This window comes from Plecotus auritus (assembly GCF_963455305.1).
Source record: "Plecotus auritus genome assembly, chromosome: 1".
Classification (NCBI taxonomy): Eukaryota; Metazoa; Chordata; class Mammalia; order Chiroptera; family Vespertilionidae; genus Plecotus; species Plecotus auritus.
Window position 1 is genome coordinate 212796331 of NC_137770.1, and position 125815 is coordinate 212922145.

The following is a 125815-nucleotide window of genomic DNA, read 5'->3' on the forward strand; positions in this document are numbered from 1 at the left end:
AGGCCTCTATTCCGTCCTTTCCTAGTACTATAACCTCTCCTTTATAGCACTTGCCACTGTAGCAATTTCACATTTATTTGTTATTGATTGAATTACATACATCACTCCCAATTGTCTAAATAGTCCATGAGAGCTGAGCCCATGTTTGTTTGGCTTACTGTGGTATCTTCAGTGCCTAGCACAGTACCTGGCAAAGCAAAGATACTCAACAAGCATTTATTTAATGTCTGAATCAAGCCATAAAGAGATTTGTTTTCCCAGTGAAATGAATTATGCCATTCCCTCCTTAGAAGGCAAATGCAGCTAAATTTTTAACTATTTTTTTCTAATCATAGTTTAGTAGATAATGTTCTTAAATTTAACTTAATCTACACAACAATGTATAGATTAAATCTTATTTAATCTATAATAATGCAGTAGGAACCCACTTTATACGTAAAGAAAGTGAGGCACAAGGAGTTAGGGAATTTGTTCAAAATCACATCTCTGGTAAATGATCCACGGGGAATACAAACCCAAGTCTGTCTGATTCCAAAAGTCAATTTCGAAACTATATAGTATTGTCTCTCCATAGCACTAGTAATCTCCTTAACACGAAAGCCTTAGAGACAGAGCTCATTCATCTGCAAAATTCATTTTCAAATAAGTTCATTTTCATGTAAATCCAGATACCAGTATGTCATAATAGTTAGTTTAATTTGTAAAATACTGATCCATGGAGAGAATAAAATAAACTAAATAAAAAACTCTGGGCAGATGCAATTTGACAGAGAATTATAACAATTTTCCTGTGATTTATGATAAAGCATGAGCAAAGGAATGGAAATTGGTGGAGGTGTGATCATTTAGCAGGGGAGGGGGAAGGACCAGCCCTCAGGCCAGGAAAGGCCGAGAAATCATTTGGTCTGGCCCCGCCAAAGCATTAGGGGTGCGTTAATGAAATGCTTGAATATAGCAGGCTAATTTTTAAGTTGATAAGGTTGTATGACCCACAAATGATGTTATAAATATCCAAATGGCCTTTAGCAGAAAAAAAAGTTACCTTCCCATCCCTGATTTAAGGTAACCTGTTCCCTAAATTTCATCTACAGATTATACAAAGCATTGAGACATCTTCAAAAAAGGTTCCACTATTTCAGTGTTATTTCTCAGAAATGAGGGGAGGTTGGACAAGTAACACAGACTGTTTTCAATTCTTAGGACTCATGAGAGAAGGGACCCGGTGAGATCCGCTACTGGGGAATGTGGATCTCCCTGGGACGAGGAGCGCAAAACCGGCCAATGGCAGGCAGAGTGTTTCTTCAGGTCAGCGACCACAGCGAGACAGCCAGGACGCTGTGAGAAGGTAGTAAGGATAAGGCGGGCTATCTCTTCTATTGCTGGAGTCCCCAAACCTGCGTGACATGGGGTTCCAGGCCCCGGCAGCAATTGCTCCTTGATGGTCCGCGTGATGTTCCCTGGAGGTCTCGTATGTTTTTGAGGTTGTGGGGTGAATACAGACAGTACCAGAGTAGGGAACTAAGTCATCTAATGTCTTCTAGATACATAGCTAGAGAGTAGGAGATGTAGGTGTCCATATTTAACGTGTAAGAGGTTCTGCCAACTCCTGGACCCTCGGAGAACATTGTGCTTTCAGAGCAGCTGGCTTGACTTTGAAGACCTCTGGATCGTAGTACACAATGTGCATAGGAGTCCTGGAATGGGGAAAAAAGAACCCAACCTGAGGCAACAGAAAGTGAAGCTAACATTTCTCAAGCATCCCCTCTGGGATACAATCCCGTTTTGATTTTTATAAGCCTCCCATAAAACAGGCATCATGACCTCCACTACACAGATAAGGAAATGAAGGCTTGGGGAAGTTGTGAGAATGATCTGTGGTCAAATCCAGAAGAGTGTAACGGTCAGATTCCAACGCCTTTGCTCTTTCCACAAAAAGTAAATTCTGGAAATTTCTTAATAATTTGGCAATGTTAAAACAAGCCAGACAGTCCTCTGATGGGCTTAAATCAAAATTTTGAAGTTTCCACCCTTTGCACCTTCCCACCGAGTAATAACTTTAGAGAAGGGACCTAGAGCACTTGGTCTAACTCCTCCCTTCTCTTTGTCAAGGAGCAGGGAATAAGCTTCATTTCATTTGGTGTTGAACTTTATTTTTTAAGGCAAAACACCTTATAAAAATGTTAAAATATTATGTTATACTAGAGGCCCAGTGCACAAAATTCATGCATTGGCGGGGTGGCGGGGGGGGGTCCCTCAGCCCAGCCTGCACCCTCCTGCAATCCGGGACCCCTCTGGAGATGTCCAACTGCCGGTTCAGGCCTGATCCCGCAGGAATCCTGCAGGGATTGGGCCTAAACTGACAGTCAGACATCCCTCTCACAATCCAGGACTGCTGGCTCCTAACCGCTTGCCTGTCTGCCTTCCTGATTGCCCCTAATTACTCACCTGCCTGCCTGATGCCCCTAACCACTCGCCTGCCTGCCTGATCGCCCCAACCACTCTGCCTGCCTGCTTGATCATCCCTAACTGTTCACCTGCCTGCCTGATCACCCCTAACTGCTTGCCTGCCTGCCTGATAGCTCCTAACCGCCTCTGCCTGCCGGCCTGATCACCCCTAACCAATCGCCTGCCTGCCTGATTGCCCCTAACTACTCACCTGCCTGCCTGATTGCCCCTAACTGCCTCTGCCTTCCTGCCTGATCGTTCCTAACCACCTCTGCCTGCCGGCCTGATCGCCCCTAACCACCTCTGCCTCGGTCCCCACCATGTGGCTTTGTCCAGAAGGATGTCCGGTCTATCCGGTCTAATTAGCATATTACCCTTTTATTAGTATAGATAAAAACTAACATATTTCCTGTTCCCTGGGCTCAGGAGTTCTACAACTTTCTTCAGTGCCTCCTGATTTTCCTGACAATGCTTAAAAAGGAGATCCAGTATTATCACTTGAATGCAACAAAGTGAATTCAGGTTCAGGCAAGTTAGAGGTCTTCTAAAAAATAAACAGAGCTCAACCAACATGGCTCAGTGGTTGAGTGTGACCTATGAACCAGGAGGTCATGGTTCGATACCCAGTCAGAGCACATGCCCAGGTTGGGGTCTTGATCCCCAATGTGGGACGTGCAGGAGGCAGCTGATCAATGATGCTCTTTCATCATTGATGTTTCTATCTCTCTCTCTCTCTCCCTTCCACTCTGAAATCAATAAAAATATATTAAAAAATAAAAATAAATAAACTGGAATTAGAGACAATTTCTTCTTTGTTGAAGTATTTTCTCATTTATTTGAAACTGGTAGCCCTGCACACAAATCTGTGTGCCAGTAGTTCACCAGTAGCTCTCTGCCCCACCCTCCTGTGCTTCCCCTGTCCCCTCCCCACCGCCCCCCCATCATAGCTTGCTGCCCTGCCCCTCCTGTAGCTCTCTGCCGCCCGCTTGTAGCTCACTGCCCCACCCTCCTGCTGATCTGTGATCCGGTCGTTACGTGGTTGGTCATTACGGCATAACGACCATTTGCATATTACATCTTTATTATATAGGATAGGTCATATACGTACATGGTACAAAAGCATTGAAAAATACAAAATTTATTTAAAGAAAAATAATTCTTCCTCCCATCCCAGATCCCCAGATCCCCAGATCCCCCAAATAACCATTGTTACTACCTCCTTATCTACCCTTCTGAGATATTGTAGGTATATGCAAGCAAAAATATGGCACACATGTATATTTCCTTGCACAAAACTGTAATATATTATGTACTCTGTTTTTGTAATTTGTTTCACTTTGACAACATGTGTTAGATAAACAACCCCATATCCATAGTTACAGAGTTGTCTCTTAGATCTATGTTGCAATACTAGCCCACTAACCTTTTTATTATAGCCTTATATTTATGGTAAGAAGACCATAGGTTTGCCACAATAAATGTAACAAATAAGTGAGATGTTTTTAAAATTTTCTCAGCCCAGCTGGGGTGGTTCAGTGGTTGAGCATCAACCTATGAACCAGGAGGTCACAGTTTGATTCCCAGTCAGGGCACATGTCTGGGTTGCGGGCTCAATCCTCAGTGTGGGGTGTGCAAGAGGCAGCCGATCAATGATTCTCTCTCATCATTGATGTTTCTATCTCTCTCCCACTCCCTTCCTCTCTGAAATAAAAAAATATATATATTCTCACATTTCTACATTTCTCTTCCTTTTCTGTCCCATCTTAGCCTTAAGTTGACATACCTTGCACTTGGATTAGCTAGTTCTTCAATTCTGGGAGATATTTTGGAATGTGCAGCAGCATAAGAGACTGGCCAGTAGGGATCACGATCAGGTAAATAATCTTGATGAAGAGTTTTGGCCTTAGCTAGAGATACTGTTCGAGGGCTAGGTATGGTTAGCAAGGCAGCTTGGGTTATCTACAGTGGAAACAAAAAGACACAAAAATATATTCCCAAATTTACCACATATCCCCCTCTTTACAACTATATCCCTGATGCAGTCACCACCATTTCTTTCCTGGATTCCTACAATAGACTCCTCACTGGTTTCCCTGCTTTCATTCTTACTCCTGGACAATCCAGCATTCACATAGCAGTTACTGAGGAGAGAATGAACGTTTTAATGAGTGCATTCCAGGAGCCAGACAGTGTTCTAAGTCATTGACCTATGTCATTGCTACTTAATCATCATAACAACTCCATGAGGTAAGTACTTTCTGAAGCTCAAGTCAGATCATGCCACTCCCGGGGTTAAAAACCTCTAGTCAGTGGTCGGCAAACTCATTAGTCAACAAAGCCAAATATCAACAGTACAACGACTGAAATTTCTTTTGAGAGCCAAGTTTTTTAAACTTAAACTTCTTCTAACACCACTTCAAAATAGACTCTCCCAGGCCGTGGTATTTTGTGGAAGAGCCACATTCAAGGGGCCAAAGAGCCGCATGTGGCTCGTGAGCCGCAGTTTGCCGACCACTGACTGCTATAGTGGATCCCCATTTTGCTAAAAATAGTATTTGGGCTCCTTCTTGTGGCCTAGAAGGCCCTAGCAGATGGGCTGCGACCCCACTCCCTACCTTGATTATTATGAGGCCCCTCCCATGATCACACAAGGCCCCTCCGGCCCAGCCCTTTCCACCTCAGGGCCTTTGCACTTGATAGTTCTGCTTGAATTCCTCTTTCCTCAATCTTGTCATGGCTGCCTCTTCATCACTCAAGTCTCTGACTCAAACATGTATGGTTAGGACTTCTTCCCTAGCCGTACAAATAAATCAGTCTTACTAATTACCCTCTTCCACAGTACTAGTTTTCCTCATAGCACCTACCAACACCTGACTTAGTTCACTTATCTCGTTGACATGTTTATTGTGTGCTGCATCCCCTTAGAATATAAGCTGCTCCAGAGAAGTACAACAGGTCCTCAAATAACGTTTCATTGCAGCATTGATGACCTGCCTAGGAAGTTAACTCTTGTTTATGCCAATTAGCCTATGGTAAAATTGGTTTGGTTACATGTCATTTTGCTTAAGGTCACTGCAACTGTCAAAATGGTAAGTGAGAACTTACTATACTTGTTTGTCGAAAGCTGGAATAGGCTTTGGTGCCTAATTGGTGCTGAACCAATTCCCTCTGGTCTTACTTTGAAAGTCCCATTTGCCAGGTTGCCTTTTTATTACGTTGCTTTATTGGTAAAAGAGGAAGAATGTTATATAATCTCTTTCTTAAGTGCTCATTGAAAAGACCTGGGATGGGCAACAAACACCGCTCAGTACCCCTGAAAGTGTTCTATGTTGCAGTGGGACGGATTTGTTTTGGGTTCTATGTGATTGTCTGCAGTAGTATCACTTGTTAAAAAGATTTTTTTAACACTCCTTCAAACAGTTCTAGCAATTAAAGAAAGATGCCTATAAGTCTCATTTTACATCCCCCAAAACTGAGCATAAAGTGATTTGCCTGAGGGTCAGAAGGTCACTTTAGCAAACTTAAGACATTCTCCCAAGGGTTTTTAATTCCCAGATTTGTTTTTTTCCCAAATAGAATTCCATATCAAATCCTCAGATTCTGAGAAAGAAGGTGAAATTTAGCCCCACATCCTTGGATAGCATAATCATTAGATATTTATTGAAAACTCGGCTGGGATTAGGCACCAAGTTGCCACTGCAATGAATGGAGAAGGGTGTCCAGGAGGAAGAGCAAGGGAAGCTCCTGGACGTGCCAGGCTCGATGCTGAGCGCGGGCCTTCTCTGTGTGCAGGTCTTTAGCAGTTGTCCAAATGGGAACTGTTATCTTTACAGTCCCCTGGATCCCCTTGCTGCACCCAACTTCAAGGTCATCCCAGCTTTGGGACCCAGCTTTAGCACTCTTCCCTTTACTAAAATGTTCTCTTTTCGGATCTTCACTTAGCTAACGCCATCTCATCATTCAGGTTTCAGCTCAAATATACCTTCCTCGGAGAGGCTCTTTCCCTGACTACCATCTGCAAAGTAGCTTGTCCCCATAATCACTCATTTCCTACTCTATTTTTTTCATTGCACTTTTCACTATCCAACCTTATCTTATTTGTTTACCTATTTTTTGTTTGTTTGTTTGTTTCTCTCCATCTTGTTCACTGGGACCAGTGTCTGGCACACAGTAGGCATTCAAATACTTGAATAGAGCTAGAGTGGCAAGGCTGTAATTTGAACCCAGCTCTTACTGGCTCCAAAGTTCATGCTCACCACCCTTTACCTCCCAGGCCCTCTCCATATCTGGCAGGTCGGTCTTCCTGCCACAGACTTCTCTTTCAAGGTTCCCTTAGCAATGACTTTGGCCAATGCCCTACAGGCGGAAACAGCACCATAGGAACAACCAGAAAGTGAGCTGAAGGATGCCAAGGCAGTGATGGCTTACGGGACGGATGGGCATATCGGTTCTTTCTCTTGGATAGCACAGACCCTCTATCTTGATCTTTGGACAGGCAAGGTCTACAATTCTTGGAGTTGCGACAGCATGCAGGGCAGAAGCTACAATCTTGGTTTCAACCTAGAGGAGAAAAATAAAACAGTGCCTGTAAGCATAAAGTAATAAACACCATCTCGATCAAGATTACAGAGTAGGTCTGACCTCTGGACCAGACTTCTCGGCAAATTCAGCAGAAAGAATAACCACAATCATAGCTGAAGGATCAATGCGCAACTTTCTCAAACTAGTTGTATGGATTCCAACTCAAATTTTCAGGAACTTAAAGATGTGGAGGAAATGGCCGTGTTGCATACTGTCTAAGAAATAAATGGTAATGCTGATGAATGGCATGGTAAACTCAGCCAAGAAGGAAGGCCCAGTCCCACCACACACATGAGAACACTGTAAGGGGCACGGTAAGCTTGTTCTTAGCTACTTTTGCCCTTTGGGAATTGGGACTCACACTATCATAGATCCCCATGTTTCAAGTACACATTAGTGGCTCTCTTCTAAGTCAAACAGATGTGAAAGAGAAAGCAAAGCCAGGAGGAAGGAGGCAGAACTGCATTATTTCCATAGAGAATGTTGTTCTGGTCTTAATTGTGGAAATATGGTTTTCTATTTAAATTACTTGTATTCAAACTCAAAATTTACCACAAGACTTTGAGGTGGAATATAATTATTAACTGGAAATAAAATATAGTTTTATCTTTTCACTGTGGGTGGAAAAATAATACAGAGGTATCCCTTCTTGTGTCGTTTAAAATGAGGACACTAACACTGACAGTACTCTACACGTATTAATTAATTTTTTCTTCACCTGGGGTATCATTTTTATTTCATTTCACTGAAATAGTTAGAGAAACCAAGGTACTTTGGAGTTCAGCAGTTTATTTAAGTTTATATAGTTAGTAAGTGGCAGAGCTGGGATTCAAACTGAAGATCCTATCTGTCATTACAACACCATGAAATACTAATTAAGCATTGTAAATATTTCCTATGAATTAATCTTTGTCTCCTATCAGGCTCTAGGAAAATCAGAGAAATATATGATAACCACTGCTTTCAGTTAAGGCCTACGGTTGAAAAAAAATAAAACAATTATTTATTAATTTAATTCATTAGACAAATATCTCTTAATCAATTATATTATGTAAGGTACAACAAGGAAGAATAAAACAATCCCTTTCTCTTTTTTCTTATCTTTATTGTTGAAAGTATTACATAGGTTCTCCTTTTTCCCCCATTAGAAACAATCCCTTTCTTAAAGTAATTTTCTATTGATTTTTTTTTTTTCAGAGAGAGTGGAAGGGAGAGGGAGAGACAGAGAGAAACATCGATGTGAGAGAGACACATCGATCGGTTGCCTCCTGCACACCCTCGACCAGAGCAGGGAGCCTGCAACCGAAATATGTGCCCTTGACCCGAATCAAACCCAGGACCCTTCAGTCTGCAGGCCGATGCTCTATCCATTGAGCCAAACTGGCTAGGGCATCTTAAAGTAATTTTCAACTTAGAAGAAACCATGTCCTACAGGCAAATCATTTAATAACAGTAAAAGAAAATAAATAAAACTTTGAGAGATATCAGAGAAAGAGTGGGAAAAGCCAAGGAGGATTCCCTTGTTAGGGATAAAGAAACATTAGATTGGACCTTGAAGGAAGTAGAGAGAAGAGGAAAGATAGGGAAGTAAAGAAAAGATAATGGGAAGGAAAACCTGAGCATAGAGGCAAGGAAGCACGGAGCAGATGGTCTCTGGTTATGCAGGGAGACCAGGCTTGTGAATGAATTTGTAACAGATTAGATGTGGGGGAGGGAGCATTCTTCATAGCCAGAAGAGAACCATCAAGTCTATTATTATTATTATTATTATTATTATTATTATTATTATTTTATTACTGATTTTAGAGAGGAGGGAAGGGAGAGAGAAATCTCAATTTGCTGAAACCGGTTTGGCTCAGTGGATAGAGCGTCGGCCTGCGGACTCAAGGGTCCCGGGTTCGATTCCGGTCAAGGGCATGTACCTTGGTTGCTGGCACATCCCCAGTGGGGGGTGTGCAGGAGGCAGCTGATTGATGTTTCTCTCTCATCGATGTTTCTAGCTCTCTATCCCTCTCCCTTCCTCTCTGTAAAAAATCAATAAAATATACTTAAAAAAAAAAAAAAAGAGAGAAATCTCAATTTGTTGTTCCACTTATTTATGCATTCATTGGTTGATTCTTACGTGTGCCCTGACCGTGTATCGAACCCACAACTTTGGCATATTGAAACAACGCTCTAATCAACTAAGCTATTTGGCCAGGGCCATTAAATATTTATATTAGAAAGTAAGCATGATCAGAGCTGGAAATTAATCATTAGCCACGTGTGAGATGGTAACTGCTAAATACAAAAATAAGAGTTTTAAAAGTCAAAATCTATCAAAAGTCAACGATTTTAAAAATTCAAACAAGTTGATTAGTCTGAGTAGGAGCTTCTGACATCTGTAAACAGAGAATAAGTGAGGATTCGAACCAAGATGGCAGCATAGGTAAACACCTAAACTGCTGCCTCGCACAACAATTTCAAAACTACAACTAAAAGACAAAACATCTATCACCCAGAACAATGGGAAAGCTGGCTGAGTGGAAGTTCTACAACTAGAAGGAAAGAGAAAAGAGCATTGAGACATGCACAAGCGCTGAAAAGCTGAGGTACGGAGGCACGCAAATCGGGCTGGTGGCGGGCCACTGGGTGCACTGCTTTTTTCAACCCGAAGGGAGACAAGCTCCCGATTACTCTGAACTCCAGTTTCTGGGGAGACACTGGGAACCCAACGGGGAGAAGTTGGACTGTCTGCCATCGGGTCGGAAAGTGAGGGTGGCTTTCCTGCAGAGGTGCACACAGCAATCATTGATTAGGGGCGCGGGAAGCAGGGTCTTGGAAACGCGGAGACGCCGAGACGGCTGACTGGCAGCCATCGCTGTTTGCCATGCCCTAGCCTAGTGACTCCCTGAGACCCCGCCCCGCACAATCTACAAACCCACCCAAGCTCCATGCAGCGGCTTTTGCATATAAATGGTCTGCCCTATCGCAGCTTAACCTAACAAACTGCAGCTCTGGTCAGACTGCTTCAAAACCTCCAAACCCCAAGCAAAGAGGAGAAAACTGTAGTTCTCGCTGTAGCTCCTGCTGGGTGGCCTCAGACAGTAGCTGACCTGCACCCCATTGGAGATCCAGAAGCTAGTGTATCTAGTGGTCAGTGTGAGATGACACCAGATTTCAACTACTCACATCCATAAGTGACACATTCAAGAGGCAGACACAGTGAGCACCAAAGCCCCACTGAAGCAAGTCCTGCCCCATAAGGGTGTCTCCAGCACAGCAGTTCTTCCATTATAGACACAGCGGGTCCTCACAGCCAATTGGCCTGGAGGTCAATTCCTCCCAGTGTACCAACAGCAATCAAGGCTTAACTACACCAAGACTTTGCACTCAGCCCACAAAGGGGTGCACCAGGAATGTCCACCTCAGGTGATAGGCTGAACCACTGGTCACCTACCACAGAAAACCACTCCATCAACACAGGGAAGCAACAAAATGCGGAGACAAAGAAACATGTCACGAATGAAAGAAATGGAGGAAAGCAAACTACTGGACATAGAGTTCAAAACCACATTTATAAGGTTACTCAAGAATCTTCTAAAAACCTCCGAGAAACTTGATGAGACCTCCAAGGAGCTTAGTGAGACCTTCAAGGACCTTAATGAGAATGCCAAAAAAATGGAAAAGGACCTGTCAGAAATTAAGCATACACTGTCTAAAATAAAGAATATACAGAAATTCAACTGTAGAACAAAAGACCCCAAGAATCAAACCAAAGATCTGAAATATGAGGAAACAAAAAACACCCAACCAGAAAAACAAAAAGAAAAAAGAATACAAAAATATGAAGATAGTGTAAGGACCCTCTGGGACAACTTTAAGCATACCAACATCCGAATTATTGGGGTGCCAGACGAAGAGAGAGAGCAAAATATTGAAAACCTATTAGAAGAAATAATGACAGAAAACTTTCCCTACCTGGTGAAAGAAATAGACTTACAAGTCCAGAAAGTGCACAGAACCCCAAACAAGAGGAATCCAAAGAGGACCACACCAAGATACATCATAATTAAATTGCCAAGGGCAAAAGACAAAGAGAGAATCTTGAAAGCAGCAAGAGAAAAACAGCTAGTCACCTACAAGGGAGTACCCATACAACTGTCAGCTGATTTCTCAACAGAAACTATGCAGGCCAGGTGGGAATGGCAAGAAATATTCAAAGTGATGAATAGCAAGAACCTACAACTAAGATTACTCTACCCAGCAAAGCTATCATTCAGAATTGAAGGTCAGATAAAGAGCTTCACAGATAAGAAAAAGCTAAAGGAGTTCATCACCACCAAACCAGTATCATATGAAATGCTGAAAGGTATTCTTTAAGAAGAGGAAGAAGAAAAGGTAAAGATAAAAATTATGAACAACAAATACATATCTATCAACAAGTGAATCTAAAAACCAAGTGAATAAAAAATCTGATGAACAGAATAAACTGGTGAATATAATAGAATCAGGGGCATAGAAAAGGAGTGGACTGACAATTCTCAGGAGAAAGGGAATGTTGGGGGTGCGGGAAGAGATTGGACAAAAAGTTTACACCTATGGATGAAGACAGTGGCGGGGGGTAAGGGCATGGGGTGGGGTGGGGAATCAGGTGGAGGGGAGCTATGTGGGTGGGGAAAATAAAGAGGAACACCTGTAATAATCTGAACAATAAAGATTTATTTTTTAAAAAAAGAGAGAATAAATGAGCTGTGAAATCAACCCCTTTTCTAAGCTGTGTGGTCCTGACAAAGTTACTATAGAGAGAGATTTGGGGTGATATTCATAGAGGTGACAGGACTTCCCACAGTGCATCCATCCAAAGTCTGGTGGCAAGGAACCTCAGGTGCCTGTGATAGTAACTTGGCTTCCTTTGTGGGCATGTATTATTTTTATTTATTTTTTATATTATTTTTGTTGATTTCAGAGAGAGATAGAAACATCAATGATGAGAGAGAATCATTGATTGGCTGCCTTTTGCATGCCCCCTACTGGGGATTAAACCCACAATCCGGGCATGTGCCCTTGACCAGAATAGAACTTGGGACTCTTCAGTCCGCAGGCTAACTCTCTATCCACTGAGCCAAACTGGCTAGGGCAGGCATGTACTATTTTTAAACTCTGGGAAGATTTAGAATTAACTGTAAAAATCCTAAGAGAATCAAAATGATGAAATTAATACTTGTGTTAAGAATAAGTATGTATAAGAATTGATGAAATTTGAACATGGACCATGAAATAAGTATAGTATTACATCAATGTTAAATTTCCTGATCTTGATATTAGCATTATAGTTATACTAGGAGCACAGTGCATGAATTTGTGCACCTTGAAAGGAACTGTGGGCCGCGAGGCTGTGGTGGGCACAGGGGCAGGTCTCGGCCCATTAAATATGCCTTCGCCTGGCCCCATCCTGCCGTGGCCCCAGTCCCCTGTCTGCCAGCAGCCCCACTCCAGCTGCCACCACTCCCACGTGCTGACGGCACCGCTTGCACCCGCTGATGGCACAGAGCGATTGGGGACGGCGCCAGCAGCGGATGTGAGTGGGGCCAGCACTGTTAGCAGGTGTGAGTGGTGACTGCTGCCCTGATCATTCCTCAGGAGCAGGGGGAGGTGGAGAAGCCCTCAGGGGTGACTGGGGCCAGCAGCTGCCGCTTGCCCTCATGGACAGCACCAAGTGATCTGGACTGACGCCAGGCGCCAGCAGCAGGTGCGAGTGGCGGCTCTGGTGCCGGCAACAGGTGCGAGCAGGGCTGTCGCCGGCAGCAGTGCAAGAGGCGGCTGCCAGCTCCAATCGCCCCTCAGGAGCAGAGGGAGGTGGATAAGCCACCTGTTTACGGCGCCAAGTGATCAGGGCCAGCGCCAGGCATTGGCAGCCAGTGCGAGCAGCAGCTTCAGTGCTAGCAATGGGTGTGAGTGCCTGGCGGGACCGCAGCACGCAGGAGCAAAGAATTTTCAGTAACCACCCGATGACAGCAACTAGCGGCCCCCCCCCCCCCCCACTGCTTGGTCTGGCACCCCCGCTCACCTGCTCCAACATCCCGCCATAGCTGACACCTGCCATGTTCCATGCACACCCCTGGTGGTCAGCGCACATCATAGCAACCGGTTGTTCGGTTATTCCACCTTTCGGTCTATTTGCATATTAGCCTTTTATTATATAGGATAAGATAATGTCCTTGCTCTTAGGAAATATACAGAAGTCTTACGGAAGTATTTAGGGAAGAGGGTATATAATGTCTGTAACTCACTCTTAAAAAAACGATTCCCATAAACACACACACACACACACACACACAAAAAAAAAACACCATGAAGGAGAGAAAATGATAAAGCCAATGGAGATAATTGTGAGTTTTTCCAGCTTTTCAGTAACATTGAAATTATTATTAAAACAAAAGTATGTGTATACTATTAAAGTAAAAATGTTTAAGAGAAATTGGCCTGTGAGAGTGATAACCTTACAATTGCAATTTGAAATGTATAATTGAGTAACTGTTCTAAAATTATAACATTAAGTTGAAATCTTAAATCTATGTCATTCTTACAACATTAAAAACTTCAGGCTCTGGCCGGTGTCTTTCAGTGGTTAGACTGTCAGCCCACACATTGGAGGGTGAAGGGTTTGATTACCCGTCAAGGGCAGGTACCTGGGTTTCAGGTTCTATCTCTGGCCCCATTCGGGGTGCATTGGGGAGGCAACCAATGTGTCTTTCTCACATCAATGTTTCTCTCTCTCTCCCCCCGCCCTCCCTCCTCCCTTCCACTGTCTTTAAAAATCAGTGGGGAAAAATCCTCGGGTGAGGATTAACAAAACAAAACAACAAAAAAACTTCAGGTTCACCAAAATTTTAAGTTTAATGTGTTAGATTTTTAAATAATCATTTGATTCTTGAGAAGGTTTTGTTTGCTAATGCAGATGATTGAAATAAAATATTTTTAAAAGAAATCAAATTTAATGCACTTATAAGTATAAAGTATTTGACGGTATTTAATTCAGTTTGAAATCAAATAAATACTCAGGACTCTTAAAGTAATTGTTAAAAAATGCTAGGATTATAAACAGAATAATAAAACTTCCAAGCTAAACTTAAATGTATAGCCTAAGAAAGAAATAGATTTTTTTTAAATATGGAATTTTAAAAATTAACTATTAATTATTTAAGTCAAGAGCACACCTCTGAAGAGTCTTTTCTGCATACACAAACCATGCTCGAGGATACCGGAAGACTCACATCATTGGGTGTGGCAGGGTTTTTCCTACAAACCTATACATTCCTTGCCACCTCTCTCATGGAAAGGTGGGGTTTCTCTTCCCTGCCCCCTTGAATCTGGCCAGACTTGTAACTGCATCAATCAACAGAGTATGACTGCAGTGACATCATCTGACTTGCAAGGCCAAATCATAAAAAAAAACATGCAGCTTCCACCTGGTTCTTTTGGAATGCTCACCCTTGGGAATTCCAAGTTAGGCTATTCCTTCTCAGAAGATAGCTGCTATGCTGAGAGATCTGAGCCACATGGAGAGACCATATGAAGGTGCTTCTGTATATACTAGAGGCCAGTGCACAAAATTCATGCACAGTGAGGGGGAGGGTGTCCCTCAGCCCAGCCTGCACCCTCTCCAATCTGGGACCTCTTGCCCGTTTACGGGCAGTCGGACATCCCTCTCACAATCCAGGACTGCTGGCTCCCAACTGCTCGCCTGCCTGCCTTCCTGATTGCCCCTAACTGCTTCTGCCTGCCAGCCTGATCACCCCCTAACCACTTCCCTGCCAGCCTGATTGATGTCTAACTGTTCCCCTGCCAGCCTGTTTACCCCCAACTTCCCTCCTCTGCCAGCCTGGTCACCCTTAACTGCCCTCCCCTGCTGATCGCCCACAACTGCCCTCCCTTGCAGGCCTGGTCCCTCCCAACTGCCCTCCCCTGCTGGCCATCTTGTGGTGGCCATCTTGTGTCCACATGGGGGCAGGATCTTTGACCACATGGGGGCAACCATCTTGTGTGTTGGAGTGATGGTCAATCTGCATATTATTCTTTTATTAGATAGAATAGAGGACTGATGCAGGGGTGGGGGCCAGCTGGTTTGCCCTGAAGGGTGTCCCAGATCAGGGTGAGGGTTCCCTTGGGGAGTGGGGCGGCCTAGGTGAGGGGCCTGTGGTGGTTTGCAGGTGACCCAAGTGGAAGCCCTGGTATCTGGGATTTATTTATCTTCTACAATTGAAACTTTGTAGCCTGGAGTGAAGCCAAGCCTTCTGCTCCCTCCCTGGTGGCAGCCATTTCTGTTGGGATTTATTTATCTTTTATAATTGAAACTTTTTAGCCTTAAGCGGAGGCCTGGGCCTGCCAGGGTGTGCGGAAAGCTTGGCTTCCTCCATCGCTGGGGAAACCCAAGCCTCCCTCCTGCTCTCTCTGTGGCTGCAGCCATCTTGGTTGGGGTTAATTTGCATGCTCGCTCCCGATTGGCTAGTGGGCGTGGCTAGTGGGTGTAGCAGAGTGATGGTTAATTTGCATATTACTCTTTCATTAGATAGGAGGATTCCCAACTGAGTCTAGCCTTCAAGTCATCCCAGCCTAGGGACCACAAATAGGTTTGTTTGTTTGTTTTATTTTTTAAATTGAGTTCAAAGAGAAAGGGAGAGGGAGAGAGAGAAACATCAGTGAGAGAGAATCAATGATCAGCTGCCTCCTGAATGCCCCCTATAGGGGATCAAGCCTGCATCCTGGGCATGTTCCCTGACTGGGAATTGAACTGTGACCTCCTGGTTCATGGGATGATGCTCAACCAACTGAGCCACACAGGCTGGGCCAAATATGTATTTTTATGGACTAAATGTTTATGTCCTCCCCCCTACCCTGAATTCAATTGAAACCTTACCCTCAAATGTAATGTTACTAGGAGTGGGGTCTTAAGAAGATAATTAGGTTTAGATAAGGTCTTGAAGGTGGAACCCTCATAATGGGTTTAGGGTCCTTCTAAGAGGAAGAAGAGAGATCAGAACTCTGTGTGCACACAAGGTGGTTGCTACACCTGGGGGAGGGCCCTCGTCAAGAAGAGAATCCACTGGCACCTTGATCTTGGACTTCTCAGCCTCCATAACTGTTGTTTAAGCCACCCAGTCTCGGGTATTTTGTCATAGCAGCTTGAGATGACTAAGACAGGTGTGAAGGAGCCTTCAGATGATTCCAGCCCTACCATTTCAGGCACTTGAGCCATTAGAAATATCCCAGCTGAGACCCCAGACATCACGGAGCAGAGACGAGCCTGCTTGCCCTGTCAGAACTTCTGACCCATCAAATTCTTGAGCGCAATGAAATGGTGGTGGTCTTATGTCACGAAGTTTTTGGGGTGGTTTGTTAGAAGCAACAGGTAACCAGATCAGAACTTTAAAGATGGATTCTCTACATCGGTTTTAGTTAATCTGTCATTTGTTTTCTGAGCTGATTAGATTAAAAGGTATTAAAACCTCTTGCCAGTGATTTAAAAAAAAAAGACATGATAGTCCATGGTATATGGTGGCAAAACAAAGAACAAGTGTGAATATTTCTCTCTTTTCCACGTCCAGCGAGGCGAGAGAGCAGTCTGGTTCCTGAGTAGGGGTGTCTGGGGATTGAGAAAATGAAAGAAAGAGACAGACACAGAGATAGAAGGAAAAAGCTGGGGCCAGGTAGGACCACTGTCCTCTGACATGGACAGGAACAGGAACAGTGACCCTGAGCCAATCCAGCGTATTTATTTTATACTGCAAAAAAACAGGAAGTTTTACTAAAAGTCAAGACAAAGAGATTATGTGCATTCTTGGGTGGGCCTGAGTCGCATTCATTCCTGGTGCTTGACTGGATTTAAATAACAAAACCCACCCCCTGGCACCTAGGCTGAAGGTCAAGCTGACAACACTTTTGCCTTTTGGCAAAGCGTGTTTCCAGGGCGTGGCTTTGCCAACCTCCAGGATTCAGCTGACAATAATTAAAGAAATGCCCATGTGCCTTCCCAGGCGCTCTCTACAAACAAGACTTTGAGTGACCACGTAGCAGAGACCATTTTAGTAAAATAAAAAAGTATAGTGGGGTTAGTTGGTTGCTTCTAAGTGCACTTGAGGAAAGAGATGATCAGCTGAAGCCTTTCCATTCCCACCTGAGGGTGTGGGTAAGTAACCAGAAAGTTTCTGTGGCTTACTTAATAAAAACCCTATCTTCTCTGGTTACATGGCTGAAAATCAAACTCAAAGTCGAATTCTACACGTGGGTGAATTACAGTGCAAATTGAATTCTCAAACTTGTATGGTCTCCTATATTAAAGTTAGGGTAATGATCAGGAAGAAATGGAACCTTAAAAATTGGAATAGGGACATATGTGCAGAGTCCAATAGGGCTGGGGGTTTTAAACCCTAAATGCCGCTGAGCCTTCCTCACCAATAGAATCAGCCCTTCCTCCCCTGCCTGGGAAGGTTAGACTCCCCTTGCTGGTAGGACCTGTAATGGCGTCCCCTGAAGTAAAAGCCTTTCAGGGAACTGCTGGCCTACCTCTGTCTCTCACTGCTTCTAGATCTATAACCAGACCCAAGTTCCAGGTGCCATTAACAGCCTTTCATAGATTTCTCTATCCTCTCCCACGTAGCTTAAGGTCAAATTCTGTATTACTCATGGTGGTTCTGCTTCTCTGATCAAACCCAACTGATACATAAGGCACAGGGAGGCAGTCAGAAAAGTTCATTTGATGAGAGAAGAATATGAAAACACACACCTAGAAATAAAAGGGGAGCATGTTACAGTTACCAACATATTTCATGTTACTAAGTCAGTCAGGAAATGGTTCTTTCTCATGGACCCACTTACATCTTTTGGAGGAACATAGTCTGGACTTAGGCCTTTGGCTATTGAGAGTCGTAATATCCGGGGAGAAGGAGCACAGAATGGAAGAGAATCTCTTGGTAAGTAATCACTGAGGGACCTGTATGCAAATGGAATGTAAAATATTATCATTAGAGAAACAATAACTGCATTTTTCATTGCTATAATCAACCTCCACACAATTATATATATTGTTTCTACCTTTGGAGCATCTTTTCCCATAATCGTTAGTGCTCTTTCTAGCAGACTGGTGTTTCTAGAAATTTTTTACTTTAATCTACAGTAAGAAGTACATTTTATATTGTGATACAGTATATGTAAATCTCTATATCTGAAACAAAATTATCATGAAACAATGCTTGTCTTAGGCAATGTATTATAATTTTTTTAATTTAATTTTTAAAAAAAAGCTGGGATTAATTTCATGATCCACTGGTTGCTTGAGACTTGCAGCTTTAACATTATTACTCGTTGTACTAGTATTACGTGGATTCCTTAAGATTTCCTCTGTTTTCACTAAGCATTTGCTTTCCTTCCCTCACACAATTCTGAGAAGCTTGCTTATCTGTTTGCAGGATCTCAGAAAAGAGCCTGGTTAAAAACTCTTCCCCTAGTAAACAGAGAAATGACAGGAAAACTCTGAGAGGCAAATATCTCCTAAACTAAAAGCACAGAGGTCAGACTACTTCACTTAAAGCAAAACTGTGCTTCATACTCAGACAGTTCCTAAGAGGTTTTCTGTATTAAAGTATTATTTCCTAGTTGATGTTCATAATAAAGATCTCAAGCCAGTGAACAATGCTTGCATATTGTTCAGTAGCAGAAGGATCTGCTTAGGAGAGTGGGGAGACATAAACTTTTTTTAATCTGTTTTTTTATTGGTTTCAGAGAGGAAGGGAGAGGGAGAGAGAGGTAGAAACATCAATGATGAGAGAGAGATTGTCATTGATCGGCTGCCTCCTGCACGTCCCCTCCTGGGGATTGAGCCAGCAACCCTGGCATGGGCCCTTGACTGGAATCGAACCTGGAACCCTTCAGTCTGCAGGCCAACGCTCTATCCACTGAGCCAAACCAGCTAGGGCCATAATTTTTTTTAAATACAGGAAGTTTTAACACTCAAGAAGGTTTTACTTATATGAAACATCAAACTCAGGGGTCTCGGAGGAGAAACCAAGATGGCGACATAGGTAAACACCTAAACTGCTGCCTCGCACAACAATTTCAAAACTACAACTAAAAGACAGAACGGACACTATCCAGAACCACAGGAAAGCTGGCTGAGTGAAAATTCTACAACTAGAAGGAAAGAGGAAAGCTCACAGAGAATTGGAGGTACGGCAAAGGGGCTTTGTGCGCGCAGAGAGGAAGGGCGGCTGAGAGCCTGGCTGACTTTCTCTGGCGGAAGGGGGAAGGAAGCTTCCGACCGCACTGAACCCCAGTTCTGACAGCACTGAACCCCAGTTCCGGGCAAACCCCTGGGGACCCACGCTCTTACGGGGGGAGTCTGGACTCTCGGGCGGAGACTCGGGAGCCGGGGAAGGCGGAGGACTGAAAGTGCCCGCGCGCGTGCACGCGCCAGTGCGCACAAAGGCTGCGGAAGTTGCCACAGGCTTTCCCTAGTGGAAGGGAGTCAGAGGATTCTGACTGCACTGAGCCCCAGTTCTGACTGCAGTGAACCCCAGTTCCAGGCGAGCCCCTGGGGACCCACGCTCTTGTGGGGGGAGTCTGGACTCTCAGGCGGAGACTCGAGCTGGGGAAGGCGGAGGACTGAAAGCGCACATGCGTGCAAGGGCAAGGCTGACAGGAAGCCAAAACTGAGACTCCACCCCATCCAAGCTGAGCACAGAGGCTATTGCAATTTGGCAAGTCTAATCCTATAAGGCTGTCTCCAGCACCGAACTTCTCCCAGCATAGACACAGCTGATCCTTACAGCCAACTGGCCCGGAGGTGAATTCTTCCCAGTGATACCAACAACAATAAAGACTTAATTACAACAAGGCTGTACACACAGTCCACAAAGGGGTGCACCAAGAGTGTCAACCTCAGGTTAACTGGGGAAGCAGACCTACTGGGCCATATTGGAAACCTAGCACAAATATCTACCTTACCAACTCAGGGAATCAGTGAAAATGCGGGGTCAAAGAATCAGATCACAAAAGAAAGAAATGGAGGAAAACAAACGACTGGATATAGAATTCAAAACCACGGTTATAAGACTTTTTAAGAATATCCTAGAAAAGGCCGATAAATATAACGAGACCCTCGAAGATATGAAAAAGGACCAACTAGAAATTAAACATACACTGACTGAAATAAAAAATATTATACAGAGACCCAGAAACAGAATAGAGGAACCCAAGAATCAAGTCAAAGAATTGAAATACAAAGAAGCAAAAAACACTCAACCGAAAAAGCAAAAAGCAAAAAAAAAAAAATCCAAAAAGTTGAAGATAATGTAAGAAGACTCTGGGACAACTTCAAGCGTACCAACATCAGAATTATGGGGGTGCCAGAAGAAGAGAGAGAGCAAGATACTGAAAACCTATTTGAAGAAATAATGACCGAAAACTTCCCCCACCTGGTGAAAGAAATAGACTTACAAGTCCAGGAAGCCCACAGAACCCCAAACAAAAGGAATCCAAAGAGGACCACACCAAGACACATCATAATTAAAATGCCAAGAGCAAAAGACAAAGAGAGAATATTAAAAGCAGCAAGAGAAAAACAGTTAATTACCTACAAGGGAGCACCCATACGACTGTCAGCTGACTTCTCAACAGAAACTATGCAGGCCAGACGGGAGTGGCAAGAAATTTTCAATGTGATGAATAGCAAGAACCTACAACCAAGATTACTCTACCCAGCAAAGCTATCATTCAGAATTGAAGGGCAGATAAAGAGCTTCACAGATAAGAAAAAGCTGAAGGAGTTCATCACCACCAAACCAGTATTATATGAAATGCTGAAAGGTATTCTTAAAGAAGAGGAAGAAGAAAAAAGTAAAGAAAATTATGAACAACAAATACATATCTATCAACAAGCGAACCTAAAAATCAAGTGAATTAAAAACCTGAGGAACAGAATAATCTGGTGAATATAATAGAATCAGGGGCATAGAAAGGGAGTGGACTGATAATTCTCAGGGGGAAAGGGGTATGGGGGGGTTCATGAAGAGAATGGACAAAAATCATACACCTATGGATGAGGACAGTGGGGGGGAGGAAAGGGCAGAAGGTGGGGTGGGAAATGGGTGGAGGGGAGCTATGGGGGGAAAAAGGAGAAATAATTGTAATAATCTGAATAAAGATTTATTAAAAAAAAAAAAAAATTCAGGGGTCTCAAAAAGCAGTGACAGCCCAGCCAGTGTGGTTCAGTGGTTGAGCATTGACCTATGAACCAGGAGGTACTGGCTCAATTCCCTTCCTTCCTGAAATCAATATATATATATATATATATATATATATATATATATATTGATTCAGGAAGGAAGGGAATTTATATATAAATATATATATATATTTAAGGGAATATATATATAAATATATATATATATATGTGTATATATATATATATATATATATATATATATATATACATATATATATATATTTATATAGATATATTTTTTTTAAGTGGCAGCCCTAGCTGGTTTGGCTCAGTGGATAGAGCATTGGCCTGTGGACTGGAGGGTCTCAGGTTTGATTTCAGTCAAGGGCATATGCCTAGGTTGCCAGCTTGATCCCCAGCAGGGGACATGCAGGAGGCAGCTGATCAATGATTCTCTCTCACTGTTGATGTTTCTATCTTTCTCTCCCTCTCCCTTCCTCTCTGAAATCAATAAATATATATATATATTTTTTTTTTTTTTTAAAAAAAGTGGTGACAGACAAAGGAAGTATTCCTCTGGTTTATAAATGTAGATATATAACTACAAATTCACATATATATTTTAACTAAATTAGCAGATTTTGTCAAATGCACTGATAAATAAGCAAATAAAGAAATTTTGTGGGAGGACTTGAGCCTGTTTTTCTGGATTCTATGATGGAAAAAGATTTAAGTTGTCCATTTCAACCTCTCTGACTGCAGGACTCTTAACTAAAACCGACATAGAGTGATCATTCTAGCTTATGCTTGAACACGTTCAGAATTGGGAATGGAGATGACAGTTGAGTTTTCCAGATAAAACTGTCCACTACTGGATCGCTAGTCAGGAAGAGTTTCCTACACTTAGCTGACGTCGGCTACTCTGTAAACACCTTGTTCAATATCTAGTTCTAGGATCAGCAGAAAGTAATGTTACTTCCACCTCCTCTGCCTCCTTCAGTGCTGACCTTTCACACGGAACTTTCACTGCGTCCTTGCTCTCTTCTCTAAGCTAAACATGCCATTTCTCTGAACTATTTTTCCTATAACATAGTTTTCAGAAGCTCAACATCTCATTTATCTCCTTCTGAACAGACTCAAATGTATTATGTTTCTTTTTTATTTTTCAATTACAGTTTACATTCAATATTATTATTAGTTTCGGGTGTACAGCATAGTGGTTAGACAACCATATACTTTGCAAGGTGGTCCCTCTGATATTTCAAGTACCCACCTGGCAGCATACACAGTTATTGCAATGTTATTGATTATACTCCCTAGGCTGTATTTTACATCCGCAGGACGATTTTGTGACTGCCAATTAGTACTTGTTAATCCCTTCACCTTTTTCACCCAGCCCCCCACCCTAAGGCATAGCATCCATAATTGGACACATATACCTAATGTGTTCTGACACAGTAGTGCACATTAGTTCTATCACCTTCCTGTAATTATGCACTGTACATATTGCACTAATGTAACCTAGAATTTTCCCAACAACCACGTCACAATCTTAGCTCCCTTGTGGAAGATATCACTAAGCTGTCTTTTAAAGGCAGGAGAAAGTCAGCATTCAAAGCAAACGGGGGATCATGTGCCAAATCCCAGAGGCATAAGAGAATACCAAGTTTTAAAAACCTATAACGTTTCATTTGCATATTTCCTTTTAATTGGCAGACAGTGATTACGTTTAGTGTGAATTTTAGCTTCACCATATTTGAGTCGAATGTAATTACTGATGGAGATCTTCTGATCACCTACAGTTGCTGAAAATATTTGATTTTTGTACCCTGGTCCTTTGAAACACAAGGGACCTGCACACACTAAAAGAAGAACAACATTTAACCAAATTAGATTAGAATACACAGAGGGTCTCAGGTACTCTACCTATTCATTATCTGTATTCTCCTGAATCTGTTAGGCTGTGACAGCCTCTGGATCCTTCTGGAAGGTTTTCTTATCAGTACGAGAGACGGGATATCCCAGATTGCAGACCCTCTACCGCAGTTGTAGTAATATTGAGGCCTGCACATTGTGGAGAGAAAAGGAGTGAGTGAAGTAAGCATAAATTCAAATGACCACTTGAATTCAAACATTGGTACCCCCAGGTCTAGGGGAGTGGGTATGACAGTTTACCCCTTTACTGCTGAGCTATTATCTACATGGGAAGAAATTAGAAATGGTTACAGCCATCGAGTTTTCAGCTGCCTTCTAATACCCTATTCCTAGCAGACAATTCCTAGCAGACAGTAAATAAATTGCATCTTTAAAATAGACCCAAATATAAACTAATTAAGAGAGAAAATGTGCTGCTTTAAAACAAAACAATTTAATTAACATCTATATAGATCATTTAAATATTTTTACTATATTGTTAGTTAGTAGAATGAATTGCATTGATGTTTTTCTTTGTGAAAAAAGAACTCTGAGTTTAGGAATAAATTCTACTTGATCGTGGTATGTAGATTATTTCAACAGTATTGGGTTTTGTAAACTAAGATTGTATTTGGGATAAATAATATTATTGTTCTTCATCCGTGGAAAAGGAAGTGATATTGGCTACTTTGGACCTGTTGTTAACTCAGATTGCAGTCCCACTTCTGCTTCTGTTATTTTCCAAAAGGCCTCTGCTTCTTTAACATCTTCATGGATGTGGACCTGCCCCATCTGCCCAGGCTGCCTGCCGGTTGCTAATGTAGGCCTGGGTATGTGTGTAAGCCTGTATCTCCCTCCTTTGCTTGTGACCACCCAGCCTTGAGGCCTGTCCATACACCTCACTTCTGCTTTCAGAGGGCTTGAGACTGCCCTGCCCACGCTCCACTGCCTGGCTGCACTGACTCAGCCACCCTCACCACATGCATGCCCAGCCAAACTCACACAGGAGGGAACCTCCTGCACTTACCTGGGACTAGCCTTTTGCAGGAAATGGCAGTTCTGTTTAGGAATTGGAGCTAGAGAAGGAAGGGGTGGTTTTGAACAATGGGGCACTTCAGAGAGATCAGAGTCAGAAAAAGAGTGGAAGGAAGGAGTTATTAGGTAGCCAATGAGCAGCACAAAAGCAAGGTGTTTTGCAGAGGAGGGCAAAGGGCAGAGGCCCAAGTGGCGGATGAGAGATACAAAAAGGAAGATGAGAGGACACCAGAGACATAACTCAATTATTCAACATTCTGGTATATCAAAGCATTATAAGATATAATACACGTCTGAATAGCTAACTATTAGATCCTGCTCTGAAAAAGTTGTACTGTAGCATCAGATTGGAAACATATAAAATCCCTAATCCTCAATAAATTTTGACTACAAGACTATTTATGGCTTTAGATAAAAGCGCTGGGTTCAGTGTTCATTTTCCTAGAGACTCCTGATAAAATAAACCACCATCATGCAATACTAACCTGTTAGGTACGTATCTGTGGGAGACCTCCTTGGGCTGGGCAAGGCTCTCAAGTCTTTTGGTCAGCTGACTCTTCAAAGCACTACGGCAAATAGGGCGAATAGGATCTTGATTTCCCCAAGACAGCTTTCTGTTAAAAAGCAGAAAAATAAAATGGAAAGAAATTCACTGCTAATGACATCTTAGGTTGCCTCTCTCTTGATGTTACTTCAGTTTAAGAACTATCCCAGGCATCAGAAGTAGATAAACTACTCATGTCAGTTGAAATAAAAATAAAATCAGACTGTTTTATCTGCTGTCTTAAAATGGAGTGACCAAAAATGAACCTGTTAGAGGTAGACAGTTCTGTTTCTGCCATAATGTAATTAACACTGCTGCCATTTATCGTCAAGTCGACATAAAATGGTCATGCCACTTCTCTACGTTGTGCTCTCACTTTGGGTGATGAACTGTACCAGGCAGAAAAAAAAATAAGAGTAATGCCCGGCCGGCATGGCTCAGTGATTGAACATCATCGACCTATGAACCAGGAGGTCACGGTTCAATTCCTGATCAGGGCACATGCTCAGGTTGCCTGCACTATCCCTAGTGTGGGGCGTGCAAGAGGCACCATTGCCAGAGTGATCTTCCTCAACTCCCATCTGACCAAGTCATCCTCTTGTTTGAGATACCTCAAAGGTTTCCATTTGCTTTAGAATCAAGTCCCAACTCCTTACAGTGGCTTACATGGCCCTCCACAATTTTGACAAGGAGCCCCTTCGTCTCCATATCTCTATATCTTTTTCCAGCAGAGAGATTGTGTCTTAATCTTTTGGAGATTTCCCCTTGCATAGTTTAGTGCTGAACACAGTAGATGCTGAATCCTGGTTTGATGAACGAACAAACGGTGAAAACTGGAAATTCACCTGATGGTGATGTGAAACAGATTAGAGAGGAGAGAAACATTGGGGAGATAAGAGGCTGAAGCAGAAGCTTGTGTTCTCACTTGATGGAAGTGGTGAGGGACCTCTCTAGAACCTCTTTTATAAGGGCACTAACGCCATTCATGAGGACTCCACCCTCATGATTTAATCACTTCTTCAAGACCCTCACCTTCAAATACTATCACATTGGGGATTAGATTTCAAAATATGAATTTTGAGAGGACATAAACATTCAGTCAATAGCATCTGATAAAAGAACTTGTATTCAAGAAATACAAAAGAACTCTCAAAATTCAGCAATAGAAAACAAACATCCCAATTAAAAAGTGGGCAAGCCCTGGCCCATGTGGCTCAGTTGGTTGAGCATCATCCAATGCACCCAGAAGGTGCTGCTTTGATTCCCAGCCAGGGCACGTGCCCAGGTTGCAGGATCCCCACTAGGAGGTGTGTATTGTGCATGAGGCAGCCAGTAGATATTTCTCTCTCACATCAATGCTTCTCTTTCCCTCTCCCTTACTCTCTCTATAAAAGAAGAATCAATAAAAACATATTTTTAAAAAGTGGGCAAAAGATATGAACAGACACTTTACCAAAGAAGATATAAAGATGGCGAATAAACATAAAGTATGCTAACTTCTCATTATGAATTGCAAATAAAACAATGAGATGTTATTACCCACCTATTAGAAGTGCTAAAATACAAGAGACTAACAACACCAAATACTGGTGAAGATATGGAGGGACAGGAACTCTCACTAATAGCTGGAGGACATGGCACAGACATATAGGAAGAAAGTTTGGCAGTTTCTTACGAAGCTGAACATATTCTTACCATATGATCCAGCACTTGCACTCTTAAGCATTTAGCTAAATGAGTTGAAAACTTATATATACACAAAAACCTGCACACAAATGTTTAAAGCAGCTTTATTCATAATTGCCAAAAATTGGAAGCAACCAATATGTCCTTCAATACATGAATGGATATGTTTTGGTACATCAAAACAATGAAATATTAGCACTAAAAATAAATATTAAGGCATAAAAAGACATGGAGGGCCCTAACCGGTTTGGCTCAGTGGATAGAGCGTCGGCCTGTGGACTGGAAGGTCCCAGGTTCGATTCCAGTCAAGGGCATGTACCTTGGTTGCGGGTACATCCCCAGTAGGAGGTGTGCAGGAGGCAGCTGATCGATGTTTCTCTCTCATCGATGTTTCTAACTCTCTATCCCTCTCCCTTCCTCTCTGTAAACAAATCAATAAAATATATCTTAAAAAAAAAAAAAAAAGACATGGAGGAACTTTAAATGCCTATTGCTAAGTGAGTGAAAGAAGCCAGTCAGAAAAGGTTACACACTGTTTGATTATAACTATAACATTCTGGAAAAGGCAAAACTATACATACAGGAAACAAGATCAGTGTTTGCCAGGGGTTTGGAGAGGGGAGAGAGAATGAAAGAAATGAACAGGTGGAGCACAGGTAATTCTTAGGGCAGTGAAACTATCTATACTAATAAAAGGTTAATATGCAAATTGGTCAGGACGCCCTCACAGTAACGACCAAACAGCAGGCTGCATGGGGCGACAAGGCTGGCAGGGGGGTTGGTGAAGGACAAACAAACGACTGAACAGCAGGCTGCGTAGGGTGACCAGGCCAGCAGGGGGCTAGTGAGGGATGACCAAACGACTGAACAGCAGGTTGCTGGGGTGACCAGACTGGCAAGGGGGGCAGTTGGGGGTGACCAGGCCAGCGGGGGGGCGGGGGGGAGCAGTTTTTAGGCCCAATTCCCGGGATCAGGCCTAAACCAGCAGTCGGACATCCCTCAAGGGGTTCCAGATTGAAGAGGGTGCAGGCTGGGCTGAGGGACCGCCCGCCCCCCCGCACGAATTTTGTGCACCGGGCCTCTAGTTCTGTATAATACTGTAATGGTGGGTACATGACAATATGCACTTGTCAAAACCCATAGAACTATACAACTTAAAAGTGAACCCTAACATTATTAGTTAATAATAATATCAACATTTGTTTATCAGTTGTAACAAATGTACCACACTAACACAAGATGTTAATAATAATGGAAACTAGACGAGTGGGTGGTAATATAAAAACTCTCTCTGTACTTTTACTCAATTTTTCTGTATGCCTAAAACTAATTTTAAAATAAAGTCTATTAATTTTTTCAAAAGCAATAGGAGATCAGAAAAAAACAGAGGGGGTGGAATTCAGGCTTTCTTCAGAGTCAACGAAGAAAAGGGGGAATCATATGGCCAAGGATGGAAAGACAGTGGGTTCAGCCTGTTGGGGATCCAGAGAACAGGTGTGCTCTGGACAAAGGCGTAGAGACAGCAGGACCAGATGTTAGAGCAGCAACCTGGAGGATGGGCACAAGAGTTTCAAAGGCGTGTGCAGTAGCACCCAGGGATGGTGGTTCTGAAGCCTGTTTGCCCATGAGAATTATCTGGGAGATCTTGACAGTTCTGACACCTATGGTGCACCCCAGTCCAAGCAAGTCTGGGACCCAAACATCAATTCACTTTATTTTTTTTTTTAAGTTTTATTTTGCTTTATTTCTCTAGGAAATAGCAAAAATAACAATAATGAAACCAGCTCAAGACATTGAAATATCATTCTTTGGTCATTTGAAAAGTATCATTTCACTGAGTTATGCAGATCTTCCAAATATTTATACATTTCATTATACAATATCAAACAATCACATTGGTTAATATCATCTCCATCCACAATGTTGTATGTGTTGTAAGGTTATTTTTATCATTGCTTTTCTATTGTAAGAATATGTCACAAGTTCTTTGTCTTTTCCCTTATTGAAGGACATTTGAGTTGTTTTAAGATTGATGCTATTATGAAGTGGCTGTGACCATTCACGTAGAAGTCTTTGTGCAGATATATATATATATATATATATATATATATATATATATATATATATATATACTTTTGTCCCTCTAGTAATCACATCTCTCCAAAACTTTTTATTTTCAGTCTTTTTTATTTTATCCATTGCAGTTCATGTGAAATGTTATGATTGTGGTGATTTGCATTTCCTGGGTAACTAATAATATTGACCATCTTTTCATGTGCTTGTTGGCTATTAGCCTATCTTCTTTTGTCTAAGTCTTTTGTCTACAGGTGATTCTAATGTGCAGACAAGTCTGAAAACCACTGATTTAGGGGTTTGCCTTCCACATGTTGACTCAATTGAGATGATAGAATTGGTTCAATGGATCCAATTGAGAAGAGAGGTGGATACACCTAGGATGCAGGGTTATTGGGCAGGGAAGAATACTTACTCTTTAATGTAAGGAATACATCATCACAAACAAAACTATATAATATTTCCTTACCTATCTGGACTTCCCCACTGTTTTTTAGGCTTAGAAAGTTCTTGAATTCTCTTCCTAGAAAAAGAACTAACAAATACCAGCTGATTAATTGAAAGAGAATACTTAATAAATATGGTTATATTAGATGACTTCTACTCAAACAAATCCCATCTGAGGAGGGAGAGAACAAAACAATATCCTATTTGATGTAATTTTTTAAAATATTTTTTTATTGATCTTAGAGAGAGGAAGGGAGAGGGATAGATAGAAAGACTGATGAGAGAAAAACATCAACAATGATCAGCTGCCTCCTGCATGCCCCCTTCTGGGGATTGAATCCCAAACCCAGGCATGTGCTCCGACCGGGAATCAAACCATAACCTGGTTCATGGGTTGATGCTCAACCATTGAGCCACACTGGCCAGGCCTATTTAATGTAACTTGAAGAATGCTAAAGAGCTCAAAGTATTTAAAAATATTGTGGGCCCAAAATTCTCACTTATAGAATTATTAATAATATAGAGTACATAATGAGACAAAGACAATAAATATGTAATAAAACCAAGAGCATAATGTCTCCAAAAGACCCCAGGTAAAATAATTGCACACTTGTTAATGGGAAAAAGCCTCAATTCACATATTAAAGTAATTTGTAAATGGCTTTATGGCATTGGATTCTGAAGAGATTGTGCAGATAAATTTCAAATGGATTGTCTGACTTTGGGAAAACTATGAAATAGGCAAAATATACTTTTGGTACCACTTCTTCCCCCGCGCCCCCCACTTTCTTCCCTATGCAGCTGCCTTGGACCTTCCTGATTGTTCTGAATCCACTTATAGAAGAGATAGTTTATGTTCCCCAAACACCCATGTGTTCCTGTACATTTCCCAGCCTCCCTTGCAGCTTAGAGCCATGTGCCTAGTTATGTCTTACTTCAGCACAAGTGTTCAGTATCACTTCCAGAGCAATGTACTTAAGAAGTAGTATGCCTCCTCCATTTCTCTCTTTCCCTGTTGCAATGACCCTGGAAGCCACATATTCTAGATGGCATATCTACAAGACAGAGGAGAGCCAGCCAGCTCACAGTGGACTGTGACCTGAGGGAGAAATAAACTCTTACTCCATTGTCATTGAGAGTTTTGTGGCTTGTTACTGCAGCATTGCCTATACTATGCAGACTAATACAACACCTATGTTACTGTAGTTCATATTATAATTATTTATGTACTTGCTTGTAGTTTAAAGGGCCCAATATATAGCAACCCTTTATTGCTTTGCACAATTAGGAACTAACTAAAAAGCAGGCCCACTTTTTTATTTTTATTTTTTAAATATGTTTTTGTTTGACTTTAGAGAGAGAAGAAGGGAAAGGGGAAGAGAGAAACATCAATCAACTGCCTCCTGCACACACCCTACTGGAGATCAAGCCTGCAACCAGGGCATGTGCCCTGATCAGGAATTGAACTGGGTGCATGGAACGACACTCAACCAACTGAACCACACTGGGAAGGCACGATATGGCCTTCTTAATTAAATGGTTATTGATGCATCATTAAGTTCCTTTCAGAAAGTGGGAAGAGGCAAAGAGGGATTAATAGGAATCCTCATGATTGCACATTCACAAAACTGGGCCATCCACCCTGAAGATCAAGCTAAAATTCCTCAATCAAATTACCTATTTCCATGTTTCTCCCTGTTTATTTCACTTGCATCGTCCCTCCGCCTTTATTAGTGACTTATTTGCCCCTTAACACCTTGCCTTAACTGTACCAGGAGCATACTGCAAGTAAGGATTCCATGCACACAGCCAGGTCACAGTATTAACAGAGGAACATTTCCCCTTAAGGGCAGTGTGGTGACAGCAACAATCAATCTTGGGGACAAGGAAAACTTAGTCCAACAATTATTTTCATCTAAGAGGTTATTATTCCAGTACTAACACTGGGATTCTAGGTTTTATTATCTTAAAGTGCCATTTTCTTATCCCTGAGAAAGTTATTAAATCCTCTGAGCTTTAGTTCATTCATTCAATAAACTAGAGGCCCAGTGCACGGATTCGTGCACCAGTGGGGTCCCTCAGCCTGGCCTGCGGGGATCAGGCCGAAACTGGCTCTCCAACATCCCCTGAGTGGTTTCAGATTGCAAGAGGGCGGTTCTCGAGTGACGCACCCTGGAATTGGGCTCCCTCTCTCTGGGTTCCGGGTGCGTCACCTGAGAACCTCAGCTGCCAAGTCACCGCAGCTCAGCAGCCTCTGTGTTGAGTGTCTGCCCCCTGGTGGTCAGTGTACATCATAGCTATCGATCGGACGGTTGGACGGTTGGATGGTCACTCAGGCTTTTATATATGTAGATATATAGATATTTATTGAGTACTTACTATGTACAAAGTAGGGTTCTAGGGCTAAGAGTACCTTGGGGAATAAAACAGACAAAAATCTTTGCTCTCATGTCAGGACAGAAAGACAACAAATGAAATAAAGTAGATACAAAGTGTCCTTAATTTTAAAAAATTAACCAATGTAGTTTTGTAAACAACAATAAAATCTTTCCAACCCCATGACTCTGGTAGTAGATAGAGATAACTAAAAAATTATTTGGTGGTGAAACATTTGGAGATCTGCTATCCCCAATCCATACTTGTTAATATCTAGAGAAAATTAAGCGGGGGGGGGGGGGGGGGAGGGGGGAATCTACATCCTCATTCAATAGAAGAATGGCTTCACTATTCAGGTACCGCATGAGTCTGTGAAATAGCCTGAGCTAACTTTCCAAGGAGGTGGCTCAATACAGGGGGGAAAAGAGTTGCAGACAAAATATTTTATCATATATCAACTAGTGGCCCGGTGCATGAAATTAGTGCACGGGGGGGGGTTGTCCCTCAGCACAGCCTGCACCCTCTCCAATCTAGGACCCCACAAGGATCAGGCCTAAACTGGCAGTCAGACATCCCTCTCGCAATCCGGGACCACTGGCTCCTAACCACTCACCTGCCTGCCTGCCTGATAGCCCCTAACCACTCTGCCTGCCAGCCTTCTCGCCCCTAAGTGCCCCCCCTTGCCAACCTGATCATCCCCAACTGCCCCCACCCGCTGGCCTGCTCGCCCCCAACTGCCCCCCTGCCGGCCTGCTCGCACCCAACTGCCCACCCCTGCCGTCCTGCTTGCCCCTAACCGCCTCTGCTTCGGCCCTGCCACCATGGCTTTGTCCGAAAGGTCTCCCGATGTTATTAGCATATTATCCTTTTATTAGTATAGATCTTTTCAAGCAAGTTAGACTCTGGCTTCCATCATCACTTCCAAGCCAAGATTTCCCTTGAGACCTTTTCTTCACCCGCTAAAAATGTTTTTTAATGTATCATTTTATACAAGAGCATTAAAAGTTTTCTAATTTATTCCTATAAATACTTAAATGGGATTCTTATTTCAATTGGAAACAATCTCATTAACATTCGCCAATTCTGTTGAAGATCTAACACCTCTCCTTTCCATTCACTTATTGTGCATTATGTCACCATAGCTACATCTCCGGCCTACATCGCCTCGTCTTAACACAGGCTTCCCTTGTGTAGGGAGTATTGCATAACCTCACAATGTTTAGTCATGATCTTTCACAGAAACAAAAGAATGTGGTTGAAGAATTTTAACTATCAAAGGCAGATTTTTTTTTAAATGAGGACTACATTGCTGTCCCATGTTTTCATTGATAGTCTCCTATGGTTTCCCAATAGCTAAAAATGTTTTTGAAATCTTCACATTGGGTGCAAAATAATAAATATATGTTTATATAGCAACAGTTATGGAAAAGATTTCAGGTCTGAATTGATGGGGTAATTCAGAAAATTTTTTCTTTCATTAAAAATACTCTTTAACACTCAACTATTTTGCTTTATAGTCAGAAAATATTTTCTTTCATTACAATCAAGCACAGCACACTTCCCTAAGAAAAATCTTTTAGAGCATGGGGACAGGAATAGATAAATGGAGATAGCATGATTTCCTCATCAAATCAAACCAAATTAACCCAAAACAAAAGCAAGAAGCAGTATAATAATCATAATCAAAATAATAACAAAAACATTAAAAAACACTCTCTACACAGTCTTTTTTTAAAGTATAAACACTGAGTAGGTAAACTATTTCACTGTCCATGTAGCAGCCACAGGCGTTTGCTCACCCGCATACATTATTTGAGCAATGTGCTATTTTGAGTGCACACTCAGTCACACTCAGTAAATGTTCGTTGCACCAGCTCTTCTACTTAGCCACCATACAAACTTGGGAAAGTGACATAATTTCTCTCAATGTAATCTAGCTGATTATATTGACACTATCAACTTCTCAGGATTCTTGTGGGGGAAAAAAATTTTTTTAACTGCAAAGTGTTACAAAAGAATAAAGTAGCAGTGTTTACTGCCTAGAAGAGGCGAGAAAAACAATAACTAGAATGCATAATACATAGAAAATACAAAATAAGTCTAACAAATAAGAACAAATATGAACTCGCTTATTAAAAGAGTGGATAGAAATAAAATCTGGTGTTATTTATTTCTTATCTATATGAACCATTGATATGAACCCTTGCTTTTTCTCTCTCTTTTTTTTTTACTTTATGATTTTTTTTTAATCTTTATTGTTCAGATTATTATAGTTGTTCCTCTTTTTTTCCCCACATAGCTCCCCTCCACCCAGTTCCCACCCCAACCCACCCCATGCCCTTACCACCCCCCACTGTCCTCATCCATAGGTGTACGATTTTTGTACAGTCTCTTCCCGCACCTCCCACACGCCTTTCCCCACCGAGAATTGTCAGTCCACTCCCTTTCTATGCCCCTGATCCTATTATATTCACCAGTTTATTCTGTTCATCAGATTTTTTATTCACTTGGTTTTTAGATTCACTTGTTAATAGATATATATTTGTTGTTCATAATTTTTATCTTTACCTTTTTCTTCTTCTTCCTCTTCTTAAAGAATACCTTTCAGCATTTCATATAATACTGGTTTGGTGGTTTAGCTTTTTCTTATCTGTGAAGCTCTTTATCTGCCCTTCAATTCTGAATGATAGCTTTGCTGGGTAGAGTAATCTTGGTTGTAGGTTCTTGCTATTCATCACTTTGAATATTTCTTGCCACTCCCATCTGGCCTGCATAGTTTCTGTTGAGAAATCAGCTGACAGTCGTATGGGTGCTCCCTTGTAGGTAACTAACTGTTTTTCTCTTGCTGCTTTTAATATTCTCTTTTTGTCTTTTGCTCTTGGCATCTTAATTATGATGTGTCTTGGTGTGGTCCTCTTTGGATTCCTTTTGTTTGGAGTTCTGTGCACTTCCTGGACTTGTAAGTCTATTTCTTTCACCAGGTGGGGGAAGTTTTCTGTCAGTATTTCCTCAAATAGGTTTTCAGTATCTTGCTCTCTCTCTTCTTCTGGCACCCCCATAATTCTGATGTTGGTACGCTTGAAGTTGTCCCAAAGGCTCCTTACAGTATCTTCATATTTTTGGATTCTTTTTTCTTTTTGCTTTTCCAGTTGAGTGTTTTTTGCTTCTTTGTATTTCAAATCTTTGACTTGATTCTTACAATCCTCTAGTCTACTGTTGGATCTCTGTATATTATTTTTTATTTCAGTCAGTGTACGCTTAATTTCTAGTTGGTCTTTTTTCATATCCTCGAGGATCTCGCTAAATTTATCGGCCTTTTCTAGAAAATTCTTGAAAAACCTTATAACTGTGGTTTTGAACTCTATATCCAGTAGTTTGCTTTCCTCCATTTGTTTCATTTGTGACCTGTTTCTTTGTCTCCGCATTTTGGCTGCTTCCCTGAGTTGATAGAGTGGCTTTGTGTGCTAGGTGTCCTATAGGGCCCAGTGGCTCAACCTCCCCAATTACTTGAGGTGGACACTCTTGGTGCACCCCTTTGTGGGCTGTGTGCTCAGCCTTGTTGTAGTTAAGCCTTGATTGTTGTTGGTATCACTAGGAGGAATTGACCTCCAGGCAGTTGGCTGTGAGGATCAGCTGTGTCTACGCTGGGAGAACTTCTGTGCTGGAGACACCCTTATGAGGCAAGACTTGCTTCAATGGGGCTTTGGTGCTCACTGAGTCTGCCCCCTGAGTGTGTCCCTTATGGATCTGAGGAGTTGTAATATGGATGGTCCCACTCCGACCCCTGGGTACACTGGCTCTTGGATCTCCAAGGAGGTGCTAATTTAGCCTCTGCCTGAGGCCACCCAGCAGGAGCTATGGAGAGATCTGCAGATTCCTCTTCTTTGTTTGGGTTTTGGAGGTGCCCAGATGAGGCCCAGCTGTGAAGCAATGCAAGCTGATGCGGGGCCTTGGGCCTTCTTTTGGATATTCTGGGTCTCACTGACTCAGCTACAGTTTGCTAGGTAAGTTTAGAATTCAAAGGACCAGGCCATTCATATGCAAAAGCCTCTGTGATCAGCTTGGATGGGGCAGAGTCTCAGGGCAGAGCAAACAGCAATGGCTTCCTGTCAGCCCTGCCCTAAGAGGCCCCTGGGTTTCAGTGTCCTGCGGTAATCGCTGCAAGCGCCTCTCAGAGAAAGCCGCCCTCGAGTTCCGCCCACTTCCAGACAGTCCAGTTTCTCCCCGTACGGGTCTGGGTCCCCAGAGTCTCGCCCAGAACTGGAGTTCAGAGCAGTCGGGAGCTTGTGTCTCCCTCCGGATTGAAAAAGACAGCCACGTACTCAGTTGCCAGCTCTCTCCACGCGCGCACCTCCGTACCTCTGCCTTCCGCACCTCCTCTGAGCCTCAGTGTGCTTTTCTCTTTCCTTCTAGTTGTAGAATTTCCACTCAGCCAGTCTTCCTGTGGTTTTGGATGATGTCCGTTTTGTCTTTTAGTTGTGGTTTTGAAGTTGTTGTGTGAGGTGGCAAGTTCAGGTGTTTACCTATGCCGCCATCTTGGTTTCTCCTCCTTGTTTTTTCTCTTTAATGATTCTATTCTGGTATCTTTTCTAACTATATCCTAGCCAAACCAAGAGTAAACATCTATTTTCAAGAGGCATCTATTTTATATGTTGTATATATATATTCACACACATACTTTAAAAAAAAATAGAGGACATTTTCTTGAAATTTCACTAGTTATTCACTAGTGCTTGAATTAGGGGTTAGGAGAGTGGAATACATTGACCTGGAACTTCACAAAATCTATGATATGAAATTGTCAATGCAGAATCCCAAGTCCCTCAAAGGTTTAGACCTGGTATGTAACACCTAGTATTTAGCAAACAAGCAAAACACTGATTAGAAGGAGAGTTCTCCTGCATCTCAATATTCTTCCCCATTCTTACTTCTTAATCAGTTTCTTCCTCTGCTTTCTGTTTCCCACAGGAATTGTCATTAGAAAGGGGCTTTATGCCCTGACTAGTTTGGCTCAGTGGATAGAGCGTTGGGCCATGGACTGAAGGGTCCCAGGTTCGATTCCAGTCAAGGGCATGTACCATGGTTGCAGGCTCGATCCCCAGTAGGGGGCGTGCAGGAGGCAGCTGATTGATGTTTCTCTCTCATCTATGTTTCTAACTCTCTATCCCTCTCCCTTCCTCTCTGTAAAAAATCAATTAAAATATATTTTAAAAAGAAAAAAAAAAGGGGCTTTATGACAAAGGGAAAACACAGGAATCCTCTCAAAAACTCCAAGCTAGCTTTTCACTTCAGATGCCCCTGAATAAGTTTGCCCCATCCAGCTAGGCTGCTGGCCCACTAGTTCGAGTCTAAAAAAATTGTATTGTAACTGTAGTCTTACCTTTTCCTTGAAAACTCATAGGAACTATGATCTGCAAAAAAGAAAGGTAAAAGCAAAAATTAGATTCAATAAGAATCAAAGATATAAAGATACCATCACAAATCAATAGAAGAAGGAGGTAGGAAAATATAACTATTTAGGGAAGTAGTCAAATTAAATAAGACACAGTATGTACCAAAATAAACCACATCAGCTAATAAATCACCATCAACAAGTTAAATATATTTTTAATTGAATTAGAGCAAGAATAAGAGACTATCTACTTAATCCCTGGATTTTGATCTGAGTTAAAGGTGACATAAGACACAGAGGAAACTATAAATAAATTAAAATATTTTAAACTCCTGTATGTCAAAAATTAAAACTTGAAGAGGAAATAAAAATTTGGAAAAATATTTGGCAACAAATATGATAAAGGCTTAACAATTTTAATATATGAGGAGTATAAAAGTATAGATGAATAAGAAAAACACTAAGGTAGATGTTAAAAGTTAAATGGACAAAGGATAAAATTGAATTCACATATGAATTCATATATAAAGGGCTAATAAACATAAGAAAGTTCAAACTTGTAATCAAAAGAGTGCAAATGAAAAATGAGGTATTTTTTTAAACTATCTAAATTAGCAAAATTTTTTGCAAAGGATAACAATGCTGGAAGGATGAGATGAGGTGAGCACTCTTGTGAACTGAAGATGGAAATTTAAATTAGTACACTTCAGAGCAGGTAGTGGAGAAACCAAGATGCCAGCATAGGTAAACACCTAAACTGCTGCCTCACGCAACAATTTCAAAACTACAACTAAAAGACAAAACGAACATCATCCAGAACCACAGGAAGGCTGGCTGAGTAGAAATTCTACAACTAGAAGGAAAGAGAAAAGCACACTGAGACTCAGAGGAGCTGAGGAGGCAGAGGTACTGAGATGTGCGCGCACGGAGAGGGCTGGCAACTGAGTGCGTGGCTGGCTTTCTCAAGAGGGAGGGAGACAAAAGCTCCCGACTGCGCTTAACTCCAGTTCCGGGCAAGACACTGGGGACCCAGACTCATTCGGGGAGAAACTGGACTGTCTGGCAGCAGGTGGAACTCGAGGGTGGCTTTCTATCAGAGGTGCTTGCAGCGATTACCACAGGACACTGAGACACAGGGGCCTATTAAGGCAGGGCTGACGGGAAACCAATGCTGTCTGCTCCGCCCTGAGACTCCGCCCCATCCACGCTGAGCACAGAGGCTTTTGCAAGTCTTGCCTCATAAGGGTGTCTCCAGCACAGAAGTTCTCCCAGCGTAGACACAGCTGATCCTCACAGCCAATTGGCCTGGAAGTCTATTCCTCCCAGTGATACCAACAACAATCAAGGCTTAACTACAACAAGACTGTGCACACAGCCCACAAAGGGGTACACCAAGAGTGTCCACCTCAAGTAATTGGGGAGGCTGAGCCACTGGGCCCTATAGGACACCTAGCACACAAAGCCACTCTATCAACTCAGGGAATCAACCAAAATGCGGAGACAAAGAAACAGATCACAAATGAAAGAAATGGAGGAAAGTAAATGACTGGATATAGAGTTCAAAACCACGGTTATAAGGGTTTTCAAGAATTTTCTAGAAAAGGCTGATAAATTTAGCAAGACCCTCAAGGATATGAAAAAGGACCAACTAGAAACTAAGCATACACTGACTAAAATAAAAAATATTATACAGAGATCTAACGGCAGACTAGAGGATCGCAAGAATCAAGTCAAAGATATTAAATACAAAGAAGCAAAAAACACTCAACTGGAAAAGCAAAAAGAATCCAAAAATATGAAGATAGTGTAAGGAGCCTCTGGGACAACTTCAAGCATACCAATATCAGAATTATGGGGGTGCCAGAAGAAGAGAGAGAGCAAGATACTGAAAACCTATTTCAAGAAATAATGACAGAAAACTTCCCCCACCTGGTGAAAGAAATAGACTTACAAGTCCAGGAAGCGCACAGAACCCCAAACGAAAGGAATCCAAAGAGGACCACACCAAGACACATCATAATTAAGATGCCAAGAGCAAAAGGCAAAGAGAGAATATTAAAAGCAGCAAGAGAAAAACAGTTAATTACCTACAAGGGAGCACCCATACGACTGTCAGCTGATTTCTCAACAGAAACTATGCAGGCCAGAAGGAAGTGGCAAGAAAATTTCAAAGTGATGAATAGCAAGAACCTACAACCAAGATTACTCTACCCAGCAAAGCTATCATTCAGAATTGAAGGGCAGATAAAAAGCTTCACAGATAAGAAAAAGCTAAAGGAGTTCATCACCGCCAAACCAATATTATATGAAATGCTGAAAGGTATTCTTTAAGAAGAGGAAGAAGAAGAAAAAGGTAAAGATAAAAATTATGAACAACAAATATATATCTATTAACAAGTGAATCTAAAAACCAAGTGAATAAAAAATCTGATGAACAGAATAAACTGGTGAATATAATAGAATCAGGGGCATAGAAAGGGAGTGGACTGACAATTCTCGGGGGGAAAGGGGCGTGGGGGGTGCGGGAAGAGACTTGACAAAAATCGTACACCTATGGATGAGGACAGTGGCGGGGGTGGGGGGTAAGGGCAGAGGGTGGGGTGGGAACCAGGTGGAGGGTAGCTATGGAGGAAAAAAGAGGAACAATTGCAATAATCTGAACAATAAAGATTTATTAAATTAAAAAAATAAAAATGAAATAAAATAAATTAGTACACTTCATAGAAAATAACTTGGCATGCCCTAACTAGTTTGGCTCAGTGGGTAGAGCATTGGCCTGCGAACTGAAGGGTCCCGGGTTTGATTCCAGTCAATGGCACATCCCCTGATTGTGGGCAGGATCCCCAGTACGGGATGTGCAGGAGGCAGCCAATCAATGGTTCTCTCTCATCATTGATGTTTCTGTCTCTCTCTCCCTCTTCCTTCCTCTCTGAAATCAATAAAAATACATTTTTTTAAAATAAATAACTTTGCAAAAGGAGTGGGTGATGCTTATATTCCTTAATCCAATTCTACTTCTAGAAATGTACCCTAAAGAAATAATTCCCAGTGTGAACAAAGATTTATGTACAAAAATGCTCATTGAGGTATCTTAAGCAACAGCAAATTGGATACACCTGTAATGTCCCAAACAGAATATATGTTTACACAAATTAAAAATTATGGTTAGAAGGAGGGTTTTTTTTAATGTCGGAAAATGTATTAAATCATACAGGCCACGTTATATAAATGCTTATTCTAACAGGCCTCATGATGACAGATTGTTCCAGATGGTTTCCACTTGGGAGCTTTTAATTGCACCTGAGAGCTCTGAAATAGCACTTTCTACCTTCTGGAGTGCTCCGGGTAAAGGAACGTGGGTGCCCTCTGGCCTCAAACAGACCTAGCTCCAACTCCAGTTTTGTTAGTTACTCAGCTGGCGGTACCATCGTGGACAAATTACTTAACTTCTCTGGGACTCGGCTTCCTTGTTGCAGGTAGGAGGCCCAGAGGCAGGCCTGTGTAAAGCTCAGTGGTGCATGCGTAAAGCACCTCGCATAGAGCAGATCCAGAGAGTACAGGAACGGTAGTGAAAAATGTTAGTTACAACTTCAGCGTATAGATGGCTTCACTAGAGCATGTAGGATACACAGCAAGTACTGATTGGGCTTCTAGTGTGTGCAACATGGTGTCAAGTGCTGAGAGAATAAAAATGTGGCCCTAGCCGGGTTGGCTCAGTGGAGTCCCAGTTTTGATTCCGGTCAAGGGCACATGCCTGGGTTCGATGGGGGGGGAGGGAGTGGGGGGGACTTGTAATCTGATAGATAGCACCTGAATTAATCTGAAAAGTGATTATATTATTTTAAATCTTAGAACACATATACTTATGTGAATACAGAGTTAAGTTTGTTATATATGAATAGGGGGGTACGTTTTTTTAAGTTTCCTTTTCAAGGCCTTTGCGAAGTGACTAAGGAGGTGACTCAGCTGTGAACCCAGCAAGCAGAACGGATAAGCATGGTCAGACCGACCCTCCAGGAGTCAAACCATCATCTTATCAACATCATCTCATCGCCTGATGGCAAGGACCATAACTGACGTCTACAGACCTCCAGGACTACACGTAGCTGCACTCCATTTCCCAGCCCACTCCCCTTGATAATCCTGTCCCCTGCACTTGATGGGAGACAGGATTTGAATGCTTATAAGTGCCCTGTCTTCTTGGTTGGCTAGCCTTCTCAATAAAGGCCTAATATGATTCAACCCTGCCTTCATTATAGGACAGAGCAGACAGGCAACCGGAACCCAACCAGGGGTTTCCAGGTAACAGGTTGAGGGCTCCATCCCCAGTAGGGGGCGTGCAGGAGGCAGCCAATCAATGGTTCTCTCTCATCATTGATGTTTCTGTCTCTCTCCCTCTCCCTTTCTCTCTAAAATCAATAAAAATATACATTTTAAAAATGAGTTAGATGTGGTCTCTCCTCTCAAGGAGTTTACAGCCTAGTAGGAGATAGGCTATGGACTTTTAAAAGAACTGGAATTTTTGAATTCGATATTTTCCATTACTCTATTTTTAAAGGCTAAACTTACTCAGACCTAAGGAAAAGGGGAGAGTAGTCTACGAACATGCCCCTGGTGCCCAGTCTTGCTATCATCCATGAAAGACACACACTTGTTTTGTGGATTTTTCATGTATCATTACCACACGTGCCTTCCAGCTTTATACATACAGGTCAGAGAGTCAGTATAACACTGAATCAATCCTTAGAAAACCTCTCCAAATACTGATGATATGAATGAACAACGCTCTTTCCTACTGCCCTTTCATGCTGTCATTTCTCCCACAGGTAGAGCTTTCGTTATTCATCTTAGAAACACACTTGTTACATTCTCTCCAACTAGTAGGATGGAGTAGCTCTCACGGGGCAATTGTTAGCTATGTTCCAAGAAAAGCTGTGTCACAATGATTTCCAGACTTGTCTGCACATCAGAATCACCTGGGGCTCTTTTTAAAACTGCAGATCTCACCCTCGCTGATTTGGCTCAGTGTTTCAAGGGGAACATATTTGCCTGAAACAATTTCAATAAATGTGAGAATGGAAAAATGACAGAGCTCTCCCTACAAAAAATTAGTACTTAAAAAGAGGGAACAGCCCTAGCCGGTTTGGCTCAGTGGATAGAGCGTCGGCCTAGGGCAGCCGTGGGCAAACTATGGCCTGCGGGCCGAATCCGGCCCGTTCGGCTGTTCTATCCGGCCTGTGGAGCCGAAAGAGCGGAGGGTTCTCTTGCTCTTCCCTCCGCTCCTTTACTTTGAATTTATATTAGTTCACACAAACACTCCATCCATGCTTTTGTTCCGGCCCTCCGGTCCAGTTTAAGAACCCACTGTGGCCCTCGAGTCAAAAAGTTTGCCCACCCCTGGCCTAGGGACTGAAGGTCCCGGGTTCAGTTCTGGTCAAGGGCATGTACCTTGGTTGCAGGCACATCCCCCGTAGGGGGTGTGCAGGAGGCAGCTGATCAATGCTTCTCTCTCATCGATGTTTCTCTCTATCCCTCTCCCTTCCTTTCTGTAAAAAAATCAATAAAATATTTTTTTTAAATAAATAAAAAGAGGGAACAGGTGAAGAAATTTATAACAGATTAAGTAATTGTTCTTAGGGATATCTATATATATAAAAGGCTAATATGCTCAGTGTCCCACCATCCAGCCGGTCGCTATGATGCGCACTGACCACCAGGGGGCAGATGCTCAATGCAGGAGCTGCCGTGACGTGCACAGAGAAATGGCACCACGGACCGGGCCCAGTGCCCACAAAGCAACACTCAGCTTCCCCCAAGTGGGACACAGGCCCCACCACCACCCCAGAGAGACAGCCCACCAAATCATAGCTGACGCTGCCAGGACCCCATGTTGCAAAATACAGCCCACAGCCCAGCCCAGCCTGGAAACAGTTGCTGTGGGCGCCAGTTAATGACGTCACATAGCAACGCCCGGCTTCCTCTCCCTAGGGATGACTAGCCTCCTTGCAGTTTCTTCAGCCCAGGAACACGACTTGCTTTATAGCCAGGTGGCAAACATTTCACACTTGAACCAAATGCCTGTGAAGCATTGTCCTATGCCTCATTTCATTTGATCCCCACAGAAGTCCTGGAGTAGGTAGATAGGAGACTCAATAGAATCCTATTTTCTATTCATTAGCTGGAAAATGAAGATTTAGAAAGTTTAGAAACTTGACCTGACTGAAAAGAAGCAAGAAATGGTAGACCTTGAAAATGACTTCAAGTTTTCTCACTGCGCAGAATATAGTCAAACACTGCTGCAGTTAAATATTTCACCCTTTGTTCTCCCTGCGTGATGTACAATAATAATCTGTGTTGTGTTGATATTTACTGCTGTGTTGCTGACAATTACCTGAAAGAGAAATTGGGGTGCCTCACTGGGCTGGAAAAAGTTTAGCTACATCAGAAAGCAGGTCTAATTAAGCAAGTTTATTCTATATATATAAAAGGCTAAGTTGACTTGGGCATGCATGAAACATATAAATCTCTCACTGGCACCAATCACATGCATATGTTTTGATCTGTCATTGTCAATTGTGAATTTGGTTGACACTTCTATTATAGAGAAAGGGTGAATAGCGATATTAAAATATTTCTTCTAATTAATTTCCCTTTCAATGTGCACGAATTTGTGTATCGGGCTACTGGTTGGTTATCTTATAATCCTAAGTACTGGATGTGGCTCTAAACAAGTTTTGATCTTTTTTTTTTTTTTTTTTTTTTTTTGGTTAATCCTCACTTTAGAATATTTTTCCATTGATTTTGGAGTGGGAGAGAGGGAGAGAGAGAGAAACAATGATGTGAGACCAGGAACGAACCTGCAACCTAGGTACATGCCCTTGACTGGGAATCAAACTCGTGACCCTTGGGCTAATGCTCTAAGCACTGAGAACACTGCCCAGGGCTGAACATCATTTTAAAAAGCAAAATAGAAACAAAAAGTATAGTGATTGTATTGTGACGATAAAAGTACACTTATAGCATGAATTTTTTAAGTACTTATTATTACATGAATGAGTCCTGATGACTTGTAACGTAAGTGACAGCATCAAACTTAGGTTCTAACAGGGCCTTATCTTACCCCCAATAGTGGAATTTAGGTAATGAATGAGACTGGTTGCTAAAACCATTCAATGAAAGGTGAATGAGGAACTTTATAGTAGAGGGATCACGTCAACCTCACTTGAACCTACTCATCAATCTTAGAACCACCACAAATGGGAGACATCATGTGCCTCAACTGGTGAGGCAAGAGGCACAGCACCACCTCTGAAAAATTCTTACTCAAAACAATGCACTCTGAATCTAAGCAAGCCTCTTAATCTATATAGTCTGCAAAGGACGGTGGGCGAGGGCAATGGGGAAAAAAGAAGGACATATGTAATACTTTCAACAATAAAGATTTATTCAAAAAAAGAAAATAGATACTGCTTAAATATATAGAAAGATCTTACAAATCAACAAGAGAATGATGGATACTTTCAATAAAAAATGATCAAAAATCACTAACAGGTAATTAATGAAAAAATAAAACTGGCCAATAAACATTCAACCTTACTTCTAAATAAATATGGACATGAAATGGAAAAAAATATATAGGAGCTAGAAGAACAAGTTAAAGCATCACAAAAAAAACAAATCAAATTCAGAATATGGGATATTTTACACAATTTTTCTAACAAATGAATGGCCTTTTAAAAAGGAAGAGAAGATAAGGGTTAGTGATAAAGAATAACAGAGAAGGGACATAACTCAGAAACGCAATGTATGGCTCTTGTTTGAGGCCTAATTCAAATGATCCAACTGTAAAAAAAATATATTTTTGAGATAATTAGGGAAGCTTAAATATTTAGTCAGTCAACAAGAAGAAGCCACCCTAAAACTTTTTGAACACAGTGGTTGATAGCATCTCCCTCTAAGAGATAGTCAGAACATTATGGCTGTATGATGACCTCTTTTTCTTTTTAAAGTTTTTTAAACTAAATGTATTGGGTTGACATCAGTTAATAAGATTGTATAGGTTTCAAGTGTACATTTCTATGACACATGATCTGTATGCTGCATTGTGTGCCCACCACCCAAAGTCAAGTCATTTTCCATCACCATGTATTTGGCCCCCTTTACCTTTCACTTACCCCTTCTGGTAACCACCGTACTATTGTCTGTGCCTTTGAGTTTCAGTTTCATATGGTTCTTAGCTTTGCCTGGCTGACATATTTCACTCAGCATAATATTCTTAAGGTCTATCCATGGCAGTGTTTCACCTTTTCTTATACCTGAGTAGTCTTCCATTGTATATATGTACCACATCTTCTTTATCCAATCATCTATCAAAGGACACTTCGGTTGTTTGGGCCATGTTTTGAATAATGCTGCAATGAACATAGGGGTGCATATATCTTTGGGAGTAAATTTTTCAGGTAGATACCCAGAAGAGGGGGTTCTGATCATATGGTAACTCTAGTCTTAATTTTTTGAGGAACCTCCATACTGTTTTCCGTAGCAGCTATACCAGTTTACATTCCCACAAGCAGTGAATGAGAGCTGCTTTTCTCCACAACCTCTCCAACCCTTGTTATTACCTGTCTTGTTGATAATGGCCATTCTAACAGGTGTGAGGTGGTATCTTACTCCAGTTTTGATTTGCATTTCCCTAATAGCTAGTGAAGTTGAGCATCTTTTTATATATCTGTTGGCCATTTGTATGTCCTCTGTCAATTTTTTAATTGGATTGCTTGTTTGGTGTTAAGTTGTATGTGTTCTTTATATATTTTGGATATTAACCCCTGATAGAGCTATTGTTTGCAAATATCTTCTCCCATTTGGTTTGTTGCCCTTTTGGTTTGTTGGCAGTTTCTTTTGCTGTGCAGAAGCTTTTTAGTTTGATATAGTACCATTTATTTATTTTTCCCTTTATTTACCTTACCTTTGGGGTCAAATTCATAAAATCTTTAAGATCCTGTGCCCCTGGAATGAACTCCACTCGGTAGTGATATATTATTTTTTTTAATGTACGGTTGTATTTGATTTGCTAGGATTCTGTTTAGGATTTTTGCATCTGTATTCATCAGAGATGTTGGCCTGTGCTTTTCTTTTGTGTGTGTTCTATTATGCTCTTTGAGTGTTTGTATTTTATTCTATGCTGGTTTTAGGTGTGCTATTGAAGATTGGTCTTAAAGCAGTGCAGTTCTATATTTGGTATGGCTATGTAGGCAAACCTACATAAACCGCAATGCTCATCATGCTGCCTTCTCTAGCTAGCCAATGGGACCATCAGGGCTGTGCTCCAAGCCATCAGCTGGAGAAGGCTGCCATCTGCTGGGAGAAAGCAGATTCCAAAGCTGTTGGTTCTGAGGCACTCCTACCCTGGAGGGCCCACTGCATGTAGAAGGAAAGCATTTTGTAACATCATAGGAATGACTTTCAAAGTTTATTCTCCACCTTGCCCTCTACCCTGCCTCCTAAGGAACCCACATTTAGCTGCTCAGCCTCTAGACCTCGGTTGTACCGAATGGGGTACCAGTGATCTACAAGGAAAAGGCAGGGAGCACCTCTCAGTACAGATCTGAAGGGGACAGGAGGAGCAGAGAAGAGAGAGGCAAGCTGGAGCTTGAGAGAAACAAAAAGGAATGTTTGGGGTATTGCTGTCATGGTGACAGGGACTTAAGAAGAAAGATGCCTCGAGAGCATCATAGCAGGTTTTGCTCTGTTAGATGATATTTCCTTGAAGATATTTCAGTAAGACCTATATTACTTTTCAAAGCTTTTTGATGTGGAATTCATGCTGGTTTTAGGTGTGCTATTGAAGATTGGTCTTAAAGCAGTCCAGTTCTATATTTGGTATGGCTATGTAGGCAAACCTTGAGATGTTCTTTGATATGATATATTCACCTCTATGATCTGATATTACTATTCATTCTTCCTCACTCCTCCCCTAGCTATGCACAGCTCCCTAGCACTGAGCTCCGCAGTGCTGTAGCTCAGGGTCATGTGGGCAAGAGATGGGAGAATGTAGGAAACGGTGAGAAGGCAGAGACAGGGAGAGGGCAAGCCCTTCCATCTGATGAAACAACAGCAAAAAAAAAAACTTGTATTTCTATGCAAACTAAAGCTCAAAAATATCACACCCCCAAGTCTGCACTTTTGTGACTTTTTTTTTTTCTAATTTCAAATCTTTTTTTCATGTTCATTCTCACCTGATTTCACCTGTGTGAAGATGGCACTGGCAACTGGGTAGCCACTTAGAATTGGATTTATAACTCACACCATGCCCAAATGGAGCAAAGATTTAAATGTTTTTTAAAAAGTTATAAAAGAAAACACCTGGGTGAATTCCCTTTTAACCTAGGAGTAGAAAAAGGCTTTTCCAATGATGATTCAATACAAAAGCCGTGAAAGAGATGATTGATAAGTTTTACTATGAAATGTTTTTATGGCAAAACAAAAAATAAATAAGTGAAGACAAAGAGACTGCCAACAAAGTGAAGAAAATATGTCCTACATAACCCAGACAAAGGGCCAATCTTTCTGTGTACAAGAGAAAAACCTAGGAAAAGGAAAATAGGCAAAAGGCATGGAAAAAGATATATACCAAAAAAGATGCTCAATATCACCCATATAATAAGATAAATACAAATTAAAACTTAACTGACATACTACTAGTTTTTTGTCTCTTAGATTTTCAAAAAACCAAAAGTTTGAACACACACTGCAATGGTAAGGCTACGAAGAAATAGAAACTTCCATTGCTAGTGGGTGGACAAAGTGAATCAACTCCCATGTAGGCCAATTTTGCTAAATCGAAGTTGCACGTATATTTACCCTCCAGTGATCCCACTTCCAGAAATTTACTCTACAGTGATACCAGCATATGTACGAAATGACATGATGTATGGGTTTATCTGCTACATCAACTATCTATTGCTTGTAACAGAAACACCCTGGAAAGAACCAAGAGGTGTTAAATTAGTGGTGGCACAACTATGTAATGGAGCATGAGGCAGCTGCTGTCTTTAAAATGAGGAAACAACATGTTTTTATAAGGAAAGATACACTGTCAGGTGAAAAGAACAGTACAGTATATGCTAACTTTTGAGTAAGAAAGGGGGAACTCACAGACAACCTTGTACAGTATTTTCTTGTATTTACATAAAGATATATAGAAACGAATACACATGGTTACCTATAAAAGACAAGAGAGGGGACAGGGTGGGAAGAGAGACATTTCCTTGTGGTCGTTTAATTTTGTTTTGTCTTTTTAATCATGTAAATGGCTTACAAATTTCAAAAAGTTTTTAAATTAAATTTTTTTTTCACTCAATATAATTTCCTTCCATTCTACCACACTTGCCTGAGATTCTGTTTCTTTTAAATCAGAATCTTAATCCCTTGTGAATCCAGATCAAACACTCTGGGTTCTGTATACTTGAGATTACATATGTAGGCTCTATTAAATATTTAGGCCTATCTACATATATAAAAGCCTAAGTAACCATTAGGACCAGTCTTTATGATGTGCACTGACCATCAGGGGGCAGTTGCTCAATGCAGGAGCTGCCCCCAATGGTCAGTGCAATCCCACAGCCAACCTCCCACAGCTGGCCAACCTCTCGCGGTCCCTCCATCCAACCAGCAGGCTCCAATCGGCCCCAATTGGCCCCAATCGCCTGCCAGGCTGAGGGACCCTACCTGTGCACGAATTCATCCACCAGGCCTCTAGTCTATATATATAAAAGCCTAAGCGACTGTTATGACTGGTCGACCAAACAACTGGTCAACAGGTCGCTATGATGCGCACTGACCACCAGGGGGAAGACGCTCAATGCAGGAGCTGCCCCCTGGTGATCAGTGCACTCCCACAGCCAACCTCCCGTTGCTGGCCAACCTCCTGTGGTCCCTCCCAACAGCCGGCCGGCCCCGATCGACACCAATCGGCCCTGATCAGGACTGGGCAAGATGGCCCTGATTGGCCCCGATCCCGGGCCAGGCAGAGGGACCCCACCCATGCACCAGGCCTCTAGTTTTAGATAAGTAGCTTTAATGAGCACTTTGGGTCTTTTTTTTTCTTAGCTTTTCTTCTCTTTAAAAAAAAAAGAAGTTAGTACTGCCATTTAACTCAGAAAAGGGAAGTGAATGTCATATAGGATAGTCAGTCAACTTGTCTTTGTATGCTATGGATGTGTTATTGCTATGAAAGTGTTCAGCCTCCCCAACCACACTGACAGTCCTTCAAAGATGGGATCCATGCCTTACTCATCTACAGCTCTGGGCCTACAACCTGAACATAGGAAGCGCTCAATAAAGTTTAACAGCGACAGTGATTAGGTGATGATACACTACTAAAGTGATAGAATGGTGGCACCTAGTCTACAATATAAATTTCAAAACGTTGCATGCAATCAAACTGCCATGTCTCAGGCATCTTTCCACCCCACAGAACACAGAAGCGTGCCGTTTTTAGTAGATGCTCAGGAAACTTTCGCTGGGGAAGAAATGTTTCTTGAGTGAGCAGGGGCATGGTGACATGTTGACTAAATATTTCTTAATGTTCACACTATTTTATGTAAATGTTATATAAATGTGCCTGATGCTTATTTGAGCTTATTATTAAGGGAATTAACATAAAGACTTATTGGAATTTTTAACAAGGAAAATCTGGAAGACAAGTTGAGAGGATAGAAAACTTTTAAGTGGTGTTTTCTAAAGCAGATCTGAAAACTTCTCATTTAAAAAATATATATTTTTATTGATTTCAGAGAGGAGAGGGAGAGAGAGAGACAGAAACATCAATGATGAGAGAATCATTGAGCTGCCTCTTGCACGTCCCCTGCTGGGGATGGAGCCCATAACCCAGGTATGTGCCCTGACTGGGAATTGAACTGTGACCTACTGGTTCATAAATCAATGCTCAACCACTGAGCCACGCCAGCCAAGCTGAAAAATTTTTAGAGTGAGTCTCATCAAGCTACTTTGGGGGGGGGGCACTTTAGGCAGCATGACCCTGAAGGCCCGTTACATGGTAGGCTCGCCCACCTTTTAAAAATATGGGCTGAGGAAGTAACCATGAGATGGTCCTGGGAAAGCAATACGCATCTAGGGAGAGAAACCACACGTGCTGATTGTGAAGCAGGGGCAAAAATCAGATTGGACTTTCAGAGGAACAGAAAAGAAGTCAGTTATGATTGGGGCAGAGTGAGCAGAACTATGCCTCTTAGGATAAACCAAACTTTTTGCAGAGGAATGGGAAACCAAAGGAAGGGCTATATAGTGAGTGAAAGGTGTGATCTGATTCAGTTTTTAAAATGCCCACTCTGGCTGCAATAGCAGAGAGATTGCATATGGCAAGAGTAGAAGCAGGGAGACTGCTCAGGAAGCTAATATAGAAATCCAGGAGAGAAATGACCGTAATCGGGAGGCAAGAATTAGCAGTGGAAATGAATGAATTTGGGAGATATTCTAGAGAGGAAATGAACAGAACTTGCATTGGATACACTGGATTTGAGGGTGAAGAAAGAGAAATTGGGGAGAAATAGTAGATTTTTTTTCTTTTTGGCTTAAGCAACTGGATGCCATTTTCTGCAAGCACCTAGCTAGAAGACTAAGCAGGAAACAAGGAGGAAAATCAAGACCTCTGTCTCAAAACACATTACATTTGAGATGTCTATGATATATCCAAATGGAGATGTCCAATAGGCAGTTGAATATATAAGTGTAGGACTCAGAAGCGAGAGTACAGCAAGAACATATATTTAAGAGGCAGCAGCATAACCATGCTATTTAAAGCCATAATTATAGATATGACCACCTAAGGGGGGAAAGTGAAAATACAAAGGAAAAGGGTCAAGATCCAGCCCTTTAGACTTCAGGAAAACAGGGAGGGCTCAGTCAATGAGAGAAGCAGCAACCAGTCAGGTCAGTGATAAACTGGGAGATTGTGATGTCATAGAGGCCAAGAGAAAGAGGTAGATGGTCAATTGTATTAAATGCTGCCAAGAGGTCAAATAAGATAATAATAACACTGCGAATAATAATGGCTAACATCTGCTGAGCACTTACCATGTACCACAGTCTGTTCTAAATGCTTTACAGGTATTAATGCATTTAATCTTAACAACCCTAATGATAGAGAAGGAACCACTGGATTTGGTAACCCAGAAGTGGAATGAAGAGAACTTTCATTCAACAATAATTGCTAAGTCCTTACTTGTTCCAGGCACAGTAGGAAAAATAAAAGTCCTGCCCTCTGAGAGCTTAATGTAGGCAGTAAACAAATACATTTGTAAGTGGAAACAAATAGATAAGTGCTTTAAAGAAAATGAACAGAGCGGGCTGGCGTGGCTCAGTGATTGAGTGTCAACCTATGAACCAGGAGGTCACGGTTTGATTCCTGGTCAGGGCAGATGCCCGGGATGTGGGCTTGATCCCCAGTAGGGAGCATACAGGAGGCAGCCAATCGATGATTCTCATTGATGTTTCTATCTCTCCCTCTCCCTTCCTCTCTCTGAAATCAATAAAAATATATTTTTTAAGTCACACGCATAAAAAGAAAGAAAATGAACAGAGTGATCTGATACAGCTTTATAAGGAGGTGACAAATATTTGAGGAAAGTGTGTCCTGGCAGAGGGAAAAGCAGATGAAATGATTGTGAGGTGGAAGCAAAGAGGCCTACGTGGCTGAAAGAGCAGTGATGGTGGGGAGAATGATGGCATATGAGGTTGGGGAGGCAGGCAGAGGCCAGATCATGAGGGGCCTTGTAGGCCTGCTAAGAATTTTAGATAACAAGCTATGTGAGATGAGAAACCCCTCTGGAGAGTATAAAGCAGGAAAGTTGCATATAATTTATGATCTAAGGGATCCCTGTGACCACTATACAAGCAATAAACTGGGATGGGAAGGTGAAGGGAGAATAGGGCAAGAGTAGAAGCTATTGCAGGGGACCAAGCAAAAGACAGTGGCTTACAAAGATGATAAAGATTTGCCCTGGTTGGTGTGGCTCAGTTGGTTGGAGCGTCGTCCCATATACCAAAAGGCATATACCCAGATTGAGGGTATCGGATGTTTTTCTCTCCCCCGCTTCCTCTCTCTGAAATCAATAAAAAGAAATTGTTTTAAAATGACATTGGTTTAAAATGTTAAGACATGGCCATAGTCATGATATATTTCAAAATTGGGGTTTGCTAATGATTTGGAGGCAGGCTGTAAGAGTTAAACAGGTGTCAAGAATGACTTCAAGGCTTTCAACCTGAACACCTGGATGGATGAATGAGGGTGACATTTGCTAAAATGGGGAACAATGGGGGAAGAGCAAATTTGGGTGCAAAAGTAGGAGTTTCAGATATGGACACATTAAATTTTACATGTCTACTAGGTATGTTAAACAATTGGTTATAAAACTCTGGAGTTTAAGGAAGAATTGAGGCTAGAGATAATTTGGGAACTTACCAGCATATAATTAAAGAAATGAAACTGATGACATAACTCAGGGAACAAGGAAAGTTCTAAAGACTCTGAAAAAAACTGATCCCTCACTCACTTTGGCCTAAAGCAGTGGTTCTCAACCTTTCTAATGCCGCGACCCTTTAATACAGTTCCTCATGTTGTGGTGACCCTCAACCATAAAATTATTTTCATTGCTACTTCATAACTTGTAATTTTGCTACTGTTAATGAATCATAATGTAAATATCTGTGGGTCGCGACCCACAGGTTGAGAACCGCTGCTGTAGAGCCTAAGACCATCGGAAAACATAGATATTTACATTACGATTCATAACAGTAGCAAAATTAGTTATGAAGTAGCAACGAAAATAATTTTATGGTTGGGGGTCACCACAACATGAGGAACTGCATTAAAGGGTCACAGCATTAGAAAGGTTGAGAACCACTGGAAAGGCTGGGAAAAGAAGCAAAGGAAATTGCGTCAGGAACAATCAATGAGGTCTGAGGACAATGAAAGCAGTGGTTAACCCCAAAGTCAACTAAAGAAAGACTGCCAAGAAAGAGGTAATGTGTGTCAAATGAGTAAGATGAGGGTGAAGGATGAACCATTGAATTTGACAAAGCAGAAGTCATTGTGACTTCAACAAGAGCAACTTCCGCTAAATAGAGGAAATGAAAGCTTCAGGCTGTTCTCAAGAGAATGGGAAGAGAGGATATGGAAATAATGACTTATAGACAACTATTTTGAGAAATTTTTCTCTAAAGAAGTGGTACCTGGAGGGGAACATGGGGTTAAGGGAGTTTTTTGTTTTGTTTTGTTTTGTTTTCTTGCTTAAGATAGCAGTTATTACTGCATGTACATGTGCTGATAGCAATGATCCAGTAGAGAGAGGGATAAAATGATGCAGGAGAGAGAGGGCTCATTTTAGGAGAAAAGCAGCTTAAAGTTGGATGGGATGGGATCCAACATATAGGTTGGGAGATTGGCCTTTAATAGGAACAAAGACAGTTCATCCATTATTAACAGGAGAAAAGATAGAGTACATAGACAGGTGCTGGTAGTTTGATAGCTTCTGTGTTGGAAAGTGAGCTGGCTAGGGACATGCAGTATGATTGCCAAGAAGCACTGAGAGCCTACCTCTAAGTTCGAGATCGTGAATTTAAAGAACAGAATAGTTGTTTGTTTTTTTTGTTGTCATCATCTGTTTTTACAAGTGCAGACAAGAATTGGCAAGGGAGTTAGGGATATTTGCAAAAGAATACGTAATTCCATTGGTGACCATGGACTATAAAATGATACATGTCTCTCCTTCAAGATCTTCAGCTGTTTGGGAGTCAAAGGTATGAAGGATGGAGGAGTGAGAAGTAACTAGGTGAATAAAGTGGGTTTGCTAGGTAGTGCCAAGTGACCCCTTGAGATTAGTGGTCATGAAACGGAAATAGAAGCACGCAATATGATTATGGGATTTTGTACAGCAGTAGTCACCTGCTCAGGTGTAGGCAGAAGGTGGGTGGTTGGGGTTAACCAGGGTTGGGGTTTTGCCAGAAGTATGGTGGTTTGCCAAAGAGCCAATGGGGTGGTAGATTATGTGAGCAACTGGAACAATAGACCATAAACTCCAGGCTGACAAAGAGGAGTCAAGGAGAATAATTGCTTTGGGTGGGGTCATCACTGAGCGGTCAGAAGTGAGCTGGTGTGGTCAGAGCAAAGGATGTTCACACCCAAGTCCCATCAGCCCTGCTACCCCGTGAACCTGGTGAGGACTGAGCATATAGTAAGCACTTCGTAAATGTACTCTTTGACTACTTGCTCCGCGAGTATTTTGTTACTACAACTTTCACAATATCATAGCTAGCATTTCTTGATTGTCACCATGTGCCAAACACTGACAAAAATATCCTCTCTTTAACGATCCCTCTAGCTGGGGAGAAACATAATGGATGAAATACAAATTCTCAAGTGCTATAACAGAGGTAATGTTCAAAGCGGCAACCCAGAGGAATGCAGTAGCTAACTGTAGAGAAGAATTACGAAGGGCTTCAAAAAGAAGTGACAAGGGATAATCAAGACAGCTAGGAGGCTGCCCTAACCGGTTTGGCTCAGTGGATAGAGCGCCGGCCTGCAGACTGAAGGGTCCCAGGTTCGATTCCGGTCAAGGGCACGTACCTTGGTTGCGGGCACATCCCCAGTAGGAGGTGTGCAGGAGGCAGCTGATTGATGTTTCTTTCTCATCGATGTTTCTAACTCTCTATCCCTCTCCCTTCCTCTCTGTAAAAAAAATCAATAAATATATATTTTTTTTAAAAAAAAGACAGCTAGGAGGTCATCAGGTGGAGGGAGGAGAGACTGAAGAGATTCCCCGTCTCTCACTACTAGTCTCAATTCCCCCCCAAGCAGGTGAATGGCACAAAAGTCATCTTCCTTTAAAACAAAAGGAGCATTCAAACTTTCACATTAGGACCCCCAGTTTTAGGTGGGGCCGTGTTGGAGGGGCCCCAACACCTACCGCTCGGGGAAGACAGGGAAGTCCGTGGCAGGTTTCTGGTCACCGGAGACGGAGCGATGGTCATGGCGGCGCTGTGAGGCAGCTCAGCTTTGTGGACCTCGTGGGAAGCTTGGGACCCCTGGGACTTACGGGGCACACGGAGCTTTTGGGGCTCATAGAGTGCATGGTGCTCCTGGGACTTGCGAGGCCTCTGGGGCTTACGATGCTTGCGGTGCCTGTGGGGCTCCTGGGGCACATGGGGCTCCTGGGGCTCGTAGGGCTCATAGTGGTAAGGCTCGTAGTTTTCGTAGGGTCCGTAGGGTTCGTAGGGCTCATAGGGAGCATGGGGAACGTGGGGCTCCAAGGGTTTAGAGGGCTCACAGTGTTTGCGGGGTTCACAGAGTATGTATGGCTCATAGTACCCGGAGGGGTCGGAGATCTCCTCTAGCCGGCCTTGCTCATAGGCTGCCTTCGATTCCTTGGGCTCCGGCTCCTGTTCGTCAAGCACGTTCAGGATGCCTTGTGCTAAGGGTGCCCGGGGAGCTTTCGAGCTAGCGGATATTTCTGTCGTATCATGCCCATCGGATAGCTCTGATGAACCCAGAAACTCTTGGTTCGTCATGGGGGCCCAGGAAGCTCCGGTTGCGCGGGGCGCCGACCCTAGCTGGGTCGCTGTTGGCCTTGGCGCGATGGCAGAAGGATGAGTTACCGCCCGCGCCCTGCCCCAGCCCACCCGCACCCGGCACCGGACGCAGAGATGGGCGAGGAGCCCTGTCCTGGCCTCCTCCCTGCAGGTTCTCTGGTTGCCAAGGCGACGTGACGCACTCCAGGGGCCCACAAGCACGCTCCACCTAGAGAAAGAAGCCAGAGATCCTTGTGCGCCCAGACTCGGCGCGCTCCTGACTAGCAGTTCTGTGTGTCAAGAGCGAGTACTTTCGTTTGCTCTCGGTTGCGGAGACCCTGCTGCAGAACATACCAGCTTCCCGACTACTTACAGCGCCCCTCAGACAGCCGAGCCAAGTCTGTTAGGTTCCCTGGCACATAGGCACGGAGCGGATGCTGAGATTGACAGTCCAGGCCACCACTCTCTCTATGGATTCTGCAATGCCTTCCAGACTGGTGTTCTGAGTTGGCCAACCTCCCACCACGACACTCCAAACCGTTTAGAATAAATTCCAAGCTTTGCACCATAAGGGGCCCCGTGGGTGATCTAGTCCTTGCCCCTCTCTCTCACCAGTCTACTGTGGGCTGCTCTGCCCTTACTGGCTACATTCCAGCCTCCCTGTTCCACTCTAACATGTCAAGCAATTTCCCATTTCAGCTTCTTCCTACACCTGGACCTTCACATTTGCCCAGTGCTGGTCCTGGCAAAATGACCACAGGGATTGGTTCGGGGATGAATATTTGACCCTGGCAGAGCCAATCAGTGCCCCTCCCTGAGATCTGCTGGATGGCTGCTTTAGGAGAGGGTCTATCATATTCCAGGATCATGAGCTATACTAGTATACGGATGTTGTAGGCGAATGTTCCTCGCCCAGGGAATCTGGAGAATGAAGCCAAGTAGAGGTTTCAGGGCCAAGTGATGGAGAGAATTTTGTTAACTTTGAATCTCTGAATCCACCCAGGGCCAAGTTTCCCGGTGTGATGAGACTCCCAGATCCCCTTTTCTTGACATACAAAAACCTAACTTGAATTTCCATCATTTTTAACTGAAAGAGTTCTGACACATTTTCTAGTACATAGTTGGTGCTCAATAAATGTTGATTAAATGAATGAATGAAAAGACAGATCAGCTCTTAGCATGGGCACCAAACCTTTGGCTTCTGAGCCTGGAAGGCTGGCAACAGACACCAGATTGTGGAAAGTTCTCCAAAGTAATAAATGCCACCCCCCAGGAGGTCTATTGGGCAGATCACCAGCCAGACAGCTTCTTTAACAACACTCCCACCTGTCTGGGCCATTTCCATTAGAAACCCCTGAGACATGTACCTCCCATGACAGTCTGAGAGTATCTCAAGTCTTTGCTTTAATCATCCCCAGCACCAAGCAGTGACCACCATATTGGCATTCAATAGCTATTCCCTGAAGGAAAAACGCTAGCCACAACATTTATTGCTAAAATGCAGAATCTAAAATAAAATTAAAAAAAAAAGGTAAGGTGGAGAGGATCCAAGATGGCGGCATAGGTAAACACCTAAACTGCTGCCTCGCACAACAATTTCAAAACTACAACTAAAAGACTAAACGTCTATCACCCAGAACCACGGGAAAGCTGGCTGAGTGGAAGTTCTACAACTAGAAGGAAAGAGAAAAGAGCATTGAGACTAGCACAAGCGCTGAAAAGCTGAAGTACAGAGGCACGCATATCAGGCTGGCGGTGGGCGACTGGGAGCGCTGCTTTTTTCAACCCGAAGAGAGATAAGCTCCCAATTACGCTGAACTACAGTTTCTGGGGAGATGTGGGGGACCCAAACTCCTACGGAGAGAAGCTGGACTGTCTGCCATTGGGTCGGAAAGCAAGAGTGGCTTGCTTGCAGGGCTGCGCGCAGGAATAATTGTTTACTGCGCTGGGGCGCAAGATGCGGGGACGCAGTCGGAGACACAGAGCAGGCTAACTGGCAGCCATCGCTGTTTGCCACGCCCTAGCCTAGTGACGCCCTGAGACCCCACCCTGCACAATCTACAAACCCACCCAAGCTCCAAGCAGTGGCTTTAGCATATGAATGGCCTGCCCTATCGCAGCTTAACCTAGCAAACTTGCAGACAGCTCCAAAACCTCCAAACCCCAAGCAAAGAGGAGAAAACTGTAGTTCTCGCTGTAGCTCCTGCTGGGTGGCCTCAGACAGTAGCTGACCTGCACCCCATTGGAGATCCAGAAGCCAGTGTACCTAGTGGTCAGTGTGAGACACCAGATTTCAACTCCTCACATCCATAAGTGACACATTCAAGAGGCAGACTCAGTGAGCACCAAAGCCCCACTGAAACAAGTCCTGCACCATAAGTGTCTCCAGCGCAGCAGTTCTTCCATTATAGACACAGCGGGTCCTCACAGCCAATTGGCCTGGAGGTCAATTCCTCCCAGTGTACCAACAGCAATCAAGGCTTAACTACACCAAGACTTTGCACTCAGCCCACAAAGGGATGTACCAAGAGCGTCCTCCTCAGGTGATTGGGGAGGCTGAGCTACTGGCCCCTATAGGTCACCTACCACACAAAGCCACTCCATCAACACAGGAAAGCAACCAAAATGCGAAGACAAAGAAACATGTCACAAATGAAAGAAATGGAGGAAAGCAAACTACTGGATAACATAGAGTTCAGAACCACATTTATAAGGTTACTCAAGAATCTTCTAAAAACCGCTAAGGAAATTAGTGAGACCTTTAAGGATCTTAATGAGAATGCCAAAAAAATGGAAAAGAACCAGTCAGAAATTAAGCATACACTGTCTAAAATAAAGAATATACAGAAATTCAACTGTAGATCAAAGGACCCCAAGAATCAAACCAAAGATCTGAAATATGAGGAAACAAAAAACACCCAACCAGAAAAACAAAAAGAAAAAAGAATCCAAAAATATGAAGATAGTGTAAGGAGCCTGTAGGACAACTTCAAGCATACCAACATCCAAATTATGGGGGTGCCAGAAGAAGAGAGAGAACAAAATATTGAAAATGCATTTGAAGAAATAGTGACAGAAAACTTCCCCCACCTGGTGAAAGAAATAGACTTACAAGTCCAGGAAGTGCAGAGAACCCCGAACAAAAGGAATCCAAAGAGGACCACACCAAGACACATCATAATTAAAATGCCAAGAGCAAAAGACAAAGAGAGAATATTAAAAGCAGCAAGAGAAAAACAGTTAGTTACCTACAAGGGAGCACCCATACAACTGTCAGCTGATTTCTAAACAGAAACTATGCAGGCCAGAAGGGAGTGGCAAGGAATATTCAAAGTGATGAATAGCAAGAACCTACAACCAAGGTTACTCTATTCAGCAAAGCTATCATTCAGAATTGAAGGTCAGATAAAGAGCTTCACAGATAAGAAAAAGCTAAAGGAGTTCATCACCGCCAAATCAGTATTATATGAAACTAGAAGCCCAATGCACGAAGATTCATGCAAGAATGGGCCTTCCTTCCCCTGGCTGCCAGCACCACCTTTGCTCCAGCCGGAGCCGCCTTTCTGCCTTCCCATGCGGAATGCCCCTGGCCGCTTGGTGCCTGCGTAGGCAAATTAACCTGCCATCTTTGTTGAGCTAATTTGCATACTCGCTCCTGATTGGCTGGTGAGCGTAGTGAAGGTACAGTCAATTTGCATCTTACTCTTTTATTAGTGTAGATGCTGAAAGGTATTCTTTAAGAAGAGGAAGAAGAAAAAGGTAAAGATAAAAATTATGAAAAATACATATCTATCAACAGTGAATTTAAAAATCAAGTGAATAAAAAATCTGATGAACAGAATAAACTGGTGAGTATAATAGAATCAGGGGCATAGAAAGGGAGTGGACTGACAGTTCTCAAGGAGAAAAGGGTGTGGGTGGTGCGGGAAGAGACTGGACAAAAATTGTACACCTATGGATGAGGACAGTGCGCGGGGAGTGGTGTAAGGTCAGAGGGTGGGGTGGGAATTAGGTGGAGGGGAGCTATGGGGGAAAAGAGAGGAACAACTGTAATAATCCAAACTAAAGCTTTATTTTAAAAAATAAAAATAAAAAATAAAATGTTAATATAAATCTCATGGCATTGAAAAACTACAAATAGGATATATATTTGCTAATGTTCATTTTAATTTTGTTGCTTAAAACTCCAAATTCCTCCAAATACATTGTGCTACTAATACTTTTAAAATTCAAAATCGAAATAAAGAGATGCTTTTAATCAATTAACATTATCTTTGTATATATGCCATGCATTGAGAAAATAGGAAATGGCTTATTTTTTATTTAAAAGTGGAAACCTTTGGCTTCAAGCCTGCCATGCAACCCTCCCTGGTGACTTGTAGGTCGTGAGCCACTGTGGGCTTCGCCTAGTCACTGCATATGTGCAGCCAGGTGTGCAATCAGGTCTTTGGCATCTTGCATGGTGGACGGTATCTCTGAGCCATTCTCAGTCACTTGAGTCCCAAACAAGAACATTGTCCTGTCATTTCCCACGTCAGATAATGCCAAAGCTTCATGGATGTCTGTAATGTGATAGGCTGTTTTAAGATCCTTTAAGAATGAAAGAAAGAAATGGAAAAATTTTGGTTATTTTGCATTTATTGCTCTCAATCACCCCACATTCATTTTAATATGGAGGATATTGTGACCCCATTATTATGACCCTATTGGTTGTTGAATATAAATATTTTCATCAGAATTAAACCCATATTTATGAATTATCATCAAAAATATATTTTTAGAATAAAGTTAAACCAATATAACACCTTAATCAATTTTCTAAACAGTACAGGCAATCTGCTTCTAACTTTTTCTATTTTCCCAGAATTATATCTAATAGGATCAATTATTTTAAATTTAAAGAGATATTTCATTCATTAACTATTTTTTGTCCATATCACGTTTTATTAATTATAGCATTTGCCATTGTGAGTTTTCTTTTGTGACCATTATTTCTATTCAACCAAAAAAATTGGATCAAATTTTGCAGGGTGAAGGGAGACAGAGAGAGGAGCAGGGAGGGAATGAATTTAGAAAATGAAGTGATAGTTTAGATTTTAGGTGACATAGAAATTTGTTAAGTATGTAGTTATTACTTTATATAACTTTGTTTTCCTTTTAATTTTTACCCTCCCCCCATGTCATATAATGTCTTTTTATTTTTCAATTAGATTGCATTCAATACTATTTTGTATTAGTTTCAGGTATACTGAAAAGTAACGTGTCCCCTCAGTGTTTCTGGTGCCCACCAGGCCCATGTATACGGATCACAGCACGAAAGACTGTACTTCCTACGCTATCATCTACTAGTAGAGTTAGTGCGCACCCTCGGGGTGGTGCTCAGACATTGTAGGCAAGTAGTGCTTTAGGCGCTTACACTGACCATGCATTTTCTCTGCATTAAACACGCTTTTATATCATTCCTTTTGAGTTTATTCAACTAACTTGTTGAAAAAATTCCAATGAATTGGAATTGCTCTGGCTAAAAATACTCAATTTATATATAGACTCAAGTTAGCTTTCCCCTCATTCTAGGTCCTTCTCATTAATCTGCCTCCCGCTGTTTGAGAGTTCAAACTGCACAACACTGTTCAAAGCTGTGGACTATTAGGTGTCAGTGTCTTTATTCTGCTCACTGACACTGCAGAGACGCTCATCCCTGCTCAGCAAAATCACATGCTCACTGCTTCATCATCACTTGTACCTTTTCATTTTATTTTTCCAGTTTCCTTGCATTATTATATTGTCACTGGTTTTTAAGAGCTTGTTTATGACTAAAGATGTTAACCATTTCTCATGCATTGCAAATGAAACACCATGTTTTTGTTACTATTTTACTCTGGTGTTTTACTTTTTGGTTGTATCAAACGTGTGTATTAAATATAACCATATGCAAAAAAGAAAGAAAGAAAGAAAGAAAGAAAGAAAGAAAGAAAGAAAGAAAGAAAGAAAGAAAGAAAGAAAGAAAGAAAGAAAGAAAGAAAGAAATTGAAGTGATAGGAGAAGGAGGCCAAAAGAAGAGGACAGGTAGAAAGAGGATAAGTTGGAAAGATGGGGAAGGCTTAAAGGAGGGAAACCCACAGGGAGAGGCATAAAGAGAAGAGATTAAAACGAGACAGAAAGCCAATACTTCTGCTGCATGGCATGGTCAAACCTTCTTTAAAATCAAGACAAGACACTAGGTTAAAAGCTGCACTTTTAACTGGCTTTTGTTGTTTCATAATGTTCTCCCTAAGGTTTAGGGGATCATTTAAAAATGTCTGGGAATGATTCAAAAGTGTGTTTTGTTTTTTTTTCTTGTACCAATATGAACCTATCAGATTCCATCACTGGGAATCCATGAGGCTTCCTGATGTTCTGTACTTGGTATCTGGCTGGAGTTGATTACCTCTCTGGATGTCGGTTGTCCCAACAGACTGCCTGTCTGACTCCTGAATTCATTTAGTCTTAGGGTTTGCAGTGACTTTTATAACAGTGTTAATGGATCCAGTGACATGTGAATGATGTCTCAATTTAAGAAATTCACTGGTGGAATTGGAGAGGAAATAAATAGGAGAAGGATGGTGTTGTATGGAAAGAGGGATTCCTTGTAATGGTAAAAGCCCATCAGGGATAATTCTGATATGAACATGGGTGTGCAAAGATCTGTTTGAGTCCCTGCTTTCAATTTTTTTCATTTGCTGGATCATATGGGAATTATACATTTAATTTTTTCAGGAACCTGCCATACTATTTTCCACCAACAATACACAACATTCCATTTCTCCATGGATGCTTAATAATTTTAATGTATGTGTATGAAATAAATTCAGATCTAATTGACCTAAATTTCTTTTTACATGGTAGACACAAATATTTTGTTGAAATCAACAATCAGCAAATGTTTATTGAATTAAATTTAACACATATTTGTTAGATTCCTACTATGCCAAGGCAGTATACAAAGTATTATAAGGGACACAAAGATGAATACTAGTCTCTACATTCAAGGTGTTTATAATCCAGTAGACCTAATAAGTATAAATTGAGCTGACTGTACAGCATATTGTTCAATATTTACTTGTTAAAAGTAGAATTTCTATTTCTTGTGTTAATGATAAAGCTATTGAGTACAAATTATATGTGCACAGATTTTTACCTGTTTGTTTGCAAACACAACCAAAGGGATGATAGGGTTTATTTTAATTAGCCGATGAAGGTATTTCTTGGCTTCAGGTAACCTGTTGTGATCTGCTGAGTCCACCACAAAGATCAGCAGCATTCCCCTGGACACGTACATTTCCCAATAGGAACGGAAAGGTTCACTACCACCAACTACAAAGAAGAGTAGGGAAAGAAGACACACACAAAAAGTCACAGCCACGTTCGCCGAGGGGGGTAGGAAAGGCATGGTCACATAACTTCTGAACACTGTGCAGGGTCCTAATGCCACTGGGTTAGAGTGTGCCACCTGAGAACCACCAGAGAGACATCACTGGGGAAGGAGTGGGTGGAGATATTTACCTCCACAAGTGATTTAGTCATTCTGGAACATGAAGGTTCAGCAAGAAATACTAAATACTACAGTGGATGCCTCCTGCTGCTACACATAGCAGCCACGGCAGTCCCTGCATGTCCATCAGTTATAGCTAAAAAAAAATGGGAATAGCTACTGAAATAATTCAGGATGGTGGATTAAAACACATTTCTCTAAAATAATTTTTAGATGGACTGAATGCATTGGGTAGCCTCACCTGCACAATGTTTTCCTTTGTCAAAATCCCAGAACTAATTTCTCTTCTTAATTTTGCACTGAGAGTTAATATAATCCTGTGGGCATTCACTAATACTTGCCTCAGAGAAAAAAAGGGCCTTTGGATTATTTCATTCTACTGATGCTTCTCAGAAGGAATTTTTTGGTTAATGACAGTGTTATATACACAATGAATTTAGTTTTTATTTTTCTCCTAGGACAGGGGTTGGCAAACTATGGCCCACAGTCTAAATCTGGCCCACTGTCTATTTTTGTACAGCCCACAGAGAAAGAATGGATTTTATAGTTTTATTTTTAAAATTTTTAAATATATTTTTATTAATTTCAGAGAGGAAGGGAGAGGGAGAGAGAGATAGAAACATCAATGATGAGAGAGAATCATTGATCGGCTGCCTTTGGCACACCCCACACTGGGGATCAAGCCTGTAATCCAGGCATGTACCCTGACGGGGAATCGAACTGTCACTTCCTGGTTCATAGGTTGACGCTCAACCACTGAGCCATGCCAGCTAGGCAATTTTACAGTTTTAAACATTTGAAAGAAAAAGGAAGAGTACTATTTCATGACATGTGGACATTATACCACATTTACATTTCAGTGTCTACAAATACAGCTTTTTTAGAACAGACATGTGGATTTGATTCCATATTGTCTGTGGCTGCTTTCCCACTAGAACCTCAGAGTTGAGTAGTGGCAGCAGAGACCAGGTGGCCCACAAGGCCTAAACTATTCACTATTCGGCCTTTTATAGAAAAAGTTTGCAGACCGCTGTTTTAGGAATCAATAAAAACATTTACCATACTAATGGGAAAGGGTCTTTACATTCCATTATTTTCCTTTGTATTGAGTATTTTGTGGGTTTAATTTTTAAAGGATGTTGTATAATTTTCTAAGTTGTTCATATGATTTAAATATATTAGTTTAAATAAGAATGAACATTTGTGTTCATTTTTTCCCCCGATACCTGATATTTTACCTATGTAGGGATTTTTATTTCAGTTATTAACTTCTAACTTAACTGCAACGCAGTCAGAGAACATGCTTGTATGATGCCTGTTCCTTGGAAATGTGTTAAGCCTTGCTGTACAGCCCAGCCCAGTGAGTGGTCAATTTGATAAAAGTTCCATGAGCATTTGAGAATGTGTATTTTAGCCTTTGTGTGTAAGTAAAATAGACTAATTAGACAATTTTATATTGTCCAATAGATCGAACTTGTTAAGTTCAAAGTTTGTGCATCTTTGCAGATTTTTCTCTCCTTAATCCTATGAAAAATTGACAGACAAATATGTTGAAATCCCTCACTCCAATTATAGACCTGTCCATTTCTCCCCCTAGTTGGGTTCTTCCTTCCCTTCCTTTATTCCTTCCTTCCTTCCTCCTTCCTTTTCATTTTTTATATTTTGAAACTATTTTTTTAGCTACTTATTTGGTCAAAATAATTATTTCTCCTATAGCTTTGGGCAAGTTGAAACCTCTATTCCGAATACCATGTTTTTTTTCTTAAAGATTTGCTTACAGGTTTATCAATTTCTCTGCTCATTTTTTCTTTGTGTCGGGACGATAGCAAAATTAAAAAGGTAACTGCAGTAATCTAAGTAGGAGATAATAGAGGTTCCAACTCAAATAAGGGTAGTAGGAAAGGCTGTAACTGATGAATTTGAGATTTATTGTAAAGGTAGAAAAATTCACAGTGTTTTACTGGAGGTGGGGTACAGAAGGAGCAAACAAGGGTGACTCCGGGTTTTCTGTCTTGAGCAACTTGATGGGTCCTGACCAGTGGCTTATAAGGAAAGGAACAGATATTGAGATAACTCAAGCATTTTGTTTTGATGTTAGGTTTGAGAGGGCAATGAGACAGCCAGGTGAAATGTCAGGTGACATTTGAATACGTTTGGGGTGGATAGATAAATGTGGGAGTCATCAGCATAAAGATGGTACTTCATGCCAAGAGGATGAATGAAATCAACCAAGGAAAGCATGTAAAGAGAAGAGCACCTGATGAAACTTTGGGGAACAGCAATATTTAGAGCAGTGGGGACTCCAGAATTACTATAGAGTAGGGGCTTCTGGACTGCCATCTGTATACAAGAAGAGGTTTGGGGTTTGTCTGTAGTTGGAGTTGTAGAGAAGGAAGCACACTATATTTACTTAGATTGCATGTTTACTTGGGGTAGTAAGGGAGGAGGGAGGCTGCTATTGAAGGGGTATAAAGCCTTCCTCTCAACTGCCCTTTATCACCACCACTGTAAAAAGGAGATAAAAGAGCAGAAAGTGATTTCCCTCATAGTTCACTCTAGTATTAAACTACAAATGCTTTCTAAATCTCTAGGAAAATCTGACCCAGTATTACTTTTCTCAAGGACCCAATGTTGATAATATTATATCCTGATTAAGATATAACAAAGGAGCCCTTACCGGTTTGGCTCAGTGGATAGAGCATCAGCCTGCAGACTCAAAGGTCACAGGTTCGATTCCGGTCAAGGGCATGTACCTTGGTTGCGGGCACATCCCCAGTAGGAGGTGTGCAGGAGGCAGCTGATTGATGTTTCTCTCTCATCAATGTTTCTAACTTTCTCTCCCTATCCCTTCCTCTCTGTAAAAAAATCAGTAAAATATATTTAAAAAAAAAAAAAGATATAACAAAGGAGCTATCCTGTAACTAATGAGAAAGAGGGCTTACTTTCCAGGAACTCCATCTGGCTGTGTTCAGTGCTGATGCACACTTCATTGAAACCTTGGGTGGGTGCCTCGCTGTGCTGGACTCTATTTAAAGCTAGAGAGTAGAGAACACTGGTTTTTCCTGCTCCATCGAGGCCCAACACTAGGATATGATTATTTTTCTCCTGTGAAACAAAGGATAAATCAATAAACCTCTGCTATCAGGGCCTTATTTTCCTGGTCCCTGGCAGTGTGCCTGCCTGTGGTAGGACCCAGTAATACTTGTGGGATTGTAAACCAGAATGAAACTTCACAAAATATTTAATAACTGTACCAGTTTATATTTTATAATTAACCATTAGTTATGTGGTGTTAATTGCACATTCCATTTCCATTCTCCAACTCCTGGTCAATCTATCAAATAAATACTATATACACTGAGTGGCCAGATTATTATGACCACCCCATCAGTACTTCGTTGGGCCACCTATTGCCTCAATACTGCGGCTATTCTTCTTGGCATTGACTCCATGAGATGTTGAAAGGTGATGCGAGGAATCTGACACCATGCCTGATGAATAGCACTGTCCAGTTCTGTGAGATTTGATGGTTGTGGAACCAGCTGCCTGATGGCTCTTTTAACTTTGTCCCACAAATGCTCAATGGGATTGAGATCTGGTGATTGTGGGGGCCACCTAAGCAAGGTAAAGTCTCCCTCATGTTCTTGAAACCACTCCTGCACAATACGAGCACCGTGGCATGGCACATTGTCTTGTTGGAAGAAGCCATCTCCTTTGGGATACGCCAGCAACATGATAGGATGAACTTGATCAGCAATGATACTTAGGTATGTTGTGCTATTCAGACGTTGTTCCACACGAATTAAAGGGCTCAAATCATGCCAGGAAAACATGCCCCAAACCATAACACTGCCCCCACCAGCTTGAAGGGTTGTACTCATGTATGTGGGGTGCATGCTTTCATGCTGTTTCCGCGAAATTCTCACTCTGCCATCTGCATGATGTAACTGGAAACGTGATTCATCAGACCACATGACCTTTTTCCAATGCTCGACTGTCCAATCCTTGTGTGCGAATTGGAGACGTTTTATCTTGGTAACTGCAGACAGCAAAGGTGTTCGAACAGGCTTTCGGCTTCCATATCCCATACGATGCAGTGTACGGCTAATTTGCCTACTAACATCAGGTGGTCATAATAATCTGGCCACTCAGTGTATATATAGTATTGCTGTTTGGGATCTTGGTACCTCCATGGTGCCTCCAGTATTGACTGTGCCACCCAGCATATAAGCATCTAAGGTCTCATTGATCTGTCTTGTCCTTATAATTGGATCATTAGATTAAAAGCTCTTAAGGCAAGGTTCCCCTCTAATACTTTTAAATATAAGCATCATGATTAAATGAAAAGGCTAGGATTATAGAAGTTGCTAAATCAGTTCCATTGACAAATGAGCATATATTTCAGAGCCTGATGTTAAAACCTCTTGAAATAGATGTAAACTTTAGAAACATTCCATCAACATACCAGCCTTAGAAATTTTTATGACAAATGATTGAGGGACAACAAGGGCAAGCTGGTATGAAGAAAGAAATAGAAAGGTCAGAGTGCTCAGAAAGGTGACTTTTAGGGTACACATTTCAATGTAAATAGTAATAAATGAGCAACAATTCAGCCAGACTGCTCACAAAAAATTAATTCTATTTCCCAAACAGCCTACTAAAGAAGTTTCTCATGCACAAAAAATAAACAAAAACCCCACCAGTAAATGTCTTCAATGCCACTGTTTTAAAAATAACAATAATCTTAAATGTTGACATTAGATTTAGACTAGATTTCAGGTTAAAAAAAAAAAAAAAAGATCCCAACAGCACTAGAATGTCTATCCCACCTCTTTTATTTTATTTTTAAATAAGATTCATGTGCAAGTAAGATGTTTTAAGGTCTGGTCTAATACAGACTTGTGTAGAAAGCATGCTTTGTGAAGACTATCTACCGAATAACAGAATTTGAAAAGGTGCATGTTTGTTTTTAGAGTAAATTCTTGATGGTTTTAAAGCAAATGGTATTTCCATAGATGTTTCCTCTCTCCATCCCGATCTCATTCCCCATTCCCACCCACCTACATCTATTTTTTTAAATATATTTCTTTATTAATTTCTGAGAGGAAGGGAGAGAAAGAGAGATATATAAACATCAATGATAAGACAAAATCATTGATTGGCTGCCTCCCACATGCCCCCCCCACCCCCCAGGGATGGAGCCCACAACCCAGGCATGTGCCCTTGGCCTGAATCAAACCTGGGACCCTTCAGTCCAAAGGCCAACACTCTATCCACTGAGCCAAACCGGCTAGGGCTACATCTATTTTATTTTATTTTATTTTATTGATTTCAGAGAAGGAGAGGGAGAGATAGAAACATCAATGATGAAAATCATTGATTGGCTGTTTCCTGCCCACCCCCTACTGGGGATCCAGTCCAATGGTGACTTTCTGGTTCATAGGTCCATGCTCAACCACTGAACCACACTGGCTGGGCTGCATCTAAAAGTTATGTCATTCTGGGAGTGACTGGTAAGGAAAAGTGACTTGATGTACAAAGGAGACTTGATTGGATGGTTTAAAACTGCATCATTTAAAGCAATGGTGGCACCAAGACATGGCTACAGGGTGTGGCTTGTGTCCCCCTCATTATCTCCGCAATGGCCCTCTCAGAATACCTCAATATTTAATCAAACGTAAGATAAAATTTTTTCACATTTTAATATCTTTAAATGAGGATTTTATAATCCATGGTATGTCTTACTTTGGTTGGAAACCTTTTTTTTTCTTTCTTTCTTAGTGGTACCTAAAATAATGGCCTCTTAGAGCCTGTGAAATATCGTGAGAAAAAAAGTTCCCTACTCCCTTCCCAACCACATCGCTGGCCCTAAGTTCATCCACCCTATCTAGAAATTCAGCAGGCACTTATGCTTTACATTTTGCTTACTTTTTAGTCTAAACGACACGCTTCATTATGTTTATAATATAAGGAAATCTGGGATTACTGTAGAGCAACAGTTCAGACACAAAAATGTGATTCCGAACACCACTGTTTGTCAGAAGTTATTCCTTTAATTACAGGTGGATCTACGCAGTCTGTGTTTTACCAAAGATCAAATCTATATGAATAATTACATTGTTTAGAACTGGAAGCAGCTGTGAGCCCAGGAGCTCATGCGCACAGAGCTCACTAAGCTGACCCAAATGATGCCTGGCTTTTCTTTCCTCTCCCCACCCCACCCCCAATCTTAAAATGTGATAAAATACACATAACAAAATGTATCATCTTACCAGTTCTAAGCGTAGTTGAGTGGTATGAAACACAGTCATTCATAATGTTGTGCAACCATCACCACCATCCATCTCCAGAACTCTTTTCATTTCGTAAAACAAACTCTGTTCTCATTAAATACTAACTCCCCGTTCTCCCTCCCCCAGGAGCCGGCAGCCACCATTCTATTGTCTCTATGGTTTTGACTACTCTAGGTACCTCATATAAGTGAAATCATAGGTATTTATCTTTTAGCTTCTGAGACCTCTGTTAAACCTTTGTGACCATCCCTTCTGGATGTCCGAAAACAATGGAAGCAGTAACCACAACGCCCACAGAAAATGTCCAAACAATTCAAAAACCCAGCCGGCACAAATTCGGAAGCCCGCACCTTCCGCCAAAGAACTTCCTCAACGGAGAGGACTTGGAGAGAGCGAGCTCGCGTGCAGGGAGCGTTCAGGGCGGGGTTTCTGTGTTGGGGGTTTCTGTGTTGGGGGCGGTCTGTGACCTGGTTCTGAGCAGTGGAAGAGGGGGGGCCGCAAAAGAACCTTCCCCTGCGTCTCTTCTTCAACACTGGATTGTGTTAAGACGCAGGTCAGGGTTAGGGTGAGGATGGGCAGGGGAAGGGGCAGTAGAAGCCTGACACAGGTACCAAGACCCCGAAGCAGACCCCATTCCCTCCCGCCTGGGTAGGGGCCTGGGACGTAACAGAGCTGGCGCTCCGGCCTGAACAACGGCCCCCAAGGCCGAGGCATCAGTCTCTTACCGGCGGCTCCAGCAGGGGCTTTCCTAAGACTCTGTTGTCGTCCTCTTTTCCCTTAAATTGTTCCTTCTCTTTCTCTTTCTCCCACTCTTTTTTCTTTTCCTCCTCTTTACTTCTACTTTTCTCCTCCTTCCCTTTTCCCTTCTCCTTTTCTTTATCCTTAGTTTTCTCCTTCTCCGCCTCCTTCCTTTTCTCTTTTTCCTCCTTTCCTTTTTCCGGCTCCTTTCCCTTCTCTTTCTTCTTGACCTTCCCCCTCTCCATCTTCACAGTCCCCGTTTCCTTCCCTCCTGCGCGCCCGCACGCCGGAGCAGCGGTCCTGAGTCTCAGCAGGTGTGGCCCTTGTGGGGGCGGGGAGGGGGGGCGCAAGCAGTCGTAGACCCACGTAGATCCACGTGGCGTAGACCACACCCGCACTCACTGCGGCGTGCAGGCTGCCACCCACCCGGCATCTGGTACACGCTCTCATCTCCCGGGGCTGCGTGCTGCATATTCGCCAAACCTGAGGGCAGAAGGCGGCGAAGGAGCTAGAGGGTCAGGTCCAGACAAAGGGATCCTGAAAGCCCTGCGTGGCAGGTTGGCAACGCAGGAAAAAGCGTCTCCAGGTGACACTCCTTCGGGAGGGGCACTATGGCGCGATTCCCTTGAGCTAGGCAGGGTATCTCAAAAAGGCCTTTTCCACGCGGCCCAGATTTAAGCGTCTCACCTCTCCCGAGTCATCCCCACGCCCACCCAGCTCAAGGGTCTCCCATCAGAAGAACCCCCAGGGGTCAGAGTGCTGAGCCCCCAGAGGATTCCCCGCCGATCCCATTAGTAATCGCAAGCCTGGAAAGTGAAGTCCGGTATCTCCTCGCCCTCCAGCCTGTGCCAACTTAACTAGTAGTATCGAAATTGTCCAGGATGTTCAGGGAAAAACAGGAACGTGAATGGTCCCGATATCAAATTCTCGTATTTCGCTTTTTAAAATTCTTGATCAAATTAAGTCTGCCAGGATCATAGCTACTAGGAATGCAGGGTATTAAAAAAAACAACTAGCCCTAGCCGGTTTTGCTCAGTGGAGAGTGTTGGCCTGTTGATTAAAGAGTCCCAGGTTCCATTCTGGCCAAGGGCACATGCCCGGGTTTTGGGTCCAATTCCACCTCCCCTGCCACCCCCTGTCCCCCGCCCAGGGGGCATAAAGGAGGCAGCTAATCAATGATTCTCATTATTGATGTTTCTCTCTCTCTCCCTTCCTCTCTGAAAAAAAAAATCATTTTTTTGCTCCAAATGATCTAATATGCAACAAATTAGGAAATCCACAGGGCTTTTCAAAGGTTGTGTAATGTTTCTTAACTGAGTATATGGATGTTCTTTTATTTTGTTGAATTGGACCCCAGTATATTTCACAAACTAACAAAATTATCTTACACAATAAACTGACTTTTCTTCATCAGCTCTATGTTTCAATTAGGCTTGTAAGGAACAATGAATGAATGGCAGTATCCAGAAGGCTTTAGTGATGCAACTGTGTTTAAGGTTAGCAGTGTCCAAGTAGTCTTGAAAATGCTGTGCTTAATAACTTAATGTTTGCTCCTCAATTTATTTATATACACTTACCAACATGATGGATTTTCAGTGAAGTTAAAACTGGGGTCTCTCAACCCCATTAGATTAGTTTTGTGGCTTTGCAGGAAAGGTCGGAGAGAATTTTATTTTATTTTATTTTATATTTTTACTATAGGCCCGATACACGAAATTTGTGCAAGGACCTTGGCCCTGGCCCCCCACACGCTGCAGCTTTATCTAGAAGGAAGGACATCCAATCTAATTAGCATATTACGCTTTTATTATTATAGACTGATTTCAGAGAGAAAGGGAGAGGGAGAGAGAGATTGAAGCATCAATGATGAGAATCACTGATCACCCACAACCCGGGCGTGTGCCCTTGACCAGAATTGAACCCAGGACCCTTCAGTCCATAGGCCAATGCTCTGAGATTTTTAGATACTCAGTTTAAAAAATTCTCAGATGTACCAACCAGGAAGTCCTCCATAAAATACCAACACCCAAAACATCTTAATCCATACTCACTGCTAGAATATTTTATTTTAAAATGTGCCACAGTGAATGATGTATCCATATTGGTTTTTATAAATGTAGACATACACATATATACAAAGTGTATATGTCACTGGTGAAAAACCTGTCCAAAAGATAAATAATTACCAGAAAGTTAATGTAGATGTTTACACTTAATTTGACAATAACTTCTTTGAACTGAGGTTTCAGTTGCTTAGTAATGACTGGTAATAGCAATGACTGGCTACAGAACCCGTAAGTTTCACTTTGTGTCTTGTGTCAAAATTTTCAATGATAGATAATTTTCACCAAAATTTGGTAGCTTAGTTAAACCAAAAAAGTGATTATCTTTCACCACAAAAATTCAATGGAATCCTAAAAAACAAATTTACTAACAATTATTCTTGTAATGGGGCATATATTTAGAAGGAATGAATATCTGTCACTCTTACCAAAAGACTCTTCTCTGAGAGCTCAAAAAGTATTATGCCATAATAAATCATTCATATATAAGCTGGTCTCTTGTTTAGATGCCACTGCAAATTCTGATTATGTTAAACAGAAAGGCAGCACCAAATTTCTTACTCTTGTAAAGGAGGAAAGCCTTTTAAAAAACTCTTTGAATATGTTTCAGTATGTTCAGAGTCAAACACAGCAGCACTTTATTGACAAGGATGGAGTAATACGATCACAAGGAAATAAGTCTTAAATCTAAATTCAATGCTATCTGGGGTAGCATAAAATGAATACTAGACAGAGTGGACATCTGTCTCACAGCTGTTCAATGGGAAAGTGGCTTATAAGCAAGGGAAGACCAGAGCAACACCAACACCGCATACCTGACTGTATAATACTCCATCACTTTGGGAAGGGTAATGTATAGTCACACCCCTAACTAGAAAAAGGAGCCATCTGAGTATTTATTAATTGCGCCACACAGTTCTGTTAAGTTTTAATACTGTCTGCTACTGAACTCTGGTATTGATTTCTTCTCTACACAGGAAGTCAATGTTCTTGCTCTTGATAGGGGACATTAAATCTGACTGAGACCATCCAAACCCATTTGACCTAAGAACACTGGGTCTAAGGGTCAGTTTCTTACAACATTGATGTTTTCTTTGAGTTCTTTATAGTGCTAAGTAAGCAAAATGTTATCATAATCTGAAAATGATATGGGGGCACAAAGGAGTCCTAATTTATATACATGTGTATATATGCATATACACATACATACTTTCTATTACTATATATATGTATGTATGTATATACATATATATATACATATATATATAATATCTTATATTCCAGTATCACATAACAGAGAATTTATGGTAAAAATTAATCAAGACATTTGGTTTTCTTATGGCCACTCATGTAACAAAGTGAAGAACACCAGTGTATTAATAAGGTCCCTTTTTATCACATGATATTTCTAGTGGATAATTGGAATGCTCAGAAGATTCCACTTTCAGTCTCCCAAGACCTTCTAAGACATAATTTAAAGTGGGACTAGATAAGAACAAGTGTCTTTAAACTCTAGTTAAAACAGCAGAAGTAACTTCTGTTTATAACCTAGGACCGTGGTCGGCAAACTGCGGCTCGCGAGCCACATGCGGCTCTTTGGCCCCTTGAGTGTGGCTCTTCCACAAAATACCACGGCCTGGATGAGTCTATTTTGAAGAAGTGGCATTGGAAGAAGTTTAAGATTAAAAAATTTGGCTCTCAAAAGAAATCGTTGTACTGTTGATATTTGGCTCTGTTGACTAATGAGTTTGCCGACCACTGACTAGGAAACCTTAGATAACATGCCTTGTTTGTGAAACTGAAAAAACACCATCAAATCAGCACACAAAGAAACAGATATCAAGGTAGGTAAATCCCAATTATTTTGAGTCCTCATCATCTGTGCAAAGCTAGGTGGTACAAGTAGGCTAAGTCTGACTAGGCAGAGTTTGAGGAAGATGTTTTCCTTTTTGATGCACAAAAAAATAATCTGATGAAAATGTGGGGATGGGAGAGGGAGCAGCTCTGTGCTTCTTGCTGTGTTACCTTTATTATGTTCCTAGTGTCACTAAGACTAGCTGAAAAATAGTCTGCAACAAGAATGTTCTAATCACCAGCCACCTTTTCCACCTTTCTTCTTTTTCTGTTGCTGTTTCTTTTTTGTTGCTGGAGCCCCTGCAGGTTTCTGGTGTCTTGGGGGTATGATATTACTTGTAGATGCAGATGCTGTTGCTGCACTGCCAGGTCTTGGGGAGGTGGGTGGGCTGCTCACAGTTTTACTGGCATCCCTGCAATCATCAGATCAGGAAAGTGTTGGTCATTCATACATTCAATAAAGAAAACGGCTATAAAAACATACACACGTGAATTTCACTTTCCACCCCTAACAATCTCCCACACATTCTATTTTAAAGTGGGTTCCCCAACTCTTTATCCATTTCCCTTTTGAATAAAATGTTTACTGCTTTATAATCAAAGGATAAGTACTACATGCCAATTCTTAGAAGGCTTAGAAAATAAAGAAAAAATTTTAAATGACATATAATCCTACCATGTACAAATGAGTTATTTAGTAAAAATTTTTTTAAACCCTCACCCAAGGATATGTTTTTACTGATTTTACAGAGAGAGGAAAGGAGAGGGGGAAGGAGAAACATTGATTGGTTGCCTTCCATACATGCCCCAACTGGGGATCGAACCACTACCTAAGTATGTGCCCTGACTAGGAATCAAACCCACAATCTTTTGGTGTACTGGACGACGCTCCAACAAACTGAGCCAGGGCAGTAACTTTTTTTTTAAAGAGAGAGTAGAAGAGAGGAATAGAGGAGGAGAAAGAGAGAAAGAGGAGAGAGAAACATCGACTGACTGGTTGCCTCATGCATACTCCCGATCAGGCCGGGGTTCAAGCCTGCAACCCAGGTACATGCTCTTGACTGGGAATCAAACCCTCAGCGATGTGGGCTGATATATAACCACTGAGCCACACCAGCCAGGGCTGTAATTTTTTTAATACTTCTTTTTAGTCACATTATTTATATCTTTGTTCTAGATATTTAGTTTGTTGAATGACTCAGTGTATGTAGCTTACTTCTGAAGTTACTGGAATCCTATTATTTATGATACAATCTTACAATCCAAGTATTTAGAATACAATCCAACCAGAAATACCACATTTTCTTTCCTTTACAATAGCGTATTGCAAAACATCAAAAATACCTAACTGTACTTCTCATACTTAAAATACCATTTAAAATTCACACTAATGACCCTGAGTCAATCTCAGAAAGATCAACCTATGCTCTGAGTGACCTCAATCGTGAAGCAATGACTTACAGTTCAGATGAAGCTCCTGCAGTTGCTCCCTGGGTCCCCTTTCCAATCTGATCCTTCTTCTTACCCTTCTTTCTTCCCCGGTAGTAAGACCGCTCACGCATTGGTAGCCATCTTTCTGGATCTGGAGTCACTTTTGGATCATAATTCTTGGGCAGTTTTCCTGTGTAACAATTAATTGATAAAGAAATGAGGAATCTGTCCATAATGTTTTCAAGGTAGTCATTTAAATATTATGTCCAAGACTTGGGATAAATAACATTAAAACTAAAATAAGTTTATTTGAGAAAGTTTTATTAATATGATCAGGGAAAAAGGCACTATTCCTAAGCATGACACAATATTCAGAAGATATAAAGGAAAAGATTTCACAGATGTATTTATATAAAAAAATTAAATTTTCATTTGGTAAAAGATATATTGTAAGAGAAATAATTTAAAAATATATATTAAATAACAGAGCAGTTAACATTCTTAATATAGAATAAGTTCTTGATAATCAAGAGGTAAATCTTATGAAGAAAAATGGGCATAATTGTAATTAGAGTAAGCCAGGAGAACTAAGTCATTAATCATGTGAAAAGATACTCAACCTCACTAAAAGAAAAATCTACCAAACTAACAAATATTAAAAGCAGTAATAATATCCAGTGTTGATGAGATAATGGGAAACACTCAAAAACCACTACAGAAGTGTTTACTGGTACAGCCTTTGTCAAGAGTAATTTATTGGCAGTACCAGTCAAAATTTATACTTCTAGAAATTTATTCTGTAGAAATCCATAAGAATATTCTCTGACAGTCTTTAAAATAGCAAACTAACTTAAATGTCCATCAGTAAAAGAATGATGAAATAAACTACAGTATACCCCTACTATAGCAAGCTATACAATGGGTTAAAAAGTGAAGTACATCCAGATTTAATAACTTGGAAAAAGTCTACACAATACAGTCTAAAACAGAAGATTAAAAGAAACTATCCTGATATGTTCATATCACCTTTGTAAAAAAATCTTTTATTGACTGACCATGTAAATGTATATGTATATTCTATATAAAAAAAAAGTTAATTACTTCTTGGAGCATGAATTTGGAGTTGGGAGTTTTTACTCTTTATGCAATTCTATTACTTTTGTTTATTTTTATTTTACTTTGTTTTTAGAATAAGCATATATCAATTGTAAGTTTTAAAATATGCCTATCTGGAAACCACAAAATATAGAAAAAAGTCAAATTGCAGGTTATTGTTATCTGTAGTTAGAACTTGTTCCCTTAAAGTATTACTAATACATAAAACACAAAACAATTTCTAAGAACTGTAAAGAACTAGTAAGACTTCTAATTAAAGATAGTGGCTTGAATGCAATCAGCTTCTGCACTGTACCAAAACTCCACTAAAATGACAATAAACACATTAAAAAGAACACTAGGAGAAAACATATTATCAATTCAATTTTGGAAGCCAGAGAATAGATGGAGGAGTAGTAATAATCTTAGCAGATTTGGGAAAGCTGAATTCTTAGATGGCAGTGGGCAAAATTAAGAAGCAACCTGATTTAGACCACAGATTTCCCAAAGATAACCTCAGGAACAGATAACCTCGGATTAGGTGAAGCCAAGTATTGTAATTCCACCCACTCCTGCCATAGATTAAGCTGAAGCCAATCAATGGATGGCATTCCCCTGGATAGTTCAGGGCTGGACACTGGCCAATGGTATCCCAATCAGATTAATGGGATAGATTTATCAAATGCAAAGGGACCCTCTTTGTTCTGACGGATATAAATGACAAGTATGTGGCCCTATTTCCAACAAACATCACAAGACTCTAATGGGATTCAGTTTTATGCAAGGCAGAACAAAGAGATACAACTACTGGATCAACCAACTTTGATTTTGATGCTAACATCAATGACAGTTTCATAAACAACAAATTTTCTTAGACCAGTTTGATGGACTTCTATGATACTTACAGCCAAAAGCACCCTAATGTATCAGGGTTTACTATGAGCCAGACAGTGTTCTAAGAGCTTTACATGCAGTATCTTATTTAATTCTATGAGATATATACCACCAAATTCCATTTTACAGATAAAAAAACTCAAGCAGGAATGTTAAGTAATCTGTTCACAGTCATAGTGAAAGAGCAATGTTACTCAAGCAATAATCTGAATTTAGGAAATCAAACTCCAGAGTTGTACTCTTTAATGTAATAAAATTAAATATTAGCTATAGTTAAGACAAAACTCAAGTGTTCAAAGATAAGAAGAGAGGACAATATATTTGAAGGTTTTTATATAGGGCTAAACTCAAGCTTTTATCTTGTAGAAAGAAATCTAAAGACTTTTTAAAAAGCCTTACCCTTCTTTTTTTTCTTCTTCTTTTTCAAATCTCCCTGTCTACAAAGAGAACAAAAATCATTACCATCAACATGATAAAATACAGAGCATTACACATGTGCAAAAGAATAATCTGAGCCAAAACCGGTTTGGCTCAGTGGATGGAGCGTCAGCCTGCGGACTCAAGGGTCCCAGGTTCGATTCCGGTCAAGGGCATGTACCTTGGTTGCGGGCACATCCCCAGTAGGGGGCGTGCAGGAGGCAGCTGATCGATGTTTCTCTCTCATCGATGTTTCTAACTCTCTATCCCTCTTCCTTCCTCTCTGTAAAAAATCAATAAAATATATATATATAAAAAAAGAATAATCTGAGTACTTTATCATAAAGGTGTTCAAGATTTGCTAAGTGAGGGCTCACCAAAGTTAATAAATAGACTAGTTGGGATGTTTATTTAGGTTAAATTAAATCAAGCTTCATACATTGTAATTTATAGGAGAGGGTTTAGAAAAGAGAGGTGACAATTGTTTTCAGAAAACAGATACCATTTACATTGGCACATGCATATTAAACTTTATGTAAAAAGATAAGAAACTTGCACAAGCATCAAAATCTACAATAAGTTACCTCATGTTTGGCAAAATTCAAGAACAGATCATTAAACTCTTTGTTAGAAGGAAATGTACAGGTATAATACATGCAAAGAATATCTTTGGTACGTTATGTAAGATAAGTAACATTGGTTTTGAACTTTGGAGGGAGAAGGGCAGAGAGTGATGGAAGGCATTTTATTCTGCAATTTTTTATTTTACAGTTTATATAGGGCTAAATTTGTGAGTTTATTGAATTTTTGTTGTTGTTGATCCTCACCTGAGGGTATTTTTTTCATTGATTTTTAGAGAAAGTAGAAAGGAGGGAGGGAGGGGAGAAAGGGGTGAGGGGGAAAGAGAAGAAGGGAGAGAGAGGGGGAGAGAGAGAGAGAGAGAGAGAGAAACATCGATGTGAGAGAGACACATTGATTGTGTGTGCCTCCGTATGCACCCCGACCAGGGCTAGGGATCAAACCTGAAATCCAGGTACATTGCTTGAACAGGAATGAAACCCACAATCCTTCAGTGCTCGGGTCGATGCTCTAACAATTTAGCCACACCAGCCAGGGCTACTGAATGTTTTAGGTAATAAAATCTTTATTTAAAGTACACTGGCCCCCCTTCCCAACTAAAGGGCACTAAAAAGAGCATAAGAAGTCAAGAAAACACTCAAAATAATTGCTAAGTCCTCTGACAGTGATAGTAAAAAAAAAAAAACAAAAACACAAAATAACCCCACAGTTGAGCCAGTGTGGCTCAGTGGTTGAGGGTCAACCTATGAACCAAGAGGTCATGGTTTGATTCCAGGTCAGGGCACATGTCTGGGTTGTGGGCTCAATCCCCAGTAGGAGGCGTGCAGGAGAGAGCTAATCAATGATTCTCTCTCATCATTAATGTTTTCTCTCCCTCCCTCTTCCTTCCTCTGAAATCAATAAAAATATATCCTATATAATAAAAGGCTAATACGCAAATTGACCAAACAGCGGAAGGACCAGTTGCTATGATGCGCACTGACCACCAGGGGGCAGACACTCAACACAGGAGCTGTCCCCTGGTGGTCAGTGCACTCCCACAGGGGAAGCACCACTTAGCCAGAAGCCAGGTTCACAGCTGGCAAACACAATGGCGGTGGCAGAGCCTCTCCCGCCTCCAAGGCAGCACTAAGGATGTCCGACTGATGGCTTCGGCCCGCTCCCTGTGGCGAGTGGGCCTAAGCCGTCAGTCAGACATCCCCCAACGGCTCCTGGACTGTGAGAGGGCACAGGCCGAGCTGAGGGACACCCCCCTCCCGAGTGCATGAATTTCATGCACCGGGCCTCTAGTACTTTAATAAAAGGAACATATACAAAATATCTCTGGCCCTGACCGGGTGGCTCAGATGGCTGAAGCATCATCCTGTACACAAAAATTGTGCAGGTGCAATTACCTGTCAGGACACACCTAGGTAATGGGTTCGATCTCCAATCAGGGCACCTACGGGAGGTAACCAATCAATGTTTCACTCTCACATCAATGTTTCTCCCTCTCCCCCTTCCTCTCTTTCTAAAATCAATAAATATCTCAAGTGGGCAATTTTTAAAAAGTCATTTTATCAAGTTATTCATTGTGAGTTCTTTCAGGGTACCCTATAGCAGTAGTCGGCAAACTCATTAGTCAACAGAGCGGCAAACCGCAGCTCGCAAGCAGCATGTGGCTTGCAATCCGCAGTTTGAGCTTCATCTCTCCCTTAGACTATACATTGTCTTCCTACAAATCATACCTCCAATTTCCTAGAGGTTCTCTACCATTTCCTACTTCTTTGCTTTTGCTCACACTGCCTAACTCTTCTGTTTCATTTTCTTCAAGTCAACCCAATTACCTCCTCCATGAAGTGCTTTCTAACCTCCCAGTGTCCCCAGGAAGATCCATCCCCTCTAGTGTACTCCCAAATGCCCTGTACAATCGTAGCACATGCAATCTTTATTACAATTACTGCTTACATATACTTCCCTCTGCTATACTTAAGTTCTTATGAGGGCAAGGACCATGATTTATATCTTGTCAACAACATAGTGTATCTTGAAAAGTAACTAAATGGTTGTATCCAAAAGTTAACATAAAATAAAAGACATTAATAATGTTTAATGAAAATACTGTGCAGAAATTTAAAAGCTTAAAAGCCCAGCCGGTGTGGCTCACTGGTTTGAGTGTCAACCTATGAACCAGGAGGTCATGGTTCAATTCCCCGTCAGGGCACATGCCCAGGTTGTGGGCTCAATCCCCAGTAGGGGGTGTGCAAGAGGCAGATGATCAATGATTATCATCATCTCTCCCTCTCCCTTACTCTCTGAAATCAATAAAAATATATATTTTTTAAAAACCTCAATGTACATCTTAGTAATTGTACAGGATTAGAAATGAACTGTATGTTCTTACTAATTACCCAGCCCTGTTTTGAAAGAGAGGAAAAAATACTGAAAATATTTAAATAGGCATTATTTAAAAATTCCCTTAAGATCTGGCTTAGATTTATTTCATCCTGGAGTTCTTCATAAGGCTTGAAATCAGAATCATATGATAAAACGGAACAATGTCATATCTCTGAGACAATTCCCTACTTAATTTTTTAAATTCTATTACGATGATAATATTTTTTTATATCAAACACAGAGTTCATAATGAAGTCAATCATATAAAGTTGGTACTGATATTGTTTCAAAGTTACAAAAAAAATTAGATTTTGAAAGGTTTTCAAAAAAGGAGAAAATAGTGAAAAAGTAAGAAAGCCCCAAAACTGAGGAAATGTTTTATCTCTTCCATTCTCTATTCATCCTGAGTCAAAAATAAAATCTTAAACATTTACCATAGGTCTCTGCTTTTCTTGAGATGGCAATGTAGAATAAGGAAAAAATTGAAATTTGACTTTATATAAGTTAATGAAGTTGGCTAACCTTTCCTCCAAATCAGCAAAATAAAAATCAGAACTGTGGTTTAGAATTACTAAATGATATACTAAATGTATATTAATAACTTAATAGGTTAATAAAGTAGGGCCCATCCAGCCAATGCATAAATAGCATATGTCTGCAAGACTTAGTAAATGAAAGAAAGCAAGTTCGAAAACACTAAGCACAATGGAACCCCACTTCTGTAAAAAACAAAAATAATCCAATCTAAGAAAAATATTTCTAATTCACCTCTGTGTGTAAATACAAAGAAAAAGATATGAAAGGATACACACTAAGTTAATACCAGAAATTAATTCTGGACCAGAGAGGAGGGAGGAAACGAGGACTAATCGAGTTGGGCACAGAAAAAAGAAGGGAAAAGAAACAAAGGGGATTTAAACCTTACTGACATGTAACTTTTGTAAGGGTATTTTTACTCCTTATATCACTTAAAATCAGCATTAGTGCATGTTAGAATGAAAAACATTACCCTTGATCCTTTGGTTGACTATCTCCAGCAACTTTTCCGCCCTTCTTCCGAACGTACGTAGCACCTGGAGAATTTTCAAGAGCCTCAACATCTACTTTCAGAGACATACTATCTGACGAGGGCAAGTGTTTACTAAGACTGGGAGAGAACAGGAGTTCAGGAACACGATATAAATACATATATATGCCTAACAATATATCTATGCCTATAGAGAAACACACTGTCTTTATTTGATGCCCTTTGTCAAAAGCAAAAAACATCCTTAAATCTTTTATAAAACAACAAACCGGCAAGTCATAAAGTCAATTATCCTATCTAATAAAGAAGGAATATGCTAATTGACCATCATGCCCTCAGAAAGATGGCAGCGCCCACAGCCAATAAGGAGGGAATATGCTAATTGACTGCCACACCCTCAAAGATGGTGGCACCCACAGCCACAAGATGGCGGCGCCTAGTCCCCTCAGCCCTGCTAGGACAGCAGGCACAGGGCATGGCCAGGCCCACACCCAGGTGGGCCTGGCCGCTCCACGTGCCTGCTTCCAGAGTCTCCCAGTCCCCTCAGCTCCCCAGACGCCCCGGGCCGGCCCGAGGCGCAGGCAAGACTTGGATGTTGGCTGCCCAGCCGCCTAGGGCTGGCCCGAGGCACAGGCAAGCCTTGGATGTTGGCTGCCCAGCCGCCCAGGGCCACCCCAGGCTCAGGTAACCAGAGCCAGCTGAGGCTTGTTCTGAGGGCAGTGGCAGCAGCAGAGGTGTGATGAGGGTGTTGCCTTCCCCTGATCACCGGGTCGCCTCCCGCCCCTGAGGGCTCCCGGACTGTGAGAGGGGGCAGGCCGGGCTGAGGGACCCCCGCTCCAGTGCATGAATTTTCATGCACCGGGCCTCTAGTATATTATATATTGTGAAAGGAAAACTCAAAAAATGACTTATCTTCTAATCATCTATTCCTTAACTCAGTGACATACTTCTAGGTCATGGCCTAATAAAAACTCCATTCCCCAAAACAGCTATCAAGAGCATAAAACACAGACTTGCTCAATGCAAAGGTTTTGACTTACGGCTTCTTAACATTCACCACCCCACCCACCTCAGTTTTGGGAACACACCCATATTGGAGTAGCACACATGATCCAAACTCAGCCAATCAGGGCACCATTCTCTCATCGTTTGAGATGGGCATGTGACACAAAATAGTTCAATCAAAGTGACACTTCAGAATCATGTACTAGTATAAAAAAAAATACATTTTTTGTGGTTTTGTTTGCTTTTTGTTTATTGTTTTGTTTTTTGCTGTTGAACTTAAACATGGAGATCTAAGCTATATGTTAAGAACTTCATTTTTGGTTGTGGATCAAGCTGTACCCCAAGTTGGATCTACCACTGTATTTTTCAGTCATACTGATCACTAAATTCTCATTTTTGTTTTTACTAGTTAGAAGGGGGTTTTGGCCCTAGCCAGTTTGACTCGGTGGATAGAGCATCAGCCTGTGGACTGAAAGGTCCTGCATTCAATCCCAGTCAAGGGCACATGCTCAGGTTGTGGGCTCAATCCCTAGTGGGGGGCGTGCAGGAGGCAGCCGATCAATAATTCTCTCATCATTGATGTTTCTATCTCTCTCTCCCTCTCTGATTAAAAAAATAATAAAATAAAATAAATAAAATAAAATAAAATAAAATAAAAAGAAGGGGGTTTTGTTTGTTGAAATTTACAACAGAAAAAGTCCTAGTCAAACAGGTACTGGAAGAGATCTACTATGCAACTTGAGGGCTGCTTGGAACAATCAAAAGGATACGCTTTTGCTTTCTCAGGATCTACTAGTGAGTAAGCAGAAATAAGCTGCGCCAGGGTATGAATATCTTTTGGATTTTGTCTAAAAGAAGAAATAAAAAAGTTATTCAACAATTTATAAAACTGAAGAAAACATAAACAAGCAAAATAATTCACTCATATCAAATAACAGCAATAAAATCTGGATTTCTACATCTCCACCTTTCAGAGCTTACTTCCATAGCTGTTCTAGGTCACTAATTGCTTCCTTCTTCCGCCCATATTTGAGTTTGAAATTTGCAGCTTCTCTTATCAAGGACAAATGAGCAGGAGATTTAGGCTACAGTTTGAATAAAAAGAGAAAGAAAAGTTTTAAGCTAAATATTTAGCAAGTTAATGAAGTTATATTCATTAGACCTTTAAAATGGGCCTAGCCATTAAATTCCTCATCTCAAGTTTTACAGAATGCATGAAAAATCATAAATTTTCACACACAAACAGGGAAAGGAGAAGACAAATTCGTACAGTGATGACTAATGAATTTGGAACACAACTCATCTCGATTTAGATCGTCCACAACTAGAAATAACCCCATAATCAAATATATGTCACCATAATTCTCAAACATTATCTTAATAGTTCCCAGAACACTGCAGCCTGCGGACTGAAGGGTCCCGGGTTCGATTCCAGTCAGGGGCATGTACCTTGGTTGTGGGCACATCCCCAGTAGGAGGTGTGCAGGAGGCAGCTGATAGATGTTTCTCTCTCATCGATGTTTCTATAACTCTCTATCCCTCTCCCTTCCTCTCTGTAAAATAATCAATAAAATATATTTTAAAAAGAAACAGAACAAAAAAACAAACTAAACTGGTGTTCCGTGTGAGACGTAGAGCTGAAAGACTGAGGCCGTGAGCGAGATGCCGGTGGCCGTGGGTCCCTATGGACAGTCCCAGCCAAGCTGCTTCGACCGTGTGAAGATGGGCTTTGTGATGGGTTGCGCCGTGGACATGGCGGCCAGGGCGCTCTCTGGCACGTTTTCCTGTCTCAGGATTGGAATGCGGGGTCGGGAGCTGATGGGCGGCATCGGGAAAACCATGATGCAGAGTGGCGGCACCTTTGGCATATTCATGGCTATCGGGATGGGCATCCGATGCTAATCAGGGCAATGGCTGCCCACATCTACCCTATCCCATCAGTACCAGCCCATGTACTATAATAAAAACACTTTGAGTAGTCTGTGTTGGAGGTATTGTTTTTTTCTTCTCACTCCAGACTACTATACAGCTTGCTTAGAGATTTTGAGGTGGGCTGAGGTTTGTCTTTTTCACTAGACCTGTACGTTAACTACAAGCTAGAAAATTTTTCCATGGCTGGAACCTTTCATAGATTCTAGTAAACCCTTATTACTCAACCCTTTGTTGATTTATCACCGTTTTAATTTTTTATATAAATCTTTATTGTTGAAAGCATTGTATATGTCCCCTATCATTAGTGTTTTAAAGGTGAAAAACAAGCTACAGGTAGATTTCATTTCCTCAAGGTCACAATGCAAAAGGGTGGGTTTTTTTGTGTATGTTTAGCAACACCAGCCAGGCAAGGGTGTTTTATTTTCAATACTTTGTTTATTCAAAAGTTGTCCAGATATACCTGCTGGCTTGATGAGAAAAAGAACCAGTTATCCATGGTGACACAAAAACTATCAGGCACTTTTGTAGCTTTTCAACTAAATCAATCCCAGATGATTATCTTACCAGTCATCAATGAGGATGTAAATTGTATAGACTGATCCTCATCCCCCCACAAAATTATATTGGTCAAACCTCAGTTCTCAAACATCTCCCATCTCACTTGAATAATTTGCTTCTCAATCCAACAACCATTTCATACTGATACCTGTCTGTATGATTCAGTTATGTATCTGAGGTGAAAAAGGAGAAAATACAGGAGTATGAGTCTGTTTACTACTGTTAACATCTCAGGGAATTGTGCTGTGAATATTTTCCTTTTGTTGCTGCTTATTAAATTTTCATTATTTTTTTTTTACTGTACATTTCCTTTTTGTAAACTTAAATTTTGTCTTTGTTTTTAAAGTGTCTAAACAGTACATTATAGATGTACTGTATATAAGAAAAGTTATGCCCTGGCCGGTGTAGCTCAGATGATTGGAGTATGCAGGTTCTATTTGTCAGGGCATATACCCAGGTTGTGTTTGATCACACCAGTCCAATGGAAGGCAGTGAATTGATGTTTCGCTTCTCTCACATGGATGTCTCTCTCTCCCACCCCCCTCTAAAAATCAATAAAATTTTTTTTAAAGTTAAAAAAAACAAAAAACTAAACTGACTTGAAGCCTTACCAATAACAGTCTATTAATACATATTTTGTATGTTATATGTATTACATACTGTATTCTTTCAATAAAGCTAGAGAAAAGAAAATGTTAAGAGAACCATAAGGAAGAGAATACATTTATAGTACTTATTGAAAAGAAGTTCGTATATAAATGGACATGTGCAGTTCAAACCCATGTTGTTCAAGGGTCAACTATATCACTGTTCTACCAATTACTACCATCCATGGGCTCTCTAGCCACTAAATATGAGTTCTCTTATATACAATCATGTACTATTATTCTTATTTCTTGAGGTTACATAAACATACACACACACACACACACACACACAGCAAAGAGGTTCAGAAAACATAACTGAACCATTTTTTCCCCATTTTGCACCCATTTCTTACTTCTACTAACTTTATTTGGATCTGGTATACTTAAAAAATAGGTTATAATAGTAATAGCATTCCATCCTTTAAATAGTGACTTGTAATGTTTCAATTCTCCTAACTTTTTAGTTCAGTAGTGCAGCTTTTTATTTTTCTGTAAAAACAAACCCTTATAACATTTTACTTCATTTACTTACCTGATGGTTTTGATACCACTGGATAGCTTGTGTGAAGACCTCAATGGCGCTATCAATATCTTCTTCATGGCTGTACATAGTCACTAATGCAGATACCTACCCAGCCAAAGATATAAATTAGTGAGTAAAATTTCCCCTTCTCTCCCAAAATAAGCTTTTTCAAAATGAAAAACATTGAAGAAACAGCAGATAAAGGCTGCTAGGCTCTCTCCACCAGTATCTAATTCATCATAAAAATTACTATATTATGGGGTATAACTAGAAATACCATGAACAGCAGTGCTTTCCAAATACAAAGTTATCTATAAAATATACCTTTCCTCTAAAGCAGTGCCAGTTCACAAAGTTACTAGTCTGCAAGGTAAGTACAGAAGTGGAGAATAAGCACTTAGAAAATTAGTTCATATAATAAGACACTGCTGGGACATCCAAGTACATGATCAGTAAGGTACACACACACAAGTGGCTAAACTCCATGATGAGTCACATGTGGCCTGAGCTACATAAAGCCAGTGAAAAGCTTGCCTATTGTGTTTGAGGGAAAGCAAGAAGGCCCATGCAGCTAGAGTGGAGTGCAAGGGGAAGAGCAATAGGAGTTGAGGACAGAAAGGACAAACAAAAAGCTGAATTTTGAGAAAAATCAATAAAACAGATAAACCTCTGGTGATATTGATCAGAAAAAAAAGAAAAAAAAAAAGAGAAGATATGAATAACCAATTATCATAAACAAAAGGTTTCACAGATACTAACAGGGTAAACTGGGACAGTTTGAACAACCTTTATGCCAATAAAGCCAATAACCTAAATAAAATGAATAAATTTCTTGAAAGATATCAGAAAGTCAGGTTTTAAATATTAGAAACATTTTATTTTCAACTATCCTATCTAATAAAAGAGTAATATGCAAATTAACCATCACTCGCTACACCCCCCCCAACAGCCATGCCCACCAGCCAATCAGGAGAGAGTATGCAAATTAACCCAACCAAGATGGCTGCAGCCACGGAAAGAGCAGGAGTGAGGCTTGGGTTTCCCCGGCGATGGAGGAAGCCGGATTTCCGCCTGCCCTTGCCGGCCCAGGCCTCCACTCAATGCTACAAAGTTTCAATTATAGAAGATAAATAAAGCCCAACAGAAATGGTGGCAGCCATGGAGCTGGAGAGAGCAGGAGGCTAGGGTTGCCCCCAGCGATGAAGGAAGCCAAGTTTCCGCAGCCTTGGCCTGCTTTGGCCTCTGCTTAAGGCTATAAAGTTTCAATTATAGAAGATAAATAAATCCCAACAAAAATGGCTGCTGCCATGGAGCGAGCAGAAGGCTTGGCTCCACTCCAAGCTACAAAGTTTCAATTGTAGAAGATAAACCCCAGATACCAGGGCCTCCACTTGGGTCGCCAGGGGGCGTGGCCAGCCTGCAAACCACCACAGGCCCCTTGCCCAGGCCGCCCCACACCCCAAGGGAACCCTCACCCAGATTCGGGACACCCTTCAGGGCAAACCAGCTGGCCCCCAACTGTGCACCAGGCCTCTATCTTATCTAATGAAAGAGTAATATGCAGATTGACCATCACTCCAACACACATGATGGCTGGCCCCATGTGGTCAAAGATCCTGCCCCCATGTGGACACAAGATGGCCACCACAAGATGGCCAGCAGGGAAGGGCAATTGGAAGGGACCAGACCTGCAAGGGAGGGCAGTTGTGGGTGATCAGGCCAGCAGGGGAGGGCAGTTGGGAGGGACCAGGCCTACAAGGGAGGGTAGTTGGGGGCAATCAAGCCTGCTAGGGAGGGCAGTTAGGGGTGACCAGGCCGGCAGAGGAGGGAAGTTGGGGGCAAATAGGCTGGCAGGGGAGCAGTTAGACATCAATCAGGCTGTCAGGGAAGTGGTTAGGGGCTGATCAGGCTGGCAGGCAGAAGCGGTTAGGGGCAATAAGGCAGGCAGGCAGACGAGCAGTTGGGAGCCAGCAGTCCTGGATTGTGAGAGGGATGTCCAACTGCCCATTTAGCAGTCGGACATTCCTCGAGGGGTCCCAGATTGGAGAGGGTGCAGGCTGGGCTGAGGGACACCCCCCTGCCCCATGCACGAATTTCATGCACCTGGCCTCTAGTATATCATATTTGATTTTAACATAAAATAACTGTAGCCAAGGCTTTAAAATATGAACCTGCAAATACTCTTACACATTTTCTGAGTCCCAATTGTAAAAGCTGTGTGAAAGAATACAGGCATGAATAAAACAGTCCTAGTTTAATAAATGCACAGACCACTACTATAGAATTAGTCTTTACTTCAAAACAGATGCTTTCACAGCTATATTAGTGATCTAAATCTGTGATGCTGGGATAATCAGAGAACTAAAAACTAAATTTATTGGCCACTATTCCTAAATTATTTTACCTCAAAGAAATCATACTGAGGACAAAATAATTTAGGCTAAGTAATTCCCTATATGGATCTTAGGTTATTTAAGGTTGGCTCTCAGTGGTAAGGTAAGGCCTAAATAGTACCTGGCATATCTGACTAAATAACAGACCAGGGCAAAGCAAAGCACAAAATGAAATGAAATTTATACCAGAAAATTACTGTTACTATTTTTTAAAACATATTTTTATTGATTTTGGAGAGGAAGGGAGAGGGAGAGAGAGATAAAAACATCAATGATGAGAGAGAATCATTGATCAGCTGCCTCCTGCACGCCCCACCCTGGGATCAAGCTCACAACCCAGACATGTGCTCTGACCAGGAATCAAACCCTGACCTCCCGGTTGATGAGTAGACGCTCAACCACTGAGCCACGCCAGCCAGGCTACCATTATTATTTTAACTACTAGAGGCCCAGAGCACAAAAATGCGTGCACTCGGGGGGGCGGGGGGTCCCTCACCTGGCCTGTGCCCTCTTGTAGTCCGGGACCCTTCAGGAGATGTCCACCAGCTGGCTTAGGCCCACTCCCGGGGGGATCAGGCCTGAGCTGGTACTCAGACATCCCTCTGGCAGCCAAGGAGCCCTCGGGGGATGTCCAAGTAATGGCTTAGGCCTGCTGGGAGTGGGGCCTAAGCCATTAGTCAAACATCCTTAGGGCTGCCGCGGAGGTGGGAGAGGCTCCGGCCACCACCGCTGCGCTGGCCGGCCGTGAGCTGGCTTCTGGCTGAGCAGCGCTCCCCCTGTGGAAGTGCACTGACCACCAGGGGGAGCTCCTGCATTGATCATCTGCCCCCTGGTGGTCAGTGTGTCATAGCAACCAGTCATTTCTGGTCTTTCCTCCATTAGGGTCAATTTGCATATTACCCTTTTATTATATAGGATTATGTATATAGAAAGAAATAGGCAGAAATTAATTGAATACAAAAAACATCAAACATACCAATGGACTACTAATTCCATTACTTTTTCAGTTGTATGAGATTTTAGTTATAAACTCACCATGCCTGGTTTATGCTTTAATTCCTCTATGCTTCTCAAGATTAGACATGCTTTGGAAATATTACCTTAAGAAATTAAAGACAAGATCAGCCATCACAATCAAGAAAGCATATTATGAAAAAAAAAAAAAGACAAGAAATTTAAGAGTCATGTTTTATAACATTTCTAAATACTCAAGCTTTGGAATCTTGAGAAGAATGTACTCTATTCATTTTACAAATAAAAAAATTGAGTCTTAGGCCTTGAAATATGTTACTATAGATATGAGTGCAATGGAAACTTTCCTAAGGTGTTAAAATTCTGACTTTCTACTCACTGCAAACCTAAATAATTAATGTCTTTAAAAACAAAAACTACTGACAGGTACTCTCTCTCAGTAATTTTAGTATGATAAATAATCTTTGCAGCCCTAACTGGTTTGGCTCAGTGGACAGAGCATTGGACTACAGACTGGAAGTCCCGGGTTCGATTCTGGTCAGGGGCGCATGCTTGGGTTGCAGGCTTGATCCTCAGTAGGGGGCGTGCAGGAGGCAGCCGATCGATGATACTCTCTCATCATTGATGTTTCTATCGCTCTCTCCCTCTCCCTTGCTCTCTGAAACAATACAAAAATAAACTCATACTTAGGTCTACAAAAAAACATGCCTAAGAGTTTAAAAAAATAATAATAATAATCTTTGCAAAAATAAAACCACCCTGGGGGAGAGATCAACCAAAGGACTTGTATGCATGCATATAAGCATAACCAATGGACACAGACACCAGGGGGGTGAGGGCATGAGCGGGGGCGTTGAGGGGCAAAGGGAGGATAAAGACATATATGTAATACCTTAATCAATAAAGAAAATTTAAAAAAATAAAACCACCCTGAAAACTGAATGTGGAAAGAAGATAAAGAAGAGAGCAAGAAAAAGAAAGAGAGGTGGGAAAAGGGAAAAGAAACAAAAAGGTAAGCAAATCTGAGAATAAGGTAACAGGGAGACCAGCAGTGTTTCTCAACCTTGTTTTCATTAGTACCCCACTAAGGAGTCTTTTTACACATTTCCACCCCCCCCAATTGCCAACTAACTCCCTCACCCTCTACCCATAACATTTTCACTTTAGCCATCATAAAATCCAATATCCAAACCAATTATCATCCCCACTGAGAATGCATACTGTACACTAGAGCTGTCTGATAAAATTTTCTATGATGATGGAAACATCCTCTATATTATTCTGTCCAACTAGCCACATGTGGCTACAAAACTTCTGAAATGTGGCTAGCACAACTGAGAAACTGAATTTTTAATTTCATTTAATTTTAACATAAAAGAGCTACATGTATATAGGGGCAACCAAATATGGTCAATACAGCTCTAGATAATCACTCAAGGTTGGTTCAAAATTATGGACAAAAACACTAACAGTTTTCTGTAAGAATCAAAAATATGTTTTCATTAAATTTACTTGCTTCTCTCCCCTAAAGATATGAGTTGTAAAGCATAAATAAAGGATAAAGGCCTAAGCTAAAAAATTCTGAGAACTAGGATGGCAAAGTAACCCTTATTTCATGCAAATACTACCAAGTGACAGATATAAGCATTTCTACACACCACATACCCAAGAAATTTGAGTCAGGTATGGTCTTCTGGAACAGAGAAATCCTTTGCTTCTACAGACTTTCAAGGCATAGACTGAGAATCATCCTGACAATTTAGTAATAACCCAAGAAAAGGCCAATTAACTCACTAAGTCTGTTGGAGCTCATACCATCTAGCTTCATATTTGAAACAACAATAATTATGCTTCTCCATTATGCATAAATTTTAAATTCACAGTCAACTACTTCAGAATCATTCCAAACATATATTTCCATTAAAACTATATTTTAGTCATCATGAAATCATCATTAATACCTTGAGAAATTTTCAGTTGTGCCATGGTCAGCTTAATTTCAGCGGCATTTTCTGGATGCTGATCTGAAAATTCCTAAACATTTTTTAATTGGGGGGGAAAAATCACATTTTATTTATACTATTCATTCCAATTACTTATCTTAGCTACATAAAAATTTAAATCTAGTTTTAAAATATTAAACTTCTGGTTTAAAGTCCAAGTTTTATTTTGGAAAAATTTTACCCGACACCCACTGTGCTTTAAAATTATGCTCTGAAAATAAGAGCAATAATGTCAAGTTTCCAGAGTGTCACTAAAATAAATAATTAAGACTACTACATAATATTTTTAAGATACTCAAATAAATGATACCTCCTTACTGGGTCTCTGGCTAGACAACCCTGCCCCTCAGGATGGTACTAATTTCACCCTGTCCAACTTTCCAATGTATTCTACTACCCTCAGGAAATTAAAAAATAATCTAACAGCTGACTTAGGCTGATTAAAACTAAGTATCTCTGTAATTATTTGAGGTTAGGTTGGAACTTACTGGAGAATACATTATTGAAAAAGAGTTTAAGTATGTTCTGGTATTATAAGCCTAAAACAAACCCTTAACTAGTTAAACAGATCTAAAAATAAAAACATTCGTTAGGGTTTATGACAAACATATACTAATGCAAATTTATATAAAGCAAAGCCGTAGACCAAGAATTAACTAAAATGTCTAGAAGTATATTACCTGTTAGTTTACCCATATTTACAAGCTTTTATACATAATGAAAATGAAACAAGGCTGCAACTATCGGATACCTCATTAAAAATTCAAGTATTTCCTTTACCTGAAGCAGCTCTATAGCTTTTATGTGCTGCTTTTCACGACAGAACTGTGCAGCTTGGATTAACACAGGCAGGAGACGCTCAGGACTTTGGGACTGTAAACTGGAAGATATTTTTCGGCATTGTTCTGCCTAAAAAACAATATTTGCCCCCGCCCCCCAAATAAACTGGTTAATGAAATTAAACAAGTGATAGACCAAAAAGAAAAAAAGGATGTAGGAAGGGGAAAGGAAATCAGCTGAAATAAAACAGTAAGTAAAAAAAATGCCTAGGGTGAGAAAAGTGGTTTATAGTATCTATTCTCAATTTTTTCCTATAAGGAAAAGATTTCCACTGACTGAATTTAAACTATGAGTTTTAAAAGTAATTGAAAAGGAAGAGTTATTAAACATTTATTTGGATGCTTAAATTCCAGAATTTTGTTTAAAAAAATACATCAAGTATAAGCCTTTGTTTCAAAACAACAAAATACGTATTTCTTGCTAAAGTATTTTAGAATAATTTAACTCAGTTCTAAATAATAAAAATGTTACTGCTTCTCACTCTCCCACTGAAAACTTCTGCTCTAGAAAAGTATAAAATCATAACTGAATTAGAATTAATGCATGTTAGGGTTAGAACTGATATCCTTAACATTTATAACTTGATGTATTTTGCCTAATTATTTTACTTTAATTCAGAGAGATTAGAAATAGGTATTGACAAAATTATCTCATTTACAGGAGTAAACATTATTTTCTTCCTCTTAAAAGCCACCAACAGCACACTTTTACAAAGAATTGGGCAAATTACTTGTTTAACCAATAAAATCTATTATATATGACATTCTGAAGAACACATGGGTTTAAGACAACATATAAATAGACTGCACTGATACATATGCATAATGCCTAGTTACCATACTCTAAAAGGGTTAGCCAGGGGAACCAGAAATCTGTTACCTACCTGATTTGTGTACATAGCAAGTAAAGCTTTGTTAAATTCTATAGCTTGCAGCTGTTTCTTGGAAAGCTTAAACTCTACTCCTTCTGCATTGGTTAATTTCACCTTCTTCTTGGAGTCAAAGACATTTTGGTCCTGACAAAGAAAAGTTCATCCATCATTAATAGCAATCTCAGACTTCAACTCTTTTAAGGCTCCAAGGCCTTATTCCACTTTCATTTAGTTATTTTACACTAGAGGCCCAGTGCACAAAATTCGTGAACGGGTAGGATCCCTAGGCCTGGCCGGCGATCAGGGCTGATTGGGCCTTCTGGCTGCCAGCCAGGGCCTTTCTTCATTCCATGCCTCCCCCTGGTGGTCAGTGCACATCATAGCAAGCAATCAAACTCCCGGTCTCCCAGTAGAACTCCAAGGGGACACTTTGCATATCAGGCTTTTATATATATAGATTAAAAACAAGAGAGCTTGGAAGATAATACATCTGCCTGGTTGGGGTGCCTATGCTCCTAAGATACATTTAAATTTATTTTGGGTTCCTGGTTTTCTTTTGTTTTATATTTCCACTATTACATGCTTGCTTTGAGCTTTTTTAATTTTATTTTTTAATGTTTTTATTGATTTTGAGAGAAGGGAAAGGGAGAGATAGAAACATCAGTGAGAGAGAAACATCAATCACCTGCCTCCTGCATGCCCCCTACTGGGGATGGAGCCTGAAACCTGGGCATGTGCCCTGAGTGGAATCGAATCTTGGTACATGGGCTAACGCTCAACCAGAGCCACACTGGCCGGGATGTTTTGAGCTTTTTGAAGAAAAGTACACAGGGGTAGCACAAATCTTGCAGTGGAAATTAGGACTACAATGTTATCTAAATTTGCAAGTTCTACAAATTATGCCCTTTAGAATTTAGATGACAAATTATAAAAGTAATTCATTCCTCTCTGAAATACTGTCATTGTGTAAGCAAATCATTAAAATTCAGAAATATATTCACACCTCTCTTGAATCCATTTTAACAAAAAATACTAATGTAACATAGTTACTGTTTTTTCTTAAAGTCCTCTCACCTGGGCAGAGGTACAAAGAAGCTGAATTTCTGTGTGGAGCACAGAAAGTCACATACTTTGCAAGGAAAGACAATAATTAAGACACACTCCATCCTAAGAAGGACAAGCAGAGCATCAGAGTGTCTACTACATGCACAGTATTCTAGTTTTGCTAAATGATATAGTTATTTGCAAATAACTGATACTGTGCTCTTTAAGCTAGGTCTTCTAGCAGTTTAAAGACTAAAAGGAGGCAAAGAAGAAATCTAAAATAAATTCTATTTTTTCTGAATGTGAAGCTCCAAACCAATGAAATTTTTTTAATGTACAGCAAGAAAATGGCTTTCAGATAAATCAATCCTCAAAAACCATATTTCTAGTTGGTTTTCCTTATATCACTATTTTACTACTTCATTATGCATACCACTGCCAGATTTCTCTTAACTTTGCTATCATGGCACTTATTAATCAAAATTTTAATTTTCAAGGCCTCCCACCTTGATACCATTCACTCTAACCTATTCTTTTTTACAAACTAGCCATTATATATACATGTATGTATATAAGTATGTACACACATACATATATTCTCTTCTTCTGTTTTCTCATCCCCCCCATAGACCATAAATATTTCTTCATAATTCATGTTTATGCTGTTGCTTAACCTTTAAACTGTATCCCTCTTTCAAGGGTAAGCTCAAATATGCCAACCCAGAGATACTTCTTTCACCAAATACTGTAGTTATGAAGTATAAAGCAAGAAATTTAAACATGCACATTTTTTCAATGCCAAAATGAAATTTTAAAACTGTAATGATTAAGACCATGTTTCATTATTACCTACTGCATCCAGCACTATTTTGAGTAAAAAGAAATAAATACCTTTAACTTAAGTTCAATATATAAGTAATAAGATTGAGATATTTAGTATTTCGCACACTCTCCTCCTCACAATTATAAAGCACATAAGAAGAATTTATCCTTCAAATTATTCATAAACATAAGTAGGTACATACTGCTGCTATATTCAAAAACCAGCGTCAATTTTTGGAAACCTAGACTATGCCAATGGCCTGCAACACCCTGTAACTACTACCCCCTCCCTTAATGCCATTATCATACTTCTGGGGATGCAGTGAATTTCTGCTATACAGGAAGAGAGAGGTACCATGAAGGGCTAACAGGGGTCCTCAAACTTTTTAAACAGGGGGCCAGTTCACTGTCCTTCAAACCGTTGGAGGGCCGGACTATAGTTTAAAAAAAAAACTATGAACCAATTCCTATGCGCACTGCGGGCCCGGGACGAGTCGGCTGCTAAGCAGGACAGGCAGCGGCACCTGGCGGGCCGGATATATGTCCTCAGCAGGCCGCATGTGGCCCGCGGGCTGTAGTTTGAGGACGCCTGGCTAGAAAGAGCAAGCATTGAAATCAGAGACTAGAATCTGAATCCAAGTTCAACCTCTTACTAGCTGTGATCTTATATAAATCATTTAACTCCTTTCAGCCTCAGATTATACTCCTATAGACCGGAAATATTTATTGCCACATAAAACAATAATTGTGAGGATGAAGTAAGATGGCACTTGGGGAAAAAAAATCACACAGCATATCAAAACCCCCACAAATGTTACTGTTATTTTCTATTAACCTGAATTTCAAATCTGAACATGAGAAAGAGAACCTGCCCACATCTCCCCTCCCCCAAAATAAAAGCCACTGGAAAGAAAAATATTCTCTACAGAAAACTTTGAGACTCACTAGATGAAAATATCATATAAAACATGCACACACACAGTGCAAAAGTCCAAACATTTAGTTTTCTAACAAACAGATATTCTCCATATTATTATAAACTAAGAAAATAGTAAGATTTTAGCCCTGACCGGTTTGGATCAGTGGGTAGAGTGTCAGCCTGCGGACTGAAAGGACCCCAGGTTCGATTCCGGTCAAGGGCATGTACCTGGGTTGCGGGCACATCCCCAGTAGGAGGCATGCAGGAGGCAGCTGATCGATGTTTCTCTCTCATCGATGTTTCTAACTCTCTATTCCTCTCCCTTCCTCTCTGTAAAAAATCAATAAAATATATTTAAAAAAAAGAAAATAAGTTAAGATTTTAAAGTCCAGGATCTGTAACTACAAAAAAGTTTTATTACTTGCATAATCATCATCATTATGAGTTAAGTAACTCACTATTGTGATTTGCTGTAATTTTGGACCCTGTCATAGAAAAAAAAAACAACCTACTACAGTGGTCGGCAAACTGCGGCTCGCAAACTGCGGTTTGCCACTCTGTTGACTAATGAGTTTGCCGACCACTGGGATAGGGGCTTAATCACAAGGAACAACAACAGCCTGTAATTATTGGAATCGAGAGTCTAGGTCAGTGGTCAGCAAACTCATTACAGAGCGGCAAACCGCGGCTCACGAGCCGCAGTTTGCCGACCACTGTCCTAGAACAAAGCCAGGTAATACGCTTTCAGTGTAAAATATAAGTGGAGGAATAGGCATGCATATTTCCTACCTTGTTAATGGTAATGATGTTATTTGCAATCACAGCTAGCAATCCCACATCTGTTGGCCTGTGAACAATAAGCAGGTCAAAAAGGAACAAACCTTTAAAAAGAAACCTCCTCCCCTATAAAAGACACTTCATTTTAATAACTCACTTTAGTTTTATTATCTGATTGTAAAGTTGCAGAGCCTCCTCTGTACGACCCTGAAGCTGCAGAATATAGGCCATCTGCCCGTGAATGATGGCCAGTTCTGCCTGTGGGTCTTCCTCAGTCCCATCCTAAGCAGAAGAAGAAACGTTTTCCCCCTGTAAATTCTCCAAATTGCTCCACATATTTACCAAGTGACCCAAACATTCAAAAGGTACAAAATCCTAAGTAAGACATAGGAATTTTCCCTTGGATTCAGTTTGTTAAAATTTAGGAATTGCCACCAAGAGGAAAGTTTACAAAATCCTAACTAATTATCACCATACAAAGAACTCAAAAGCAGAAACTAATTCTGTATTTAAAGCTGCAGCTCTCTTTACTGACACTCCAGATCAATCCATATTCTCCATTCCTCTGGAAAGGGTGACTGATAATGCCTACATAAAATGAATGCTCAAGGGTAGGGGGCTGTTCTCTTTTACCACACCCAGCACTCCTGCTCTCACCTGGAATGCATGCTGACTAGTGGTCAGATGTGTTTGCTTCTAATCCCATTATGCCAGTTATGTTTGATAAGCAAGTAAAACTTAATTATCTTAAGAGGAGAACTATGTGTGTGAAGAGACTTGTTTCAATAAAAACTATGTTAAATGCTCAGAAGTATTTGATAAAGGTGGGTTCCTAAAGAAAATTATTGTCTAATTAGACATGAGCCAGAAAATGGTAAGATAGGTGAAAAAGGTAATATTTAAAAGAACTGTAATGAAACTACTTCACATTTGTCTTTAAGTTAGTATTGCACTTAAAAAACAAAACTGGAAGTGGAATCATGAATGCTGGATTATGTAAGATATATGCACAAAATTCCTATGAATATACCCAGACTCAAAGACTTGAGCCCTATATCTAAAATAGCAGAATTATTTTATATTTATGTGAATTTAAAATAAAAAACTTTTATATTGTCATTTCTCACCCTAAGAGGCCTTCAAATAACTGATCAAGAGGTTTTCAACTGTAATTCCTAGTCAATGAATCACCATCTATTCAAAAAAGTCAATAAATACTATAATAAAGCCCCCTACAAATTTATATTAGTCAGAAGTGTAAAATTTTGGGTTTAACAACAGTGGAATACTTACAGAATCTTCTGATAATGAACGGCGGCAAAGATCTACAGGAAAAAATGGTTTTAAAATTAACAGTGCTGGGTAACTCCTGTTCCTTTCACCATTCCAAAGAGCAAGAAGATAACAATATAATTTTAATAACAAGTTAATCTGAAATTTATCATTAGCATCAACTATAACAGATATTAGTCCCTTATTATTCTAGCTCTTTGATACTTTTCATTCATTTGTAATCTCTATGTTTAAAAAAATCATTTAAAGGGTATTTAAAATATTAATATTGATTACAAAAAAATCAATTTCAGAAAAGTATAAAAATAAAGACAATAGCCCTGACCGGTTTGGCTCAGTGGATAGAGCGTCAACCTGCAGACTGAAGGTCCCAGGTTCGATTCTGGTCAAGGGCATGTACCTTGGTTGCGGGCACATCCCCAGTAGGGGGTGTGCAGGAGGCAGCTGATCGATGTTTCTCTCTCATCGATGTTTCTAACTCCCTATCCCTCTCCATTCCTCTCTGTAAAAAATCAATAAAATATATTAAAAATAAATAAATAAAGACAATAATCCCACCACCCGAAGGTAACAACTATTAGCATTTCAGTTACTGGATTTTTTTAATGTAAACGTACAGCTGCGTTTTAAAATGAAAGTGGGATAGTCTACACAATATTTTGAAATCTTCCCCCATTTAATATACTATGGACATCTTTATGTTATAATAAATATAGGTTCACATTTTTATTATTTTTAATATTATAATTTTTAATGACTGCATGGTGATCTCTTTGGGAGTTATAGTAAGACCTAGCCAATCCTCTAATGGAACAGAAACTCAAGATGACTCTAAATTTTTTTTCTTAGAATATCCCTTCAAATAACATTCATACAGATACATATATGAACTATCTATTTCCTTAAGATAAATTTCTAGAAATAAACTTCTTAGATCAAAGGATATACAAATTTTAAAATTAACTGCCCATTGCAAAGTTTGTACTACTTTTACATTCAAATCTGCAATGTATGAAAAGATCAAGAAAATATATTTCTCAAACATATTTTTCTTCTTATATTGCTCTAATCTTTGCTCTTATTTTAACTTTCAACATTTAAGAGTAAAACAAATCCTTTTTCACCTTTTTCCCCCTGTTCACCGTAGTCTCTACATCACTTTTATAGCTTCTGGGAAAAATGGATGCAGAAGAAAAGTCGAAATGTTTCAGGAGTTAAGACCAAACGTAAGTTTTCTAATAAATTATTTTCTTTTTCTAATTAAAAGCTTCAATGAAACTAAACCAGCTTCTTACACCATATACAAGAATAAACTCAAAATAGATTAAAGACTTAAAATGTTAAACCTGAAACTATAAAAATCCTAGAAAAAAACATAGGCAGTAAAATCTCGAACATTTTCATAGCAATATTTTTCCTGGTATATCACCTTAGACAAGGGAAACAAAAGAAAAAATAAACAAATGGGATTACATCAAACTAAAGTTTTTGCACAGCAAAAGAATCCATCAACAAAATAAAAAGACAACCCAATGAATGGGAGAACATATTCACCAATGGTACATCGGATAATGGGTTAAAATCCAAAATTTATAATGCACTTACAAAACTCAATGCCAAAAACCCCGAACAATCCAATTAAAAAATGGGCAAAGGGAGAAACCAAGATGGCGGCATAGGTAAACACCTAAACTGCTGCCTCGCACAACAATTTCAAAACTACAACTAAAAGACAAAACGGACATCATCCAGAACCACAGGAAGGCTGGCTGAGTGGAAATTCTACAACTAGAAGGAAAGAGAAAAGCACACTGAGACTCAGAGGAACTGCGGAAGGCAGAGGTACCGAGGCGCACCCACGGATAGGGCTGGCAACTGAGTCCGCAGCTGGCTTTCTCAAGCAGGAGGGAGACAAAAGCTCCCAACTGCACTGAACTCCAGTTCCGGGCAAGACTCTGGAGACCCAGACTCATTCGGGGAGAAACTGGACTGTCTGGCAGCGGGCGGAACTCAAGGGCGGATTTCTCTCAGAGGTGCTTGGAGCGATTACTACGGGACACTGAGACACAGGGGCCTATTAGAACAGGGCTGACAGGAAACCAATGCTGTCTGCTCCGCCCTGAGACTCCGCCCCATCCAAGCTGAGCACAGAGGCTTTTGCAAGTCTTGTCTCATAAGGGTGTCTCCAGCACAGATGTTCTGCCAGCGTAGACACAGCTGATCCTCACAGCCAATTGGCCTGGAGGTCAATTCCTCCCAGTGATACCAACAACAATCAAGGCTTAACTACAACAAGACTGTGCACACAGCCCACAAAGGGGTGCACCAAGAATGTCCACCTCAGGTAACTGGCGAGGCTGAGCTACTGGACCCTATAGGACACCTAGCACACAAAGCCACTCTATCAACTCAGGGAATCAACCAAAATGCAGAGACAAAGAAACAGGTCACAAATGAAAGAAATGGAGGAAAGCAAACGACTGGATATAGAGTTCAAAACCACAGTTATAAGGTTTTTCAAGAATTATCTAGAAAAGGCCGATAAATTTAGCGATACCCTCGAGGATATGAAAAAGGACCAACTAGAAATTAAGCATACACTGACTGAAATAAAAAATATTATACAGCCCTAACAGGTTTGGCTCAATGGATAGAGCGTCAGCCTGCAGACTCAAGGGTCCCAGGTTCGATTCCGGTCAAGGGCATGTACCTTGGTTGCGGGCACATACCCGGTGGGGAGTGTGCAGGAGGCAGCTGATTGATGTCTCTATCTCATCGATGTTTCTAACTCTCTATCCCTCTCCCTTCGTCTCTGTAAAAATTCAATAAAATATATTTTAAAAAAATATATTATACAGAGATCTAACAGCAGACTAGAGGATCACAAGAATCAAGTCAAAGATCTGAAATACAAAGAAGTAAAAAAACATTCAACCGGAAAAGAAAAAAGAATCCAAAAATATGAAGATAGCGTAAGGAGCCTCTGGGACAACTTCAAGCGTACCAATATCCGAATTATGGGGGTGCCAGAAGAAGAGAGAGAGCAAGATACTGAAAACCTATTTGAAGAAATAATGACAGAAAACTTCCCCTACCTGGTGAAAGAAATAGACTTACAAGTCCAGGAAGCACAGAGAACCCCAAACAAAAGGAATCCAAAGAGGACCACACCAAGACACATCATAATTAAAATGCCAAGAGCACCATAACTGGTTTGGCTCAGTGGATAGAGCATCGGCCTGCAGACTGAAAGGTCCCAGGTTCAATTCCGGTCAAGGGCATGTACCTTGGTTGTGGGCACATCCCCAGTAGGGGGTGTGCAGGATGCACCTGATCGATGTTTCTAATCTCTATCCCTCTCCCTTCCTCTCTGTAAAAAATCAATAAAATATATTTTTTTTAAAAATGCCAAGAGCAAAAGACAAAGAGAGAATATTAAAAGCAGCAAGAGAAAAACAGTTAACTACAAGGGAGCACCCATACAACTGTCAGCTGATTTCTCAACAGAAACTATGCAGGCCAGACGGGAGTGGCAAGAAATATTCAAATTGATGAATAGCAAGAACCTACAACCAAGATTACTCTACCCAGCAAAGCTATCATTCAGAATTGAAGGTGAGATAAAGAGCTTCACAGATAAGAAAAAGCTAAAGGAGTTCATCACCGCCAAACCAGTATTATATGAAATGCTGAAAGGTATTCTTTAAGAAGAGGAAGAAAAAAGAAAAAGGGAAAGATAAAAATTATGAACAACAAATACGTATCTATCAACAAGTGAACCTAAAAATCAAGTGAATAAAAAATCTGATGAACAGAATAAACTGGTGAATATAACAGAATCAGGGGCATAGAAAGGGAGTGGACTGACAATTCTCGGGGGGCGGGGGGGGGAAGGGGTGTGGGGAGTGTGGGAAGAGACTGGACAAAAATCGTACACCTATGGATGAGGACAGTGGGGGGGGGCGGTAAGGGCAGAGGGTGGGGTGGGAACCCAGGTGGAAGGGAGCTATGGGGGAAAAAAGAGGAACAATTGTAATAATCTGAACAATAAAGATTTATTAGCCCTAACCGGTTTGGCTCAGTGGATAGAGCGTCGGCCTGCGGACTGAAGGGTCCCAGGTTCGATTCTGGTCAAGGGCATGTACCTTGGTTGCGGGCACATCCCCAGTAGGGGGTGTGCAGGAGGCAGCTGATTGATGTCTCTCTCTCATCGATGTTTCTAATTCTCTATCCCTCTCCTTTCCTCTCTGTAAAAAAATCAATAAAATATATTTTAAAAGAAAAAAGATTTATTAAATTAAAAAAAATAAATAAGTAAAAAGCAAAGGATATGAAAAAATAAAAAATGGGCAAAGGATCTGAATAGACACTTCTCCAAAGAGGACACAGACATATGAAAAGATGTTCAAGGTCACTAGTCATCAGAAAAATGCAAATTAAAACCACAATGAAATATCACCTCACACCTGTCATAATAGCTATCATCAATAAATCAACAACCAAGTATTGGTGAGGATGTGGAGAAAAGAGAACCTTCGTGCACTGCTGGTGGGAATGTAGATCAGTGCAGTCACTGTGGAAAGCAGCATAGAGTTACTTCAAAAAAATAAAAACTTCGCTGAAACCGGTTTGGCTCAGTGGATAGAGCGTCGGCCTGTGGACTGAAGGGTCCCGGGTTCGATTCCGGTCAAGGGCACGTGCCTTGGTTGTGGGCACATCCCCAGTGGGAGGTGTGCAGGAGGCAGCTGATCAATGTTTCTCTCTCATCGATGTTTCTAACTCTCTATCCCTCTCCCTTCCTCTCTGTAAAATATCAATAAAATATATTTTAAAAAATAAAATAAAAAAATAAAAAATTCCACTCTGGGAATATATCCAAAGAAATCCAAAACACTAATTTGAAAGAATACATGCACCCCTATGCTCACTGCAGCACTATTTACAACAGTCAAGATTTTAAAGCAGCCCAGTGCCCATCAGTAGGAGTAGATAAAAAAACTGTGGTATATTTACACAATGAAATACTACTCGGCCATAAAGAAAAGAAATCTTACCCTTTCAACAGCATGGGTGGACCTGTAGAGCATTATATAAGTGAAATAAGCCAGTCAGAGAAAGACACGTACCATATGATTTCACTCATATGTGGCGGAATCTAATAAACAAAATGAACTATCAAGCAACACAGAGACAGACCCATGGACAGAGAGCAGGCTAACAGCTACTGGGGAGCGGGGGGGGAGTGGGACTTTGGGGAAAGGTTGAGGGATTGAGAAAAAGAAGAGAAAAGAAGAAAAACTCATGGACATAGACAACAGTGTGTCGATTGCTGGGGAAAGGAGGATTGAAGAAGGGTATGGGGCGATAACTGGTGATAATAAAAGGAGACTTGACTTGGCGTGGTGAACACACAATACAGTGTAGAGATGACTGTGTACCTGAAACCTGTATAATTTTGTTAATCAGTGTCACTCCAAGGAAAATAAATAAATTTTAAAATTCATGTAATATTAAAAATAAAGTGTGTGAACTTTAAAAAACATTGTTTTAAAAAGCTTAAACACATGTAAATATTATATATGGAAACACACTAAATGGAGTGAAAATGTGCTTGAGTAGTTTTATTAATGTATAAATATAGTGTGTGTGCATAGATATACACATAAGGCACACCATATTATTATATACTTAAGTACCTGTTTAATAACAATAACTAATGCTGAATAACAACTAATAACATAACAATAATTACTGAATGCTTATATTATTATACTAGAGGCCCGGTGCACAAAATTCATGCACTTGTGGGGAGGCCCCTCAGCCCAGCCTGCATTCTCTCGCAGTCGAGGAGCCCTCACGGGATGCCCGACTGACGGCTTAAGCCGTCAGTCAGACATCCTTAGCACTGCTGTGGAGGCAGGAGAGGCTCCTGCCACCCCTGCTGCGCTCACCAATTGTGAGCCCGGCTTCTGGCTGAGCGCTCCCCCTGTGGGAGCGCACTGACCACCAAGGAGCAGCTCCTACATTGAGCGTCTGCCCCTGGTGGTCAGTGCGCGTCATAGCGACCAGTCGTTCTGCCATTTGGTCTATTTATGTTTTAGCCTTTTATTATATAGGATGCCATGTACTAATGTAAATGCTTGCCATTAATTAACTCAATTTACATTTAACATGCACAGTAACTTATCCAAAAACCTCCTCCTCAAAATTCATATTTTAAGATCCAGTGTGGTTGAAAATAAACAAGTAATATAAATTAGACAGAAAGAGAAGAGATATTGTCAAAAAACCAAGAGAAAAGGCTAGAAGAACTCTGAGAAATTCCCACCTTAAAAACATCAGAAAGTCAAATGCAGTTTTTGTAAATACTTTGCAGTTGTATGTGCATTACAATTATAAATGATTTTAATAAATTTCCAACCTTCAGCTTTTTGTAGGATTTTCATTGCCTGACTCAGCTGGCCTTGTCCTATCAGTGCACATGCAGCATTGTAGCATAGTTCATGTGTGCCTTCTTGGAGGCCCAAGTTCTCCTGTCATGAAACAAAATACCAATCAAACACTAGACAGGAATATCATTTCATGGCTGTGTGGGGACTCAGAGATACCTACTGGAACCACTTTTTCCCAATTGCTCTGAGCTGCAACAACTGCTGAAAGGTTTGTTTTTCTCTCCTCATCATAATCATCTTGGGAGTTTCGGACGAGATCTCTATACACAGCTAAGCATTCATCATAGCGTTCTAGCCGGTATAACTGAAAAGACAAATAACAAGTAAAAAATCAGAGGAGAAGAGAAATATAGTGTTATGTCTCTAACACTATACAAACCCTTTTTGAAACCACTAAGAAGGAAAACGAATTCAGCATAACATGGGCAATCAACCATTTTTTCTTTATAATTTTCCATTTAGTACCGCACGCTACTAGTTCTTCCAAAAAGTTACTTGTAATGTATTTCTACTACATTGCAGATTTGCAGGCATTATTCAGTTAGAAAAAGTCACTGTAGTTACCTCTTTTTGAGGTTAGGTAAATGCCTAAGTGGGGTGTGAAAGAAAACCTTTCTGTAATAGAAATCACCATTACCTAAATCTGACTTACAATGGAAAAAATTTCCCACAACACAGAGGAACTACTAAACTCCAGTAAACAGGAACAAAATTAGATGTTAACAAAAGGACTTTTTATTTCTAGTTCACTGAATTTAATCTTCATTTTATCTTTCTCAGAAACCAGCAATCGTATAGGGTTAGTATGAAGTACACACACCATGATTCCTGCTTATTTCACTGAAGTTGTCCTGAAAGACCATTACTGAGTCAGTTCACTATGTATGACAGAGACTGGTGCCCTTCATCAGTCTCAAAGTGCCAGAATTTACCTTACATTGATCCAGCTTACCTTAAAAATTATTTTTACAATACATGAACTTGCCCAAATCTTTTTTCAATCCATTTATATTTTTAAACTCATATTACCTCTTGGGAACAATACAGTCAATACAGCATTATTTGTCCTAAATTGACATTTTAAAAATCTTTAAAGAGGGTTTTGCTAGTTCTAACATAACATTTCTATCATCTTATCATTAAAAGCCCTATTTTACACTAGGCTTAATTATATGTCTCAAAACATGTAAAAATAAGGTATTTTAGAATACGATATTTCATGAACCAGCTGAATTTATCTAAATTATCATCATGATTTTATATTAAACTTAAAATAGTTAAAAACTAGAAATACAATTTTTAAACTGTTTAAGTATGTAAGCTCCTTTCTAACTAAAAAGTCCAAATTTAAACAAATAAAAAAAAGAAAAAAGTCCAAATTTCACAGGATAGGTCTTAACTTTACCCTGGGGAAATCATCCATTCATAGAACATTATATATGCAACTTTTGCATGAAGATTAAGAAGAGGAAATATGTTTAAACCTTAAAAACTGGTTTGGTGGCAAGTTTTGTGGAGCATCAGGTTCCTCATCCTTGCTCTTTGCTACAGGTAGAGTCATGCTCACTCAGGACGGATGTCAACAGGTATTTAAAAACAGTAATTACCACTTGTCCATAAAGCTCCTTTAGTTTGTCTGTCTGCTGGTTGGCACTTTCTATTGTCTTCAAGGCATTCTCAATTCTGTTCAGCCTATACTCGCAATATGCCTTCTCAAAAGAGAGAGAGTTACTGAAAAGGAAAAAAACAACATCTCGTTATTAGCTCACACAGCGGAGCACTCACTATATGCTAGATACTGCTCTAAGCACTTGATATATATTATTATTCAATTCCCATTAAAAAGAGATGAGGAAGCTGACAAAGGTTAGTGACTTATTTGGAAGTCAGACAGCTCATTAGTGGCAGAAAATATTATATCCATTTCCTTAACCTTTCTTGCTTTCATGGATATTCTTATTAGAATTACTGGCCTTCTGAAATAAACATTTAAGAATGAAATAATGCATCAGCTAAATAATTGTCTCAGGAACACAGACAATCTAAACACTATTTTAAATAAATTATTTTAGAAGTTTCTTAAATCTACTTATCAAATAATAAGCCATAGTGCTGCTTTTAACTTGTTCAAGAAGTACAGGATTAGTAAGAAAAAGTAACTGGAAATCTTAAAGGAGAAAAGTATTTGTATCCAAACTAGTAAACACACAACAACAAATACACTACTTAGCATACATAGACCTAAAACTTCATCCACATTAATGTGACACCTGAAACTAGAGTGGACTATAGTGGATGAAATGCATTTTGAAATTTCATCCATAACCTATAAGAAAAAAAATATATAAAAGCAATATCCTTTTATTTACTTGCCTAGCAAAAATTATTTCAAAATTTCTCAACCTCACAAAATGGTCAAAACTCAAAATACTGAATTTCAACCTAAACATATTTACTAGAAGAAAGCAGTGCTTCTTTATTTCCCTTTTATTTTTAATAGTTTTAAAATAAGTTTTCAATCTGTAATACATGTATATGGCTCAAATAAAAAAACAAAAAGGTATACACTAAGAGGTTTTACTCCCACTGCTTTACAAATCTACCCTGTTCCTTCTTGCCTCCTACAAATGACTATTTTGTTTTGTTTGGTTTTTTGTTTATTGTTGTTAATCCTCACCCGAAGATATTTTTCCATTGATTTTTAGGGAGCGTGGAAGAAAAGAGAGAAAGACAGAGAAAAACATCAATGTGAGACCAGGGAGGAGCCTGCAAAAACAAGTACTTGCCCTTGGTCCACAGGCCTACACTCTACCCACTGAGCCAAATCGGCTAGGGCAGTGGTAGGCAAACTCATTAGTCAACAGAGCAGCAAACCATGGCTTGCGAGCCGCAGTTTGCCAACCACTGAGCTAGGGCTACAAGTGACTATTTTTACACATTCTCTAGCTAGTGTTTGTTTTGGCACATACAGAAAAATACACATATAAATTCTAATATCCTCCTTTTCTTATACAGTAGGAAGTATACTATACACTGCTCTGCACTTTACTAACCAGAATCTTTAATTAAAGAAATATGCTTCAGCCCTGACCAGTTTGCTCAGTGGATAGAGCGTCAGCCTGCGGACTGAAGGGTCCCAGGTTCGATTCCAGCCAAGGGCACGTACCTTGGTTGCAGGCACATCCCCAGTGAGGGGGTGTGCAGGAGGCAGCTGATCGATGTTTGTCTCTCATTGATGTTTCTAGCTCTCTATCCTTCTCCCTTCCTCTCAGTAAAAAAATCAATAAGCCGAAACCGGTTTGGCTCAGTGGATAGAGCGTCGGCCTGCGGACTCAAGGGTCCCGGGTTCGATTCCGGTCAAGGGCATGTACCTTGGTTGCGGGCACATCCCCAGTGGGAGGTGTGCAGGAGGCAGCTAATTGATGTTTCTCCCTCATCGATGTTTCTAGCTCTCTATCCCTCTCCTTTCCTCTCTGTAAAATATCAATAAAATATATTTTAAAAAAAAAAATCAATAGAATGTATTTTTTTTTAAATTAAGAAATATGCTTCAAACCTCATTTCAATACACATTCTTTTGGGCTTATACCCAACTGTTAAAAAAATCAAATTAGAGTAACAATTCAGAATATAAGTTCACATTTCATGAAAAGATAAATGAGATAATTAAGTGAAAAATACAACAATGAAAATACTACCAGTCTCAGACTGCTGACAGTGAAAGATCTTGGCCTACGATCAAACTCACCTGAACAATTCCCAAAGGAGGAAGGTACAGAAGTCCAGCTAAAACCATCCTAGATACCTCTACTTATACTGCTCTACCACACGTCTGCCCTTTCTGCCCCTTTAAAAAAAAAAATTAAACTTTCTGCTAAGTTGTTCTCTCTATGTCCTCTGAGAACTCTTGTTATATTTGTGCTCCACATCCCTCCACAATTTACCTCCTTCTTAGTGGTTCAAAGGAAAGATGGGGTAAAGAAAAGGCTCAGCAAGGCAGTAAAGAACAAAGTTACTATTACTCCATCGAGTTTCAAAGACACGACTGGGAATTAACAGAAAAAAAGAAACAGGTGAAAAAAAAAATCACTGAATAGTGGTGAAATAAATGAATGTAGCTATGGTAAAACTGTTTCTAAACTGCACAACCAACCAACTGAATCACTTACTTGGCTAATACTTTGGTATGAGAATTGATGATGTTCAAGGCTTCCTTAAAGCTTCCATTCTGGATAAGGCATACCACTTTACAGTGTAGGGCAGTTACATCATCCTTGTTGATCTGCAGTACTACGGAACAATTTAGGAAAAGAATTGTTAAATCTATTCCCTTTTCACATTTCTACTAAATTTTCCCACTCCCTGCCTCAGGAAATTACATTTCCAATTGTATTGCAGCAAAAATGATTTGTCAAACATTTTTTTTAAAAGAGGGATCTTCATTTTTAACTTAAGACGTGATAAAAGGAGAGTTACAAAGAAGCAAGAAAAAAGCTGTTTTTCACAATTTTTTCATCTTGGGATGCATGCTACATATTTCATTACTTTACAGGGAAAGAGGAAAGTTCATGTAGAATTTGGAAACAAATTTAGTTTTGAGTACAAGATTGTCATTAGATGCCTTGAGGTCCTGGGCAAGTCATCTAACTACAAATCTTAATCTTTTGATCTGCAAGACGAGTATGAAAGCATTACCTATTTTACCATGTTATCAAGAAGATGAAATGAGAACATTTTGGCGATATTTATAAGCTGTAAAGTATACAAATGCAATTTATCTTGCTGGCAATAGTTTCAAAGAAACATTCAGAATTCCCCTTTTCACCTAAAATGACCAAAGAGAAGTACAAGGACGGAGTCAGGTAGCCACGTTTCAATGCTAAACACCTGTTCAGTGTCAAAATGACTAGGATCACTCCCATTGCTTCTGGGCAACTACAAGAACCCAATTCTAAGAGTCAAAAGCTTCTGCTATTGAAGAAAATATATACTGTACTGGATAACAAAATGAGAGCTGCTGGTTAGATAGTTCCTATAACTTACTACATTGTGACTGAGTAGTATTGGCTGCAGGCCTAGCCAAAAGCTAACCCTAATTCAAAACAAGTTTAGGAATCAAATAATTCTAATTGGCATCTATTTGCCTCAATGCCTGAAATCACCAAACACTGTATTATGAGCACAATCACTTCTTTTCACATTAAACCAACAACAGGTTGGTGAAAATTATTTATACAACCTCGTATTGTACTTACATACCTTGTATGTTATTACTGCTTTAAATAGCAAACTCTGTCGTGTTAATTTCATTTCCAAATCTACCAAATATATAGGCGGCATCTTCAATAAAGAATTTAGCACGACAGAGAGCATTAAAAAGCATAACCACATTACAGTTAAGTAATAAAGGATAAAAGAACATAATGAATAAACTTCATACTGAAGGCAGTTTATCGGAAATTATCAGTTATTGGACAACAAAGCAGGCCAAATTTTTCTTCCGACGTGATTTCAAATGTCGGTGCTTTCACAGACACATTTTCTGGTGTAGTAACACTGGAGAGATTCTATCTGTGGGAGTGCAGGCCTGGTATACACAGCCAGCCCTTCCTTCTCTCCGTCCGTACAGCTTCCACCTTGTCAGCACCAGCTTCTAAATTACGTGTCACAGGCAGGTTCCTCCCGCTGCTGAGGCCCAAGGGAACAAGCTCCCTCAGCAACAGTACTGTCTCGATCACTCCGTGAAATGGTAGAAGAGAAGGTAATGGGGAATATTTGCGAAATAAGGCGTGAAAACAGAGGAGTCACATGAGAGAACAGTTTGGATGAGGCGCTGGCAGCAGCGGTCTCTTTAAACCCCTCCCTCGCCTCCCAAGGGGTGTAAAGGGGGAAGTACACGTGGCTCTATACACCCCAAAACCAAGGGCTAGTTTCTGGCAGCCGGAGCCGCGACCCAACTCCACCGCGGCCGCCAGGGGTTCGAGCCCGGGACTGGCAGCTGGGTCTTCCCTCCCCCGCGTCTACTCAGAGGTGGTCGCGCGCGCCGGAAGGAGACCGCATCCTTCCGCCGGCCCGGGCCCGCCCCAGCGCCCGCCCTGACACTTACTTTTGTTGACGGTCTTGAGAGCGCGCGTGAAGTCACCATTCTGGCCATAACGGTTCACTTCGCTCCAGAGCGCAGGCACTGAAACCCCCCCAGCTCCGCCGCCGCCGCCGCTCGCCATCTTGGAGGAAACGTGGGCGGGACGGGATGACCTCTGCCCCGGAAAAGGATCTCGGAGGTGGCCAGCGGGGGAGGAAGCCAGTGGTTGCTAAGCGTTCAGAGTCGGAAGCGCCTTTATCCGAGTCAGCGTCAGAGACCATATCTTACTGTGTAGTTGCTAGAAATTCGTGGATAAAGTGGGTACACCTTTCCTGAATGAGGCATAAGGTGTGGGACCCCAGGAGCGGGTTGAGAATGGGTTACCAAAGTTTCGGCTCAAAGCATCGTGCATTTCGGCGCGACCACTGCATGCGAAGCCGTGTCCTGGTACCCCCACGCCGGAGCTGGGCAACGATCTGTGGAAGATAAATAAAAGGTCTATGGGGGTGGTAACATACCAAGTAGAAACCGTAAAGAGTCGTTTGAAGAAGAGGAGAGAGAAGGTTTCTTGCTGCTTGAGAGTATTTCATAGGGGAATTGACATTTGAATGGGGTTTTGAAAGATAATAGGAAAACCTGGGGTTGGTTCTGAATAAAGCTCCAGCAGAGAAGGGAATATGGGCAAAGGCACAGAAGAAAAGAACCTGCAAGTGCTAAGCGGATTTGGTGAAACCCTTTGGCTGCCCTTTGGGTTCCAGTTTAGGAGCAGTCGGAGGTAAGGCAGGAAAGGTAAAGTGTTTTCAGGTGAGAATGTCCGGGTTAGATCCTGGCTCTAAGACTCATGATCAAGCATGTCAAACTAAAAGGCTAACACGGGCCAAATTAAGTTTATGTGGGCCACAAAAGAACAAAAGCTTCAATTTTCAATAGAAACGTAGGTTTATTTCGATAGAGACATGCTGAATACAAAGGAGTGAAATAAATGAGTAATCGTTAACATAAAATAATAAAACATTTAATAAAGCCCTAGCCAGTTTGGCTCAGTGGGGGAGTCGGCCTGCGGACTGAAGGGTCCCAGGTTTGATTCTGGCCAAGGGCATATGCCCAGGCTGCGAGCTTGATCCCCAGTAGGGGGGTGTGCAGGAGGCAGCGATCTATAATTCTCTCTCATCATTGATGTTTCTATCTTTCCCTCTCCCTTCCTCTCTGAAATCAATAAAGATATATATATTTTTAAATTGTAATAAAAATCAATGTTTTTTCTTGAACATTAACTTACCACACACTGAATAACTGCACAAATTAGTAAGCGTAATGCAAATAAACCTATTTTTATTGTTCTCCAAAAGCAAAATATTTCCTGTTGCGCACATCAAACAAGTCAGTCTAAGACTAATGACGTGGCAATCGCTAAAATATTCGCTGCTAGTATTAGTGGAGAGAAATGGTGTGCCTGTACGTAAGGTGCGTAAGGGAAATGAATGCAACACGATTATAGTAATCATTAGTGAATGTTGTAGTTCATTAATAATCATGTATAACAGGATATTGTAAAAGTTACGAAATTTTTATTAAAACGTTTCCTACATACCGTTATATTGGCTGGCCCACAAAAATATTCGTTATGGGCCCTGAGTTTGACATGCTTGCACTAGAGACTATGAACACGTTAATTTATCAGAGGCCCAATTTTCCCGACTGCAAAATAGGGATAATATATAACTCTTCTGGGGAGAAAAGAAAATTCATGCATCCTGGTATAGTCAGCACTCAAGCAACACAGAGACAAGGTTTAGGGGTTTTGTAAGATATTAAATATCAAGATGTGTTTGAATGTCAGAACAGAGTATCTATTGAGTACTCGATGAAATGATAGGACATTTTATTGAACTTCTACTTTTTAGACTCCCATCTTATCAGGATCCTACCAAATCCTGCCTCTTCCCCTCTCCTCCCTATACCAGCAACCTAGATAACTACTTTTCATCCTTCAATATTTCTGCATCCTGGTCCCAGGTTTAAACTTACTTCTTTGGCCGAAACCGGTTTGGCTCAGTGGATAGAGCGTCGGCCTGCGGACTCAAGGGTCCCAGGTTCGATTCCGGTCAAGGGCATGTACCTGGGTTGCGGGCACATCCCCAGTAGGGGGCGTGCAGGAGGCAGCTGATCGATGTCTCTCTCTCATCGATGTTTCTAACTCTCTATCCCTCTCTCTTTCTCTCTGTAAAATATCAATAAAATATAAAAAAAAAAAAAAAAAAAAAAAAAACTTCTTTGACCTTTATAGACCTCTCTGTTTCTGAGCATTGATCAATGTTTAAGGCCCATCTCTCTACACTGACTATAATTTCCATCAGAACAGGGACCATATTTACCCACTTGAAGCGGTCTTGCTAGGATCTTTGTAGCACATTGGCTGGTGTATAATTGGTCCTCAACTTTTTTGTTTGTTCCTGGTACTCAACTTTTTAACTGAATGAGTTTTTTGCTTCTTATTCTCCCCTAATCTGTGTGTTCCTTGGGCAGAAACCATCTCTGGCTCATGGTTTTTTCCTATGATGCCTGGAACATTTCACGTTTGGTCAATATAGTACGATGCAAAAACAGCACAAATGGTAGAATGAACTCTAGCTCAGGAGGATATAATCTCTGTGAATTAGTAAAAGTCATGGGAAGAGAGGTGGAACTGTCACAGGTTTCAAGCCAATTAGGCCTAGATTTTAGGGGAGTTAAGGGAGTTCTAGATAATATTTGGTATACCCAAATATTGTGTGAATTTTCTGAGAAAAGATTATGTAGCTTCCATTGGATTCCCCAAAGGTGTTTATACCAACCCCATTCCCCCAGGTTAAGAGTCAGTGCTTTAGTAGTGCTTTTCTAATTTTTCAGGTCTTTATTTTAGAAATATATTTTTATTGATTTCAGAGAGGAAGGGCGAGGGATAGAGATAGAAACATCAAGGGATGAGAGAGAATCATTGGTCAGCTGCCTGTTGGTGGTCTTGATCCAGCATCTAGAAAGGTTCAGAAATCTGGAGAAGGTGCTATGCATAAATTAATCAAGAGTCCAGAGAGAAAACACAATTTTGAAAGGCATTATGGGGGCCAGAGGAGCTTGGCTAAAGAAACCAAGTTCTCCTCATCTCAGGACCCCTTGCTTTTTATTAACACAATTTGTCCTAAGGCACCCTGGCTGGTTTTGCTCAGTGGATAGAGCGTCAGCCTGCAGACTCAAGGATCCCAGGTTTGATTCCTGTCAAGGGCATGTACCTTGGTTGCGGACACATACCCAATAGGGAGTGTGCAGGAGGCAGCTGATCGATGTTTCTGATTGATGTTTCTAACTCTCTATCCCTCTCCTTTCCTCTCTGTAAAAAAAAAAATCAATAAAATATATTAAAAAAAAAAAAAAACACAAAACAATTTGTCCTAAGGCAAGGTGGATATATACACATCAAAGGGTAGGGTTTTGTACAGAATCCATTGCCAGATTGGAAGAATTTGCCTACGGCTGTTCAGATGTTTGGCCAATAGGAGGCAATAACATGTAGATTAAGATCCCCTGAGCTGCCGAAACTGGTTTGGCTCAGTGGATAGAGCGTCGGCCTGCGGACCAAAAGGTCCCAGGTTCGATTCCGGTCAAGGGCATGTACCTTGGTTGCAGGCACATCCCCAGTGGGAGGTGTGCAGGAGGCAGCTGATCCCCAGTGGGAGGTGTGCAGGAGGCAGCTGATTGATGTTTCTAACTCTCTATCCCTCTCCCTTCCTCTCTGTGAAAGATCAATAAAACATATTTAAAAAAAAAAAAAAAAAAAAAAAAAGAGCCGAAACCGGTTTGGCTCAGTGGATAGAGCGTCGGCCTGTGGACTGAAAGGTCCCGGGTTCGATTCCGGTCAAGGGCATGTACCTTGGTTGCGGGCACATCCCCAGTAGGAGGTGTGCAGGAGGCAGCTGATCGATGTTTCTCTCTCATCGATGTTTCTAACTCTCTATCCCTCTCCCTTCCTCTCTGTAAAATACCAATAAAATACATTAAAAAAAAAAAAAAAAAGATCCCCTGAGCTGTCTGGCAGCAAGCAATTATTTTTGCATCCTTTTCAGGTTTTGGGAAATGCCCTTTAGCCATTCCCAGATGATTCAGCCCTGCTGACATGCTGGAATTGGCTTCCGGCAGCTGCCTCCCCCACACCCTATACTGGGGACAGAGCCACAACCTGGGCATGTGCTTGACCAGAATTGATCCCCAGAGTCTTCAGTCCACAGACGGAGGCTCTATCCACTGAGGCAAACCAGCTAGGTAGGACCAGGTCATTGACTTTATATTAGGATGTACAATTTTGGTTTCTGTTAACAGTCTGATCCCATATACTTCATAGCTTCTATAAATTCCTCAGATTCCTGTGTCCATTTCTTCTGTCATTTTAAAGGGTTTTCTGGCAAATAGGATATAAATGTGTAGAGTTAATCTGCTATTTTTAAAACAGGAGTCTTCCAAACCAGAGTAATCTTTTAAAGCATATATCTAATGCCACTCATACCCTCAGGATAAAATCCAAACTACAAAGCCTAGCAATGTAAAGTCCTTTATGATCTGGCCTATGCTTGCCAGATGACATAGGTCTGTTACTCACCCTCCTCCCCTTTCGTGATACAGTCCTCTAATATGTGTGTAGTTCCATGTTGCCATACTCTGAGAATTTGCATTTACTCATTTGACAAATATTTGAACTCTTCATATATGCTGGTGTCAGGCATTATACTAGTTGCTAGGTATATAATTAACAAAAAGACAACCTGGTGCACTCATAATTTATCTTCTAATTGGGAGAGGCAATGAAAAAATATATACTATATTTGGTGGTAATAAATTCTATGAAGGAAATTAAGGGAAGGTAAAAGGGAATTGAGAATAGAGTGCAAGGAGTTACGAGTCCCTCCTTTTCCCCACAATATACACTTGTCCTTTAGATCCTCTCCTTTGTGTATTCAGAATAAGCGATCCCTTACTTCACATTATGACACGTGTTTTGAAATTGTCTGCACTGGAGGATTCCCAAGACTCAGTGAGGACAGAAATTGGATCTTGTTTGTTGTTGCATCCCCAGGGTCTTGCACATAGTAGGTACTCAAAACTTATTTTTGTATTAAATGGGTTTAGCAACTTATGGTTTCTTAGCTTTCATATACAGTATCTCATTTTATCCAGAGGCCAACAGAAGAAATGTTTTGTCCACTTGACAAATGAGATCTGAAGCTCAAAGAGTAATGTACCCGCAAGAATCTTTTTATTCCCATTCCACTGCTATTTTCACTGTCCTACAACGCTGCAAGTATCTGAGGTTGTGGGTAGTTCAATGCAAAAATCACCATTAAAAGTAATAAATTGTCATTGGCTTTCCAAGCACTGCTGGACTGAAGATAGTGGGGAGAAATTGGATGTTCCATAGCACATTATGCTTATAAAGCACACTATGTTGACTCTGTCCCTTTCCCCCAATTTAAAAAATATTTTTACTGATTTCAGAGAAGAAGGGAGAGAGACAGAAACATCAATGATGAGAGAGAACCATTGATTGGCTGCCTCCCACAAGCCCCTGGGGATCAAGCCTGCAACCCCGAGCATGTGCCCTTGACCAGAATCGAACCCGGGACCTTTCAGTCCGCAGGTCAACGCTCTATCCACTGAGCCAAACCAGCTAGGGCTCCCCTATTTTTAAAGAATTGTGTGTGTGTGTGTGTGTGTGTGTGTGTGTGTGCACGCGTGCGTGTTTAAATTGACTTTGGGGGGGTGGGGGCGGGGAGGGAGAGAAAAGAAACAGATGTGAGAGATCAGTTGCCTCCTACACACACCCCTATCGGGAATTGAGCCCACAACCTAGGCATGTGCCCTGACCAGCAATCAAATTGGTGGCAACCTTTCAGTGCATTGGATGACGCCCAACCAACTGAGCCATATCAGCCAGGGCATTCCCTATTTTTAGAAATCAGCAGAAGGGCCTGTCAAATTCAAGATAATTTTCATGATGAATAAATTCCACTCAGTCCATTCTCTACAGTCTGCCAAATGTATAGTACATAATGCATCCATGTGTCTGAGTATACTTTTACATATATTGACTCACTTAATTCTCATAACTGCATGAGGTGGTAGTATTAGTCTTAGTTTAAGCATGAGAAAATTGAGGTGCAAAAAACTTAAACTCATTAAAGGTCACATTGTTCCTTACCCAAACAACAGCCTTTTAACCAATTTCCTTGCTTCCGTTCTTGTCCACACAATAGCCAGAGAGAACTTTAAAAATGTGTTAAATAGGTAACGTCATGCCCTTGCTCCAACTTTCTAATGTATAAGTATTCTCTCTTTTACTGAGTCCAGCACGGCTAGAGAGTGGTCCACAAATCCTGAGTAGGGGCAGTTAAGGATTGAGAAAATGAGATAGACACAGGGACAGAAGGGAAAAGCTGGGGCTGGGGTGGGACAGCTGGCCCTCTGATGGAGAGACAGTGACCCAGAGCTGGCATAGCACATTTATTTTATACAATATGATACCAGGAAGTTTTACTAAAGTTTAAGAAAGGAAATTATGTGAAATCATGGTTAAAGATCAAGCTGTAATTCTTCATTCTTGTGGCTTCTTGTAATTGTGCCTTCTGGCTGCGCCTGGATAATTGCGTCCATTCCTGGTGCCTGGCTTAATGTAGATAATGAAAACCACGCCCTGGCGCCTGAGCTAAAGGTCAGGCTGACAACATACCTGCCTCTGGCAAGGTATGTTTCCAGGGCATGGCTCTGCCAGACCCCACTACATTCAGATGACAATCAGCTCAGGGACCTTTCCCAGGCGCTCTCTACACCAATGGTTTTTCCTTTCACACTTCAGTGTGGCCTATGGGCTTAAGTGATCTAGTCTTTGCTTATATCCACATTGTCTCTCCTTCCACTCTTTCTCTTGCTCACAGACCTCCAGCAATACTAATGTTTGCAGGCCCGCAAAAATAAAAAGCTGCCATACCCGGTTTGGTTCAGTGGATAGAGCATCAGCCTGGGGACTGAAGGGTCCTGGGTTCTATTCCAGTTAAGGGAACATGCCTCCGTTGTGGGCTCGATCCCCAGTGGGGGGTGTGTGCAGGAGGCAACTGATCAATATTTCTCTCTCATCATTGATGTTTCTATCTCTCTCTCCCTCTCCCTTCCTCTCTGAAATCAATAAAAACTATGTATTTGTTAATGTAAAAAAAACATTGAAACCTGTAAAGAATTTTGTGAGTTTATTTGAGCCAAACTGTCGACATATGCTGGGAAGCAGAATCTCAACGAATTGAGTAATGCTCCGGAGAATGGCGGGTTACATTTGTATTTATACATTGCAATCAAAGGAGGGAAATAGGTGGGTTACATGAAATTCATTGGTGATAGATTAAGGAGGTGGGATAAAGCAAACTGGAGGAAACCCCTGGGATTGGATAAAAAGTAAAATGATGGACACATACTTAGGTGGGTGCAGGAACAATTAACATGATAATGAAGGAATTTGTGGTATCTGTCCTGACGCCCACCACATTTGGTTGTACCCTAGGGGCTCCAGAAAAAGGGAAGTTACAAGTTACCCAGACATTTCAAGGGTATGTTATCATAGATGCAAAAAGACAGATAGGCTCAGTTAAGGTAAAGGTTGACCTTGTCAGTGAAGGAACTGGCCTAGAATGTATCCGCCCACCATAACTGCGTTTAGTTAAAGTTTAATTTCAGACCATCCTTTGTGGTTACTTTAGGTCTCTGAGTTTGCAAGACTGCTATGCAGGCCTCCCCTGAGCTTGTCAGGTCAGCATGTGGCCCCTTTCCTCTACATATTAAAAAAAAAAAAAAAAAAAAAAGACAAAGCTGTTTGCACAGGCTAGGTGGCTCAGTTGGTTGGAGCAGCATCCCATACATCAAAAGGTTGTGGATTTGATTATTTTTTTATTTTTTAAATAAATCTTTATTGTTCAGATTATTACAATTGTTCCTCTTTTTGCCCCCATAGCTCCCCTCCATCCGGTTCCCACCCCACCCTCTGCCCTTACCCCCTCCCCCACCACTGTCCTCACCCATAGGTATATGATTTTTGTCTTCTCTTCCCGCACCCCCCACACCCCTTTCCCCCCAAGAATTGTCAGTCCACTCCCTTTCTATGCCCCTGATTCTATTATATTCACCAGTTTATTCCGTTCATCACATTTTTTATTCACTTGATTTTTAGATTCACTTGATAGATATGTATTTGTTATTCATAATTTTTATCTTTACCTTTTTCTTCTTCTTCCTCTTATTAAACAATACCTTTCAGCATTTTATATAATACTGGTTTGGTGGTGATGAACTCCTTTAGCTTTTTCTTTTTTTAAAAAAAATATATTTTATTGATATTTCACAGAGAGGAAGGGAGAAGGACAGAGAGCCAGAAACATCGATGAGAGAGAAACATCGATCAAGCCGCCTCCTGCACACCTCCCACCGGGGACGTGCCCGCAACCAAGGTACATGCCCTTGACCGGAATCGAACCCGGGACCCCTCAGTCCACAGGCCGATGCTCTATCCACTGAGCCAAACCGGCCTCGGCATCCTTTAGCTTTTTCTTATCTGTGAAGCTCTTTATCTGCCCTTCAATTCTGAATGATAGCTTTGCTGGGTAGAGTAATCTTGGTTGTAGGTTCTTGCTATTTATCACTTTGAATATTTCTTGCCACTCCCGTCTGGCCTGCATAGTTTCTGTTGAGAAATCCGCTGACAATCGTATGGGTGCTCCCTTGTAGGTAATTAACTGTTTTTCTCTTGCTGCTTTTAATATTCTCTCTTTGTCTTTTGCTCCTGGCATTTTAATTATGTGTCTTGGTGTGGTCCTCTTTGGATTCCTTTTGTTCGGGGTTCTCTGCGCTTCCTGGACTTGTAAGTCTATTTCTTTCACCAAGTGGGGTAAGTTTTCTGTCATTATTTCTTCCAATAGGTTTTCAGTATCTTGCTCTCTCTCTTCTTCTGGTACACCGATAATTCGGATGTTGGTACACTTGAAGTTGTCCCAGAGGCTCCTTACATTATCTTCATATTTTTGGATTCTTTTTTCTTTTTGCTTTTCTGGTTGGGTGTTTTTTGCTTCTTTGTATTTCAAATCTTTGACTTGATTCTTGCAATCCTCTAGTCTGCTGTTGGATCTCTGTATAATATTTTTTATTTCAGTCAGTGTATGCTTAATTTCTAGTTGATCCTTTTTCATATCCTCGAGGGTCTTGCTAAATATATCAGCCTTTTCTAGAAAATTCTTGAAAAACCTTATAACCATGGTTTTGAACTCTATATCTAGTCGTTTGCTTTCCTCCATTTCTTTCATTTGTGACCTGTTTCTTTGTCTCCGCAATTTGGCTGCTTCCCTGAGTTGATAGAGTGGCTTTGTGTGCTAGGTATCCTATAGGGCCCAGTGGCTCAGCCTTGCCAGTTACCTGAGGTGGACACTCTTGGTGCACCCCTTTGTGGGCTGTGTGCACAGTCTTCTTGATTGTTGTTGGTATCACTAGGAGGAATTGACCTCCAGGCCAATTGGCTGTGAGAATCAGCCGTGTCTACGCTGGCAGAACTTCTGTGCTGGAGACACCCTTATGAGACAAGACTTGCAAAAGCCTCTGTGCTCAGCTTGGATGGGGCGGAGCAGACAGCAATGGCATCCCGTCAGCCCTGCCCTAAGAGGCCCCTTGGTCTCAGTGTCCCGCGGTAATTGCTGCAAAGTACCTCTGAGAGAAAGCCGCCTTCAAGTTTCACCTGCTGCCAGACAATTCAGTTTTTCCCCGAATGAGTCTGGTTCCCCAGTCTCGCCCAGAACTGGAGTTCAGAGCAGTCGGGAGCTTTTGTCTCCCTCCTGCTTGAGAAAGCCAGCCGTGTACTCAGTTGCCAGCCCTCTCTGCGCGCGCCTCCGTACCTCTGCCTTCTGCAGCTCCTCTGAGTGTCAGTGTGCTTTTCTCTTTCCTTCTAGTTATAGAATTTCCACTCAGCCAGCCTTCCTGTGGTTCTGGATGATGTTTGTTTTGTCTTTTAGTTGTAGTTTTGAAATTGTTGTGCGAGGCAGCAGTTTAGGTGTTTACCTATGCCACAATCTTGGTTTCTCCTCTGGATTTGATTCTTGGTCAGGGCACATACTTAGGTTGGGGATTCGATCCCCAGTCCAAGGATGTTTGGGAGGTGGCCAATCAATGTTTCTCTCTCGCCCCCACTTTCCCTCTCTAAAACCAATAAACATGACTTGCGGTGAAGATTTAAAAAAACCCTTTACTTCCTATTCCTAGTCTGGGAAGGTATTTCCCTATATCTTTACATGGCTTGCTTGATCATTTATATCATACTGGTAGCTCTGCTCTCCAAAACCTTCCTTGTATCCCCGTCACCGTTCTTTCACCTAGGTCTGTGGTTGGCAAACTGCGGCTTGCAAGCCACATGCGGCTCTTTGGCCCCTTGAGTGTGGCTCTTCCACAAAATACCACAGCCTGGGCGAGTCTATTTTGAAGAAGTGGAGTTAGAAGAAGTTTAAGTTTAAAAAATTTGGCTCTCAGAAGAAATTTCAATCGTTGTACTGTAGATATTTGGCTCTGTTGACTAATGAGTTTGCCGACAACCTACCTAGGTTATTTTCATATGCACTTATATTTCCATGAATCTATCCAGTTTATCTTTTATTACAGTTATCTCTGACACAATGTAAATTTCATGAGGGTGGGAGTCTTGTCTCTTTTCAGTGCTTTCTAGGGCCTAGAATAAAATCAGGCAAGGCATGCATTTCATAAATGGAGGAATGAAGCTTCACATAAGAGCTGATCTTTGTCTTTTATTTGGCTACTAGAGGCCCAGTGCATGAGGGGGGGTCCCTCAGCCCAGCCTGCTCCCTTTCATAGTCTGGGAGCCCTCATGGGTGGGAGGTGACCCGGCGATCAGGGGAAGGCGATGCCCTTATCACACCTCTGCTGCTGCCACTGCCAGCAGCACAAGTCTCGGCCGGCCCTGTTTACCTGAGCCTCGAGGCTTGCCTGTGCCTCGGGCTGGCCCTGGGTGGCTGAGGGGACTGGGCACTGCTATCTTGTGGCTGTGGGTGCTGCCATCTTTGAGGGCATGGCAGCAATTAGCATATTCCCTCCTTATTGGTTGTGGGCACCATCATCTTTGTGAGGGCATGATGGTCAATTAGCATATTCCCTTATTAGATAGGATGTTTAAATTTAAGAAGGCATTAAAGCTACAGCAATTCTTAACATGGCTTTATGATACAAAGTTTAGGTACCACATTATTGGGCACTATTGGACTTCCTCTTTTAATGTTTAGCTACAAGCCATAGAAAGTATAAACACCCAGCCCTAGTCAACTTGGCTCAGTGCATAGAGCATTAGCCTGCAGACTGAAAGGTCCTAGGTTTGAATCCAGCCAAGGGCACATGCCTGTGTTGCAGGCTTGACCCCCAGTAGGGGGCGTGCAGGAGGCAGCCAATCAATGATCCTCTCTCATCATTGATGTTTTTCTCTCTCCCTCTCCCTTCCTCTCTGAATCAAGAAATATTTATATAAAAAGTATAAACACCCAAAAAAATACAGCAATCCACTTAGGTTTGGGTAAGTTACTTTATAACAGTTAAAATCTTTTAAACAAGCATTTACTCTAGCACCTATGAACTATTGAGGATATGTGTTCTCTTAAGAAACTAACAGAAAAAATGACTATGACCATAGATAATGGTCACTCCTATCCACTAGTCTAGATAAATGTTTTCAAATTTTTCTTGTACCGCACAGAAATAGGTGCAATTTTTGCTAAGTAGGGATAGAACAACTGAAAAAGCAGGCATGACTATGGAGAGACCATGAATACAAAATTTAAAGATGTTAAACTCAAATATTTTTTTATTCTAAATTTAATTTTAAAATTGAATTTCACAAAAGAAAACACAAAAGAAGTTGATGGAATTAGTGAATTCATATATTTCCTCTAGACAAGAGATACTTCCCCTAAAATATCCCTTGAAGATAAAAAAAAAAAAAAACTGTGAGAACATTAAAGGTTGAAGTCATTATGTTTTTTTAAAATATTTTATTGATTTTTTACAGAAAGGAAGGGAGAGGGATAGAGAGTTAGAAGCATCGATGAGAGAGAAACATCGATCAGCTGCCTCCTGCACACTCCCCACTGGGTATGTGCCCGCAACCAAGGTACATGCCCTTGACTAGAATCAAACCTGGGACCCTTGAGTCTGCAGGCTGACAGTCTATCCACTGAGCCAAACTGGTCAGGTCCATTATGGTTTTTTCCAAGGACATGTTTTCATTTTTGTTTGTATAGCCTGACTTCCTGGCGTGAGTTTGTTGACCCAGCCACACAGGCATGAACACGCAGTTCTGAAAATATTGAAGCCCTTCTGTACCAGTTAGTAAAATGTCAGCCACTGGACTCGCCCCAGGGCTCTCCCTCTCTCTTGACTGCCCCATCCCACCGCCAGGACCAACCCCAACCCCCATCTCCCCAGAGCTGCAGGGGAAAGGGGACTCTGGTCCCATCTCCCAGTCGAGTTCAACACCCACCACTTTGCCCCAAGAAGCTTAGTTTCCATCTGTTTTCTAGAATGGCCTCAGGTAAGGGTGTTTGCAGAAAGTATTCATTGTGAAAACCCTTTGAAAGCCCCTACTCAAGGTCAGCCCTCAGGCCCTTGCAAGTTTGCACAGTCCCAGGGATTTCCAAGAATGGAGACCTTTCTCCCTAACACACTAGCTCCTTATGAAGTCAAGTGCAAGTCTGCATCCTGGTGTAATTACCTTGCATACAAATGGGCGACAGATACAGGCCTGAGGGTATGGAGACTGCCCCTGAGCTGCTTGCCAACTGAATGAGGTAAAGGTGCTGAAGCCCAGGCTCCTGTGGAGGTGGCAGGGAGTGGGCCTTGCTCCGTGCTCAGCCGTGCCAGGTGCTGATGGTTCAAGACTCTTCGGACTCTCTAAAGATTACTCCTGGCCCTCATTCTGGGCCCTTATCTTATAAGCAGGCCCACTAACTTTATTAGGCAGAAAATTAAGATTATAGTCCTCAGGGGTAAATATAACTCCCTCCCTGACAATGACTAAGAGTCAATGATTTGATTCATGTACATAAAACCAGTGGGAATGAAGCATCCATCTTATATAAAAACTGTTTGAAATTTTAACCCTGCTATTTGGCTTCTGTAAATGCTTGCTTGCTTAAATAATAAGGAAAATAAGATTACTTCCTCTTGAGAGAAGCCATTAAACCTTTCCTGGACGAAATTATCAGTGCTGGCACCAGGCCAGGCCTTTGGTTGAGGTCTCAAGGCCCCAGCACATAGGGGCTGGGCTCTTTAAGAACTTGCAAAGGGGGCCGGAAACACCCCATATTTGGGAGACAAAGATAAAAACATATAAATATGGAAAGTTCCTCCATGTTGGGGCCCAGAATTTGAGAGCCATTTTCCTCTGGACCCGCGCATAATAAATGTAACTCCATCTCTCTAAGTGTTGCTTGGTTCTTCTCCAGTTTTCTGTAACAAAACCAACAGGAACAAGTGGTATCCCCATCTGGGTGCCAGAATCTGAAATCAGGGCATCTAGGGCTGTGCTCCCTCAGAGGACTCCAGGGCAGGGTCCTTCCTGCCTCGTCATTCTGGGGGGTTCCTGGTGCTCCTTTGCCCCATCCCTTCAATCTCCCCTTGTTTTCACGTGGCCTCTCCTCCATCCTAACGTGCCCCCTCCACTGTCCTAATATAACTGCACACTGTGTTCATGTGCCCATTGTACAGGAGAGGCTACTGCAGCACAGAGAGGGTGAGTGACTTTTTCCTCGAGGGCACACAGCGGTAAAAGGACAGAGCTAAAAATGGAACCCTGGGCTGCCCAGAGCCTGTCTCCTTTACGTGTGACCTCTGGGTAAGCGGCCCTTCACCCTGTGGCCATTTGCTCTGATGGGCTTCACCCTTCCCCTGCTCCTACACCCCCATCAGACAGGGGTCCTGTCATTGTACCAGTGCCTCTGGGCGGCTGCTCTGTCCCTCAGTCCTTCCCAGCTGATAACCTTGGCAGAATCCCACTGCTTTGAGGGCCAGGGCCTTGTGTGAAAAACGGCCCGCCTACCCTCGCCTACTGTGGCTTAGATGACAAAGTACCATTATTTTTCCTGGGTTTGGCTTCCCCTGCCCCGGCAGATTGTTTTATCACGATAAGAAAATGATTCAGGGTCTGCAAACCGGCTGACTTCCTGCATTGGCTCTGTGAGACGTGGCTCTGCCCCTGTGCTGTCTTGTCCAAGTCCCTCATGCCACCCCACCTCACTGGCAGCATCTCTCATCCCCTGGAGCCCCATTCAGAGCACAGCACCCTCAGCACTCCCCTGCAGTTCCAAGGACCTGCTAAGCCCATGCCCCAGCCTGTCACTGCAGCCCCAGGGTCATCAAACCAGCCTGGGAGGGGCTGGAGGGTTGACCCCTTAGATAGAGGGGTGCAGACACCAGGAGGGCACTCTGCTCACTACCCCTGCCCCTGTCCCTCCCATCTCCCCCCCCCGCCAAGACCCTGAGCACCCTGTCTGTACTGACGTCCAGCTCCTGGAGGGCTTGGCCTGCACAGTGTGGCCAAGAGGGGACCCGTCTGCACAATGGCAGGCGGAACAGGCCTCCCAGGGCATCTGGCTGCCCACCTGGTCCCAAAGCCATCCTTCAGCCTCCCCCTTACCCCTTCTGAAGGGGAACCAGGTGTGGTTTCTGCCCAGCCCAGCTGCCTGCCTGGGAGGCGGCAGAGGCTGTTGCCATCTGCTGACCCGTTCCTGCAGAAGAGTCAACCCTGCCGCCCAGCCAGTGTCCACCTGGAGCCAGCCCAGCCCATCCTTCCCATTTCACAGGTCAGAACCAGGCTTCGGCTCTTCCCTCAGTTGGGATGGAGCAGAGCTGGAATGGGAATCAGGACGGTCTCTGCAGCTGATGTATGTGGTCCCCATTTTCACGAACCCAGGAGGCTCCAGGGTCCTCTGTGCATTTGTAACTGTGGCTATGTCGCTGCATTACCCTGCAGAGAGGCTGAGAGTAATCGCCCCAGAGATCT

The 125815-nt window shown here is 41.3% G+C and overlaps 4 protein-coding genes across 6 annotated transcripts; 1 reads left to right on the top strand and 3 right to left on the bottom strand.

Annotated features, from left to right (window-relative positions):
* Window positions 1-1579: 1579 nt before the first annotated feature.
* On the bottom strand, window positions 1580-55278 carry SPMAP2L (sperm microtubule associated protein 2 like; the record flags this gene model as incomplete). The annotated part of the gene is made up of 9 exons (XM_080655955.1): window positions 1580-1694; window positions 4229-4404; window positions 6874-7005; window positions 17884-17998; window positions 23153-23290; window positions 24661-24789; window positions 28948-29027; window positions 46207-46259; window positions 54678-55278. 9 exons carry the CDS (start codon window positions 55276-55278, stop codon window positions 1580-1582), a joined length of 1539 nt encoding a protein of 512 aa, XP_080512081.1.
* A 4054-nt stretch (window positions 55279-59332) lies between these two features.
* Window positions 59333-70136, bottom strand: ARL9 (ARF like GTPase 9). 3 transcript variants are annotated; one of them, XM_080688548.1, is made up of 4 exons: window positions 69828-70136; window positions 65752-65914; window positions 62456-62631; window positions 59333-59868 (listed from the first exon to the last, which is right to left on the bottom strand). In XM_080688548.1, exons 1-4 carry the CDS (start codon window positions 70083-70085, stop codon window positions 59689-59691), a joined length of 777 nt encoding a protein of 258 aa, XP_080544674.1. In that variant the 5' UTR covers window positions 70086-70136; the 3' UTR covers window positions 59333-59688. The 3 variants fall into 3 exon arrangements, with proteins under 3 accessions (XP_080544674.1, XP_080544675.1, XP_080544676.1); XM_080688549.1 differs by lacking the exon at window positions 69828-70136 and adding an exon at window positions 69082-69145 and having other exon boundaries at window positions 59549-59868; XM_080688550.1 differs by lacking the exon at window positions 65752-65914 and having other exon boundaries at window positions 59549-59868; window positions 69828-69948.
* Window positions 70137-73278: 3142 nt separating this feature from the next.
* On the bottom strand, window positions 73279-110885 carry SRP72 (signal recognition particle 72). The gene is made up of 19 exons (XM_080662423.1): window positions 110734-110885; window positions 108797-108917; window positions 106235-106358; window positions 104788-104931; window positions 104597-104708; window positions 98176-98207; window positions 97040-97164; window positions 96895-96952; window positions 93333-93464; window positions 92390-92518; window positions 91568-91640; window positions 89670-89734; window positions 86251-86346; window positions 83563-83666; window positions 83352-83429; window positions 81559-81696; window positions 77577-77614; window positions 75219-75378; window positions 73279-74170 (listed from the first exon to the last, which is right to left on the bottom strand). The coding sequence occupies exons 1-19, from the start codon at window positions 110849-110851 to the stop codon at window positions 73993-73995; spliced, it is 2025 nt and encodes a 674-aa protein (XP_080518549.1). The 5' UTR covers window positions 110852-110885; the 3' UTR covers window positions 73279-73992.
* LOC308248662 (reactive oxygen species modulator 1-like) lies at window positions 84244-84511 on the top strand (the record flags this gene model as incomplete). The annotated part of the gene is made up of 1 exon (XM_080668871.1): window positions 84244-84511. The coding sequence occupies one exon, from the start codon at window positions 84244-84246 to the stop codon at window positions 84481-84483; it is 240 nt and encodes a 79-aa protein (XP_080524997.1). The 3' UTR covers window positions 84484-84511.
* Window positions 110886-125815: the final 14930 nt, after the last annotated feature.

Bases quoted from the DNA above. Each gene is read 5' to 3' on its own strand.
- ARL9 (XM_080688548.1), bottom strand. From the start codon at position 70,085: ATGGAGAGGGGGAAGGTCAAGAAGAAAGAGAAGGGAAAGGAGCCGGAA. The intron at 65,915-69,827 runs GTAAGAGACTGA...TTTGTTTCACAG, and splicing joins AGCCCCTGCTGGAGCCGCCG to GAGAAAAATAATCATATCCT. The intron at 59,869-62,455 runs GTAAAAATCTGT...TCATTCTTAAAG, and splicing joins TTGTGTTTGCAAACAAACAG to GATCTTAAAACAGCCTATCA.
- SRP72 (XM_080662423.1), bottom strand. From the start codon at position 110,851: ATGGCGAGCGGCGGCGGCGGCGGAGCTGGGGGGGTTTCAGTGCCTGCG. The intron at 92,519-93,332 runs GTAGGTAACAGA...ATTGTTTTTTAG, and splicing joins TTGCTATGTACACAAATCAG to GCAGAACAATGCCGAAAAAT. The intron at 89,735-91,567 runs GTATTAATGATG...TAATTTCTTAAG, and splicing joins ACAACTGAAAATTTCTCAAG to GTAATATTTCCAAAGCATGT.